We start from the raw sequence: 140,328 nt of genomic DNA on the forward strand, positions 1-140,328 counted from the left end.
CTTCCAACCCTCGTTCTGAACGTGGGAGGGAGCGACAGACAGACAGATGTCTCCCTCCCCTTCTATCCAGTTCCGCGATTCATCCTCGTTGCCAAATGAGGGGGGAGCGGGAATGGATACATGCCCCATGGAAGAAGGCAGCACAGCGGAACCCTCCCCAGCGCTGCACACCCCCTCCCCCATCCCTACCCTGTACCTCAGCTCCTGGTGGGGATGGGGTCGCCTGGAGCAGGTCGGGCCCAGCGGATCGGGTTGGGGCACTTTGAGGTGTACGGAGTAGATGTCGGTCCTCAGTCTGCGTCTTCTTGCCGCCCCACCCCCACCCCATCCCTGCGTGGCACCGATTACTCCCAGTGTGGGTCTCGGTCCCTCTCGACCGCGTCCCCTGGTGCCCTCCAAGGCCTCTACCCCAGACTTAGCCCCCACTCTCCCCGGGACGCAGGCCCAAGGACCTGGAAGAAGCTAAGTGGGGTCCGGTTTTCACACTTTTATTGTAAAGCTCAGGAATAATTACACGGGTCTTTCATTGACAGCTCAGCAAACAAACCGGAAACGAACCGAACCGGAGGGGGTAGGGGGCGGTGCCTGCGCATGCTCGCGGCGGGGGGGGGGGCAGGAGGTCAGAGAAAGAGAAAGACAGAAAGAGACAGAAATCATTACAAATCAACGGGATTGTGCTCGCAGCGCCAGGGATGGGGTGGAGTGGGGGCGGAGCGGGGGCCCTTCCCGGGAGGAGCGAGGCGGTGGGAAGTGGCACGAACCAAGAGAAACACGACCCCAGTGCGGGCACCCGACGAGCCCAAAACCCCCCTCCCCGAACCCCACCCCCCAACACACGAGAGAGACACGGCCCCCCTCCCCACTCAGATAACCCGAGGAGACACAGTCTCCTCCTCCCCATGGGCGGACACACCCGCCCGAGAACCCCATGGGCGAGACACAGTCCCCCCTTCCCAGAGAAGTCCCGCGTGGGGACGCCCCCTAAGAGACTTTCTCATGGCCAACACAAGCCCTCCCAACACCAAGAGACAGCCCCCACCCAGGGAAGAAACGGCTCCAGAGGCCAGGCCCTCAGGAGAGAGAGTATCCCAGGCCCCTAGGAGAAAAGACAACTCAGAGCTAGCTGCCCAGTCTTCATCCCAAAGTGCAGGTCAGAGACACCCCCAGAGGAGAGATGGGGGAGGGCCAGAAACATCCCTTCCCAGACATGCTTCAGAGATAGCCCCCTTCCCTGGGAAGAGAGATGGCCCAAGACTGACTTGCCTAAGTACTCCCAGGAATCCTGGGAGGAAAACAGGCTCCTCAGAGAGCCTGGGTAGGGGGGAGACATGCTCCCATGGTCCCCAGTGGGAATACATGTCCCCCCAGAGACTCCCAAGGGGAGAGATAGGGCCTAAGGAGTCCCCAGAGGTGAGGGATGCCCCAGAGACCCTCCCACTGGGATGTGAGACACACTTCAGGGACTCTAGGAGAGAAATATGTCCCCATATACCCTCCCCCTACCAAGAGACACGCTCTGAAGTAGGGGGGTGGGGACCGACTAGGTCCCCTCTAGGAAGACACTGACTGGGTCAGGCTGGGTTTGAGGGAGGTCTCCTCTGGCCAAATGTCGCCTATTTGTACATAAAACTGTACGCGACACAAGGCATTGGGGAAGGCCTTCACAGACCTAGGACCAACAGGTGGCCCCAGTGCTGTCACCCATCCCCTGCCCACCTTTGGTTTCACCTCTCGAGTGCCCCAGTGGTGACAGACTTAGCACCCGACCCCAACCAGGGGGCCAGGGGCTCTGCCTTCACCTATGGGAAGGGCTGCTCCTCTGTGCTTCTCAGCCCTCCCAGCCATCTGGGCGACCCCCTTCCTTCTGGCTTCTCCATTGTGCAAAATGCTCCTCTTCCCTTCCACTCAGTGCTCAGGGGTCTCCAAGACCAGAGCAGGGTGCCCAGGCCACCAGGGGCTTCTGGGGGAGTCCACTGATCCCAGGAATGCCTCCTGTCTGGACCACCCTCTTCACCAAGCAAATGGGCCTCATACAATCTTCTTGCCAGAATCCTGACCTCCAGGACCCAGGACAGCCCTCGAGACCACTGCCCCACCAGCTGGGCACCTCATGTTACCAGCTCTACCACTATTGCACCTGCCCCGTTTGTGCAGGGGGAAGGGGCTGTCTCTTTAACAAGCCCCAGCCCACTTCCTGGGCCTCCCCCAGGGAAAGGAGCCTTTGGCCAACCCCTAGACCTGGTTGCTGCCACCCCAGCCCACTCTACCCTCTGCCCTCCGTAGAAGGGCTGTGTGTGCTGGGGCCACCAGCCTAACAATGCTCTCCTTCCCAGCACTGTTACCCCAAGTTAGGGGCAAGGAGCAGAGAATAGGGTGATTCTTCAGCCCCCTGGCTTTTCCGGGGCTGAGGTGGGGTCTCTGGGGTTACAGGAGTCAAGACCCCAGTAGCACAGCTCCCAAAGGCACCAGACGACCCAGCAGCCTGTACCCACCCCTCCCACCCTTGGGCCGCCCCCTAAGCTTAGACTAAGTCAAGCAAGGGCCATACCCTGAGTCTCCAGCCTCCCAGCCTGGGCCCCTGGGGAGCTGGAGAGGTATGGGCCAAGGCAGTGGGGGTTTCTGGAAGGAAGAGGGACTGAAGCTTTGAGATGGCCGCAGTGGCAGATGGAGGCTCTGCAGGATGCCCCTCACACCCTGGCCCCCTGAGGCGAAGAAAGGAATCCCACCTCATCATGGCTGACTGGGCTTCTCTGCCCCCAATCTCCCTACCCCCTCCCCCATGGGACCCCTCACCCTGGCAAAGGGAAGCCCAACTGGAAGAAGGGGGCCTGGAGCCCAGGGTGCCCTGAGGCAGCCCTTCCCACCCCCTGAGATCAAGGCAATGGTGGTTTTACAGGCTGACGGGTCAGTCATGGCAGGGGCTGGGGGGTAGGGGGCAGGGAGGGAGCAGAGGGCAGGTCCCCCTTATTGGGGGCAGCAACCAGCCACCCCCTGAGCAAACCTTCCTGCTCCCAACTCACCCAACCAGGCCAGAGGCACAGTCATCCCACCCCTGTCCAGCTGTCCCCCACAGCCTCAGGGCCCCTCTGTGATGCTCATCTGGATGTGGGGGGCCAGCCTGAGCGGGGATCCCCCCCAGGGCACAGCGCAACAGTTCCAAAAAAATAGAGATTTGTATTTTTAAAAAAAATTAAATAAAAGCTCAGCTCTGCTGATAGGCAAATGTTACCCCCTTCCCCACCCCCACCCACCTGTTGTTTCCCTGGCCTGCACCCCCGACCTGCCACGGCCCCAGGGGTATTTACAACATAGAACAATAGAGGCCTGGGGTGGGGGGCACTGCGGCAGGGAGGAGGGGGCACAGGGCAGGTCGCCCCCCAAGGGTCCCCCAAGACAACACAACATCAACAAGAAAAGTTGCAAATCAGGCAGAAATGGGGACATCATTCCAAGGTCCTTATATACAGACACTGCATGACCAGCAGGGAAGAGGGGCCCAGATGGGACCAGGCATGGGCATATGGCAGGCAGGTGGGCCAGCCCAGGAGCAGTACGGGAAGACAAGGCCTCCGCCCCACTCCCACCCCCACCCCCAACCCACCTTTGGTAACAAAAGCCCCTCAGGAAACCCCTGGTAAGCAAGAGTTTCCTCTGGGAGTTCCCAGGGAGAGGGGCTCCCCAGTTCAGCTCTGCTTCAGGGCTGGAATGGGGGCATCCTATCCCCGCCCTGGTCGGCCATGCGGGAAACAATGAGTTAAAAGTGTGCTGCCCACCCTTGACTCCACCATCTGCCCAAAGCGAGGGGGTCGCTCCCTGGAAGTCGAAGGAAGGGAGCCCAGTCATTGTAGAGGAGCCCTCTTGGGCATTAGCTGGGGGGAGCCCCATAAAGGGGAAGAAGGGGCTCCCGGGGCCTGGGGGATGAAGTGAGGGGAGAGGACCTGGACCCTGCATCGGGGAAGGGCCAGCATGGTCATGAGGCCAGTACTCCTCCCTACTCAGGGCCCTGGCCAGGAAGTCCACGCTGGAGGGGTCAGGAGTGGGGGCCCGGGAATGGGCCCATCTGGGAGCTGGCCAGCGGCTGGGGGCGGGGGTGGCCGCCGGCCAGAAAGGGGCTCACAGGTAGATCTCACGCTTGGCCGTCTGGGCAGATGCCGGTGTGGGTGCAGTTGGGAAGTCCGAGGTCTGGGTCAGGGGGATTTCCTCCAAGGTGGCCGAGTCCTTGCAGGAATCATGGCTACTGTGGGAGAAGGCACTGTAGGAGGGCAGGAGGCGCACGGGGGCCGTTTTGGTGTTCCGGTCTTCCGGGGGGCTGGGGCTGCCGGCGCCCGCAGGCTCCTGCCCTCCTCGGTCCTGGTAAGGCACGAAGGTGGAGAGTTTGAGGGCGCTGCTCTTGGTCCGGCGGCTGGGAGACGACTGGCCAGGCATCCAGCATGTGTCAGAGTGGCCAAACTCGCTGCACTCCCGGGTACATGTGCCCGTCATGGCGACATCAGGCAAAGGGCGCAAGTCTGCAGCAGAGGGAGAGGAGGACAGTCGTCAGGCGGGGCAGCCTTCCGAAGCTCCGTTCCATGGCCTCCCACTGCCGCCTACACCCTGCCTCAGAACAGGGGTGCATGCCCCTCCCTGCCCACTGAGCTCACAGGTACCCACACCCTCCCACCATCCACTGCACGCTCGCTCTTGAGTGTGCGCGTGCAAACACACACACACATTCTATCCTTAAGTAGACATATTCCTTCCAGCCTCACCCACCGAATCTGCCCTCAGACAGGTGCACTAACACACAACTCATCTTCGCACTCCGTCATCTATCTCCAGACAGGCTCAGACATGCAAATCCACCCTCAGAGAGGGGTGAGGAAACCCCTATCCTCATTTAAGGACACAATCTCTCTCTCTCACACACACACACACACCCCTACCCTCAGATAGGTGCAGACACACAAATCTATACTGGGCATCTCTATCCTCAGACAAAGGTGAGCCCATACCTTCTTCTGAACCCCCTCAAGCCTCACCACGCTCCCAGCTGTCCTGGAACCCTCCCACCCCAGCACAGCGATGCCCTGCTTTAAAGCCAGGGGAGGGGACAAGCTTCTATGTGGGGAGTTCACATAGGAGCACACATTCACACACCCACAAGCACACTCATGCAGCCCCTCCCCGCCTCACTCTGGCCCCCTACACCAACCTCCACCCCTGGCCTTGCCCCGGCTCCCTGCCCAGAACACCCACGGGAACAGGAGTTGGCCGCCTGACATCAGCAGTAGCCGGTGTGGTTGCTGGGCAGCGGGGGGTCTCCATGGGAACGGCTGGGCCATGAGCACTTCCTGTCACAGTTGCCCCTGTCCCGCCCTCACTCGGGGACAGTACAAGGTGCTGACCCCCCCTCAGGGATGAGACTGAGCAGCATTGTCTGGGGCGGGGGCTCCCCTGGCACCACCCACTCTGCCTTGGCCTCCTGCCAGTACAAGGTGAGGAGGGGACAGCTCTGTTGTTAACCCTCAAAGCACCAAGGCTCTTCAGCTCAGGGCAGAGTTGGGAGACCCAACATGGCACGGAGCAGAGCATGGGCACTGGGTGGGCGGGGCTGGGTGCTGGGCCGAGTCCCACAGACCCCAGACCCCAGAGCAGCTCCCACATACCTGGCACTCCACCTCAGGGCCTGCTCCGGCCAGCCGGCTCTGCGCGGGCACAAAAAGGACGAGACTGGCATGAGATCGCGCATGGAGGGGCAGGGCGGGGGCAGAGGGCATTCTGAAACCTAGAGCCTGGGAGGTCTGACAAGGGCCCTGTGCCTGAGGAGTGGGGAGTGGAACTTTTCATCTTTTTGGGGGGCGGGGGAGTTTGGACTGAGGGAGGGGGCAAGACCCCAGGACAGCTCCAAGCTGGAGAGTCTTTTCCCCCTAAGGGAAAGCTTATTCAGTCTCCCCCTCCACAAGCCACCATGGATGCCTTCACACATGCACATGCACACACATCACACACTCACAAACTGACAGCACACCCACCATCCACTCCCTCGCTGAGCTCTGCTCCGGCCCAGATCTCTTCTGCCATCACCCTCCAAACCTCTCCCAGACAAGCCTTTTCCCTCCCCAGACCTGCCCACCCCCTTTCCTCAGCTAAACTCTCTCCTGCTTCTCCCTGCAAGGGATCATCATACCCTTCTCTGAGCTGCTCATAGCATCCAGGGTCCCTCCCTTTTCTCAAGGCCCTCTGACCCTATTAAGGGACCCACATTACCTCAAGGTTCCCTCACCACTACCTGAGCCCCCTGGCAACCAGTCTCGAGGGCCCTGTGCCCAGGGAGTGCATGATATAGTGCCAGATGCAAGGGCTTTGGAGTCAGAGAGGCCGGGGGTTGAATCCCTCCCAGCTCTGTCCCTTCCTATGGATGACTTTGGGCAAGTGACTCAACCTCTCTGAGCCTCAGTTTCCTCCACTGTAAAGTGGGCACAATAAAGTTCTCAGATCAGAGAGTGGTTGTGAGGATTCGATGAATATACACCTGAAAGCACTCAGCACCTGATTACCGCTGAACACACACCCAGAACTCAATACGTGGAGGGTACTTCTAAGGTCTCGTCACCATTCCTGGGCTTTACTCCTTCCCGGGGTGCCCCGACCATGCTGACGCCCCTCACCGTTCTCGGGGTGCTCCATCTCTCCGATGCTGCCGTCGGGGGTGGTACGCTCATAGTGATCCTCAGGCAGAGCCAGGGGCCCGAGTCGGGGCCCCGAGGATGACTTGCTGGACGGCGTCTCAGACTCCTCCAGACCACTGTCATAGTAACTGTGCTGGGACGGGTCCTGCAGCTCCTGGGCCTGGCTGGTGGCGGAGAAGGTGACGCGGCGGTGAGGTAACTGCAGGGAGACGGAGTGTCATTGCCGGCCAGCCAGCCTGCCCCACCACCACTCCAGGCCCCAGCCAGGCCCACCCAGAGCCTCCAGCCCACAGGCCTCAGCAGCAACCAAGAGGCCCAGCTCCCCAGCACAGCAGAGTCCCCCAGAAAGCACAGACCCCAGTAGAGGACTGCCCCTGAATACTAGCACAGCTCCCAATACAGCCAAGACCACACACGGAAAGTCCCAACATAGCACAGGCCACAAACTGTTAGAGCCCCCAGGCCACCACAATAAGCCTAATCCAGTAAAACCACCTGTACAGCACAGCTTCCCGAGACTGGCACAGCCTCCCTTTACTTCCGGAATAGCCAACACCAGAATAGCACAATGCCAGCCAACTCCCCTACTTCCAGCACAGCCTCTAAACACCAGCAAGCCTCCAATTTCTAGAACAGATCCCTAAAAGCAGTATATACTCCTAATTCCAAAATGGCTCACCAATACCCAAACAGTCCCCTAATTTCCAAACAGCACCCCCTAAACTCCAGCTCCTCACCTGTCTCATTGCTCGTAACTTCCCATTGCCTCCATCCAAATGAGGTGCCAACCTCTTTCTGCTCCTCTGTTTCTCACCCCTGTTTATAATGCTTTAGGCAGCCTCAGGACTCCCTGCTGAGTTCCCTCCCACTCAGCCCGAATCTCCCCACTTCTTCTCCTCCAGAGAGGCCTGGGAGTGGAAAAAGATGGGAGGGAAGAAGGAAAGGGAGCCTGATAACAAACCAGGGCACCTTGGGAGTCGGGAGGTAGAACAATGGAAACCTCCATCCTCCAGATCAGGAAACAGTATCATCTGTAGAGGGCAGGGCCCAAGAGGACCTGGGCAGAGGGGGAGGGGCCTGGCCTTCATCTTTCCAGGGATTAGGAAGGCTGGCCTGTAATGGAGACTCCTTCTAGGAAATAGGAAGGAAATTCTGGGAGGGGCTGCCGGCTTGGTTGAGCCAGGATTTAGAAGCTTAGACTGGAGGCTGTGGTGGGAGGAGTAGACCTGTGATAGCCCTGTGAGCCTGCCATGGGTTAACGATCATCCCAGGAACCTGGCAACCTCAGCTTGGCACTTGGCACAAGCAGCCAGTCACCCAAATACCCACCTGGGACTGCCACTGGTTTTCCTGCCAACCAGAAATGAGGAGTTGTGGAGGGCGCGGACCCAGGGCCCCTGGAGGCCAGAGTGGCAGCAGCCCAGGCCCAGGGCCCTGCTGATGAGTCTCCAGGCTCCCTCCAATCCTCTAAGACTGCCGGTGCTGTCTTTACTCCAAAACCCTCAATAGGAGGTTATCAAGATGGCTAGAGGAGGAAGTCCCAGATTTGCAGACCCACCCTCCTGGTACCCCCACACAATCTCCATCCCACTGAAGGTAACTGGGGTGGGAGAGGCTGTCAGGACAAGGAGCTTTGGAGCTGACGGGAAGATAACCCAGAAGTGCCTTCCCACTTTGGCTCTCCCCATCTTCAGGAATAGGCAACCCTTCTTGGGATCCATGTTGTGATCCAAAACACTGAAGGATCTGGGTGATGACAGACAAGGTCCCAAAATTGACCTGGACATTTGGGGCTGGGAGGTTATAAAGGAGCATCGTCCACCTGTTGTTGAAGTGAACAGGCTCCAGGAGGGGTCTGGGGGGCACAGGGCAGTCTGATGGTCAGATGCTTCTCTTTGCAGTTTTCTTTCAAGACATTAGCCAGCAGCCCTCCCTCCCTGCAGATCCCACACCTGGTAATCGAAGGCTTCAGTCCTGCCTACTAGGCATGTCACTCGGTCTCTTGTCCTATGATTCTTTTCTGTAAAATGGAGGGTTTCGTTATACTTGACACTAAACGTTCCCTATAATTTTATGACTATCAAATCTTGAAAAGCCCAGATCCAAAATCTCTCTCAAACTCCAGTCCTGAAGTTCTAGATACTTGATGGATATTTCCAATTGGCTGTCCCTACTGGCCCTTCAGAGTCAACAGGTCTGAAACCAATTCTTTTTCTTCTATCAGCTTCTGGATGGGCAATGATCTCATCACTATCCCATTGCCCAAACTCAGAAGGATGATGTCTGCCTGGGAATCCTGGTAGCTCTCCCCTCATTCCCCATCCCTACCCCTTATCCCATTATCCCTTGAGTCCTGTGGGTCTTTTCTCCCCAAGCTCAGCCAAATTCATCCATCCATCATCCCCGTTGCTACCATCTTAGTTCAGACCTTAGAGTTTCAACTCTGTACCTTCACCTCTATCCCCTTTAACTCCACCATACAGTCCAGTGAACTTTCTAAAACTCAGTTCATCCAAAGCTCATGAGCTTTCAGGGGATCCTATTTCCCCTTAAGGAACTTTTTGCAAGGCATTCATGTCACCTACAATCTAGTTCTTCCAGTCTCATCTCTCAGCTCTCTCCCACACCCTCCACTCCAACTAGAATACTCCACTTTCTGCCCTCTCCCTGTCTCCAATATGGTCATGCTCACTTTTGCCTCAGGAGTTGGTTCACATGGTGAACCTCCTGCCCAGCTCCTGCTCATCATTGAAGAGCTGGCTCAAGTTTCACATTCTCCTCCCAGGAGCCCACTCCCATGGCCTGTGCAAGTTTTCCCATACTATGTTCCTCAAAGAAAGGGAGGGGGCACTACGGTCAAATAAATTTGGAAAACCCAGAGTTATACAACATTTAACAGGGTCCCCCTTTCTTGAAGGCTTTGCAGAGCCTTTAATAGGCTGATGTGATAGTGGATCTTCTACTACCAAGACTAACTTTGTCATGGAGCCCCTTTTTAATAGCATAATGGATAACAGCAGACTCTGGAAATCAGATTTCCTGATGCTTTGTGTTTGAATTCTGACTCCATTGCTAACTAGTTTTCACTTCTGTAAAATGAGCATCATAATGACCTATGTCACACAGAGTTATGAGCATTGAATGAGCTAATTCATATAAAGTGCTTAGCATGGTACATTGCACCTAGTAAGGACTCAAAAAAATGCAAGCATGTACTGTAGTAGCAGAAGTAGTAATGGAACAAGTTGGGGAAAGCTTTACTTTGACACTTCTCACTCAACACTTAAGACTCTCAACTGCCTCACTTTTCACTTGTGTGTCTTGTACATATATGACCATTTTTCCTCAGGGTCTAGTGCCATGATGAGCACACAGTAGGAACTCGGCCCATGTGTTTCGATAATGACAATGGTATTGTGGTTTGGTTGTATCCAAATGTTGGGAGAAGGTATTCAACACGGCTCCATGGATGGGTTGGACTAGAGCCAAGTAAGGGATACTCCCTCAGACCTTGGGAAAGAAAAACAGATGAAGGAGGTAAAGGAATAGAAGAGGTGGCGCCAGCGAGGATAGGAGCAAAAGAGAAAGAATGGTTGGTCAGGAGTTGCTGGAGGTCACCCTAGAGATGCTTATTTGTCTGGGAGAAATGAAATGAAACTAGATTTCACTTCCCCATGCCCCCACTCCTCCAAAGCCCCCAGGAGTTTTTACTTTGGGGGTATCCCCAGGGCACTGGGGAGTTTGTGGACGGAATTGGAGTAGAGAGCTGGCGCCTTGGACCTCCTGGGAGTGTCTCAAGCCTCTTCTGTCACCATGGAGACAGGTTGCCTCTGGCCTCAGAGGCTCCCCCAGGACCTAAGGCCCCTCACCCAAACTTTAGCCCCCCTCCCCCTCAGGCACAGTCAGAGATAGGGCAGACCCAGGAGAGTAAGAAGTGAGAGACGGAGAGAGAGAGAGTGAGTGAGAGCCAGCAGCCCAGGGTGGCCAGAGCAAGGAGCTGAAGGAAGGGAAGGGAGCGGGCGGGACTCGGATGCCTCAGCCCGGTCAGCAGGGAGCACCCTAAGAGTGGGGATGCAGAGCAGGTCAATCCAAAGAACTTGAGGATTCCTTCCATTCTCCCTGGGCCCTCCCTTCTGCAACCCAGGCTGGTGATCATGGTGGGGAGACATAGGGCAAAGCTGGCTAATTGCTGGGCTTTGAGTGGTGTTGGGATGAAGAGGCTGGGGAAGGGACTTGGGAAGATCCTGCCCTGAGGGAAGGTGGCCAGTAGAATTAAGAGGTTCTCTGTCTATACCTGAGCCAGGCAGTCTGCACTCCACCCCTACAGGTGCTCTGGGCTGAGCTCTGTCAGGGGCTGCTCAATGCAGGCAGATGGGAAAGGTCAAGTCTCAGCCAACGGAGAAAGGGCAGGACTTGGGGGCACCCCCACCTGCCTTCTCTTGGGGAAGGGTGTCACTCCTAGGGAGAAGGCCTCATAAACATGGCATGAGGGGACACATTGCCAGACACCTCCATTTGAAGGCTGCTCAGAAGGGCACTTTTCTCTGACATGGACATGGACCTGGAGGTGGATGAGGAGATAGTAATTTAAGATAGGGTTGGGGGTAGAAGGGCAGGTCTAGGATGTAGGAAGGGGCAAAGAGAAGGGATGGGGAAACTGAGTCAGGACCTAAGGACAAAGGGCTGTTTCCAGTCTCTCTCACTCCTTCTCTCAGTTCCAGGAAAATAAGAAACCAAAACTCCAAAAATAGAGAACTTTATTGTCAGGGATAAGTGTTTGGGACTGGGGAAGGGGAACCAGGGCCCAGCCCCAAGAGCCTGGGGTGGGGAAGAGGGTGACACATAGCACACAGAAGGCACAAATGGGGACGCCCCCCTCCCTGACAGAATCCCCACCTAGTTACCCACCAGGACCCCAGGTCCCCCTGTTTCCCCTCTAGAGAAGCACCCATGGCTGGTCTCAGTTAGAGACCCAGGTTGGAATAGATTTCTTCTCCACTTCCCTCCCCACTTCTGCCTCCAAACACATCTGCTCACCTGTCCACCAGCCCCCACCTGGAAGACCCACCAGCTGGTCCAGTATCATGGGATTTAACAAGTCACAGGCCTCTCTCAGTGGGGAGGGGGCAGAGAGGAGACTACAGAGCACAGCCTTCCTTAATTTTCCCTCAGCCTAGGTGAGGCAGCGGGGTCATTACCGAGGCCTCAGCAGCCCCAGATCTTTGGTCCCACCTCCCACCCTTGCTTGGGCTGCCCCCCCCCCTTGGGCTGGAGAGCAAGCAGGCCTGATACACCTGCTCTGTCACTCCCACACCTCGGTCCAGATGGCCCCGTGGTAGGGGTGGGGCAGGGGCCGGGGCGCGCTGAGCCGCAAGGGCTGGCCTACCTGCTTGCTGGGGTATTTGGGGGGGTTGGTGCGGTAGCTGTAGTCGGAGTACTGCTCAGAGCCCGTGGACGTGGTGTCCCCGGTGCCCACGAATGTGTTTGCAGGTGGCAGGTCCTGCACCACCTGGTGCTTCTTGGAGGCCGAGGGTGACTGGGGCTGCAGCTGGATGGAAGGCAGTGGGGAGTTAGAGCGGTAGTGGCGGCCCAGGTCAGGGCTGCCTGGTGGGTAGTTGAGGGGCAGGTGGATGCGGGGGCTGTCCCCAGGGGCATCGCTCATCAGGTTGAACTTCAGGGACTTCTGCAGCCCAGGCTCATCCTCGTCCTCCAGTGGCTTCACAGGCTTCGGAGACTTGCTCTTCTTGCCCTTGCCTTTGTTTCCCTTGGCGGCTTTGCTGCTGGGCTTAGGGGCATACAGGTCCTTGGTCTCCTTCTTCCCAGCCTGGTAGCCACTCTTGGCCTCCCGCTGCCGGCAGTAGCGCACGAGCACTGCCAGGGCGATAAGCAAGGCCACGGCCACAACACCAGCTACTACACCAAAGAGGATGTTGCCACGCTGCTTGGAGCGCTCGTATTCTGGATCCCCAGCAATGTCGATGTCCAGTGGTGTGTCCAGGCTGTGGCCCAGCAGGGTCTCCAGCAGCGTGCGGTTGGCCAGGGTCTCGTTGACATAAAGGTGGACCAAGGCTGTGCCATAGCGTGGGGGCTTGCCACGGTCACTGACTTTCACCACTAGGCGGTGCAGCCCATGGTGGCGCCGCTCAATCTCCTTCTCCAGGGTGATGGCACCTGAATGTGACCCAATCTGGAAAAGTCCGTAAGGGTTGCCACCAGCAATGCTGTAGGTCAGCTCAGCATTGACACCGGAGTCAATGTCCTCAGCTGTCACTTGGCTGACTGTCTCACCAAGACGTGTCTGGGGGGTCAACAGACGGTGGGAGGTGTTGGAAGGGGCGGTGATGAAGGGTGCATTGTCATTCTCATCCAGCACATTGATGGTGACGCCAACATAAGCTGAGCGAGGTGGGACACCACCATCCACTGCCTTCAGCTGGAAGGTATAGGTGCTTTGCTGCTCCCGATCGAAGCTCAGGCTAGAGAGGATGGTGCCTGTGCCATTCTGGATAACGAAGTCACCATTGTCCTGCTCCACCGTGAGTTGCACCCGGGCATTCTCCCCTTTGTCCCCATCAATGACAGTCACCATGCCTACTGGACTCAGCGCCGGCATGTTCTCCATCACGGAGAAGTTGTAGCCACTCAGCATAAATTTGGGGTCATTGTCATTGCAGTCCAGCACATTGACAAGGACAGTGGCTGTGCCCTGGAGGCTGGGGCTGCCCCGGTCGGCTGCCACCACCTTCAACTCGTAGCTGTCCCGCTGTTCCCGATCAAGGGATGTCTTCACCCGGATCTCTCCAGTCTCAGGTGAGATGGTGAAGAGACCCTTGGCAGCCGGCTCAGGCTCCAGAGAGTAAACCAGCTCAGCATTGGAGCCCGAGTCAGCATCACTGGCAGTGACCTCAGCGACCACTTCACCTGGCTTATTGTTTTCAGGGAAGGCGACCTCAGTGATGCTCTGGGTGAAGACAGGTGCGTTGTCATTGACGTCCACCACCTGCACCCTGAGGGAGTTGGTGCTAGAGAGTGGCGGGTTGCCGGAGTCCACGGCCACAATCTCGATGGTATAGTCTTTGACCTTCTCGTAGTCAAGTGGGGTGGTGGTCTGCAGGAAGTACTTCTTCTTGCTGTCACTTCCCGTCTCACTGGCCTGGCGTAGCTGGAAGGGCACATCACCTGCCACCACACAGGTGACAGCTGCATTCTCTCCCTCGTCTCGGTCTGATACCTGCACCAGGGCCACAGCTGTCTCCTCTGCCACATCCTCTGAGATGTTAGCCATCCCATCTTGATGGGTCACCAACCCGATGCCCCGGATCTCAATGGTGGGGGCATTGTCATTCATGTCCTTCACAGTCACCACCACCTGGGCACGGGCACTCTTGGGGTTGGTGCCTCGGTCCTTGGCAAGCACTGAGAAGCGCAGGGTACTTAGGTCTTCACGGTCCACGGGGCCCTGCACAGTGATAAGTCCAGTGTTCCTGTCCAGTCGCAGAAGACGCCTCACAACTTCAGGTGCCTGGTGGAACGTGTAGTCGATCTCTGCGTTGGCACCTTGGTCCGAGTCATTGGCCTTCACCTAAAGGGCAGAGGAGGAAAACAGGGATGGGTTAGTGTGGGGATAGCAAATTAAGGGACGCAGTGCTGCCTTTCCAAAGAGCATGGCAGACACGACGAGTCTAATGTGGCACCCTTTCCAAAAGCAGCACAAGTACTGCCCTTTCCCCAGTCCTGACACTGTGGCGGACATTACCAATCTATTTCCCTGAAGAGGACAGATGCAGCCTGCAAATCCTCAACAGGGCTACAAGCAGCTACTAGAGATGGGACAGGGCAGAATTAAACTCTACTTATTATTCTTGTGCTAGTCCACCCAAATATGTGGATGAGAATCCAACTAGCAACTAGGACAGCCCTTCCATCCAACTGAACCGGCCTTCAACCCTTCTGAAGAGCTGGAAAGGTGTGAGGGGTAGAGATGGTGTGTATACATGACATATGTGAATAATATGCATGCACATAAACGTGTATGATTGTGTGAGACTGTGTGATTATGTGAGGTTTATGTGTTTGTGCATGTGTGTGTTTGCACTCGAGGGGAGACCCACATGCCCACCTGGGGGCTGCGGGTGAGGGAATTTCTTTTGAAAGCAGCTAGGTAGGGATGTGGGTCAGAGGGAGCCAGACAGGCTACTGCTCTGTCAAACCGGGGAAACCTGTTTCAGCAGCTTCTTCCCCTCCCAGCTGGGCTGGCGCTGGCTAAGCACCAACTTGAGGAATCCTGCAGAGCCTGTGGCCAGGAGGGAGGGGTTGATGTAAGCCACAGAGCCTGCTGGCAGCGGGCTGGGCTCCCAGCATCAAACAATGAACTATCTGTCCCTTTGCAGTGGGCACGCCCTCCCACGCCAATGCCGACACACACTCAGCCCAACTCTATACAAACGTGGGTGGCAATAGGACAAGAACCAGGTGGGAACTGCGATGAGGTACCACTGGTCAGGGAGAAACAGGAACGTTGGAGTTACGTCACAGCCAGACAGAATGTGATGGCGGTGGGGGTAGAAGAGGGAGGATAGGACAGGCATAACTTTGCAGAGTCTCTGGGAAGCAAAGCAGGAGAGTCCTGGGTTCAAAGCCCAGCTCCACCACTTCCCAACTATGTGACCTTGGGCCAAATATTTAACCTCCCCAAGCCCCAGTCTACAAATGTGTAAAATGGGGATAATAAGAACCTATTTCACAGGGTTGTGGTGAGGATTAAATAGGATAATACATGTTAAAGTGCCTAATACTTCCTGGTACATGGCAAGTGCTCCCTAAATAGCATTTACCCCAGTTTCTGTCTGTCCATCCATCCATCCATCCTCCTATCTGTCCATCCCTGAAAATCAGTGCTGGGCACCACACGTACTGGGCCCTCCAGCCACTGCTAGTCTCCTCTCCTTCCTGCCAGGACTTTTTCGACAGTGGAGACACTTGGGTGGGGGTTCCCAGCTACCCTGGGCTGTGCTCCCTGCTGCGAGAACCAACCTCTAACAGTTTCTCCTCGCCCTCACCCCCACCCTCAGTCTATCTATCTATCACTGACTTTTTCATTATGATTCCCACTGTCTTCCTGTCTCTAGATTGGTCACCCAGCTTTTATCTGCCTCTCTTGCCACCTTACCTCCCTTTGTCTCTGTCTATGACTTGACTTCTGTCTCTGCCTCCCTCTCATCATTGCTCCATTCTTTCTGCCTCTTTTCCACTGCTGGTTCTCTCCCATCCTCCCTTCTCTGCCCTGTCTGCCTGCAGCCTCATCTCTGCACCACTCTCCTGCTTCATCCTACTGGGAGGTGTTGTAGCCGTTACACACATGGGCTCTGAAGCCAGACTGTTGGATGTGGCCAAAGTGGGATCTAAACATATCAGCTAGGTGCTATCAGGCAAGTTTCCTAATCTCTCACGGGCTCAGTTTCCCATCTGTAAAATGGGGATAATGCTTACCTTGTACTGTGGGGATTAAATGACACAATACACATTATGTGTTTAGAACAGTGCCTGGCACCTAGGCTATTATTATTCCCATCCCTGACTGTCTGTCTCTCTTTTCTTTCTCAGTCTCTCTTCTACAGGTTCCAGTCTACCAGCCTCTTAAAAAAAGGCTGAAACTCCTCTCCATGCCCCACTTCAGTTTTGAGGATGTAGGACGAAGGGTTTCCCAGGATGGGTAATGGTGTGCAGGGCAGGCTGAGCCCTCCTCAGCTCCCTCACATCACAGACACCCAGCTGCAGCACATGGGGAAGGAGAAAGGAGCTGGGGTGGGCAGGAGGCCAGGGCCGAGATGACAACGGGAGATACGCCCACTCGTCTGCAAGGATGCTCGCTTTCTTTGCTCCCTCCCAGGCCCTGGCCTGACCAAGCGGCCCAGCCCCTAGGGCAGTTCCCATGGAGAGGGGTGCTGAGAACTTCAGCAGAGGCAACCAACCTCCCCCCCGCGTGCCAAGCACCCCAAACCCATGGGCGCCCCGTGTCTAGGGGAGGAAGCAGGTGTACAGACATCTGAGTACAGTCTTCTAGAACTCTGAGGACTCATCCGGCTAAAATGGTCTCATTTGACTTTGTCAGGGAGGGGCAAAGTAAGGCTCTGTCCTCCAGCTTCAGGAAAATCTCATCTGGCTAAAGCGCCCCTGGTTGGGAAGATATTCTCATCTCTGGAGAGATTCTACTTCCAACTAGGCTCACTTGGCTGGGGAGGAGGGTATCATTTGACTCGGGAGGGGGTTTCACTGCTCAGAGGTTTCTCCAACTTGAGTCTGCCTTGGGGATGGGGGGATTACTGTTCATATGCTATGTCACTGTCACCTAAGCAGGTTGACAGAGGGAAATAATATCACCTGCTGGAGTGGGCTGGGGCTTGTGAGAAGATCTCACTAGGCTGGGGCTGAGGAGAAGAGGTCTTACTATAGGATCCTGGCGATTTCCCCACTAAGTGAAGGGAATGCTCACCAGGTTAGGGTGGGCTCCCATTTCTAAAGGTGGGTCACTCTCACAGTTAGATGAAGGGGCTTCTTACCTGGATGACCGAGTGGCCTATGGGGCTGTTCTCAGACAGCTCGGCCTCATAAGAGGGCCGCTCGAACTTGGGGGCGTTGTCATTGGTGTCGAGCACGGTGACTCGCAGCAGGGCACTGCTGGCGCGTGGGGGGCTGCCACCATCCTGCACCTTGATGGTGAGGTCATAGGAGTCCCAGCGCTCCCGGTCCAGGTTGCCCATCACAATGAGCTGTGGCTGCTTCCCTTCCTGGTCCTCTGCCACCTGCAGTCCAAATAGCTCCTGGGCCTCAGGCCCGGCCTGCAGCTCATAGGTTGCCACACCGTTGGGGCCAGCGTCGCGGTCCGAAGCCACGGGGATGGAGAAGAGCGAGCCAATGTTAGTGTTCTCGGGGATGGGCAGCGTGATGACTGGCGAGGCGAAGTTAGGTGTGTTGTCATTGATGTCCTGTACCTCTATCTGGCCCTCCAGCAGCCGGGGACTGCCATTCTGCACGAGGTCCGTGATAGACACCTCAAACTCCAGGATGCAGGGCTCACCAGGGAGCTGGTTCTGGCACTCACGGAGCCCCTCGCGGTCAATAGAGGTCTCAGTGGTGAAGATGTCACCTGTCTTGCCATCTACCCGCAAGTACGGGGCGCCTACCTCTAGTTTGTACAGGTGGCCCACGTCTGGAAAACCGTAGTCGGCTGCAAGGCTCCCAATGAGGGTGTTGGGTGGCTGTTCCTCTGGCACCTTGTACACCACCCGAGTGGCGTGGCCTGGGGATGGAGCCAGCAGGAGCAGCAGTGCCAGCAGTAAGGGGGGCAGCAGCAATTGTTGCCCCCCAGGGCCTGGGCTGGGCTTCAGGGGCCCCATCCTCGCAGGCTCCAGAATCAGAAGGGCTGCAAAGGGAAGAGGCAAAACAGGTGGTCAGCTGGGAGGAACCCGGCCCTGAGAGCTGCCCAGAGCCAGCCCCCACTCTCCCTCTCCCACCTACATACTACTCCCCCACAGGAGAGCTCAGCCCCAGCACAGAACCCTGATTCCAGAACCCAGAACCCTGAGTCTCAGCCTTAGCTGGGTGCAGCAGTGGTGTCTGCCCCAGCTGGAGGAGCCGGTAAGGGGCTGGAACAGGTCTAGAGCAGCGCCCGCCCATGGAACGCCCTGACCCACCGACACTCCCTCCTTTCCTCCCTCCTTTCTCTGCTGTGCTTTGCCCAACACCTCCTTCTCACCAGCATCCTGCCTTAGTCACCCATGGTAATTACCCTGATACTGAGATAGGGAGAGACAGCAAGTGGAAGGGTGAGGCCTCAAGCCCCCCCATATACACAGTAGAAAAGAGACACAGGCACAACTTACACTTCCCAGACCCTGGATCATTACTGCCCACACTGAGGGCCACTCGGGTTGGCTGGAAAGAGAGAGGATGATGTCTCATTTTTCTCTCTTCTGAGATGGCAAGTCAGTGTATGCATATGAAGTACGACATCTCAAATCCCTCTTTTGTGACAATAATCCCCCATAGTGCCCAGTGTCCCCCACCACTATGAAGTGCCAGCTTGAACTGGGCACCAATCAAGGCTTGAAAATGGTTAGGGCTGAGGAGTAGGTCTTAGCCCTCTCCAACCTCCCCAAACACACATGCCCCTGAGCCCGCACCCACGTGTGCACATACCAGTTACCAGGGCTTCCCCTCCCCTCCCTCTCCTGCTTCCACTCGGGGGAGAGAAGGGGAGAGATACCAGCAGGTGTGTGGGAGAAGAAAGTAGAGGTCAAGACTGGGGTCAGGACTGACTAGCCCTGGAATTGGCATTAGGAGTTGCCCTGGCCTGTCCTTAGCAACAGGGAGCCCAGCAGGTCTAACTGGGACAGAGCTACCAATGACACCACCAGCCTTCCCTGACCACTCCCCGTCACCCCTGCTCACAGGCTGTCTGACTCCTATTTGACCCCTATTCCCACAAACATCCGGCCCCTATTTCACACCTGGCCCCTCCCCCCCCAACCTGTCCAGTCCTATCTCATACCTGCCTCTCCCTGCCACCCCTAAATCCTTCCAATTAGAGCCCTGTATGCCCTAGCCAACCACAAGCTGCACCCCCCATCACCACAATAGCCCACTTCTTCTGCCCATCTCCCCCTGCTGTGAGGCTGTGCATTTGCAGACCCCAGCCAGACCTACCAGCTACTGTCCCAGTCTTGACTCTCTTCTCCTCTCCAACAAAACCACGGCCAGCCCCTCTATTCAAATCCCAGCCCCTCTATTCAAATCTGAAGTCTCTGGTCCAGCACGTTCAGCAGAGGGCTCAGGCTCAATCTCCTCTCCCCACCTCCCCACTTGCACTGGAATACCTGCCCCACACCTGGAAATCCCACCCAAAGCCCTGTCACAGACCACACCCACCCCAAGGAAGGCAGGCTTTAGTCCCCCAGAAAGCCTTCCCAGGCCCCTCCAGCCCACAGTGACCTCTCTTTCCTCCAACTCACAGCTACTTATTGTCTGCCCTAATCCCACAGCAATGAATCACTGTGCTGCCCGGGACACCGCCCGCCCGTGTTGTTCAGCTCCAGCATTGTGCACCTATTCCTATGTTCTCTGCCTCTCCAGGCAAATGCCAAACATCATGAAGGAAGGGACAGGGCTCCCTACACTCATCCCCCATCCCCCACTCATGCATCTTCACAGAGCTAGCGTAGGTGCTCATTCATGCATTTAAGGAATGTTCACTGGGCACTTACAACATTCCAGGCTCTGTCCTGGGCACAGGGACACAGCAGCAAACAAGACAGAAGCAATCTGCCATCACGGAGCTGAGAATGATTCTAACTCAATGACTATTTGTCAGCGTTGTTTGGTTGTGCCCATTTGGCACATGTAAGGCAGCAGGGTAGAAAAGAGCAGGGACTGTGACATCAGACAGTCTGAGGCAAACCCCAGCTGCCCACTTGCTGGCTACAAGAGCTGGAGCAAATGATTTTAGATCCTCAATTTCCTTATCTGTAAAATGGGGAAAATACTATCTATTTCCTAGGGAATTTGAGATCATGTGGACTAAATGCCTAGCACACAGTGAGTACTCAACAAATGCTCCTGCAAGGCACTTATGATTGTACATTCATGCATTGCTTAACGATGGGGCTATGTTCTGAGAAATGCGTCGTTAGGCAATTCCATCCTTGTGTGAACATCAGAGGGTGTACTTACACAAACCTAGATGGTATAGCCTACTACACACCTAGGCTCCATGTACTAATCTTATGGGACTACCATCGTATATGTGGTCCATCATCGACTGAAATGTCGTTATGCGGCACATAAGTATAGTTATATAGCTGTTTGGGAAATAATTTGTGAATTTTTGTCTCTCCTACAAGACTGAGCAGGAGAGCCCCTGCTTTGTTTACCCCTCCATCTCAGGACCCCATCCTGGACCCAGCACACAGTAGGCCCTCAGTAAGAGCTCCTAAATGACCGATTCTTTTAGCTCCCAGGCTTAGCCTCTCCTGGCACTTTCTGTGTGGTCCTTGCTTGTTTCCTTACCCAACTCCCCCTACTCCACTGAGAAGCTGCTGGAGTCAAATTTAATTCTTCTATTTAGGTCCATAGGAGACTCTCAGCAAATGCTCACTGAATGCACAGACTCCTCACACAAGGAATCACTTCCTCCAGTAGCCTTCCCAAAGCATAGCCCCTCCCTGGTCACTCCTCGGCACTAATGTGCTGAAGGTGTGTGAGGCCGTTATCAGATTAGTATGTGTATTTGTTCCCAGCTGCAATCTTAGTCTCTTTAAAAGAAGGAGGAATTTATCTGATGCTCCATTTGGATCTACCCTCCAGCCACTTCCCCTCTACCAGCACGGACCTGGCACAGGGCTCATCTTACCATCAAGCCCCAACCCAAACACACCTGTCTCCAAAGAACCTCATTCCCTTCTGGGCACCTCATCCTGCCCCGCCCCCCCATAGCACACACAACATGGGATCATTGTGCGCACCAATTTCGTGCATGGGTCTTGGCATGGTGGGGGTTACATGGGAATTACCCTAAACCTGACAAAGAGGAGAAATGGGGCAGTGACGGCTTGCCTCCACCCGCTCCCTAGAGGATTCTTAACCTTTTTGGGCCACATCCTTGTACATGAATTTTATGAAACTATGGAGCAGATTATTCCAAGGAAAATGAATGCCCACAAATTTTGGGTACAAATTCAGAAGTCCATGGTCTGGCAGAGTCAAGGTGACTTTGTTTTGTGGCCCCTCCAAGAGCTACAGATTAAGCCACTACCTTGGGGCTTCCTTCCTCATCTCAGGGTCACAGCTCTGGGCTCTAACCCCTCAGGCCTCCCAGGCAGCACAAATACAGCATGCTTGTGACACCCTTCCAACACACACATTCTCTTTCCCTCTCTCTCACTCTTCCTGTCACCTTTAAGAGATCCCTTACCTTCAGCCAGCAGAGGAGTCAGGACACGATTGTGGTATCCAACTTCTAAGTTGGAAAGAGAACCACAGATGAATATTGAAGGCAAGGAAGGTATGGCGAGGGGGGTCCTGGGAGGTAGGAGGAATTTGGGGGAAAAATAGGTTGGAGGAAGGTTACCCAGAGTAGAGGCAAGAGTTGAAGAGAGTTTAGGCCCTTGAAGTACCTGGAGAGTTTGTTTAAAATGAGTATTATCTGGCCCCACCCTTAGGAATTCTGATTCTAGAGGAGGGACCTGAAGAAACTCCCAAGCAGGAGGGTAGAGACAGCAGGATGCAAGGGTCCTAGACCATCTGGGAACAACTCTGAGATACCTAGGTCCTTGGAGTTAAGAAAAAAGTGCAAACTCTATTATCATCACTTTTTACATTATTATCACTGTCATCGCTATCATCATCATCCCAGCTAACGCTCCCTGAGATGTTACTACATTTACATATATTATCCCATCTAATACTTCCCATCCTCTGAAATGGGTGCTATTTATTATTACACCACTCCCCATAGTACAGATGATAAAATTGAGGCTCAAAAAGAATAATTGTCTTAGGTCACAGAAGTGGTAAGCAGAAGAGTAGGGATTTGAGAAATAAGAATGCCTCTTCACATCCCAGAGTCTGGGGAAAGCCTGGATGGGGGAAAGGGAAATCAACAGAAATCATGGAGGCTAGAATATGATGTTTGCCATTCACACCCCCCACCCCCCACCTCCACACACACGCACACCATCCCTGGGCTGCCAGACCTGCCTGGCAAGGAGGGAAAGAGAAAGAGAGGGCCTAGCGTTCAAGGACTGCAGAACCCCAGGCCTCTCAGGCTGCTGTTGCCCACCCAGAGGCCCAAGGGATGCAGGGAGAGAGTCAGAGAAGCCGGGAACAGCAGTGAGGTGGGCCCTTCCTCACCCCTGCCACCACCATCCCTGAACTTTGTCCCAGTGGTTGGTTATCAGGAGTCATCAGTCCCAGACGGCGGCCTTTGAAGCGATTAGTGCCTTATCTGCCCTTCCCCAGGTACTGGCTGCCTTCCTGGCAAGGGTGTCCCTACCTCCGCCTAGTAACACGGGCACCCAGGACTGAGAAGCCAGAGCCTCAGCAGGGACAGTGACTCATTCTTCTCAGGCCTAAGGAGCACAGTGAGGTGTGAGGGGGCAGAGTCCAGGGAATGCCAAGGAAAACGTCATCTGTGTCAACATCTGGGGAGGGAGGCGGACAATGGTGAGGGTTCACCTGAGCCTTCCTTTCCAGCCCACCTCAGGGACCAGGGTCGACTTCCTGCTGATTGCTGTGGCCAGGGAGGAAACACAGAGGCAGCTGTCTCAGTGACCAGGTCAGCTCTGACCCCCTACTCTCACCCCTGCACTGTTACACAACAGTCACCACCACCGTGGGCACAAAACACCAAGCAACAAAGTGAACGTCTAGGAGAGGAGGGTAAGCAAGCAGGGCTGTGTGGGGTGGAGCTGTTCAGAGGCCTCCCAGTCCCACAGCGAACAAGTGCACAGCCTCAGCTCCTCTCCCTTCTCTTCCACAACCCTCTAATAGCCTCTGCAGGGCTTCCAGGCACCTGCATTCTTGAGTCAGATTGTCAGGGCTCAAACCTTTGCTCTACTACTTCCTCTCGGTGTGACCTTGGCCAAGTGATTTCACCTTTCTGAACCTATTTCCATACTGTGAAATGGAAATAATAAATCCTGCCTCTTGGGAGTTATTTGGGAGGATTAAATGAGATCTGATGCATTAAGGTCTATTACTTTGTGAAGGACAGCTATCTATATATCTATGTCTATCTTTCAATCACTGAAAAGAGCATTTGATGTCCAGCATCAGGCACACAGTAGGTGCTCACTGGTTCAATAAATAAACGAACCAATCCCCTGCCAGTTGGGAGACCAATGCAGGCAGGGAGGTTGGGTATCTTATTACTGTTCTGCATCCTCACCCCCACCATGGGTCCTGGCACATAGAAGATGCTTAATACCTTGTTGAAAGACTCGCTCTGCAGCACCAACTATTCTTGCTCAGGGTAGGGGCAGCCCTCACCCCATATCAGAATGGCCTCCTCCATCTCCTCTTCCCCAGCCCTGATTCCCACTCAGCTCCTTCCCCACCTTGCAGGCCCTCTCCGGGCCCTTCCACCCCACTCTTCCCAGCAGTTAGCTCACTATCTCTATCTCGCGCAGCCCCTCTGCCAGGAGAACGCCCGACCAGCAAGACACGCCTTTCCAACCGAAGTCCCTTTTGGAATTCGAATTGGGTGGGTGAGGGACGGGGGGCAAACCAAACGCAGCCAGAACTGAAACCAGACTTGCTCCCCTCCCACACTGACCCTGGCCATCTCTGGAGGCGCTTCTCATCCCTCTCCCCTCGATTCCACCCCGTGCCCTGATCTAGTTGTAATCACAGATTTCAATCCTCCCAGACCCCCTCGTCAAGAAAGTACCCCCACACACACACCTCTGGGCTGTCGCAAACATCTTCTGGGTGCCCTCTTTCCCGGCAGCTACGGAGGGTTGGCCCAGAGCAGGTAATGGAAGGCTCCCTCCGTCTTCCGGCATGAAGTCTTGGACTCCGTCGGCAGGGGCAACCCCCTGTCTACGCGGCCGCGGTCAGCGGGCGCTCCCCGCAGACACCCAGCGGCGGGGCGTCTCCTCCCAGAGGACGCGGAGGTGTATTTGGGGGAGGGCTGCTGTTCCTCCACCATCGTCGGGCTCGGGCGGCCCCACCCCCACTCCGGCGGCGCCGGGCCTCTGCGAGCTCCAGGCGAGGCGGGGGCGCGGCACCATGAGAACGCGCCTCGGCCAGTGGGCCCCTGTGCGCCCCCCGCCCCAGGGGCCGCCGCGGGGAATCCCTCCTCCTTCGCATCAGGGCCTCAGCCTCAGGTCACCCGCAAGCGGGCGTCGGCGGGAGCCGCGCACCGGGCGCCGGGAGGGGGCGGGGAGGGAGCCGGCGCCGGAATCACAAAGCAGCGAGCCCGGCCGGGAGGGGACATTCTCCTGAAACGGACCCTCTCGCGGCGGGTGGAAAAGGGGCCTTTGCCCCGCGCTCAGTCCTCAAAGACCTCAACGCCGCCCCGAATATTTCCTGCCAGTAGGAATCGTTGCCGAACAGTGCCGGGGAAACTGAGGCCAGAAGTCTGAGCTACCGAGAGTAGCTGGGGGGGGGGGAGGGGTGCCAGTCCATCTCGCCTACCAATTTTGTTCCTGAGCGTGCCGCGATCTCCCTTCTGGCCCTAGGGCCTTGCCCGCGCACACGTCTCTGGCCTGCAACCAGGACCCCGGGCAGGGGTGCCCAGCTGTGAGAGGGTGTGAGGGACCCAGGTGTGCTGGGGACCCAGATGGCAAAGAGAACGCAGCTAAATGGTCCGAAGAGGGTCGCAAACACTGCCCTAGGCTTACACCCTCTGCAAAAGGACCTAGGGCCCTGGGGCCCAGGAGGGATGGCGCGGCCTGCCAGGTCCAGCTTGTTCCGGGAATACCCGGCCAGCCCGGCCCCGGAGTGGGGGTGGGGGAGGCGCCGGCAGGGAAGCCGGTCCGGCCGGCCCCTAGGGTTCCCGCTGTGCCGATATTTACAATAACAATGTCGTGATTAAGGTGAAGGGGCGCTAGGGGCTCCCAGGCGGCTTTCCCCGACGGAATCCGGCCTCCAAGGGAGAGGGACAGAGTGTGTGTGTGTATACGCTGCAAGGTGTAATGTGACACTGTTGGTGCAAGGTGTGTGTGACACCCAGTGTTAAGATATGTGAAGCAATGGATTCTGTGTTTGTGACCGTCAGGCGCTGCTGTAGGTGCTACTTACTGTGTTAGGGTGTGTGCAGGCAAGGCGTGTGCTGAGACACTGGGTTGTGTGATTATGTGGGTGCAGTGGAGAGGTGCAAGCGAGACCCGTGATGTGTACTTATGTTCTGGCCAAGGAGTGGGTAACATGATTTATGCTGGGTTGTGTTCCTTAAAGGAATATGTGTGTGTGAGGCTAGGTTTTGAGTGTTCATCTGGCGAACTGTGGCTGTGGTACTCATACATGAGTGACCGGGATTGTGTTTGTGTGTCCACGTCGCCAAATGTCACACCCGTTGTTTTCTGTTGCTCTGTATGGCCACGGGTGGTGTGTCCGTGCTGCTAAGCGTGCAGACGCTGAAGAGGATTTTGAGCTAGTGAGGGTGCCCCAGTGGGCGCTGGTGTGCAGGAGGTATGTCTGTGTGCACATATGTACAGATGTATGTATACGTGGACATATGTCCGTGGTCTGGCCCTCCGGGTGCCCGCAGGGAGCTGGAAGCGCCTAAGTGATCCGAGCTCGTCGCCCAACAAGTGTGTGTGTGTGCGTTGTCGATGAGGGTCCTTGCTTGTTTCGTCCTCGGGGAGCGCCCCCCCCCAAAAACTGGGGGCTTCGCGCATCCCCCAAACCATCTCCACCCCGTACGCTCTTGGAGTCCCCTTATCCCCGCGGCTCTAAGCGCGCCGGGGTGCAGGATACCTAGACTGGGGTCCGGTTCAGCACCCCCTCTCCTCGCTCGGCTTCTCGGCGCGGACCTTGGAGGCCAGGGTGCCCCGGCCGCAACCCCCACTCCAAGCTCCCAGCCTCCCCCACCTCAGCCCCGGCGCGCTGAGCACCGACTGGGCCCCCATGGCCTCGCTCCGCTGAGCGCCCCTCCCTCAGCTCCCGCTGGCCATGGCCGCTCCCGGCCGGGAGCCGCCGCCGCCTCCACCGCCACGGAATTCTTACCCGCCTCGGGGCAGCGCCGGCCGCCGGCCCTGCTGTCCATGAGCCGCCACCGGCCCCGGCCCGGGCTGCGGCTCGGCACGGCTCGGGCTGGCGCTGCGGTTCAGGCTCCGGCTCCCGCTGGCTCTGGGCGCAGCAGCCCCGGCGGCTTCGCGTCCGCGCCGCGCTCCCGCTCCCCGAGTGTGTGAGGCGGCGGCGGCGGCAGCGGCGGCGGAGCCAGCAGCGAGCGGAGCGCACAGCCCGGCCCGCCCCCTCCCTCCCCCTCCCTCCTGGCCCGCCCGCCCGCCTCCCGCCCGCCTCCCCGCCCCCCTCCGGGCCGGGAGGTGGAGCTGGGGACCGCTTGGGTCCCGCTGGGAGGGGAGCCCCCCCCCGAGCACCGCTCCCTAAAGCTAGGAGCCCCCCTGTGCTATCTCCCCACTCCCCGGGGCCCGGATACACAGGCTGTCCCCCTCCCTGGCTCTTCACCTTATACTTATTCCACCCGAGTCCCCATCTGGGACCCCTCCCGAATTCCCCTCCTACCCTCAAACACCTGTCCTATCCTATCCAAGCACTCTATCCTGCCCCCTGGAAAGTCGAGGCAGGGGAAGTGTCTCCCCCAGTGCCTTCTTCTCTGGGCATTTGCTCCCCCAGATCCACCTTCTTCCCGCCCAGACCCCCAGATCACCCCGTGTGGCCCTCCCTCCCCCCTGCGCTTGGGCGAAGTCCACCCCTCCCCTCTGGCCGGAGCCGCAGAGCGGTCAGCCTCGGCGGCCGCAGCAAGCCGTGGGGGTGGGGCTATGAAGGGGACCGTGGGAGGCGGAGGGTAATGGGACCCGGGGGTCCTCTAGAATGAGGACGGGGGAGATATACAAGTGTGAGGATGAAGTGACGCGCCCGAGCTCGGGCTATTCGAGGGTCGGGCAATCACCTGCCCTCAGGGCGGCAGGGAGCTGTGGCCCCGCACATTTACCAGTGACATACACACAATCACACAGAGTCACACGGGTCCCTGCCCCGCGAGGCCGCGCAGTGTCACGGCCTGTGTCACACGCCCTCGTAGTGCCACACGCTCCCTGTCACACTCACACTCACCGAGTCACACACGGTGTCACACGCAGTGTCTCACACACTCCGATACTGTTTCTCCCGCTCAGCTCTGGCTCTCTGGTGCCATCTAGAGGTCGCTGAGCAGCTTGGGAACTCCCTTTCCTGCGCTCAGGGTTTGGAACCCCCAGCTCCCAAGTGCCTCAGTTCGAGACGATCTCTCACCTTGCACCACTTACAGTCCTAGGCAGGTGTTCTAGGTCAGAAGAACGAGGAAGGCTGTCCCTGGCAAGGCCTGGCGCTGGGTGTGGAAAAGCCTACCGTGGGATGACTGGTTGCTGGGCCTTAATTTACCATAGCCTTTGCCTCCTCCTCCCTGTCCTCCCCTTTTTCCCTGTTTCTACCACTCTTCTATCCCTTGTTTCTTTCCTCCGCTTCCTCCCCTTCTCATACCTAGCCTCTCTCTGTGGAACACTCTTCAGGGTAAGGGTGGGATCTCTGGTCAGCTAAGAGGGCAAGCAAGGACTGCCCAAGCCCTCCTCAATTGGACTCCCTTTCTGGCCTGGGCCTTGCTCTATTTCCCCTCTGCCCCCTCCCCCAGCTTTCAGCCCCAGGAGCCCAGGTGGGGGTCTCTGGGTGGAAGATGGGGTGAGCTAGTGAAAGGAGGATCTGTCCTATAAGTGGCTTCTCTCTGTTTCCTGCAAAACTCATACTCTCCCTATCATTGATCACAGCTCCAAGGAAGGAATCAGTGGCCCAGAGAGAAGAAATCTCCCACAGAGGAGCTGCCCCAGCCCCCCTGCCCCCAGCGTGTGCCCGCTGCCCACTGCAGCAAACCCTCCCCAGTCTGCTTGCTGGGAGCCATTCAAAGGCTCCTCTGTTCTCCTTCCTTGCTCAGGGCTGAGCAAGATACCGCAGCGCTGGGCAGGAAATGCTAATCTCCCAGATGTTCTCCTCCGTCCTCCCTGCTCCGTCACCATCAAACCCAAATCCTGCACCAAGTGGCAGGAGCAGAACTGGGCCAGGGCAACACCAGGGTGTGCCCAGTTTTCTCCTTGCCCCCCATTGGCTCCTACCCCAGCTGACAGGCTGGGCTCTGTGGGGACCTGAGCCTGGGGCAATGCAGATAGGGGGATGGGGCTGTCTTCCCCAGGAAGGAAGGCAGGCAAAGGGCAGGAACTGGGAGGTGGCATCTGAAGAGGAGAGAAGCCAGGCTCCTGGCCTGATACCAAACTGGGAGGAGGACCTGGTTGGCAAGTAGAGCATTGAGGGGCTCCTGAAACTGATGGTGCCTGAGATTCCAGCTGAGCCTTTGACCAGGGATTGGAGCCTGGGGGATGCTAGATATGGGAGTGGTTGGGATGCTTGTGGCCTAAGGCTCTTGCTGTGATATGTGTGTACCTGGGTGGACTGTGGCTAAGAGGACTAGGATGCTGTAGGGCCTGGCGCTGTAACAGAAAGGCTGTTGCCTCTGATTGCAGCTAGGAAAACTGTTGTGATGCTATGATGCTGGTGTGCCTAGGCTATAGCCAGAAAAATCAGATTACCGGAGAGGCTGTTGCCAAGCCGTGTGTGTGTGTGTGTGTGTGTGTGTGTGTGTGTTCGTGTGTGCATGTTGAGGGGAGAGCTGTAACTGAAATACTGTTGGGCCTGAAGCTATAGGTGTGAGGCTGGCACACCTGAAACTGGCTATAGCGAGGAAGCTGTTTTCTGTTCCTATGACATAGGTAAAGCTGTAGCTGGATCCATTGCCTAGGTCCTAGGAGATGAGAGGCTGTTGCTAGGAGCCTGTACCTGGGAGGAAGGCTGTTACCTGGGATAAGAGCAGAGCTACTGTTGTGTATAGGACTGTAGCTGGGATGCTATTGGTCCTGAAGCTATTGCTGTGATGACAGCATACTGGGGATTGGCTATAGCTAAGATGCTGTTTCCCAGGCTTGTGGCTGGGCTGTTACTGTGTGCAGGACTCTAGCTGGGATGCTGTTATGCCTGCAGCCATAGCTCTGAAGCTCAAGTGTAGCTGGGAGGCCATTTCCTGGTAATATAGCTAGACCACTATTGTGTGGGGGCCGCAGCCCAGACTCAGTTGCCTAGGAGATGAGAAGCTGTTCCCTGAGATGCTGTTCTGGGAGGCCGAATGCTACCTGAGATGGGAGCTGATCTACTATTGTGCTTGGGACGGTTCCCAAGTGGCTGTTGCTGCGTCTGTGGCTGGCTGGGTGGGGGAAGGCGAGTTTTGCCTTGAGGTCTGGGAGATACCGGGAGCCTGAGGCTGGGCGGGGGCTGCTGCTCTGGGGAGGCTTCAGCAGCTGCTCTGCTGTGGAACTGGGAAGCCTGTTTTCATTACTGTTTTAACTCTTTTTTTAACCTTGTTTTTCTCTCGGCTGCACTTTCGCTCACTCATTAATTTTGGTATTTTTCTCACGGTGCCTCAGCCCCTGTCATGGATGCCATGGCAACAGGAGGCAGTGTGCACAGCGCCAAAATATCTGATCAAAAAATAACCAAAATAAGCAAACACCAAAACGGCTGTGTTGGGGGGTAAGGCCAAGGGAGAGCCAATGGCTCAGGTCCAAGAAACCCTAGGCTTCCAAAGGACCCATTTCACACCCCCCTCTTCCCCAGGGAAGCTTTGCTGAACCTTCTGATAACCTGGGAGACCCCTTCCCAAGGGACCCCCACAACACATTCTCCCAGGTCTCTGAGATCTCCAATGGTCGCTGCCCAAGAGGCAGCTTTGCCCGAGGTGGGAGCATTGAGAGGGTCAGTCAAACCTCTAAGAAGCTCCCCCTCTGCCTTAGCCACACACATCTGCACCCACCCATCCGTCTCCTGGTCCCTCCTTCTTTAGGCTTCTTCCACCTTCTCTGCTCCCAACCCCTGCTCTGGCCACTTCCACTTTCTTCTTTTCATACCCCAACATTGAGACAGGATGGAGAGAGAGGCGGAAGCTGCAGTCTCCAGGCCTGCCCCCAGCTCCTCAGCGGAGGTACTAAGGAGGGAGCCTCTGGCCACCTCTAGCTCCAGCTGCCCAAGGGGAGATTCCTGAACAGCCCTGAACACCCACTCCAATTTCCCCTCCTGTTTCTGGGCGCCTGCTAGTTTCCTGGGGGCCTCCTTCTCTCCAGTGGAGGGGTGAAAGGATAGAGCTTCATGTGAAATAGGAAGGGGCAGAGCTCTTGGTACTACCTGCCTCCCTTCACCCACTAATTTCCCCTCTGAGGGGGCTTGTCTAGAAGTCTGGAACAATGAGAACCGGACGAACAAGAAGCTCCTCCTCTCTGCCTCAATCACATCATTCGATTACGTCTCTCCGTTTCCTCTTCTTCATGCCCCTCCCCCAACAGTGAAAGTCTCACTCCCAACAGGTCTCCGTCCCCTTCTGGGAATAGCTGGAACTCACCTCCTGCTCCTCACTTTCAATTCCTATCCCCCCTTCCCCCCAAGAGCAGTAGTGGCCTTGGCCTCCAGGCAGAGCCTTCCTGGGCCTGTTTCCATAGAAACCGGGTAGTCTGTGCAGTGCAGGAAGGGGAGGGGAGACAGGAGCAGGGAGGAGGGACCAGACCTCAGGGGCAGCCCCAGAAGAAGGGACAGGAGCACTGAGAGAAAGGAGGAAGCTACCTCATCCAAAGGGAGGGTGAGACACTGTGTTTGGGGAGGGGAGAGAGGAGGTAGCAAAAGCTTGGTAGGTTCTGTCCCCACGCAGCTTGCTCTGCTGCCTCCTGAGGAGGGGGCAAACTGTCTCCTCCCCTGACATAGGGAGGGGGGTTCCTCTTTCCCCACCCCACTAAAAAAATCCTTCTTTACCAGGACCTGCGTGATCCTAGATGAATCTCTTTCCCAGGAGCCACCAGTCTCTAAGACGGGGACCATAGGATACCTTCCCTCCCCCAAGAGTTCCGCACTCGCCTCAGCCCAGTGGCTCCGTGCTGTGGAGGCTGGGCAGCCCCGGGACCCCGTGGCCGCTGCTGACCCCGTGGCGTGCGGCTCTCAAAGGCCCCATTCATCTCTGGGGGCTGAAGGCACCAATTGTCCCCGGGGGAGGGGTGGGGGCAGTGGAGGGTCTCGACTCAGAAGGAAGGAATGTGTCTGGAGAAGTTGCCCCCAGGGCTGCAGTCTCCAGGTCCCCACCAGATCTCCATCGAGACTCCTGCAGGACCCCGAGCCCTTTCCCCCACTAGCTCCCAGAAGCCTTCGCGCTTCTCCCGAGGGTGGGAACTGCCGCGGCGCTGGAGAAGCCTCGCCCCACCCCTCCGGCTCACTCCGGAGAACGTTTTCTGGGGCTGGGAGCTGTCCAGCACCTCGGGTCCTGACGGACCGCTGATTCGCCTAGGTACCATCGCACAAGAGGGTGCTCAGGACCAGCCCTGGGGGCTTGGGAGCTCTTCTTCACCCAGGCTAAGACCACAAACGACACCTGGCTGGGTGGGCATGAATGCAGCTCCAGACTAGGGAATCCATCGGTGCTGAGAACCGACCCAAGGGAGCAACTTGACCCTTACCCTATCCGAGCAGAATCAAAGGGTCAAGTGCCACCAGGCCACTCCCCTGGAATTCTGTCTCCGACTCTGCAGAAGAAAGAACCATGAGAGGTCAGGCCGTGCCTCTCCCTCCCCCCATCTCTCCCCCTGCCTCTATTTCTGTTTTCCTCCCTCTCTCCTCCCTCCTCCTCTCTTTCCCTCCCTGCTGGGTTGGGGGGCTGCTGAATTATCATTTCTCAGCTCTGCTAATGTGCTCCCTGCTGCGGGGAGGGATCATAATTCTGGGAGATGATTAAGTTTCAAATTGTTTTTCTTTGTGTTGTTGAAGATGAGGCTTTAATATGGTCCCTCCCCAGACAGGGGGCCTGGCCTGGCCCAGCTGCCTGCCTCTATCCCCCCTCTGCTGGCCCTCTCCTCTTTGATAGGTCAGGTCTTGGACCATGTCCCTTGGGGTCTCCTCTAAACTTCCGTGTGTGGGGAGGGGCATGGACCTACCCTTGATTCAAAGGGGAATACATATAATGTAGTGGTGAAAAACACTTGTTTTGAAGTTGGACAAGTCAGAAGTCAAATCCTAACTCTGCTTCTTACTACCTGTATGACCTTGGATGAGTTACTTAAACTATGCAAGCGTCGGTTCTTCATCTATTAAATGGTGATAATTTAATAATTGCCTCATAGAATGCTTATGTGGATTTAAAATGATAATGCTTATAAAGTGCTTAGCAGAGTGCCTGGCCCACAATAAAAGTTGGTAAATGTTAGTGGTTATTAGTACACATATACCCCATCCTGTGTGATCCTGCCTCCCCCGTTCTCCCTAACTTTGTTCTTCAGTTCAGTAAATGTATATCTAATGCCTACTATTTTCTAGGTACTGTGCAATAGAAATTAAGTTATCCAGAAGGAAGGAGTTTGGTTTTCTTGCTTATCTACCCTCAAATACCCCTTCATTCACCTCCTTCCCTCCTTCCAATTTAAGTTCACTCCCATTATATCCTCCCACCTACTTCCAGCTCTTCCTTCATTATTCCTGGTCCATTCTTTCTTTTTTCACTGCAGTCTTATCACTTCACCTTGATTCTTATCCTCCTAACACTCATGCATCTTTTGCCTTCTACATCATTCTTCATCCCATTTGGGGCCATCGTAGTGAATAAAAGGGCTGAATTTTCAAATTAGGAGAGAGAATCCTGAGTCATTCCGTGTGTGTGTGTGTGTGTGTGTGTGTATGTGTGTGTCTAAAGGTCACAAACATTAATTCCCATTCAATGGTGGGTCTATAGCAGACTTCTGAACTCCCACTTCTGAACAGGCTTATTTGCCTGTCTATACCCTATGTATAAGCCATACAACCCTTGAAATATGTCTATTTCTTTGCCTACCTACCTACCTGCTCTGCTTGCCTCTATCTCTTTTACACTCTGAGTGGGAAAGCCTGCTGATTGTCAGTAAGCGAAGCTGATTCATGATAACATATTTTTGTCTCTGCCCAACTGGCTTCCTACCCTTCACCATATTGGCTTTTTCCCCCTAGTTTCTCCAAGAAGTCATTTCATAACTTTTTGAGGGCTTGATTCAGTGCAGGAAACAGAAACTACTCTAGGTATTTTAAAGTGAAGGAAATTTAATATAGGGAATTAAGTGCTTACAAAAACATTGAAAAGACTTGTGGAATGGACTCCTAGAAACTGTACCAAGAGAGCTAATACCAGGAGGGCAAATACATATACATGATAAGAAAGATGGGGGCTCAAAAGGCCACACTGGAACTATTGAATTAAAGAACACAGTGCCAGAGATTTGCCATCTAGGAATTAGGAAGAAAAGACTAGGAGACTGGAATGGCTGTTACAGGAGAATCTCATGTCTCCAGGATTCTGCTTGCCAGCAGAAAGCCCAAAATAGCAGAAAGAAGGCCTCTTCCTCCTTTCTGCCTTCCAGTCGCACAAGTGCACTTAATTGTAAGGGAGTCAAGGAAGTGTGTTCTAGCTTTCTAGTCTCTGTAACACAGTAGAAGAAAGTAGGAATGGAGGATGCGTGCCAATTGACCATATTCAACACTAATTTGGACCTTGCCCTTTAGGAGTTCACAGACTAGAGGGGATAACACCAGGATCAATGCAGGGTGAAAGGATGAGCCAGAAAGTGTTTGTGACAGACCAAATTTCAGTCACATGAGGTCTGGGATCTTAGTAGTCTTAAACTAATTCCAGACCTAATTTGGAGCGATGGAGCTCAGGCTCTGCTAATCACTGGAGGAGCAAAGCTGAAGTCAGTGCACTAGGGAGAGAGGGGGAAAGAAGGGACCATGACCCAATGTCCAAGATGATTCTCACTTCCTGGAAGGGGCTGTACACAGTACTGCAGGGGCCTAAGTGTAGTCCCAAGAAAACAGGGCCCATGCTCAGCGGCAGCTCCTTCCTCACACTGACTAGTTTTGGTTTGTGTGGCCCTATATGGCTCATCTGTCACTGCCTCAGACCTGCCCATTCTAAAATGAGCCCCCAGGATCACCACTAGGGGAAGAGAAATACAGAGGGAAGGCTAAAGTGGGCCCATCTCTCAAGCAGGAGGGCCTGAGCCCAGGAGTGTTTTGCTGGGGAACGTTGAGGAACTGACACCTTCCAGCTGTCTATATCTGCTTCCTTCTGCAATTCCAGATGTTTTGGCATCTCTCCTCCTCTCTGACTCCAGGAATCAGGAGCCAAGTTCAGGTGTTTCTAGGATAAGAAAATAGTGGCAGCTTCCGAGATCCCAAATAAATCCCAAGTTCATAAATGACATCAGTTTATGTCTGCTGAATGAGTGTGAAAGTCTAGGGATAAGAGGTGGGCTGGCATCTCCTCATGGGCTTAAAATGGAAGGTAGTATATCCTGGTGGGTGAAAGTTTGGCCTCAAAAGTCCTGTCTTGGCTCAGCTACTTCCTAGTCATGTGACCTTGGGCCAATGACTTAATCTCTCTGAGCTTGTTCCCCATCTGTAAAACGGGAATAATATGTACTTACCTCACAAGATGGTTGGAGAATTCATTGAAATAATTATATATAAATATGTGTAAAATGCTTAGTCCAGTTCCTGACATATAGTAAGCTTTCAATAAATGGTAGCTGAAGGTATTTTTGTCATTATTATCAATACCATATGTTCTCAGCAACAAACATCTTCCATCTTAATTACCAGAAAACATCTAGAAAAGGGGGTTCCTCACACAAGGCTTGCTCTAGAAGTATGAGCTCTTAGTCACATTCTGGAGAAGTGGGGAGCGAGACCAGGCCAGGATGCCCCTCAAGCCTGTTCCCTCCATCTGAGAAATCTCTGTCCCATTGAGTCCTAGTGCTGTCCCTGTGTGGTTCCATTGGGCATCCTAACATGCCCCAGGGAAGGGGACATGCTGTTACTCTGGCAGGTGAGGAAGGGAGAGATGGTGATATTCAGAGGCCTAAGATCAAGAGTTTGGAACTGTCTGCTTTTGTGCCCCTTTCTCTCCTCTGCGCTCCTTTCCTCAAACCCTCCAACTTCATTTAAATTTTATTGAACATCTACTATGTACCAGGCACTATGCTAGGCACTGAGGGTACAGTGAAGAACAGAGAGAAAGGCAGCCCCTAACCAGCTGGAGCTCTCAGTCTACTGGGACCACAAATTATACAAACATAATCACGCAAATAATCATTTAATTACAGTTATAATAGGTGAATCTAAGAAAATGACAGAGAGTGATGAGAATGGATATGGGGGAACTTAACCTCCCTTGTTAGATGGGGGAAGAGAGAATGGGCAAGGAAGGCCAGATCAGACCTGAAGAATGAATAAGTCAGCCAGCCAAGGAGGGGGAGGTGCCCCGGGCAGAGTAAGTTTCTGCCAAAATGTTAGATGATAACTTTATGGTGTGTTGCTTTGACCAGAGGCATTTGATTCTTAACTGGGGACTCCCAAAGGGATAAATATTTAATGGTGGGATTTTTGAGAGTCATGTGATCAGCTGATAGGGTCAGGAGGACTTCTCAGCAGCATTCAAACAAAACCACGTGACCAGGATGCCTATCTCTGGGTATGTAGTGTATGTGTGTGTGTGTGTGTGTGTGTGTGTGTGTGTATAGGAGTGTAAATGCATGTTTGTGACTGTGAATGTCATTGCAGGTGTGGATGGATAAATGCAGAGCTATAACTAATAATTTTGACATCTGGGCCAAGCAGCAGAAACATATCTTTAAATCAAGGGAACGCCAGCTCTTGGCGGGGTAGGGGGAGAGCAGAGAAGGAAAACTCTTCCCCCATACACACATAGGAGCCCCAGCAGTTGAGTTCCCCGCTCTTGACCTTGGACATCCCAGATCATCCATCTCTACCAAGTGTCAGGGGCAAACTAGCCACCCCTACTAGCGAAGCATTGGTAGGGGAGGTAGGGGAGAAGAAGCTTTAAACTTTGCATAGTCTTTTAGAAAATCATTATTTAAAATCTTGGCTCCTTCTGTATTTTTGGTCCTGGGTGCCTGGTGAGTGTACCTTTATTGAGACTTTGAATGTATATGTGCATACATGTGTGAGAATGTTGACTGTATGTGCTTAGGCGTGTATGAATAGGTGTTTGGGAGCTATTGTGTAAATTGTGATAACTAAGAGCCCCTGTGAGTTTGGGACCAGCAGATGTGTTTGTGTGCTCCTCCCCTCCCATGATGCCTGTTTCCACTGATCTCATGAGAAGCAGTGGTTGGGATTATCTGCTGCTCAGGGCTGAGTCCCTTCATATTAACAACAGACTGAAAATGTACTGACCGCAACAAGGCAACAGAAATAATATGCTCACATTCACCTTCATTCTACAGAGCAAGTGGAACCTGGGCCCACTGCAGTGGGTGAGCTTCAATAATTCATCCCAGCTGCCAATGTGGTATTGCCATAAAGCTAATTTAACACTGGGGAAGCCAGGGGAAATGAGCAGTTATATAATCACCTGCACTGTGGTCACTCTGTTAGCTCTCTGGTGCTACAATGGAAAGCAGAATCCCAGAATGGCAAGAGGCTGGGGAGGTCACTGCGTCCCCTTCCCTCCTTGCAGGCAGTTGACTTTCTGAGGCTGTTAGGATGGTGTTCTATTTTCTTCTTGATGATATTCTTGAATACAGACTTCCCACCGCATCTCAGGATTTGAACTTCCCAATAGTGAAGGAGATGTTTCCTAGGTTAGACCAAGGTCTTTTCTGTATCTCTTTCCGAGGAATCAAGCCCACTGGCACTTTCTATGGAGTGTGACAGTGGGAGAAGTGAGGTTGAGGTTTTTGCTGGAGAGAGAAGGAACCTATAGCTAATGTCTTAAATGACATCCAACAACCTGTTTCATTTTCTTCTTTCTCAAATATGAAAATCACTCATTCAACATACAAAAAATGTTTATTGAGTTCCTATCTTTCTTTGTTTATTCAGTAAATGCTTAGGAAGCATCTACTGGTACTAGGTAAACCACACATTGTGGCTCCTTGCCTTTATGAATTGACAATATAGCAAGAGAGAGAGGCATTAAACAAATAAACACATGAATAAGTACATAATTGCAAATTGTTGCTAATGCTACTTATTTCTATTCATGCATTCATTCAACAACCATCAGTTCAATGAGAGAAAATAACAGTAAGGAACAGCTTTGGAATAGGGGGTGGTGTGCACGGGGTTAAGGCTTTGCTTCTTGCTGCAAGCAGGTGATTAAACCTTACTGGGGCCTGGTGAGAGAAAAGGAATTGGAAAAGAAAGATCTGAGTTCAAATTCTGCCTCTGCCACTTTATAGTTGGGTGGCCTTGGGCAAGTTATTTCTCTCTTTCAAGTCTCATTTACCTCACCTATAAAATGGAGATGATAACATTTCCCACTTTATAGGATTGTTGTGAAAAATTAAGTAAAATGATGTTCTAAAGTGCTTACCAGTGCTTGGCATATGGTAAGTGTCAATAAATTACTATTATTGCTATTATGATTATCCTCAAACGCTCCAAGTTCTTTATTACCCTCAGGCTTTGGCACCATTTATTCCCTCTGCCTGGATCACACCTCGTTCCCTTTACTCATGTATATGCATCTTTCAAGTAACAGCTGAAGTATATTTCCCTGGAAGGACTTTCCTGACCCCTAGATCAGTGGCTCTCAAACTTTAGTGCATGTGAGAGTCACTGTGTGTGTCTGCTTACTACAAAGCAGATTCCTAATTTTGACAAAGTATCATGGTGGTGTGAGACGAAACAGTAGGGGAAACTGAAACTGGATGAGAGATATACAGGAACTCTGTACTATCTTCACAACTTTTCTCCAAATCTAAGATTATTCCAAAATAAAAAGTTTATTTAAAAAAAGCAGATTACTATGCAAATCAAAACCACAATGAGATATCACCTCATAATATCAAAAAAAAAAAAAACCCAGTGTATGACCCAGCAATTCCACTCCTAGGTATATACTCAAGAGAACTGAAAATAGGTACTCAAACACACACTTGTACATGAATATTCATAGCAGCAATATTCACAATAGCCAAAAGGTGGAAACAACCCAAATGTCCATCAATGGAAAAATGGATAAACAAAATATGATGTATCTACATAATGGAATATTATTCAGCAATAAGAAGAAATGAAGTACTGATATATTCTAAACATGGATGAACCTCAAAAACATTGTGCTAAGTGAAAGAAGGCAGACACGAAAGGTCATATGGTGTATGATTTCATTCGTATGAAATGTCCAGGATAGGTAAATCCATAGAGACAGAAAGCAAGTTAGCGTTTGCCAAAACATGGGGGAGGCGGACAGGGGAGTGACTGCTTGTTGGGTATGGGATTTCTTTTTGGAGTAATGAAAATGTTTTAGAACTAGATAGAGGTTATGATTGCACAACCTTGTGAATGTACTAAATGCCACTGAAGTGTATACTTTTAAATGGCTAATTGTATGTTATGTAAATTTTACTTCAATTTAAAAAAACCAGATTCCTGGCCTCACGTTCAGAGCCAGTACATCTGGCACGAGGCCCAAGAATCTGAATTTTCTTTTTTTTATTTTTGTGAGGAAGATCAGCCCTGAGCTAACATCCGTGCTAATCCTCCTCTTTTTGGTGAGGAAGACCGGCTCTGAGCTAGCATCTATTGCCAATCCTCCTCCTTTTTTTCCCCAAAGCCCCAGTAGATAGTTGTATGTCATAGTTGCACATCCTTCTAGTTGCTGTATGTGGGATGCAGCCTCAGCATGGCCGGAGAAGCGGTGTGTTTGTACGCGCCCGGGATCTGAACTCAGGCCGCCAGTAGCGGAGCGCGCACACTTAACCGCTAAGCCACTGGGCCGGCCCTGAATTTTCTGAAAGTACCTAGGATGCCTCTGATGCAGGTGGTCTATGGACTATATTTTGAGAAACATCACTGAACTGTGTTAAATGTCCTGTTGATCCTCTCCCTAGATCCTGAGCCTCTCCTTTTGTAACATACCTCATAATTGTAATTCCTTATCTTGCACCTCTTTTCTCCTAGACTGCAAACTCTATGAGGGCAGGGCCCATGTTTTCCCTCTTCATCATATCATCCCCAGCATTTAGAAAAAGCACCTGGACATTACATGTGCTCAGTCTATGTAGGGTGTATGGGATTAGCGAATTGGATTAACTAGAAGGGGTCAGAGCAAAAGGGGAAAATCCTAAGGAGTCTCCAGCCCAATAATCCACAGTCTACGTGGTGGGTCGAAGGTTTAAACTCCCTTTGCTCCATGACTTCCACTACGTGATGAAGTGTATCAGCCCCCAGTGTGGACATCAGCACACTCTGGTTGGGAAAGAAGGCTTCCCCAGTACCCCAAACTGGACTCCCTTTGGGGAGGCATATCTAGGGAGCTCATGGCCAAGCCTGGGCATAGCAGTCTCGGTTCTGAGACCCTCGGACATGGCGTGCAGAGGTGCACACCCCTGTTGGCATCTCCTGGCTGGAAGATTCTGGCCAGGTTTCCCTGGCCTCCTGGCTGATCCCAGCGCCTTTTGGCTGGGTGTCTGCTCTTACTCTTGGCTGCTTCCATGGCGCCTTAGAGCACACAGTCAGCAGAATGGCTTCCCTCACTGTCACAGAGCTGGGCCTGGGCCATCCTACTGTCGCCTGTGCTGACTTCTGAGGCCTCTGCCACACTGCAGGAAGCATGAGGCAGCCAAGAGGGTGTAGGTGAGACATCTGGGGACTGGCTGGAACCTGTTGCCTGGACCTCTCATATGGGGCCTGCACAGATGTAATTTCTCCTCACTGCTCTTACTCCTCTCATTCAGGGCCCTAGAGTTCCCCTCCACTCTGAGGGGGAGAGTGAAGTTTCTGACTCTGCACTAAGCTTATAACTGTCAATTAACCTAAATCCATCACCCGTCCGCCAGACATATGCACTTGCACGCAGAATACCGCAAAGGAATTCTGTGCTGCAAAGGAAAAACTAGGAGCTTTTCTTAATTTCATCATTGGCTAATTAAGTGGCCTTCTCCAAGGCCCCAGATCTTTCCCTCAACACGAAAAAAGTCACTTCCATTGGGCACATACTGTGCACGAGGCAACGGAGCTCAGAGCTTTACATGTGTTACCTCATTCAATTCTCACGCGACCCTACCAGGTGAGTGATGTTTTACAAACTTAATTGTGAAATATAACAGATACACAGAAGATGTCTAAAAAGTGTATATGAACCATTTAACACACACTTGTTTCCTATATTAATATATTATGTATTATTATTACATATATTACATGTGTGATAAACATTCCCTTGCTTTGCTTTATAGTTTTATTACCCATGTATGCAATCCTAAATCATATACTTTAGTTTTGTCTGTTTTGTAGCTATATATGAATGGAATCATACAATATATATTCTTTTGAGTTTGCTTTTTTTTTTTAGCATGAATCTTTGTGGAATTAACTTATGTTGTTTCATGTATCCAAAGTTAATTGATGTTCATTGCTGTACATTCCATTGTATGAAATGTCACAATTTATATTTCCATTTATTATAGATGGATGTTGGGGTTGTTTCTCCATTTTGGGCATCGCAAACATTCTTGTACATGAGTTTTGGTGTACGTGAGTCCATAATTTTCTAGAGTATATAATAAGTAATGGAATTGCTGCATCATAGACTATAAGTATTTTCAGTTTTAATGGACAAGCGTAAATATTGTTTTTCACAGTCGTTGTGCGAAGTGTTATATTTATCCCTTTCATTTTACTGTTGAGGAAACTGAGGCTCAGGACTGTTCATCAGTAGTCCAGAGTCACCAGCTCCCAGAGGGTGGAGCTAGGACATATACCGAGTCAATCTAACTTTGAAACCCATGCTCTTAACCAGCTCACTACCTACCTTCTGCTTTAATTAAGGTATACTCAACTGCTGTAACTAGAAAGCCAGTAATAACTCAGTAGCTTAAAAAATATAAATGTTTATTTCTTTCTCATATAATGTTCTGAAGAGAGTGTTTCAGATCAGCAGGCAGTTCTGTTCCACAGTCATGAAGAAACCAAGGTTACCCTAAAGCCTTGTCTTGGGGTGCATGGTTGAGGGCAGACTGCTGCCATGTTTGAGATCCAGCTGGTGAAAGAGTGGAAGCATGTGTTAGGGTTTATGTATGTGTAAGGTTCTTTCTACAAACGTGGCTCGGAAGTGGTCCATATCACTCCTTTACTTAGTCACCTGGCCATACATAGCTGGGATGGACACTGGAAAATGTAGACCCTGACTGGACAGCCACATCCCAGCTCAATTCTGTTGAAGAAGGGGAAGATGGATTTTGGTGGATAATTAGCCATCTCACTACAAAGTATTGCCCTCCCTCTCCCGTTATTTCTGGGGTTGTTTCTGTCCTGCTTACTTTGACTAATAATTTTCCCCTTCTTTTCTACCTCATGGTAATCTCAAGGATAAATCATGTAGCCAATGAGTAGGCTTTAGTTCAAGAAGGCAATAGTTTTATTCTAGGTATTGTTGGGCAAAGTGAAGAGACATGCTCTTGTATACAATCTGATTTGTCTCCAATAAACATATTTTGAGAGCTTACTTCCTGTAAGGCACTGAGCACATACAGAGACATCAGGTTTGCTTACCACCCATGGGAGTTCCAGAAAACAGCATGCATAAATGAAGGGTTAAGGGCATGTGCACCTACAGGATGAGCTTAGAACCAAATCATCGAGTCCCAGATATGCAGCCATATCCTGCCCTGCAAGGAGAGTCCCACATAGCACATGCAGAGAAGCTTGGACTGGATGGGATACACATAGGGAAGGAATGTGTATTCAGTATATGCTTCACAAAGGATGGTGCTATGGAATGACCTCACACTTTGAGTAATCCCTTGATTCTACTCTGGACTGGAGATATAGCCTTGGACCTTAGCAACAATAGGTCTTAAGGGGCTTGGTCTGTGGAAATCTTGGTTTCTTACATTCCAATGGTCCCGTTCAATGGTCTGTGGGTTTCCTAATACCTAGAGGCATCTTCAAATAGAAGGGGCTGTCCTGCAAGGGGCTGAGTTCTCTGTGCCTGTCAGGGAAGCCTGCATGGATTAGGTAGGAGACCCAATGAGATGACCCCCAGGTCCTTTCAAATCTGGGTCTACGTTCCAAGTTGAATGGATATTGTTTGAAGGTGTCAGACATTCTGAACCACTAACTTCTAGTCTATTCTTCTGCCTCATGGTAAAAAGGATACCCCCTTTCTGCCAAGCAGATGGCCTATCCTGGGAATCCTGGACGAGCACTTGAACAAGGCATGGGAGTGGGAAGGATGAGGATCAGAAAGACCTAGGAGTGTGTCCTGGCTCTGTTCTAGTTGGGCTTGTCTCTTAACTATTCTCAGCCTCAGTTTCCTTATCTGTAAAATGTACCTCTATCTAAGAAAGAAATAATAATTATCCCCACTTTACGGATGAGGCATCTGAGGCTCAGAGAAGTTAACTTGCTCAAGAATTCACTATACAAAGTAGAGTCAGGGTGCAAACTCAGGTAGTCTGACTCCCGAGTCGAAATTCCTAACTAGCAAGAATCACTGCTGCGGTGGAGGTGTGGGAGATGAGTCAGGGTAGGAGGAGATACTCTACACATTTAATGCAGACAGCCACTGTTAGATGTGTCCTGGTTTCCAAATTGTTAAAAAGAGAGTAAGTGTGTTTTAGCGTGAAGGGAACACGCTATTGTGGGTGGGCAGGGAGGAGAAGGAACAGAAACTCAATGTGCCTCGATTCTCTCTCATGCTGTGTCTTTCTCGGGTTTAGAGCCCAGAGCAGGCCCCAAGCAGGGGAACAGCCACGTTAACACGGGCCTCGGGCGCCTGCTCCCCAAGATGAGGACGTGAAGCAGCCTTTTCCGCAGGGTGCCACTGCTCTCCCTTCCCCCGCAGCCAAGGTTGGGAGGAAGGAGGAGGGGGTGCAGCGGTTGCCACAGTTTATGCTCCTCCAGAGTTTCGGAGCAAGATTTCCCCAAAAAGCCATATTAAATAAATAAAAGGAAATTCAGCAGATGGGAACATGAATCAATGAAAACTCCCAAATGAGTGCAAAGATTTATGTCAAAAAACAAAATATCAACATCTGGGAGCTGCCGCGTCTCCTCTTGGCTGCTCGTTTGGAATGGATTCTCGGTGTCGCTTTCCGCCTCTTTCTGGCCCTGGGAGAGGACAGAAAGAAATAAAGAATGAAGCCCATTTTAAAAATAGTCATTTTTTAATCAGAAATGAACTCTGTTTTCCCCCTCTAGGCTGGAGGGAACGTGATCCGGGCTGCGGCGCCCGGCCCCGGGATCGCGGGGAGAGAGAGCCCCCTGCCGGTCGCGGAGGGGCGCCCCTCTCTCCCAGTCCCCGGCGGCTCTCTGGGGTTCATTACCTCCAGATTGCACAGCCGCCGCGGCAGCGCGAGCGCGCGCACACCCGCGCCCAGCGCACTGCGGCCGCGCCCGGCGGCTCCCCGGCGCCGCGCGCCGACTCGTCACGTGGGTGGGGGCCCGGCCAAGCGACTGGGTGGCCGCTACGGCCCGCAGTAGGGCCCACAGGCACGGAGCTCCTCTGGCCAGAGCGAGCCTCTGCGACGGTTCCCCCAATTTCGGGGAGAAGGATGGGGACATGCGGCGAAAGATGAACCTAGGCCTTGAGGAACATGCAGCACAGATCAAAGACGCACTTAGCTCTTAGGCTGGGCCTCACAGGGATTAAGAGGGCAGGCATTGGATCCTGATGTCTAGGTTCAAATCCCAGCTCTGCCACAGCCAACTCTGTGACCTTGAGCAAGTTAACCTCCCTGAGCCAGGGGTTCATCACCTGTAAAATGGGAACAATACCACCAGCCACTTAGGGGAGTTGTGAAAAGTAAATGAGAAAACACACGTAAAGTACTTAGCACAGTGCGTATTTATATAAAATTGAATAAATGTTAGCTATAATCCTTAGGATAAAGGCTCAAATTCTCATCATAGGCTACAAGGCTCTCACAACCCATGCTCCCAACTCTGTGGCCTTGGAGAGGCCACTGACCCCCTCCATCATTGGGCTCCAGCCACATTAACCTTGTCTTCTAATGGTAGCCTAGTTCCCTTCAGTCTCACGACCTTTGCATGTGCTGTTTCCTTTGCGTGGAAGGCTCTTTTCCACCCTCCACTTCAACTTAGGCTACGCTTTCTTTCAGCCTCAGTTTACTTGTCACATCATCCAGAAAACTCTCCCTGATTCTCCCGTCCCCCAAATGTAGTCTCTGCCCTGTGCTCTCAGAGCAGCCTGGGCTTCTTACTAGCAATGCTCTCAGTTGTAGTGTATCATCAGTTTTGTCACATGTTTAACATCCATCACCCCCTAGACAGTTCACTCCATGAGGCCAGGAGCTTATCCTACTGCATTCACTGTGGTATCCCCAGCCCCGAGGACAGTGACGGGCCTAGCCCCTCTGTTTGTGGCGAATGACCGAGAGTGGATGGTGGGATTCTGAGTCCAGAAGGAGCCTTGAGTCTTCTATATTGTTTTACCAGTTCCTTCCAACAATAAACATGTGTTTATTAAGCTCATCTATGTGCCAGGATCTATGCTGGGCACCAAGGACACAGATCCCTACAGTTCTATCTCTAACCTAATGGAGCTCACAGTCCAATGGCAGAGACAGACATGTAAACAAAGGACAACACAGGTGGGGTGAAGACAGCAGTCAGGGTGTGTGTGGGGAATGGGGATGGCTGTTCCTACAAGGACAGGGCCCTCAGCTCCAGGCAGTATAGGTGGACTAAGCTACATACTTTACCTGCATTATCTTACTAAAACTCACAACTATTAGATAGGCCTACTATCATTCCTATTGTAGAGATGAGGCATAAAGAGGATGAACAACTTACCTAGAGTCACCATGATAGTAAAGGCAGGAGTGGGATTTGAACAGGGGCACATTCTGCTTCAGAGCCACAGTTCTTAACTACTTGGCCCCCCCCCCAGAGCAAAGAGCTAAGTTACCCTCCCTGCCCAAGACCCCGTTCTGCACTGGGTGAGAGCGGGCCCCTCACAGTGTTCCGCCAGTAGGAATGCCGCCACCCAGAAGCAGAGAGGGAGGTGGGAGCGCAGGGCTGAGGGGCAGGTGGAAGCTATACACCCTGCTCCGCACATTGAGCTTAATGAGGAGTGTTCAACAGGGCGGCGGAGGGGACCTGCAACAGCTCAGCTAAAAACAGGAGCGCCTCTGGTTTCTTGCTGCCAAATCCCTAGCGCTTGAGGGAGGCCCCAGCCTAGCAGGCTTAGCGCCCCGAGGGTGCTGCTCTCACCTTTCACACCCACCTCGAAGCTCCACGGATCCTGCTACATCTCCTCTCTCCACCCCTGGGGCTTTTTTTTAAAGGTTGGATTCACATCCTCCATTTGCTCTCTTTTTTTTTTTTTTTTTATAATTTTTTTTATTTATTTTTTTTTCCCCCAAAGCCCCAGTAGATAGCTGTATGTCATAGCTGCACATCCTTCTAGTTGCTGTATGTGGGACGCGGCCTCAGCATGGCCGGACAAGCAGTGCGTCGGTGCATGCCCGGGATCCGAACCCAGGCCGCCAGCAGTGGAGCGCGCGCACTTAACCGCTAAGCCACAGGCCGGCCCACCATTTGCTCTCTTAATGGCAGCCCTGCCTGCCCACCTGCATTCCAAGAGTCAGCCTGCACAGGGTTTGGAGGCGCACAGGGGAACTGTTCTGAGTCTTCTCTGCTCAGGCCTGGCTGAGGTTAGGTGGGGGGTTCCTTCGAGGATTTGATGAGACCACCCCTCTTTTTCAAGTCCCCCCACCCTCCAGCTCTCAGAAAGCTGCATCTTCCAGCAGTGTCTGGAGAATTCTGACAGGTGGATCTGAGGTCACAGCAGGACATCTAATAGAAAAGTCTAGCAGGTGATAGAAGACTAGATCTCAGGAAAGAGAACAGGGTAAGGCTAATAATTGTTGCCGTTTATTGAGTCCTTTCTGTGTACCAGGCACTACGCTAACCAAGCACATTACGGGTGATTGCTCAGTGAATCCTCATATCCACCGTGTCAGGAGGGTACCAGTATTATCCCTATTTCACAGATGAGGAATTGAGGCTTCAAAAATTTAAGTAACTTTCCCAAGTTCACACAACTACAAAGCAGGGGGAGGGGTTAAACCCAGCCCATTAGGACTCCAAAATCCAAGCTCTTAACCACTCTACTCTCGTTTAGGAGTCAATGACACAGAATGGAGTTCAAGAAAAGAGCAACGGGCAGAGAACTGAAAGGTGGGCAATGCTTGTACTCAGGGTCAGGAGGAGGAAGAAGCAATGACAGACACAGAATGATCAGGAGGTAAACAATCAGGGAGATGCAGTGCAAGGGAAGCTGGGAAGGAGACTGATTCAAGGGCCTGACTCAAAAGATGGCAATTTTTACAGGACCTGGTGACTAGCTGGATGTGGGAGTGTCTGACACCTTTGAGGTATCTGTGCAGATCACGAGAAATCCAGAAAGAGAGCTAAAGAGAGGACTTACTTCACTAGCTCTGAGTCTACAGTCCTGGTCTTTCCTGGGTTCCAGTTGCATCCTGCCTTTGGGGTCCATTAGATGTCCCCCCACTCCTCCATATCCTGATGACACTTTTCTAAAAAGCCAGCTTCAATGAATTTCTAGTATTTGCAATAAGAGCCTAAACTAATGTGGGGGAGGGCAGAGAAGGGAGTTGAGCCAACCCTGAGTTCAAGGTTTCTTTCCTGAATGCTTGGGGAGATGATACGATTGACAGAAATAAGGCAGTGGGATAACGAGGTGGTTTCGTACATGAGATTTAAGGAGTGGATGGTCAACTGAGTCAAGTGCTCTGGGTCAAGCAGATTGATTGAGCAAAGGCCCACTGTGGATAATGAGGTGGTCTTTGATGACCCTAGTGACAGCTGAGTCAGAAAAACAGCGATGGAAGCTGGGAGACAAAGTTGAAAAGTGAGGGAGTCATGAAGGAATGGGAGGCAGTATGTGTGTTACTCAATTAAGAAATCTGGCCGTAGAGAGAACAAAACAGAATAGTAGCTGAGAAGGGCAGGAGGATAAAATAAAGAATCTTCCCCTCAAGATAGGAAAGGCCTGTGTATATTTCATAGGCAGAAAGAAAAAAACTAGTAGAGAGATGTGTGCTTTGGCATGAGGGTCAGGATAATTATAGACATAAGGTTCTCAAAAAGAGAGGAAGGGAATGGGACTGAGCAAACACAGTTTGGCCTTAGAACAAAGGGAAGAGACAGACCTCTCCAAAGGAGTCTATGTTCTTGTCATTTCCTCTAACTCACATTCATGCCTTAGATTTATTTGTATAGCGTGCAACTCAACATCCACAGCTGTACCCACAGCTGCTCTCAAGTTAGATCCTTCTTCATCATCACCATTTACTGAATATGTGCCAGGCAATTGATCTGTGTTATCTCATGAGAAGGGTACTATTAGCATTCCCATCCTACAGATAAGGAAACTGAGGTAAAAGATAGGATAGTTCACATGACCAAGGTAACCTGGGTAAGTGGGAGGGCTGTGTTGGATGCCAGGCAGTCCAATTCCAGAACCAGCTCTGAAACTTCAAAGAGTTGAAAATGGTTGCCTCTAGGGAGTAGGGCTAGAGGGTAGAGAGCTGGGTGGAGCAGGGATCTGCTGGGTTTTGTTATCAGCCGTTTAGTACTGTTTGACTTTTTACGAGGGTAGGCGCGCTCTTCTAACCGACGCTTAACTCAGCTGAGGGGTAATATCCGCTGAGCCTGGCACACACCCTGCTCTTGGCAGGCAGGCTCTTCCTTAACACACTTCACACTTAGGTTTAAATTGTTTGACTACCTGGCCAACCTCATGTCCAGATCCTACCGGGTAAAAGGCTTTCCATGACATGTACTTTTTAAAATAAAAACCCCAGAAAACAAAAACAAAAACTTGTACAAAGGAGGTTGTAATTTTGTATAATAAAAATTCCCACTAATAAAAAGCAAAAAGAACTGATGTCACTGCTGAGGTGATGACTCAGCCTTCTCAGTGACGAAGGTGAGGTCACTGGCTAGAAGGGACAGGATGAAAATGAGGACTTGGGGCCGGCCTCGTGGCTTAGCGGTTAAGTGCGCACGCTCCGCTGCTGGCGGCCCGGGTTCGGATCCCAGGCGCGCACCGATGCACGGCTTCTCCGGCCATGCTGAGGCCGCGTCCCACATACAGCAACTAGAAAGCTATGCAACTATGACATACAACTATATACTGGGGCTTTGGGGGAAAAAATAAATAAATAAAAATTAAAAAAAAAAAAAGAAAATGAGGACTTGGCCCCCTCCAACCCACCTCCACACATCAGCCAATAGCCTTTTTAGGATCCTTCAGGCCTGATCATGCCCCTGCTTCCTTCCTTGATGTTCCATGCCCTCAGGACAGAGTCCAGACATCTTGGGGAGCTTACAAGACTTTACGATCTGGTCCCATTTACGTCTCCAGACTAAAGGGCTATCAGTATCCCATACTACCCCCTCCGCTACTCCCTACCCTCCAGCCCCCGCTGCCTCCTCAGCTACAGCCACACTGATCTTCAATTGTGCTCTCTTTGCCTCTCTGGGACATAGCACCAGCTGTTTCCCCCGCCTGAATTGTGTTTTCCCTTCCCTTCTTCATCTGGCTAGTTCCCAGTCCTCGTGATTCAGGTTCATCAGTTTAGATGTCACTGCTTCCAGGAAGTCTTCCTGACTTCCATACCCAGGTTACGAGCCTCCCCTGGGTGTTCCCATAGCACCTTGTACTTTCCCCACTAAAGCACTTTCTAGTCTCCAAAAAACCACCCTTCCCAGTATTCATACCCTTGTGTCTTCCCCTCCCACACTGATTCTGGGCTGACTCTGTGAGTTGCTTCAGTCAACAGCGTGCAGGAAAAGTGATACTGTGCAGGTTCCAGGCCTATCCTTAAGAAGCCTGGCAGCTTCCACTTTTGTACTTTTAGAAGCTCTGAGCTGCTATTTAAGTTCAGCTACCCAGCTGGAGAGGCCCTGAGACTACAGGGAGAAGGAAAGAGGCTCAGCCTTTCCAGTGTCCTAGTTGAGCCTTCATATGACTCCAGCCCCGCTGCCATCTGACTGCCACCTCATGAGAGACCCCAAGTGAGACCAGCAGAATCGCCCAGCTGAGCCCCGTCAATTCACAGAACTCTGAGAGAGAATAAAATGATTGTTTTAAGCCACTACATTTCGGAGTGTTTGTTATGCTGCAATAAATAACTAAAACACCATTCTGTATTTTAGTTGTCTACTAAATTAGTGCCCTGCTAGACTATTTTCTCTGTGAGGGCAGGGACCACATCCATTTTTTAAAAATTGTGACATACTCGGAACATTCTCCAGCACAGAAAAAGCTCTCATATATTTGATTAATGCAAATTAAGAATGTCTACAAAAACAAAGGCAACGACAAATGTCTAGAACACTCACTGTGGTGAGTACACAGTGGCCTCAACAAAGGTGATTAACTGGACATCTGGGCAGTAGGTTCCCAATGTAAGTTAGACAGCTTCCCTTTGTGGAGGGATTGAGTCAAACTGACTTTGGGCCACAAGCCAACAACACAGAGCAACCTTGGGAGCAGAAGAGGATGGCCGACGGTTTGGCCTGGAAGTTCAGGCAAAGCTACAGGCGAGGGAACACAGTTGCCATCCCCGATGGTGCTGCTCTGGGTGACACTGAACAGGTGATCTGGTGTGTCAGGGAGGACTCCAGCTGCCCTCACCATCTACCCCTCACACAAGTGGTCTCTTAGCGTTCTCAGGCTTCCAGGGACAAGAGACGTCATAATGCCATTTTACATATGGGAACAGACACCTTATCTTCTTCGAAAATTTTCAACTAGCTTCAATCACGGAGGGCCCTCAATGTTTGTGTGTGGAATGAAGACATTTCCACTCAAATCGATAAATCCCATGACTGGGGTCTGGTGCTCTTGTCTGTAATCATCAGCAGCACAAGGTGTCCAGTCAACGGGCATTGTTTGAACATCTTCTGTGGGCTGACAGTTTATGTCAAGCCCTACGTGGGACGTAAAATGGGAAAATGTCATCCCTGCCCTGAGGGAGAGAACTGGGGAGACTACACTTACACAAATGAGATAAATAAATAACAGGACAACATATAATTACTGATAAAGTGTGTGGTAAGAAAGTAAGTGCTACAGGAATTGGGAAAAGCGGAGAGCAGAGAGGGCTCAAACAGTTGGGGAGTCGTCACTGAAGAGCTGGGTGTGGCCCAGCCTGGAGGAATGAAGTGAACTGCAGACAGGCTGAAAGCAAGAAGGGTACGGAAGTCCCAAGAGAAAGAACAGAGCAAAACCAGCATGCTAGTTATTTTTATCTTGAGGCAGCAACACAAGGAATGTGAAAGGTGGGTGCCCCAAATCCCAAAGCAAGGATATTTCTGAATAGTTTCCCAACACTCACACTTCTGGGCCTTTATTTATTCAGTTTCTTCTGCTTGCAATGCCTTTCTCCCTTCTCCAGCTGGCAAACTGTTACTCATATTTAAAGGTCCAGCTCAAATGCAACTACTTTCCAGAATTCTTCCATGGTATCCCATAACCCAGTGCTCATGCTTCTGTTGGAACATATCTATTACCTTTGCCCACTCACCTCCTCTACCACTGCAATAGCAACTAACATTTATTAGGCTGTTACTATGTGCCAGGAACTATGCTAAACATTTCATTATTTTTTAAGTTTTTCTTTTTTTTTTTTTGGTGAGCAAGATTGTCCCTGAACTAACATCTGTGCCAATCTTCCTCTATTTTGTATGTGGGATGCCACCACAGCATGGCTTGATGAGCATTGTGTAAGTCAGCGCCCAGGATCGGCCTGCGAACCCCGGGCTGCCCAAGCAGAGCACTCGAACTTAACCACTACGCCACTGGGGCCAGCCCCATCATTTTAAATGTATTATTTTATTTAAACCTCACAACAAATGCATGAGGTATTATTTTTCCTATTTTATAGATGAAGAACCTGAGGCTTAAAGTAGTTAGGTAAACTGCCCAAGAACACACACCTAGGAAGTAAGAAAGCTGGGATTCAAACCATTTGTGGAACTCCAGAGGCCACTCTTAAAACACTGGACCATGTGTTCCTGGAGGCCACAAATGATCTTAACTCATCTGTCGTCTCAGATTTTAGGATGGTGGCTGACATATGGCTCAAAAATTGTTGAACAAATTAATACAACAGTCATATCGCATTCCTGGGTCTAAAAGTAGATACAACAGTACTCTTTTACCCCAGGTAGAGACTTCGACTTACCCAGAAGTCATGTACCTGGGGGAAAGGAGGAGGAAGGCTAAGCACCTTACATTTGATTTTGAGCTCCTTTATTTTATGGATTCAAGTGTGGTGAAAGAGGAACCATTCTTTCCCCAACAAAAGAACACATAGATAACATTGGCTGGCTTTGAAGATGAAGGCTCTGATTAGCAGGTGTGTGTGGGGGAGGGGTCTCCTCTTAGGTATTTTGAAAGCAGCAACTCAAGTTGTTCCTGTCAAACTAAGAAGGACCAGTCGAGATCACTCCATCTGACCCTATCATGGAGCAGACTGAAGACCAGACAGGGAAAGGGGTCGGCCCGAGGCCACACGGTGAGACACAACTGAACCAGAGCTGCATCCCCGGAATCAGAAGCCTGCCTGCGGTTTTTCATCGCCTACCCAGTAGGGCCCGGCCCGCATCTGCAAGCAGGTGACCTTGGACCGGAAGCTCGGACTACGCGCTTTCGTCGTGGGGCCCTAGCCTCTCCTCCGCCCACTGGGCCTGGGTACTCCCACCTCCTCCAGCCTCCGGGCTTGGGGAAGACTGTTCCCCTTTCGCGTCTCCACGGTGTCTGCAAGGTCCTCTTGCGCCACCGAGGCCTCTCGAGAACGCTTCTGAGGCGGTTCGGCTTCGCCCCCTAGGACCCCCGCCTCTGCGCGCTCGCCCCATTCTTGCGCGGGCAGCAGATGACACCTCCTCCACGGGAAGCCGGGCCCACATGCCCACGCCCTTGTCTCAGTTCACCTCCCCGGCAGTCCTAAACACGCCTGCACCCCCGCTTCCTTTCGCTGGGCGCCGTCCTTCCGGCTGGGCTCCTTTCTAATTGGCTGGCTGAGAGCTTCCTTGGGGACTCGGCCACTCGGAGGGCGCCACAGCGGCCAATCTAGCCGCCGTGTCGTGGTTTGGCCTCGCTCTTTCGGCTGCGAGCTCTCTATGGTGTTGGCGACGACATGTGGCGCCTCCCAGGACTCCTGGGCCGAGGTAAGGGGCTTCGAAGCCGCGCGTCTGGAGACAGCCGAGACTCCGAACTGGAGGACGCAGCGGGCGGGAGGACCGAGCCAAAGCTATAGTGGGCGGGGCTGGAGCTCAGGAGAGGCGGGGCCTTAGGGGGCGGGGCTACATCCCAGTAGCCAGGGGATCTTTGGCGTTTGAAGGTGCGTGGAGCTAGTGGGAAGACGGTGGAGCTTAGAGCCAAGGAGATGGGTGGGGCTGTTGAAAGGAGGAGGAGCCAAAAGCAGGACATGGTGGGGGGAGGCAATGAAAGATGAATACGGAGAAGCCAGTGGAGTCGGCAGAGCCAATGAAAAGAGACGGAATTTAGAGACAAAGCGCTCCAGACTTTGAGCGAGAGTTTGTGTCATTTTAGAACAGTGGTTGTCAGCCCGAGGAGGGCGTCAGAGTCACCTGAGAAGCTTTTTCAAAATATAGATGCTCCACCTTGAATGATCCTGGTTTACTAGTTCTGAGGTGGCACCCTAGAATCTGTACGAGGCAAAAGATTCCCACGTGTAGCTGCAGAGGCAGATGTCAGTGATTCCTGGGTTCCTGGGGTGGGGCTCTGTCAAGGGTCAGAGGGAAGATTGGTGGGGCTGCCGTTGCCTCAATCCTGTTCATGTCAGGTAACTAATCCTTGTTGTTCTGCACAGCTCTTCCCCGTCTGCTGGGACCCGGCCTCCGGGGGGTGACCCCCAAGTCCACCAGCCCAGATGGGCCTCAGGCTACCTCTTCCACCCTGCTGGTCCCCGTGCCCAGCTTTGACAGGTGAGATACTGCCATTCCATCACCCATCTCCTCCCGTGGCCTCCCTCTCCCCCTACTTAGGCCAGAACTTGATAGCCTCTATTGCATCATCTAGGTCAGGCCCCCATGGCCCAGGCCCAGGCACAAGCAGGGGCCCAAAGTCCCATGGATGGAAGGATGCCTTCCAGTGGATGTCTGCCCGTGTCTCCCCGAACGCCTTGTGGGATGCCATATCATGGGTAAGGCTTCCCCAGTTCTGTCTTTGACCTTCAGTGTGGATGAGAGTGATCCTGCATGGAAGTATAGCCTAGAAACAAGACTAGGGCATTACTGTGCCCACACTCAAAATTTGAGTAACCCATGGCATTGGAGCATATTTAGGGAGATAATGCCACTCCCCTTCTCCCATGTATTTATTCCTCCTTTCATTCAGTAAACATTTATCTAACACTTTCTCTGAGCCAGCCATTTCTGCTAGGCACTAGGGACATAGTGGAGAACAACGTAGATACGAATCTTGCCTTCATGGAGCTTACAGTACATAATACTAAATAGCTAACATTTTATTGATTAATGTGAAGTATTATATATGTACTATCTTGTTTAATCTTTACAAAACTCCTGCAAGGGAAATATAATCTCCATTTTATAGATGAGGAAACTCAGGCTCTGAAACTTTAGGTAACACACCTAGGTCACACAGGTATTAACTAGAGGAACCAGATTTTCCTCTGAAGCTCCTGCTCTCAGGTACCATGCTCTGCAGCTTGGTCGCTACACCTAATATGGCTTGTAAAAGCGCACAGTACAGATCCTGGCCCATAGTAGTTGCTCAATAAATATTTGTTGAATCTGATCTATAAAGTCAAATGCTCAATAGTGAACACTAGGTCTAATAGGGCAGAATCTTTGCCTTCCAGGTTCTGCTTGTAAGGTATTCTGAATGAAGTTGGCACACACAACACTCTCATGTCTGTCACATCTCATCCCTATCACTTTCATGCTTTGTACTTTGAGCAAGTGACTTAACCTCTCTGAGCCCCAGTTGTCTTGTCTGTAAACTGGTATCATCAGCAGAGCTGAGCCTGGAATGTCTCCATGACAGGGGCACTTCTCTCTGGGGAGCCATGGACTGGGGGTGTAACATACCACGGAGAGGGGAGCGTTTTCTCATTTTGTCAAAGTTCTGAGCCCTAGGGAAATCCCACAGTGAGTCCTTTTAGAAACTGGGCGTGGATCCCAGGGGTCCCTATGCCATCCCTTAGCTTTGTCACTACTGCCCATGTGAAAGGGCCTGAGCACGAGGTGTCCCCAGTGCCGTGGTTACGTGTCCCTTTTATTGACACTACCAGCACCTTCTCTTCCTTCTGGCCTCAGCTCACACATCTTCCCTACAGAGTGATGTGTGACTCCCTATCTTGTCAGGCCTCCCTTTTATGCTCTATGTAAACCCCTGATTTGTTTCTTTTTGGGCAGTTAGCATAATTTATAGTTATTGTATTTATTTCTGTGTACTTGGATTTCGTCTGTCTCCCTCACAGAACATATAAACTCCGTGAAGGCAGAGACGGCGTCTATCTTGTTTGCCATTGTACACAGTGCCTGTTGCAACAAATAAGTATTTGCACAACACAGGAAGGGACTGGGAAAACTGAACAGTCACTGGGCTGGGAGCTAGCGTAGGTCCTCTGCAGACCTGTCAGAGAAGAGACATCTTCAACAAGCTTCTACCTGTGCATGCATGTGTGGTGGGGTGGCTTGGTGAGGGGGAAGGGAGGAGTTGTGCCAGGCCAGAGAAAGAGAGTGAGCCTGATGGGGAACTCTGGCCTGTCACTGTGTTTGTGGCCAAGCCCCAACTTCCCACGTTATCTTTTTGCCTGCTTAGACCTTGTTTATTCAGTCACTTGCTCCTGCATTTATTCAGCGTGTATTTATTAGTGCTATATCTTAGCACCCTACTAGGCGCCGGGGATACATTGGCAAAACAGATGTAGTTCCTGCCCTCATGGTGCTTAGAGACTAACAGGAGAGACAAACCTTAGATGAATAATGTAGAGATGATTTTTTAAGTACCAATGTGATCAGGGCTCCAGAGAGGAAGCTTGGGTGCTGTGAGAGTATGTAGTGGGGGAGCTGCCCCAGCCAGGAGGCAGGAATGCCTTCTCGAGGAAGTGGTGTTTGAGCTGAAGGCTGAGACTGAAGGAGTTGACAGGTGGAAAGCCATGTTCCTGATGTGCTGTCTTCCCAGGGCACTCTGGCCGTGCTGGCCCTGCAGCTGGCGAGACAGATCCACTTCCAGACAAACCTGCCAGCAGGACCTCTGCGAGTGGAGCGCTGCTCTTGGCGCAGGCCCCTGGACCACTTCCTCTCATCTCCCTTGTGGCACCCGCGCTCCTGTGAGTTCTCAGTCCTGGGGACAGGAGGGCTGGGCTGGGAGTTTCTCCAGGCCAGGAAGCATCTCTGGACACACCTCAGGAAAAGAGCCATCAGCAGCTCCTTGCCTTTCCTATCTGAAGTCAGAGGAAGGGGACTGCGAGGAAGTTCTATCCACCCAGGGTGTGGGCCACACCTGCCCCTCAGTGTCTTCCATGTCTTCCCCTCACCTTCCATGGAGGGAGCCCCACAGCGGTCCAGGCCACTTTAGATCCTGGGTGTGGTTTCCTGCCTACCCCTTAGCCAGTTAGGTCATTCTCTGGTCAGTCCTTCATTAATAAGTAAATCTTTATGGAATAGCTATTATGTGCCATGGTTAAGGCTCTGGAGTCAGCTTGTCAGGGTTCCAGTCCCAGAGCTGCTGCATACTAGTCTTGTGTCCTTGGAGGAGTCACTTTTAACTTCCCTGTGCCTCAGTTTCTTCATCTATAAAATGGGGTAATAATAATACCCACCCCATAGGTTTCTTGGGAGGACTAAATGAGTTAATACATGTCAAGGGCTTAGAGCAGTGCCTGGCATATAGGAAGTACTCAGTAAGTATTAGTTTAAGCTCTTGTCATTATTATTATGATTGTAATCACTATCAATATTACCATCAAACACAGTGCTAGGTGTTGGGGCTACAGCAGTGAATGAGGTAGATGCCTCGCTGCCACTGAAAGAATTCAAGCAGAGGAGTGATTTTTGCTTAGAGTGGGAGATTAGCATAAATGTGGGCCCCTCTGGACCCATGCAGAGGGAGAGAGGCCAGCAAAGGAAATGGAGGAGGAGGCATGGGAAGGAGGTGTCACAGAAGTTCCCAAATTCTTCCTTTGGTCCCCCAAACCTCAGGGAGGACTCAGTCAAGCCTGAGCAGGCTGAACTGATCCCATTCTGACGTGACTGCTCTTACTGGCTCTTTCCAGCGCTACGGAGGCACATTCTCCCCAGCCCTGATGGTCCAGCTCCCAGGCACACTGGCCTCAGGGAACCCAGCCTGGGCCAGGAAGAACCCTCCACTCAGCCTGAGAGTCTCCCCTCACACAGCTCCTTGAGAACAGCTGGTCCTCAGGATCCCTCCGAGGAAGGTATGTCCCCACCTCGCAGAATCAGCAGAAGGCCAGGGGAGGGGTAGGGAGTTGGGCAGATGGACATTTGTTGCTGCATATGCCAGATAAGGGAATCTTTCCTGTGAGGCCGCATGCTTTCTGGGGCAATTTGGAATTATTTTGGTTTCTAGCAGTGGTGCTGAATGGAGGGGCTGGGTAGACTGGGAGAGTGGGAGAAAAGGAGAAATAACACCTTTCTTCTTTGCCCTGGCTGGGTGCTGGCCATTCTCCTTGCAGATCCCAGTGATATTGGCTTCCTGCATGCCAGCAGTAGCTTCAAGTCCAAGGCAAAACCAGCCCCGCCTCAGCCCACTGGTGAAAAGCAGGTATTATCCAGATTTGGCCACTTGGATCCCCATAACCTTCCCCTGGGCAGCTGGCAATCACAGTGAACTGTCCCATGATGAGTCTTTATATTCCTTCCTAGGAACAAGATAAATCAAAAACTCTTCCCCTCGAGGAAGCTATGACTTCCATTCAGCAGCTCTTCCAGCTCAGCGTTTCCATCGCTTTCAACTTCCTGGGTAACTGGGTAGACCTTGCCTCCAGGCAGCAGATGGGAAAATGGAAAGGGTATGGGGTTGGTCAAATAGAGTCAGGGTAGGGAGTGGTTTAAACAAGAGAGAGTTTATTTTCTCCCAGGTAGGTAGACCAAATCTGGTGTGGTGGCACAGTGGTGTCAGGGACCCATTCTCATTCAAATGTTCTGCCATTCTTAAAACTGGCTTCCATCTCAGGGTCCATTTTGGCTATTCCAGCTCCTGCCCTCATGTTCAAATTCTAGCCAGCTGGAAGGGGGAAGGTGGGGAAGCTACAGGACCACTCCAACCTAGAAGTTACACATATCATTGTCCGGAATGTAGGCTTATGGCCACACCCAGTCACAGAGGAGACTGGGAAATGTAGTCTTTAGCTGAATGACCGGGTGCTTACCTGAAAATTCTGTTCCTGTGTAAGAAGGAGAAAATAGATCTTGGAGGACACCTTGCGTTTTCTGCCACACTTAGGCAAGAACAGGCTCCTGAGGTTTGGAGCAGGCCCTCAAGTGCACCAATAGGAACCTCTTACCCACATCTGGAGGCTCCAGATGCCCCGCCAGTGACTTGGCGTAACTTTCAGGCTTTCGAATGTGGAGACCCAGACCTGCAGCCTCATCTGTTGGAGTTTAGTGGGCAGGTGGGTGAGAGGCTGGGATTCATTCATTACAAATTTATTAAGCACTCACCTTTTGCCTGGCCCTATTTCAGGTGTTGGGGATACAGTGATTCACAATACAAAGTCCTTAGTCTCATGGAGCTGACATGTGAGTTGAGGGAGAGAAAAACAATAAATCAGCAAACAAATAGAAAAGAATTTCAGATGATGATAAATATTATAGAGGAAATTAAACAGAGGAATGTGTTAGTGACTTGGGCAAGGAGCAGCTTTTGACTTGAAAGCCCTCAGTGGTGGGAAGATCCTTGTGCTAAGGATGCAGAAAGGATGGCAAAACAAACCAGTCTCGTTTCCACCTGGAGAAAGAGCTTTCCAAGCAGAGGGAACAGCAAACGCAAAGGTCCTGAGGCAGGATTGAGTTTTGCTTGTTAAAGAAACAAAAGAAAGGTGAATGTGGCTGGAGTATAGAGATCAAGGGGAGAGTAGAAAGAGGTGGAGTCAGAGAAGCAGGCAGGGCCAGATCAGGTGAGGCCTTCTGAGCCACGGCGGAGGGTGGATTTTCTAAGTGAGACAGGAAGCTGTTGGAGGGTTCTATGCTGGAGCGGGAAGGGGGGCAGTCACATGATCTGATTTACTTTTTCAAAGACCTCTCTGGCTGTTGTGTAGACAGATATGGATTGTAGAAATGCCAGAGGGGAAACAGGAGACTGGTTGGAGTTGTTACTGATGGCCAAGCAAAACACGATGGTGGCTTGGTCTCCGTTAGAGGCAGAGGACCGAGAAGAGTAGGTGGATCAGGGAGCCAGTGTAGGGAATGGGGACAGGATGGCGTCCTTTGCCCTCTTGAGTCTTTTCAAGGACAGAGGGCTCTGTGAACCCTGGACAGCGAGTTTTCAGGCAGCAGGGAGGCGACTGTAATTCACTGCTGGCTGAATGGAACCTGGCTTCCACCTCATTAGCTTTTTGTGATTTTGATGGGCAGACAGTCTCTTCTGAGAATTTTCTTGCCCATTCCTTCATTCATATATTCATTTATTCAGCAAGTGCTAAGCACTGTGACAGCATACAAAGGGAGCGTGAGCCATAATCATATTTTGCATTTGTATAGAGCTCACCCCATGTAAAGTTATTTCTTCTACATTCTTTTTCTGCTTCTGCCTCCAGGATTTTACAGTCTAATTGAGGAGACAGGGCTTGTACTCTTGAAACAGTTTAGTTCATAGAAAAAGGCTTGTGTATTCAGAAAGTGCCAAAAGAGTGTTTAAAGGCTGAGTGTGGTCTGAAGTTTCCAGAGCAGAAACAGGATGGGGAGGCCTGATGTGGGAGGCAGAAAAAGATATCCCAGGGTGGAGAGACAGCTTGACAAGGGCTTAGAGTTGAGAATTGGCTGTGCCCAGCTCCTTCCTGTTTTCCTTTTTGTTTGAATGATAAAAAGAACATGGGCTTTGGAGATGAACACACCTGAGTTCAGGTCTCGGCTCTATTATATCATCTCTCACAGTTTCCTTATAAAGCAAGATTAACAGTATCAGCTATGTCAGTTAGGTTTCGTTGGTTACAAGCAGCCTAAGCCCACCCTGGCTAACTTAAGCACAAAAGATGTCTATTGGGATCTGTTGACCTACCAAGCCTCAGAAAGGAGAGGAATCAGAAAAGCTCCAGGGATCCAGGGGGCAGTAACTGAGAGTGTCTTCAGAGTGCTGCCGTCAGAATAAACCTGAAAAGCTGTAGCAACCAGATCAACATTCAGATTCCTGAGAGAGGGTCTCGTTGGTTGGGAAAAAGAGAGGCACCTTGATTGACAGCAAGGGGGAGGACTGTTCCCAAAGGGAAGTCAGGGTGCTATTGCCAAGAGGAGGATGGTGTATAGGAGGACAGAACCCCCTGATGTCTACTGCAAACCAGCAGAACATGTAGAGGATGGAAATATGTGCCAAGTGTCTAGCTCAGAAAAGCAAGGAAGGAGCCTGTGGGTATCTGGCCGAGGAGGTGGGGAAGTTCACAGAGGAAGCTATGTTTACGCCCTCTGCTGTCTTACAGGGACAGAGAACATGAGGACTGGGGACTACACGGCGGCCTTTTCTTACTTCCAGAAAGCAGCAGACCATGGCTACAGCAAGGCACAGTACAACGTGGGCTTGTGTCACGAGCACGGCAGAGGCACCCCCAGGGACCTCGACAAGGTACTGCACCTCCTCCCCTGCCCCAGCCCTGTCCCCTGTGTTGCCCGGAGTGACGTCCAGAAATGAGCAGGGAGCAGGGCTTAGGGAAAGTCCGGCTTCTCTCCCAGCTGTGAGGGAAAAATAAGAAAGAAGGTCCTAACTTCTAGGAATTTACACTTAAAACTCAGGGAGGCAGAGACATTGTCTTTCTTCTTTGCAGCTATATCCTCAGGGCCTAGAATGTTACCTGGATGAATGGATTAGTTATTTCGAAAAAAGTAGGATAAGTACACAAAGACGTTATATGTAAGAATGTATTTCTTAGAATTGTATATGATGGCAAAAAAAGGAAAGCAACTTGAAGTTCCTTCGATAGAGAATTGGTTAATAACATCTATGTGGGCCTTAAAAAGCATGTGCTAGATCTATATTTATTGGCAGGGAAAGACGTTCACGGTGTATTGTTTTGTGAAAAAATAGGTTACAAAACAGCAAGTGTAGTTCTCTCTCTCTTTCTCCCTATACACACACACATACACATTTATATATATGTGTGTGAATGTATATATAATGTATATGTGTATATATATAAATACTTATATATGTGGGAAGAAATTTGCAAGGGTGTACACAAAAATGTTAACAGAATGATCTTCAGCAGACAGGATTTCTTGGGATTTTTGTGTTTCTATTTTTGGTTTTTCTGTATTTTAAAATCTTGGCTCATCTGTATTTTCTGACTAATCTATAATGATTGTGTATTATTTAATTAAAATAATTTTTTAAAATTTCACTCAAAGAAAAAGCCAGCTTACAGAGTTACCAGTTGACTGGGTGTTTCTCCCTTTGCCCCAGGCAGCCCTTTATTACCAGTTGGCTGCCAGCCAGGGCCACAGCCTGGCTCAGTACCGCTATGCCAGGTGCCTGCTGCAAGGCCCAGCCTCCTCGTGGGACCCTGAGGGGCAGAGGGCGGTGTCCATGCTGAAACATGCTGCAGATTCAGGCTTGAGAGAGGTGAGTGCCATTGTTGGGGTCTCTCCTAGGTGGCTGGGGCATGTGGGGCCTGGCAGTGACCAAGGTATCTTTTTCTTTCCTCCTTGACCACAGGCCCAAGCTTTCCTCGGGGTCCTTTTCACCAAGGAGCCATACCTGGATGAGCAGAGAGCTGTGAAATACCTTTGGCTTGCAGCCAACAATGGGGTATGAGGTCTCCAGTATCCAGGCATGTTGGGGATTGAGTCTGATAAAGGAAGGGATTTTGGAACTGGTGCAGAGTTTTCCTGTGCTTTGGAGACGGTTGGTAGGAGCATTGGGCCGGCTTTAGGCCTTAACTCTCGCTGACTTACTGTGTGACTTTTGAGCAGGTCCACTGGTATGCTGGAGCTGGCTCTCACCAGCCTGCAAGAGCTGTTAGTAGCTTAAAATCAGCTATGATAGGAGTCTTTGCACCACAGAGGTTGCCAAATGCTACAAAGCAGGGCTTTTTCCCCTGGAGAGCCAGTTGTTAAACATTTACCAGCACACTACTGGGCCAGTCACTTCTTGTTTTCCTCATCTCTAAAGTCAGGATAATAATGCCTGCCTTACCTGTCTACTACTTCACAAGGTTGTTGTAAGGATCAAAATCTGACTAAATAACAGGTGTGAAAGCACGTTGTAAGCGGTACACACGAAAGCTGCATCATCACAGGTGATATAATCCAGGGAGGTCAGAAGACATGTGAGCTGAAGACACGGAGCACTCTGGGGGGTGGGGGTGCCTGGTTGTCCATGAAGTGGGGGCATCCAGGCAGCATGACCCAGAGTTTGTTCCACAGAGCATTAGTTCCTTGGGATGTTTATAACTAATATGATGGAAAAAATTGTCAGTTGAGTTCAGTTAAACAGGTAATTTTAATGCAGGAAATCTCAGAGCTTTGTATCACTAAGAATCACCAAGAAGGCATCTGAGGTTTGCTGTGTTCCTCAAATGTATTCTTTTGAGTTGCATTTTTTTTAGTATATTTTTTCAGTTGCATCTTGAATGACCAGAAGCACTGCATTAAAGCGAGCAAGGTGCATGGACTAGAATTTCCCTGCATGAGAGCTGCTGCTTCCCTTTCTTTTCCAACCAATACACTGATAGCTTCACTGAACTCTTGGGGCATCAGAATACTTTTCTTTTTTCACTTGATGTTGCTCAAAGTGTCTTGAGCAATCAGTACCTGCCTCTGTGCCTGCCTTTCCGTGAAAGAGCCCCAGAGCCTTCCTTGGGCTGAGTGGGCCTCACGTCTGTGTGCTAGACAAGCCTTGGGGCACCCTGGCCTGCTTTGATTGCCAACATGCTTGGAGGAGAAGTGCATAAAGGGATGTTATGGAACATGGTGTTAGGGCACAGTCCTCACACTCAGCCACTCCACTGGGCATGATGTCTTCCTGGGTTGGTACTGTGCAGTGTTGCAAGGTAGGTGTTTGGTCTCATGAATGTCCAGTGCTGTGTTCTAAGCCAGCTGGTAGCCATGAGTCCACCTTATTTATTACATAGACTTTGGCCTCTTTCCAGAAATTTGACTGTGGAAGGTAGAAGAGAAATGAGACTATGGTTGGGAATCAACAGAATGTTTTGCTTTTTTAAGTTGGGAGATTGAATATAATGAAAATATTCCGGTAGAGAGGGAGAGATTAATGATGTGGGCAACTAAAGGTATGAAAATAATAATAACACTAATCTAATCACTTTTCATATATTAATATTTAATCCTCATGACAACATAGTAAGGTAGGTGCTGTTATTATGCCCACATTATAGATGAGGAAACTGAGGCAGAGAGATGTAGGATAGCATGCCTGAGGTGACACAGCTGGTAAGTAGTGGAGCCGAGACTAGAACCCAGGCGGTCTGGCTGTACCAGTTGGGCTCCTAACCCCTTCCTGATACTGTCTCTCCAAGGAGCATGGTTCTCAGAGAGGGGAGAGAGAGGATCCAGAGCCATGGGCAAGGGGATTAGCCTTTTAGCCTTTCAGAGGAGGAGAAACGCTTTCTCTGTAAGGTTTGCCTTGCAGCCCCCTCAGCAGAGATTCAGGAAGGCATATAGGGCCTTTGGGAGGCCCGGCCTCCACCCTTGCTCCCGGCCCATTCAGGATAACGTAGGAGCCTGACTCCAGGTTTTCCGTAGCTGGGCTGAACACTCCTGGTGGCCTTCACTTCTGTGGACTTTGGGCACCAGCCTCAGCGAGAGACCCTCCCATGCTGCTCTGGCTGGAATCTCCCTGGGTGGGGGCATCCTTGTTTCCTTTATGTTGGGCGAGCTCTGGGCCTCTGGCTTTTCACAGTGGACGTCCCTTGGTCCAGGGAGGGCTGGGCCTGGGCCTTGACCCTGCGCAGATGAAGCTGTAGCATTGCTGACTGCTCCACCTTCTTCCTGCCTCCGCGCTTCAGTTCTTCACTCCTGCCTGTGTGCGTATCTGTGTGTCTGTCCATTTTCTCCTGTAGGACTCACAAAGCAGGTACCACTTGGGAATTTGCTATGAGACGGGCCTTGGTGTGCAGAGGAATCTGGGAGAGGCTGTGAGATGTTACCGGCAGTCAGCGGCTCTGGGGAATGAGCCCGCCCAGGAGAGGCTGCGGACCCTCTTTTCCATGGAGGCAGCAGGTAAAGACGCAAGTCAAAGCCAGCAGGGTCCCTCTCCTGAGCTCAGTACCCTGTAACAGAGAAGGGGTGGCAGTAGCCCTTGATCTCCTTTTCATTTCCTGCCCCAATGATGGGTAAGAAGCAGAGCTTTTCTAGTCAGACATACCTGAGTTTTAACCCCTGTTCTGTCACTGAACTTGGACTCCATGTCTTTGAGCCTCAGTTTCTTCGCCTCTGAAAATGAGGGTACTAGTAGTCCCTTACTCATTCGATTTACAACCGGATTAAGTGAGATGACTCTGAAGGGCTTAGCACAGCCTGGCACACAGTCAGTATTGAGTAAATGGTAGCTGCTCTGATGATGTGTCAAGAGAGACAAGATCCCAAGACTGCCTCAGTGCAGTCTCTGAGAGCCCGGCTCACCCCTGAGTCACTCAGGCTGGCTTGGGTTAACAATGCCAGGGGGCACCAAGTCCTTTAAGAAGTCCTTGCTCCAAAGTAGGAATCCAAGAATACGGTATGAGTAAGAGTTGTTCTCACCTCTCCTCGCAGCCCCAGGGCCCAGCAGCCTGGCAGTTACAGGGTTGAAGTCCTTCTCCAGCCCCTCCCTCTGCAGCCTGAACACTCTGCTGGCAGGAGCCTCACGCCTCCCACACGCCTCAAGCACAGGGAACCTTGGCCTCCTCTGTAGAAGTGGGCATCTTGGAGCCAGCCCTGGAGCCCCCAGCAGGGCTATCCCACCACACCCCTACCCCTTGGAAAGGAGTCTCGTCAGACTGGGTTTTGGCTAAGGTGAGATAAAACACAGTCATTGGTACCTCTCACTGCGCTGGGCAGGGGAAGGCAGGGAGGGCATTGGATGGTAACAAAAATAGAGTGTCAGTATCCCTTTCCAGGGTGGAAATTCCAGTGAGAGCTCAGGTTCTCAAGCAAGTTCAAGTGCATGGCTAATAAATGACTTTGACCTTTTCCCCTAGTCAGGAGCCTTACAAGATGAGCAGTGGAGACTCTCACAGTTATTTCTGGTCTGTGCACAGAAAGGATTCATTCAGTGACCTATGAAAAACTCTACTGAATGGTCCAGAGACCCTAGTCCTCACATTAGCCTTTGTCTTTGTGCAAATCCCTTACCTTCCCTCCCCGTGCCTCAGTTTCCTCAGGCTGAGACTACATCACATTTTGCCAACATCTGATGTGTGTACCTCTGGTGGTCCTCAAGAAGATTTTAAGTGGTACTCAAATGAATATTTTTTATTTTAGTGGCTGTATATTTAATATATAATGTAAAAATGTGACTAGCGCATTATAGTTTCACAGATATTAAAAATAATGAATCAATTTAAAGCAAAACATTGTGACATTGCATAAAGGGGAGCACAGATCCAGAGAGGTGGCAAAAATTATGAGGGTGGTTCCATGAACAGCTAAACTTGGGAAACACTGGATCAGGTCGTCCCCAAGACGAGCTCCAACATTCGCTTTTGTTCATCCCCAGTGGATTCATGATTGTCTCCATCTGACCTTTGATTTGGAAGGAAGGAGTTTCTTGCCTAAATGCCTGGTGTATCTGCTTGACTTTTTCAGACCTTCTCACTTCAGCCCTAACGATGGAGCCTGTGGGTTCTCAGAGAGATACCGCAACTTGAGTCCCAAAGAAGAGGCCAGTTATCCACCCACCTTCCCACAGAACCTTAAGCACCTGCCCCACAACAGTAAAGAAGAGGAAAGTGTATGAAGACCTAGGTCCTGGCCATGTCACCTTGAGGCAGTGACCTGACTTGCCGTGTCTCCTCAGTTGTAGGCCAAGGGCAGTGGTGTCTGCCCTCCCACCCTACAGGGCTGATGTGGGGCATTTCACTGTGGAAAGGACCTTGGTGCTCACTTAGGCCAGAGGAGGCAGAGTGATGCCCATGGTTACATGGCTTTATGAGTCACCAGACCCGGAGAGGACCTGCCTCCTGACTCCTGGCCCAGGGCTTTTTCACCTGTTCTCACTGTAATTTTGTGTGAAAGCATTGTTATCGTCCTGCTGATGTGAGGGAGTAAATGGAGATTGAGCACCTGGAGTCTAGGAGCAGGAGAGTGTAGATTTTGTGATCCTCCTCGGTGAAGAGTGTGCCAGAAATGGATGGCAGTTTAATAAAGCTGATATTGGGTTATCTCATCACTGTTGCCATTGAGTGTGTTGGGGAGAGCCGGGGAGACGGGCAGGGGGAGCTGAAAGCCGAGGCTCCATCCTCGTCTCTAAACTCTCCATTAACCAATTTAAAGGGTCTTAAAAGCTTCTCTAAGAGAGAGACTTAGAAAAAAATGATTTCTGAGTCAACGCTAATGACTCCAATTACTGAATTTGTGAATAGCTGTTCCCTAGCTTCTGGATGTTAGCCCAAGTTCAATAGCATAGATGTGGTTGAGGGTAGGGGGTGGGAGGGACTGAAGACTAAACTCCCTAGTGACTATTCAAATGGGAAAGACCAGCCAGCTTGGCCAGTTCAGAGATGGGAGGAATTGGGGGGGGGGGTCCACATTTCCTTCTCTGCTGCCCACCCATTTCTCTCCCCTACTTCTAGTGGTCTCGTCATGCTTTTCCCAGCGCTTTCCTCTCACCGCTGGAGCCCTAAGCTTCCTCTAGCTCTAGCGCCTCCCATGCCCCCTCCTCCCTTTCCAGGGCTGCCCTTCACACTGGCTTACCCCCTACTGGTCCCCTCATGTGGCTGCCTCCCACAGATGGCTCCTTGGGAGCAGGGACCTTGTCTTCTTTGTATTTCAGTACCCTCAGCACTTAGCACAAGGCCCCGTGCAGCTAGGGGCTGAATACGCACATTGGTTAAAGCTCAGGTTTTTAAGCTGTGCAGTGCACTAATCCTTCTGCAAAAAGAAAAAAAAAAAAGTTTCTGTGGTCAAATAAGTTTGGGAAATGCTGCACTAGACATCCCCTTTTTATAGATTCACAATGCACATCAGCATGTTCAAAGTTCCAAGAAGTCCCTGCAGTCAAGAACCCAGTTAACCCAATGTTTCCCAGCCTAAGCTGAGCACAGAGCCTGGCTCTCGGCAGACTGCCGATGAACCTTCCTGGGGCACCCTCTGTGTAAGATGTCACTTCCCGCCCTCCCGTGGAGCCCCACTTGCCAGCCTCTTCCCCTCCTGTTGTCATTTTGGGTTCTGTGATTACTGCTTCCTCCTGACCATGCCAGGGCTGAGGGGCAGTTGACAGTCCGGAAACTCCTGTGTTGATGGCCAGATGCACCTCTCCCTCCCTCTCAGTCATTACATGTTAAGTACTGATTCAATTTGGGATGCCAGACATGAAGATTGGATATTTTTAAGCTCTCTTTGTGGAAAGGGAAGGATGGAAGTGTCGTGAGAGATGTTGTCAAAGGACCAAAAATCCTTGGCTGTTCAGTCTCCATCAGCCCCAGGGGATGGGCTTCATCGGCAGACCGGGGAACCGCTGCACTTTTGCTGTTAAAATTCCCATATTAATAACTCATCGTCAGTGCCCTGAAAGGAAATGTGAAGGGAGGTGGCCCCTGTCAGCAGGGCCAGACTGGGTCAGGATACAGGGTGACCCAAGGTTTGGGGCCTGGTGCCCTCAGCAATGAGACCTTTGTGCGAGGCTCTGCTGCCTCAGTTTCCTTATCTGGAGATGCTGTTTTCAGGGAGACCTGATGCTACAGTGGGAACAAGGCTGTTTGGTTCATTTTATCTTCAGTGCTAATACAGTGCAGGGCACTCAGTAAATGTCCGGTAAACATTTATTCAGTGAATGCATGATTCTATGCATTGCCCCCTCTCCACCCAACACTTGTTGCAGCAAGCCCAAACAGCACATAGTAGGTGCTTTAAATATTTGTTGAATGAATCTGTATACCCCTCCCCCCACTGCTAGTCCTAGTGCTGCTTCTGACATGTGGTAATTGCTCAATGAATAGAAAATGTTTGTTGAATGAGTTTCTGATCATGCCTCCTTACTTCTCCCACCCATTACATTGTACCCAATACTTAGTAGGAGCTGGAAAAGGCTGACCTATTTTCTAGGTACACACTATGTGCCAGGCTAAGTCTGTGCTAAAAGTTCTCCCACCCCCCTCCTGTCTTCTCCTTTTTGGGATTTGGTTCGTAGAGGCTGCCATCTCACTCTTGTTTCAGCCAGAGGAGAGGTAGGGTTAGTGAGCTGCCAAGTTGAAGTTGGGTGACAGACAGGGAGGCTGCCTGTCAATCACTGAGCTGCCCCCAGGCTCCAAGTGAGCACTGCATTGCACTCCTGGTGCTAGAGAACGGCTGACTATTGATAAAAAATGTCCCTCTGCGCTTTCCAAATTAAGACGACATTGAACTGAGTGCTTGCTGACTTGCCTGCTCCCTCAGTCTCCCAGGGGACAGAGCCCATCTTCGGGGAAACTGTTCCAAGCATGTCCAAAGTCTCAGCTTTGACATCTTGGCCGATGTCGAGAAGTTGCTGTAACCTTCCTGTTCAGCACACTCAGTTCTGTTACCATATACACTGTCTCACTCTCAGCCTGTTATTGAGAAAAGGCTGGTGTCAGCCTGCTAGGATGGGTTGCATGTGCAGGCAAGAACACCAACCCTCACATATATTCACCCCTGATCAAAGATTGGTTGCTCAGAACAGGAGCAGCCCTACCCATGAGTTCTCCAGATTCTGCGGGGGAGGCAGAACTGAGGATCGACCTGAAGGATTGCAGTGGTCCTTCATCTTATTTAGGCCATAGACTCCTTTGAGAATCTGATTTCTTTCCACAGAAAAATGTGCACCCTCCCAATTTTGCATGCATCTCAGCAGGTTCATAGATCCTGAAGCCCAACCAAGGACCCCAGGTTAAGAACCCTTGATATAACAGAAGGAACTTCATACAAATCCCAGATCCAGATCTGAGCCCAGCCACAAACCTGCCATGTGGTTTTGGGAGAGTCAGTCTTCTCTGTTTTGCCATTTCCTTGGCTATAAAATGTTCAGACTCCTGATGACTAAAATTGTCCATGTCTGTGGAGGTTTAGCTGGTGACTTAGAGCAGTGCTACATCACCTTTCATAGGTCACATATTCCCTGATGAGAACTTTGTATCTTCTGCCTAGAAAAATGCCTGTGCATGAAGTTTTGCCTAGTTTTCAGGGGACTACAGATGTAGGACTTTTGAACTAGAATGAGGCAGCGATCTAGTGTATCCCGCGATCCAGTGTATCCCCTGATCCAGTCTCCAGCCATGGTTCCAGGTTCCTTAGGTCACCTCCTCCCCCACCTCTTCTTCTCTTCACCCTCCCAACATCAGCTCTGCATTGAAAATCCACTAGGAATTGGGGGGTCGGCAGTGTCTGCTCTAGTGCTGTGGTTTTCAGACTTTGCGTCACATAACAGAACTGGTTTTTTTTCTTAATGCAGTCTTACCTGTAGCTCCAATACAGACAAAAGGGAACGCTGAAGCACTTATTGACTCATTTGTCATTCACTCGTCCATTCAACAAGTATTCACTGAGTGTCACTGTGTGCCTGGGACCTGGCTGGTCAGGCTGGAGATCTGCCTGCTTGGTCTCCCCTCATTTCTCTCATTGACTTGGGGACCCCAACAGCTTGAAAATCACAGATCTGGTAAAGAGATCAGTCTGGCCTGAAGTGAGGTGATCAGAGACCCAGAGGCCCTGCTCTTGAAGTACTTAATTTGGGGGAGCCTCATTTTCCTCATCTGTGAAATGGAATAATGGAATAATGATGTCATGCCACATCCAAGTACGTATGGTTTTCATTATCTATGGTTTTCCTTATCTCTTGGGACTATATTGGCCCTTTTATGTGGACAGTAAACATGAGTACTGAGCTCCACAGGAGGACAAAAGGAGGAACAGAGAGAGGAATTTCTGCCATCAGTGTCCAGGAGAGCCCCGTGCTATTGAGAAGCTAGCTGAATGACTGCTTGGAAATTTCCAAGAAAATTATAAGGCTGAGCCTTGGGAAAATATTTGCTGTTTCTTCACTCCCTCTTCCCCTGGAAGGTTTGCTGCTGTCAGTGTCGATTTCATAGACCCAGTTCACACACTGTCCTCTAGGGCCTGAATTCACAGACCTGAACCTGCCATGACAGAGGAAGATTTACCCACGAACGGTGGGTCTGGAAAGATGACTTCTGTACCTGAAGGGCTGCTCTCTGGGAAAGGCCAGGAGCCTGCAGAGGCCCAGGCCTGCATCAGGTCAGGTCCCGGTCCCTCTCTCTCTGCGTTTGGGAGTGCAGAGACATGCAGGTCTGAGCGGCTTTGGAAATGTTCTCTTCAACGGTGTTTCTTGATGGGAGCTCAGACAAGTCCACTACTGGAAAAGCTCACCTCTGCGGGCTTTTCTTTTTCTTTCCTTGGCTGGCAGTCTACTATCAAGGTCAAGGGCGTGGGTTTTGGTGTTGGAGAAACCTGGGTCCAGATCCAGGCTCTGCTTCTACTCTTGATCTTGGGCCAAGACGCTCAGCCTCTCCAAGCCTCATGTCCCTGTCTGTGAAATGGGGATAATAACACCTCCCTCCCAGGGTTGTTGGGAAATTAAATTAAATCCTATTGTAAGCCCGGTGCCTGGCTCATGTAAACGTTCTGTAAATAGTCACACTTTTCTGAGCCCTAATTTTCCAGCTGAGAGGCAGATTATTTGATCATGCAGCAGGAGGAGTGGGGTCAAGAGCACAGGTCTGTCACTGTGTACCTGACACTCTACACCATCGTGCCCCACTCCTGTCCAGGCCCAGCATGACCTTGTTGCCAGGGACTGAACGACAAAGAACTCGCACTCTGTTCCTCTTCCCTCCTCCCTCTTGACAGGTGCAAACAGGAGAACGGCCACTGCTTTTCCTTTATTAGTAGGTGCGAGAACTTCACCTGGCACTCCAGGATCTAGCCCCCGCCCTCAAGTATGCATCGAGGCCATCCTTTCCTGCTTGTGACACTCCTTGGCATCTGCTCCACAAGAGGACCAACCCTCTGTGCTCTACATGTGTTTTGCCAGCAAACACTTATCTCAGCCACAAACTGTCTCCATTCTCCAAAAAACTCACAGGCAGAGCCAGCCCCTAACAAGGAGCTGCTTTGGTCAGCCAGCTGTTAGTCCTGAGGCCCCTGCCCTCTCTGTGGGGCAGCATCAGTCAGCCTAAAGTTCTCCAGCCATCTCTGGTCACTGAGTTCAGAGATTTTAGAAACCAGCTCATGTACCAGGATCCTCAGGGCCTGGGCTCCCTATCTTCTCCCAGGGGTCCCGGTTCCTGGATCCACAGGCCCCTGCTGCTGCTGCTGCTGCCGGTCCTGCCCTCAGTCCCCTTCTTTCTACCTGAGTCCCCCTGTACTTCCGTGCCTGAGTTCCCGCTGGTGGCCAGGTCTAGACTGAGGGTCCTCCCGCAGACGGAGAGCCGCCGCAGCACCTCGGAGGCAGCCTCCACGGGCACGCTGGAGCGCTGCTCCAGGAGCATCTCCAACAGCGAGCTCATCTCCGAGAGGAAGGTGCTGGCCAGCCGCGTGCCTGTCGGGCTCAGCTCGGGCCCTGTCGCCTTGCCAAATGTCTGGAAGGTCTTTGGCTCCTCCAAAGCTGCAGCGTCCGGGGAGAACACGTTGTCATGGTAGTTGCTGGTGAGGGGCAAAGAGAGCCTCGCCATCCAGGCCGGGTCCGGGGTGCTCAGACGGTCCAGGGCCAGGCCTGCGGGGGCAGGAGGGGACGCAGTGAGCGCTGGACCTAGGGAAGGGCTGGGCGGGTGAGGGTGGGGCTGTGGGCAGGGCAAGGGCACCGGACAAAGGAGGGAAGGGAAATTACGGGGGACAGATGGGGAGACCAGCGCGGGACGGGAAGGAAGAGGCCCTGACAGGGAAGCTCGCTAGGCAGGAAGGCGGCTGACTGAAGTACCCACATGAGCCGAGCGGGGGGGAGGCAGGAGGAGAATGAAGGCCTAGAATTAGAAATTGGCCTCTTTCTAAAGAATTTCCCGGTCCGTGGTGTGTTTCAGGTCTAGGTGTCTTTCCCCCCATTCTTGTACAGCCAGGATTTTCACTCCCTCAGGGCACCACGAGCTGAGGATGGGGGGTAAAAATCCCTTTTCTTAGCCAAGGCTAGAGTTCCTGGCTTCGTGCTGCCTTCTGTTCATATTCATAATAATAGTGACCACTTATTAAATATTTCCGAGCCAAGCAATTTCCATAATTATCTCATTTAACCACCACACAAACCTCTGAAGTCTAGAGCATTATCCCATTTTAAGGATGAGGAAACTGAAGTTCCAAGAAGTTAAGTCACACATCTACCAGGCAACACAACCTGGATCTGACCCAAGGCCTGATGACTTTGATGGCCCCTGTGACTGCACCACCCTCCCCACTCTTCCTGCCGCTGGATGCTGCAGGTGCCTACCTGTGGCCTCTGGGATTTCCAGGTCTGTACTGTCACCACCTGGCCCATGCCCTCAACTCCTCAACCTTCACCTCTCCAGCTGCCAGAAACCCTGGCCTAGAGGAAGGCTGCAAAGGGGCTGGCTGCCTGAGGGCTGCCCCATGAAAGGGACAGGCTGTGAAAAACTGTCCTCTAGATCCCCAATGCCACCATCACACTCCTCCTTTTCCCATCTCTTCAACAGAAAATTCTATCTTGAAAAACTAGTCCCAGGCCAAGCTAGAGGGAAGAAAGTATAAGTATTATGGTTAAGAAACTGTGTCTTTTAAAAAAATAAGGCACGTCTACTTTAACAAGTATTTAATGTTTGCTTAAGGTGAGCCACTTTAAAATCGGTGCAGAGAAGAAAAGATTGGAAGGAGGTATGTCAAAGTGTTAACTGAAATTACCCCCAGGCGGAAGTGATTCATTCTCTTTTTGTTTATCTACATTTTTCTACGTTAACCAAATATTACTCTTGTAATTTGGAAAAGTTATTCCAAAATACAGCTAATCGCTTCTATTTATATTGATAAATGAGACTTGGTCTTGCCTTGTCAGTGTGGGACTGTGCAGGCTGTGAGGCAGAGTCAGGCCCCGTCCCGATTGGTCCAGTCCACGCCTGGGACTTAGTGAATGTTTATTGAATGATTGAATGAACATAAATATTAACCTTGGACATTTGGGAAATGTAAACCTTAGTTCCCTGAGACTCTGGAATAATACGTTTGGAACTCTTTTGGTGTTACAGAAGCAGGCCTTTCCTTGTATAAGGGTCAGAGTGCTTCAGAAGGAATGAAGCTTAGAATGAGAAAATCACTGGGGTGTATGAGAATGGCTGAAAAGTGATGGGGAATTCACTCAGCAGCAGGTGGGCACTGGGCTCACCAGCGTTTGATTTCCCAGCTTTGCTGTTTATGAGCACTGTGACCTTGGGGAAATTGCTTAACCTCTCTGAGCCTCCTTTTTCTCTCATAAAGTGGTGAAATAGTAGTACTCATCTTGTCGGGTTGCTAGGAGGATTCGCTGAGCTCATGCAACCGGTAAAATACTGTCATCATCACATCCTGTGGGGCTTTTATCTGATGCAGCCAAGACCCCAGTGCTGGGCGCACTCCCAGTAGCCCCATCGCAGTCCAGCCTGTGAGCAGCATGGGCTTTTCTATCCCTGCTGCCCTGTTCATCCTCCCACTTCCTACGGCCTCTCTGTGCTCCTTGCCCTCTGTGCTGCGGGGAAGCAAGACCACGTGGGAACTGAGCCCACAACCGGCCAATAGAGATACAATGTGAGCACAGAGGTCATTTTAAATTTTCTAGTAGCCAAGAAAAGAAAAGGTGAAATTAATTTTTAAAATATTTTAATATTTAATATCATCATTTTATCACAATCAATATTTTTAAAATTATTAATGAGATACTTTACATTTTTTTTCGTACTAAGTCTTCAAAATCTGGAGAGTATTTTATACTTATATCACATCAATTAGGACCAGCCATTTTCACGTGTGGCTAGTGGCTACTATATTGGACCTCATAGTTCTAGATCTAGACAGTGCTGTCCTATAAAACTTTCTATATGTGTGCTGTCCAAAGCAATATCCACTAACCACATGTGGCCACTGAGCACTTGAAATGTGGCTGGTATGACTGAGGAACTGAATTTTTCATTTTACTTAATTTTAATTAGATTTCATTTTACTTAATTTTAATTTAGAGCCACACTGCCTGTGTTAATAATCATTGGCTGCGCAACCTTGGGAAAATTGTTAAACACCCTTGCCCCTCAGTTTTTTCCTTTATGAAATGAGGATAATGAATAGTCCCTATCTCATAAGATTTTCTCATGAGGCACTTAGAACAGGGACATAGAAAGCACTCAATAAACGTTAGCTATATTTTTTAACCAAGGAAAGGGGAGTCCCTGCCATGCATTCAGTGTGTTTGCAGCCAGATGCAGCACACGGGATATATCCAGATGAGAAATAGATTATTAACTACAGAAACAGAAAAGCACAGTGTTGGGATGGTTGGACGTGTGACCTGTTACCTAAAGGAGGCTGATCTGTGTCCACAGCAGGGCCAGCAGCTAGCAGATTCTTGAATGAAAGTTCACCTTATGCATTTATTATCAAAACTAATTGTTTCTCTAGAGAAAATTCTTTTTGTTTCAGTTAGAAATATTAGCACATTAAAGAGTTGACTCAGTTCTCAGGGTAAAAGGATATTTAGACACACCAAAGAAATGCAGATGAGTGGTTTAGGAAGTAGGAGAGGTCTCCGGCTGGCAGGTAGGCCCAGGTTGGCTCCCTTCAACCACTGATGAGCTGGATGACTCTGGGCAGGCTCCTTACCTCTCTGAGCCTCAGTTTGCTTATCTCTAAATTGGAGCTCATAATATCTGCATCCAAGGACTGTTTGGAAGCTTAACTGAGATAATGTGTATAAGATGCTTCCCCCAGTACCTGGTACATACCAAGAGCTCAGTAATTGTTCGCTATTTTTATGATGATTTTTAAAATGAATAATCAAAATAGAATCTGGTTTTTAAACAAGCAAAGACCTTCTGGAGCTTCAGGGAAAGTAAAATATTGATGATATTCATTCCTCCCCAGAAATAGAATGGCTGTGTTTCCCAGCGGTGGACTGGAGTAGAACTCTGAAGCCTGGGGACATGAGGGGACTGTGGAGGCAGAAGCAGGGTCGGGGTGACCCTAAGGAGTCCCTACCTGTGTTGGGGTCCAGCAGGTTCGACAGCTCTTCTTCTAGCAGCTGCTTCACAGAGAGGTCCTCTTCAGGGTCCAAGGGCCCTTCCTCCTGGTCTGGTTCTGCCTGGCCACCAGTCCTGGCACCTGGCCCATCTGTGTCTGGGATTGCACTCCTGCAATGGAAGCCAACCCAGTCCACGAGTGAGGAAATTCACACACGGATTCATTCATTCCTGCTCATGAACATTCTTCTATTCATGCCAGCATTCATTCATCCATATGGGGAACTGGATCCACAGCCTGGCCTTCAGAGTCAGACCAACCTGGCTTGTTTGATCCCAGCCCTCCTGCCTACTCTGAGTCTGTTTTCTCATCTGTAAAATGAGGGTAATAAAATAACACCCACCTCACGGGGTGTTGCGAGAATAAAAGGAGACATTGTAGGTAAAGAGCTTAGCACAGTGCCCAGCACGTTATAAGCATTCAGCAAACAGAAGTGACTGTGAAGGCGTGGATAGGATTACTCACCATTGTCCCTCCTATTCTTTCACACTGCCTGGCACACAGTAGGAGTTTAGTAAACTTCAGTTGATCCAATGCAGTCATCCAACCATCCATTTATCCATCCATCCATCCCTCCATCCCTCCATCAGAGTCTGAGCTCCAGTGAGGACAGAGGTTTTTGTCTGTGTCATTCTCTGCTCTCTCACCAGTGTTGAGAAGAGGGCCTGGCACATAGTAGGTGCTTAATAAATGCTTTGTGGACTGAGTGACTGAATGTTCCTTCCTCCCTATTTGAGTCCAAATCCCAGACCAGAAGAGCAGGTCAGTAGAGGATGCAGCTGAGGTGAGGCATCCAAAAGCTATTCAGAATCTACTGCCTTGTCTCCTGCTGTCTCCACCATGGCCCCTCCCTCTCATAAGCCCTCCTTGTCACCTGGGGGAAGCCATTTCCCCAGCATGGGGGGACAGGCCCCTCATCCCAGCAGGTAGGAAGGCTCTCTGAGGGCCTTTAAGGCCTAGGGGTCCTTTCTGCTTTTTTACTGTGGCCATTTCTGTTGCTATGAAGGGATAAGCAGGGAGGTGACAAGTTTGCAAGTAATGACAACAACTAATGTTTATTGAGCAATTACTCTTGAGTCAGGCCTTATGCTTTGCAAGGTATATGCACCTTATCATCAAACCTTTCACATCTGTAAGGACTTCTCCTGTTATCATCCCTATTGTACAGACGAGAATACCAAGGCCTGTGAAGATTATGCAGCTTGCCTAAGGTCCCCATAGATTAAATGATAAAGCAAGAATTCAAATCCAGGCTATGACTCTGGAGTGTGTGTACTCACTGCCACTCTATGTTACCTCTCACCATCTTTACAAAGGAGAAGCTACAAGTTGTCACAGCAAGAGCACTGAACTAGGAGTCAGGTGCCCTGGGGGCTGGTCCCAGCTTTGCCACTCACTGGCTGTGTGACCTTGAGCTAAGTCACTTTAAGGGGAAAGGATTTACCATTGGTTGTGCACTGGCTGTGGGCTTAGACTACATTTGATCATTAAATCCTTACCCCATCGCTACAAGGAAGTGATGACCTCCATTTTACAGATGAGAAACCAAGACCCTGAGGATTCATCTGGCTTCCTCAAGTTTACATAGCTGGGTTGGATCAAATTACTTACAGCCTCAGTTTCTCCATCTGTAACATGAAGGAGTTAGATCAGATGTCCTCTTGAGGTCTCTTTAATTCTAGGAGAGCTCAAAGGAACACACCCACAGACTCACCCACCCATGTCCTTAGCCAGGAGCCCTCATATTATGTTTAAGGGTCAAGAGAAAGAAAGCCGAAAGTTACAGATTTAAAGCCCTTAACCCAGCACCTCTACAATCAGAGGACAGACAGTCAGAGCCTCAGGAATGAAGTCATTTCCTTAGTGACTCTGGGTCCTGTAAATACTGTAAATACAGTTGCTCCAGGACTGAGCTGCCTGGGGTGGAGGGATGGATGCTGTTCGCTGCACTCTCCCAGGGGAGCAGAGTCCGGGACGTGCTCACCCTTCCTCAGGTCGCAGGAGCTGCAGGGGGGAGGGCAGGCTGCTGGGGGTCTTGAGAAGCCTGTGGGGGCTACATGCTGCTTACCTGCCGCCACCGCCGGGCTTGGCCAAGTACTTATTTCCCCGGTGGTTTGGTTTGGGCTGGAATTGGCCCTGATGCAGCAAGGACAGCAGCTGGGAGATTTGCTACAAGACAGGAAAAATCTGTTGACTCCACACAATTCCGACCCAGCACACTTCCTCGCCGGATGTTTCTCTCAATGCCGTGCTTTCTTTTTATAGTCTTTCCTCCAGCTTCAGATGTTTGTGTGATCAGATGGGGGATGGTGAGCGGTGATGTGACAGAGGCAGGGACCTGTGCAGGTTCCCTGCTTTGCCATGTTACCGCAGGACCTGGGTGTCTGAGAGGAGAATGGGGACCCTCTGGGCCCATCCCTCACTCTCATTCCCCTAAGTGATCTGCTCCTGGTGGAATCTGTGGGATGGGGGTGAAAAGGCATTTCCTGACCATAAATTCATTATTACTTCGATAAGGATTATCTTAAAGAGTTATTCCCCCCTCTTCAGCAGTATTCAAATATTTAGCCAATTTAGATGTAAGATTATGTTTTAGAGAAGGCAAAATGGTGTCATTTAATCATTCATTTTTTCATCCTGTCATTCAATCAATGAGAATAAGAGTGAGAACAAGGCCTAGTCGCTGCCCTCAAGGAGCTCACAGTCTGCCAGGGAAGACAGGGCACAGCAGTTACTACAAGGGTTGCAACAGATTGGGAATGGAGGGGGGTCTGTGGGAGCAGAGGAGGGCCCCTCACCCAGCTTGGAGCAAGGAGGAAGTTGTGGCGTGGTAGAGGGGGAGTTTATTCCTTTATTTCTACAAATGTCTATTGAATTCATACTACATGCTAGGCACCTTTGCTGAGACCCCTAGGTTCCACCGGAGTTTGGCAAGTGGAGGGAGGGTGAGGGTCTGGGCAAGGGATGAAGGGAGTTTCAGAAAGGCAGGAGAATGGGGCAGGGGCTGGGCGAGATGTCAGGGCCAGACCCTGCAAGGCCTTGTAAGGGAGAAGGCAACAGACCAATTCTTGGGAGGCTGCGTTCTAGTTCAAGGTCATTTCTAGCTTGTGTAATGTCAGGCAGGTTTTCAGACATACTCAGACCCCAGTTTCCTCATCTCTAAGCTCGAGCTAGACATACCCGCCCAGCCTTTTTCACAGGTTTGTCAGGATTAATTAGGTGGTTTGAAAGTTTAAAATGCTCTGCAAATGCGAGGAGATTGGGTTGTTACTCCTGGAAACACTGCCTCTGCCTCGGCCCACCCCCACTCCTCCTGAGAAGCCCACTCTGCCCCTCTGAGCAGCTCAAGACAGAAAGTGCCAACCTCAGAGGAGAGTTGGAAGAGGAGGCGGTCAGGACGGGGGTTTCACTGTGACTTGGGAGGGGCAGGGTCCCAGTGCCTGCCTCAGGGCAGATCCCACCTCTCAGCCCAGGCCCAGAAGCCCTCCTGAGGCACCTGCCACCCTTTTCCCAGGTGACAGGTGATATTTCAGGGGCACTGCCCCAGTGCCACCCCCTGAGCTGAGTGCAGTTCATTAAGGGTCACTTCACAGTTAGAGCCCAGACTCGGGAGTCAGCCAGACTCGGATGCAAATCCTAAACCTGCCCCTGCCCCAGTTCCCATCTGTGTGGCCCGAGGAATTACATAAGCATTCTGAGCCTCAGTTTCCTCAGCAGTAAAAAGGGACTAATAATGAGGCCCAGGTCATGTGGTGGTTGTGGTTATGAGGATTAAATGAGGGAAAGATATATAAATCACTGAGTAATAGATCTTATGATAAGCACTTAATAACTGTTGGGTGGTATATAATCTCATTTATTCTGACAATAACCCAAGGGAAGAGATACCATCACACCCGTTTTGCAGATTGGAACCTGAGGCTCACAGGGGCTCCACAGCAATTAGTGGCAGGGCTGGGATTTGAACCTAGATCTGACTCCACTGTGGCACTCTGCTGCTGGAAAGACATGAGCATTAGGCAAGCTGCCTCTTACCCTCAAGTTGATCCCAGTTGGGCGTCCTTCCTTCCATGACCCCAGTGGGGACACCTGCAGTGCCTGCCTTCTACTGTCTCTGTTCACCAACAACCAGCACAGTGCTTGGCACAAAGAGCTCATTCAATAAGCATTTGATGAATGAATGAGTGAATGAATGAATGGCTCTGGGCAACCTCTGGGGCAGCATAGAGCCCAGGGCAAGACTCCTAAGAGAGCAGCTAGTCTGTCTCCAGGTGGCTTCCTGGGGAGGGGGTAGGGAAAGGAAGCCGTGTCCTTGTTCCACAGGAAACCTGAGCCAATAGCCTGGCCAAACAGAAGCGTGCCTTAAGCGAGCAGCCTGGCGCAGGAAAACTTATCTGGGGTGCAATGGAGCGGATATGAGTGTGAGATCAGGCACCATCCCTGAAAAAGATCTCTCATTTGTGTCTAGGGAATCCCAGGTCACTAGACACTTTGTCCTTAATCATCCCATTTAATCCTCAAACCCATGGGAGGGAGATACAGGGTAAGTCTGGCATCATAATCTGCATTTTATGGATCAGGAAAATGAGGCTCAGATGTTAAAGGACTTGCCCAAGGTTTCCCAGTTCCTAAGCGGCTGTGCCGAAATTTGAACCCAGATCTGCCAAACTCCCAAATTCAAAGGTTATTTCTGCTGTCCCATTCCGCATGGCCAGCTGGCAAGATCTGGGGTCTCAGACAAGTCAAATGCAGCCCCTGAGCCTGGAGGCAATGATGCCCATGCCAGTCCACTTCATGGGGACATTGCCCAGATGGGAAGAGGGCAGGTGGAGTTGGAGATGCACTTTGCAGAAGTAATCGTAATCATTTGCTGAGTGCCGACTACATGCCAAACACTATTCTAGAGGCTTTAAGGGCACTCATTTTATCTTCAAGCAAACTTAGGAGATGGGTGCTGTTAACATAGACATCTTCAACAGAGTGAGGTCCCTGTGGTCATAGTTAGGAAGAGGTGGTGCCAGGATTTGAACTCAGGCAGCCTTGCTCCAAATCTTGCTTAGTCAGTGCCTTTGCTTTGTATCTACTTGTGCCAGGCACCCTGAGTAAATGTTTTATAGGAAAAATTTGATCAGATTTTAACTGATCGAATCCTCAGAACAACTCTGCAAGGCAGATGCTCTTACCATCATCCCTATTTTACAGATCAGGAAACTAAGGCTCAGAGACAGTAAGTAAGTTGCCCAAAATCACACAGCTAAATTGTGTTGACCCCAGAGCCGTGCCAACCACTGCAGTTAATGCACCATAAAGTGCCTGGTGAGCCTAAGGAATGAATAGGAGGAATGTGAGGGTAATGGGGGTGTCTGATGCTGTTGGTGGTGGTCCAGGGGTGACCAGAGAGAGAGCTGCCCACACCCGAGTTACCTGAACAGGAGGAGAATCCACAGTGAGCTCCTCTACGGGGTTCCGCTCTGCGAAGGCAGCCACGGACAGCCGGACCAGGCTCCGTAGGATCTGACGGGGACCCGACTCTTTCTCAGGGACCACTTTGCCATTGAGATTCCGCTGCCGCCTCAGGGTTGCTGAGGAGGCCGGTGGGCTCAGTGGGGCATCATCGCTGCCCTGGTCTCCCGGCAGCCTGCCTGTGGGGCTTCCTGCAACCTTCAGGGGCCTTGAGCGTGGCTGGCCCATCCCGGGCTGGGACTCAGGAAGGTTCAGGTTCTCCCGGGAGGCGTTCCTCTGCCTGGGATGATTGAAAAGGAGGTTGACAGTGTCCTGCAGCACCTCTCGGCTCTCGGCTAGGGATCCCTGGTTGCCTTGGTTACGAAGGGTCCTGTACAGAGTTGGTGTGAGGTGAAAGGGGGCCTGCAGGCAGGGGTCCCAGCCAGCTTCCATCATCTCTTCCTTGCCTGCATCCTTGTGGGGCTCCCCAACTTCTCCAGGCCCATCTGCCTGGCCCCTGAGCACGGGCACGAGGTGGATATCTGCCTTCTGAATTTGTTTCTGGGGCCTCTTGGGCTGGTGGCGGTAGGTGGACTCGGCCTCCCGGCAGTTGTAGGCCCTGTTGTCCTTCTTCTCCGTCCGGCAGATGGACATGATCAGAGCCAAGATCAACCCGAAGATGGCCATCAGTACAACCAGGCAAATCACCGTCAGCACCGATGTGCTCAGGGCCCCAGACTCACGGGCTGAGTCCCTCAAGAGGTCCATGCTGGTGACGAACAAGATCCTCAACAGGGCTCGGGTCTGCAAGGAGGGGCTGCCACGGTCTTCTACCACTATCTCCAGCTCCCACTTACTCCCAATGAGGCTGCTGGCATTGGTGATGTTGATGAACAAGTGCCCTAGGTAGGGGTTGAGGACAAAGAGATGGGCTTCATTCCCACTCCGAATGCTGTAGAAGAGCTCTCCATTTGCCCCTGAGTCTGCATCTCTCGCTACAATGGTCACCAAAAGGAATGGCCGGGAGCTTTGGGTGGTCAGTGGTGGTGTGTCAGCACCCACTGGACCCAAGCCACTGGGAGTCTCGATGGGCACCAGCAGGTGGCCTGTGGAGGCATTTACAAGCACCGAGAGGCTGGCTTTTCCATCACTGAGTATGGGATGAATCACCTCTGGGGCATTATCATTGGCATCCAGGACGCTGATCCACACAGAGACGCTGGATGCAAGCTGGGGCTGCCCCCTGTCCTCTGCGATCACGCGGAACTCAAAGTTGGCCATCTGTTCATAGTCCAATGACCTCTGAGCAGTGACCTCTCCTGTGTCTGAGTCAATAGCTACCAAGTGAGAAACTGGGGAGTCCTGGATGCGGTATGAGATTTTTCCATTAATGCCCAAGTCTGCATCATGAGCCTTGATGGTAATGAGGTGAAGTGAGGGTAGGTTATTTTCTCGAGTAGAGACCTCGTACCTGCTCTTCTCAAACACAGGTGCATTGTCGTTGGCATCACTGATATGAATGCTGAGCTGTTTCTTGGCTGATAAGGGCTGAGGTCCTTGGTCTTGGGCCAACAGAGTGAGGGTATATTTGGGCCACTGCTCTCTGTCCAGTGTGGCATTGGTTAGCAGCATGTATGTGTTGCCATTGGTCCTTTTCAGTCTGAAGTGGCCCAGCTCTTGGCTCAGCCAACAGTGGACCAGACCATTATCTCCTGAGTCTAAGTCATTTGCCATGACGAGAGCAATGAAACTGTCCTTGGGAAGAGCTTCTGACACCAGTGATGGCTGGGAGGCCCATGTGATGTGGATGCTTGGGGCATTGTCATTGACATCCAGAACCTTGATGAGAACTTTGCAGTGGGCTGGGATGGGATTGGGACCCAGGTCCCTTGCCTGGACATCCACCTCATAGGCAGGATTCTTCTCATAGTCGAGGTGTTGACGCAGAATCACCTGGCCCGTCTTGGCATCAATACTGAAGGTGTCCAGCACCTCTGGAGGCACGTGCTTACTGAGGAAGAACTCCACCTCCCCGTTGGGACCTTGGTCAGGGTCCGTGGCGGTCAAGTTTATGAGGAGAGTACCAGGGGCAGCGTCTTCTTGGATTTCTAGTGCCAATGAGCTCTCAGCAAACACAGGGCTGTTGTCATTGGAGTCCAGGACATTGACCTTGACCAAGCTGGTGCCTGACTTGGGGGGATTCCCACTGTCGTAGGCAGTTAACACCAGATCAAAAAATGAGTGGATTTCCCGGTCCAGCTCCTTCACCACCACGAGTTCCGCGTGTTTGGTCTCATCAGGCCCCACGATGACATCCAGGGCAAAGTGCTCGCTGGGAGACAGGGTGTAGGAGTGCAGGGTGTTGGGGCCGGTGTCTGGGTCGAGAGCTCTGTCCAGGGGAATCCGGGTGCGCAGAGAGGCACTCTCAGAGATTTCCAGCTCCTGCTCACCTTTGGGAAACTGTGGCTGGTGGTCATTGATGTCCAGCACCTGGATCTCCACGTGGATCAGAGCCAAATCCCCTGTGGCAAGCACGTCAAAAGAAACCAGGCAGGGATCCTGCTGCCGGCAAAGCTGCTCTCGGTCCAGCCGCCTCCCTGTGCTGAGCAGGCCGTCTTCAGAATCCACTTGGATCGGGAGTGCCTGAGGCAGCTGCAAGACCTGGAAGGCAGTCCCTGCTTGCCCACGCCTCTTCTCCCTGCCCAGTTCCCGGGACAGCTTCCCTATCACCGTGCCAGACGGCACTTCCTCTGACACTTGGTATTTCACAGTGAGAGTGGCCACCTCCTGAGATTCCCCTGAAAGGAACAAGTAGCCACCTGGCCCCAAAAGCCCCAGCAGAAGTGGCAGAAGTCGCATCATGCTTACCGCCAGAATGAGCTAGGTTCAGAAACCACTAGAGTTCTTCAGAGGCTGGGCAAGTCCTCCAGTGTTTCCTGGGGGGCCTGATTAGCCCCGTTCTCCTGCCCCCAGACCTGCTGGCACAGCCTCGTCCCATAATTAGATGATGATGGAACTAGCAGGATTCCCAGGCAAAGACATCTTCATCTGAAGAGATCTGAGAGGTCCAAGCACCAATGAAGTAAAATTGCCTGCAGAGGGGCACACGTCGGTCTCCTTCAGCAAATGATGGACAAGAGCCGGTCCAAGAGAGACTTGACCCAGTAGAGCAGGATGTGAGGATCTGACTTCCAAACAGTTGCTAGCCTGGGGAAACAGAGAAGCAGCTTTTTCCTATGGAAACCCCACCTACAGGAAAAGGGAGGGCTGTGAGTTTCAACGCCAATTAGAGAAAGAGCACTTCCCGTGAAGCTGAGTGGCCTGCCACAGAGGAGGATGCAGCCGGGTCTCTGGCCGGATGGGAAGGTGCTGTCCACGAAGCAAGGCGGCTGCTGAGGGAAAGGGAGCCCCGGTGCGGCCAAGCAAGCAGAGGGCCTGAGCCCCTGCCTGCCAGCACACGGCCTGATGCCCCTCCTGGGCAAACCACGCTCCCCGGCTCTCTTCCCTTCCTCGTCTCTCTTTGTTTCCATCTTTCCCCATTATTCCTCTCCCATTCTGTCTTTTTCCCACACTCATCTACCTCTCAGTCTTGACTCTCTCCTGATGACCCATTTTTGTCTCATGGGAAGCAGCTGTGATTAAGAGAGGCCATCAGAGGCAAACTGCCTGGGTTCAAATTCTGGCTCTGCCACTTATCAGCTGGGTCCTGTGAGACGACTCATTTCACCGCTCTGGGCCTCCACCACCTCATCTTTAGAATGGGGATGAGAATAGTAGCCCTCTCAGCAGGAAATTGTGAGGATGAAATGAAGTGGTGCATGAAGGGTCTAGCCCGGAGTCACAGGCAATGACGTCATTGTTAGCAGTGGGGGTTGTGATCTGCGCAGCTCCTCCCACCTTGTGGCAGCCTCTGGCTCTTGCACTGGCCCTGGGGCAGTCCCTGAGACGATGAGGGTGCCCATGGCTTTGGCTCCTGAAGCACAGGGACCTCTCAGACCTGACTGTGTGGCCTCCTTCCTCCTTCCCTTCCGGCTCCCCAGCCTCCAGGCCCATTGTTCTCTGCATCTGGTCCAGCCTGAGCCCCTGTCTGGGGGAATCCCCAGCCTCCTCCTCCTCTGTCTTGGAGGTTTTTATACTTTTCCCTCTCGCACACTTTCCTCCCCCTCTCCCCCTCTTCCTCCAATTCTTCTCTCCCCACTGCTGTTTTTGACAGAGTCCCTGAGCATCACTGCTTGTTGTCCCCTCCCCCCGACACTCCTCCTGGATGTTTTAAGGTGTGCCTCCCTCCCATTCACCTCCTCACAAGGTGAGGCCCAGGAAGGGGGCAAGCGGCAGTTGGCTTGGGTGGCCTTTGAGGTAGCTTGTGGCTTCTCATTTCCCTCCTCAATTTGCTGCCCCTAGCATCCTCCAGCCTTGCACCCTACCTCGAGGCTGAGTCCAGGGCCTTAAAGCATTTGAAGTGATAGGAATTAAGGGCGAGCTTCCCCTAGATGGGTGTTTGCAGCTGCATCCTTGGGGTTGGAGGTGCCCATTGGAACACAAGTAACCCCAATCGGGGCCTGTTGGCCTGGAGGCCGGTGGCCATTAGGACAGGGGCGGCTGAGGGACCTCCCTGGCCTAAGTGCCTTCTGCGTTCCTTCCCTTCCCCTCTGTGTTTTCTTTCCCACACCGTCTTTCACCCCATATTCCTCTCCTGGAGGTTTCCAACCCTCTTACTGAGCCGGTCGAGCCACAGCAAGGGGCCTGAATCCACGGGGCCGTTTCCCACGCAAGGCTCTGGAGACAGGCAGAACCCTCACAAGCTCTGAGACTTGGGGGCCTCGTTTTCCTTCCCTGTGGAGTGTGCTGTCACCATGCCGTGAGTCTGTGGTGAGGATTCAGTGAGATGATGCATGCAAGGGCTCGGCACAGTGCCTGGACAGAGAAAGCACTCATTATGTGGGACGATTATTTTACTTTGTATTGTTTTCCAGGCTTTACGCCTCATATGCAAATGGTGAAGATGGTCTTGCGTTTGTCCCTTCACTTTTTTCTCTGCCTCCTTGGCCAGGAAACCTCATTTCCTAGGGCTCCATCAGCTTGGCCTTGAGCAGGGGCTGCCTGTGATTCGAGGGAGCCAGTGCAGGCCCCAGGCTCCTGGCTGCTCAGCAGCTCCTCAGAGCTCAGAGACATGTGGTATGTTCACTGCCCTCTGGTGACAGTGAGCCTGCATGGTGGCCTCGCTGTCTGGCCCTCACTCATCCTACTATGTGCAAGGCAGTGAGCAAGAAAAAGTGACCCCTAAGGGGCTTGCAGTCTAAGGTGGGGGTGGGGAAAATGAAAGAAGTGGGCCCAGTGGAGTGGCTCTGGGTTCAGGCTTGGAGGTCCGGGGAGGCTCCTCATGGAGGGTACTCAGCTGAATCCTGAAGCACATGAAAGAGTGAGCCAGAGGAAGGTGGGCAGGGGAGAGACAAAGCAGTCAGAGGGAGCAGAGGACAAAGGCTGGAGGTGGGAGAGCTGGTTCCTTATGGTACTACAAGACGGTGTGTGGGGAGTGGGGAGGAAGGAGGAGGTCTGCGCCAGGTCCTGGAGGGCCTGAGGTCCCCAGCTAAGGGATTTAGACCTTGTCCTGAAGGCCGTAGGGAGCCTTTGAAGGTCTCTGGGCAGGATGATGAGAACAGCAGCTACGTGCCAGGCCTTGTCCCCAGCGCTTTCCCTACAGCGTCCTGTGCCACCCTCACAGCTATGCCATCGTGGTGAAGAAGCTGAGCACGGAGGACTGGGTGACGCCCAAGATCACACAGATTTGCCCTCCAGAAAGCCCCTTCGGCTGCACCCTGGAAAAGGGATTGCAAGGGAACAGAGAGTAGAGAGAGGGGAAGGGCAGCTGGGAGTATTACGCAGCGGAGCTTGGGTGCAGGAAGCTCGAGTGCTGAGAATGTTTCCAGAATGCCATCTGGTGGCCAAAGGCAGGGGAAAGGCACAGAGGCAGGGAGGTGTGGGCCTGTGGTTCACAAATATCACAGCTCTAGATGAGTGTGCTATGCAGAAGAGCACAAGGGAATGAGCTACACACGGGTGACAGTCCTTTCTGTTAAGGCTGCCCACCGAAGGAATTATAGAATTCATGATTTTACCTGTGTTAACACTTAATTCTTGAAAGGACATTGTTTTATATATATATATACACACACACACACACACACACACACACACTATATATATATATATATGTTCTGCCTGTGTGTGTGTGTGTGTGTGTGTGTGTGTGTGTGTGTGTACTGCCTTGACTGGAACCATGGATGCAAAAAATGGGCTCACAGGTCATGAGAAAGTTTGAATTTGGATTTCACAGATGGTTTTCACTGTTGTTGTTTGTTTCTTTTATTCACATTGGAGGAATAAAGCTAAGACAACTCTTTAAGAATCCGAAGCCAGCAAAGAAGGCACCAGACTTTTTACAGGCGATTACTTGTGGGAATGAGGTCCCCATTTAGTAATTTTCTCTCCTCCTTTCCGGCTGCAGGGGTCATTTGATCTTTAGCAGCCACATGTTGAGGGGTGAATGGAGCTGTCACTGGAGTTTGTCTGGAGAGCCTTCATCATCCTGAGTTTTGAAAATAGGTTTGAAGTTGCAGAGATACTCTGAAATACGTTTAAAACAGCCGAGGACAGTCTCCCTTAAGTCCAAAATGTATTTTTTTTAAAGGGCAGATTGAGGTTGGTGCTTGGAGGTCTTGCTCAACCTTGGGGTTGTTCACACTTGGGTCCTTGGCTATGGGAAGGGGCTGGGGCTGAGTGGGAGAGATGGGGGTCAGAGGATCTTCTCAAAATGCCTGGAGTCCTGAGGAACCTTGAGGGGTCACACCAGCAGGGTGGGACTCTGGCCCTTGGGAGACTCACAGGCCAGCTGGATGAAGGCTAAGATCATGCCTCACACTACGAATGTCCTGCTGGGCTGGCTGCCCACCCCCATGGCTCCTCATGAATCTGCCCAGCAGCTGCCACAGTCACCACCACCAAGGCAGCTTTGATGAAGCTGGGAAGCTTCATCTTCAGAATCATTCTGATTGAGAAGGTGACTGGACCACCCAAGGTCAGCCTCTTGTTTTTCAACAGGATATTGTTGAAGTTAGAGCCAGTCTGGCCAGGAATCTTGACTGGGAGACTCAGGTAGATGTTCTGGGTCATCTGCTCCTGGCATGGCACTTTGTTGGGATAGATGACAGAGGTCCACTCCCACACAATGTCTCCTCCTTCTGAGCCCAGTACAGAAAGAAGAATGCACTCTGCAGGGGGAAATTTGCCAAGAAATAGGACTTTTCAAGAAATGAAAAGGCTTTGTATCTTGCTTAAGAGTGGTAGCTCTCAAAATGGGCCAGATATCAGAATCACTTGGAAAGCTTTTCAAAATACCATGAACAGGGCGAGAAAAATCATACTTTTCCCTTTCCCAGCCTGCCAAAGGGAATTTCATAATTGCCAGCTCCATTTCTCCCCCTTTCAAAAAGCCTTCATCTTTCAGATCATTTGGGACAGGGATTGGGGAAGTTGATTGGACCTTTTTGCTGGAAAAAGAAGCTTAATTCATCTACATAATAAAAGGAAAAATAGATAGGGGAGAGGAACTGCTGAAAGTTCAGGAAATTATGGAGGGAGTGCTAAAGAACAGCAGGGGCTGGGAAGGAAGTAGGTTGAAGATAAGGACTTTCGAATGAATGGTTGTAACTATGGATCTCCTTCGCTTTTCAAGAAAAATGCTAGAAAATATTTAGAATTTATTTTGTGCTTTAGTAACCACATCAGGGCCCCAAAACTGGACTACATAAATTCTGAGTTGATAAGGGTTACTCATATATTATGCCTCTCTCCCCAACCCCCAGAGGAGAAGTAGGCTACTTCCAGAATGTAGATTTCAGTTTTGATATTCTGTAAGTCATTCTGACATGCACCCCATCTCCACCCCAACTTGCTGAGAACCACTGAGTTACAACGTCTTAGAAGCACCAGCAACTTTGTAAGGACCAAACTCTATAGCCATCAGGCCTTTCTTACTGAGCATCCTCCTGGTCCCTACTTTCCCCTGCGCCTGTGTCACTGCTCAGCAGAAGCTCTGTGCACACCTGGTCCCCCCTCCATACTTCTGCAGACTCTTCTGTCTGCTTCTCTGATTCCTCCTTTGGTTTTTCTTCCTTCTGACTCCCAGATGTGGGCCTGTCCCCAAGATACTGTCCTCAGCCCTCTTTTCTACATAGGGTTATTAGCCCAGAAATAGGTTGCCAGATTTAGCGAATAAAAATATAGGGCATGCAGTTAAATTTGAATTTCAGATAACCAATGGAAATTTTTTTAGTATAAGTATTTTTATCTGGCAAGCCTATTCAGAAGTAATGTATGCTCTCAACACAAGTTTCTTTTCTGTTTTCTTCTTTTTTTCGTTTTTGGTTTACACAGTGAATTTGAAAATCCATCAGCAAACACAAAAATCAAACATATTGACTGGGAGCATCATCTGTGCATGAATATTCAGAAGCTGACTATGTTGATTGGCCTTGTTATGTATTCATCATTTCTGGGTGACTCCAGAATTGAACTGTTCTCACACTGAAAGAACCACCCCGGAGGAAGCCGGGATCCCACTCATTCATTAATTTAGTCAGTCATCTTGTCATTCATTTATTTGGTGGAATTCAGCATGTTCTCTATTTACAAGGTCAATTTTTTTTTGGCAAGGGAAGTAGCTGAAGTTGACCCACATTTTCCCATCCTCTAAACCATTGGTTTGGTTTTCTTTCTTCACATGGAATCTAATGAACCTAATTCTCACCTTGCTTCAGAAAGGTTCTTGCAGGAAGGAGAATGAGTCTTCCCATCGTTACATAAATTCTCATGGGGCTTCCCTTCAGAAGTTTATGACAGCCAGGAGTTGAGCCTGGAGCTCAGGAGAAACAGCCACACACTGATTTATGATGGCAGCTGCTGCTAAATCTCACCCCTCTTTCCTTCTTACAGAGCCATGTTACCTTGGGGTTACAAAACTCTTTCCACTGTTATTCAGGGGAATAATAATAAAATGCCAGGTTGCAAGTATAAACATGATCATTCTGTGCCTATTATTGTAAATCAAATTTTACCTTGCATCAGAAGCACAGAAAACATTTTGTACTATCAGCCGTCTCAAGCCTTTTTAGGAATCTGTTTTTCTATAAACCTGGGATGGCCTAAGGTATTGTTTGCACTGCACTGACCAGGGAAGCTGATCGCGCAGGTGATCTGGCTATTTATCTTTACACACTCAACTGACCATTCTCCCTGAGCAAAGTGTTAACTTGATGTAAGCAAAGCATTGGAGTTAATGATGTGGGCTCAGGACTCCAATGGCCTGGGTTTAAAGTTTGGCTCTGAAATTTACCATCTGTGTGACAGTGGCAAGTCACTTAACTTCTCTGTGATCAGTTTCCTTAGCTTTAAAATAGGGATGCTGCTGCTGCTAGTACCTATGCCATAGGGTTGCTGTAAGGTTTAGCTTAGTCAATACACAGCATCTAGAGCAGGGCCTGGGATGTGGGTAGCACTCAGTGTTAGTTCTTGATAACCGTGCTTTTAGTGTAGTAGCTCCCAATTTCTTTTTTAGAATGAAGCCCCCATTTTAGAGAAAAACCAATTTTTCAGATTCCCGTGTGATGATAGTAAACCTTTTCGGGTCTACATGTTGAGCAAATACACAATGACAAGACACCAGTGGGAATTCAGTGATACTTCTATAGTATTGGGGTGGGGCTCACCACTTTCCAGTCTTATCCCAGAGTTGGGACAGGGCTTTCCCCTCCACACTGATGCCCCTCTGTGTGTCAAGGCTTGTTTCAGGGGTGCTTGTGAGTGGTGGCCATTGAAAAGGAGGCTGCCCCCACTGAGCAGGTGGGATGAGCTCAGCAAAGTTTCTGGACATCCATTGGACGCCAGCAACGGATGGGAAGAAGCGTAGGCACTGACGGAAGGCTTGCCAGTCCCTACAGTCACTACACATATTTTGTGACTCACTCTTGCTTCTCAACCCAATGGACTGGGTCCTGACCTCAGGTCTAGGTCACACATGCCACCCTCTCCTAGCCCTAGACTCCATCATCTAGTGTCCCTGGGGACAGGCAACTGATTTGGGTCTCTTTCTCTCTCTCTGTATGCTCATTCTCGCCTATCATTATGTCATAAACTTTATTCCTAACTTCCCTAGGGCTTTCTCTTTTAATTCTTAAGGCCAGAACTATTTTGTTCTCTCTGTATTTGTTACAACAAACTCTAATTCTCTTACAGGCTACAGGAGAGGGTCACACTGATGAGGAAATGGTCTTAATCCTGTCTGTCACCACTGTATGACACGGGTCAGATCACTTCTCCTCTTAGTGCCCCAATTTGCTCATCTGTAAAATGGGGATACAAAATTACCTCAGTCATGGGGTCCTGGGTATTCAAATGAGACAATGCATGTAAAGTTCTTAACACAGTAGAAGGCTGGGCACATGGGGAAAGCTCAATTTAAAAGACCATTCGGGCACACGATGGGGCCGGCCTGGTGGCGCATTGGTTAAGTGCGCACGCTCCGCTTTGGCGTCCTGAAGTCTCGCTGGTTCAGACCCTGGGCCCGCACCAACGCACCGCTCATCAAGCCATGCTGTGGCGGCATCCCATATAAAGTAGAGGAAGATGGGCACGGATGTTAGCCCAGGGCCCATCTTCCTCGGCAAAAAGAGGACGATTGGCATCAGATGTTAGCTCAGGGCGGGTCTTCCTCACAAAAAAAACAAAAAGACTATTCAGGCACGTGAAACCAAAGACATGAAAGTCTGTTATTTTTATGTAGTCAAAAAAATAAAAATTATTAGAAAACTCTCTTTATCCAATCCTGACCTCAAAACTTGTCTCTAAATATTGAGTCCGATTTGAACATTCATCCAAACTATTACCATTGCTTTGAAAGTCTCTCTTCTTTGCCCTCCATCCTGTGGCATCTGATATGAGGTCACGACATGATGTCACAATTCACCTCCTGCTCTGATTCTGTGAGAATTTCCCGAGCTAACTCTTAGGCTCCTCACTTTTTGCATCGGAAGGTCTCTGGCAGGACTCACGGTCTCACCTCTGAGCACTCTGAGGTAGGGCTGCCAGGCGTTTTGCTCTTGGTTTTATTTCTTTTGGCTAAACAAGAATAATGATATTAGTGAATGGCTTCAGAGATTCTTCTTCCTTCCTTTGCATTTTTAAGGAGTATGTTTCTGGTTTTGGTATCTATTACAGGGGTAGCTAGGTTTCTGTTCTGTGACAGTACAGAAAATTAGGAATGATTATTTATTTGCATTTCAAGGTTTTCCCTCTGTGGCAGCCAGGTAAGCACCTCTAGTGCCTCAGTTTACCCACTTGGTTTTTCTTATCTCCTGGGTGCAGGACCAGCTACATAATTTGCAGACCCCAGTGCAAAATGAAAACTCAGAGCCTCTTGTTCGAAAAGTATGAAGAATTTCAAGATGGCCATAGCAGAGCATTAAACCAAGAGCAGGGTCCTTCTAAGCCTGAAGCCCTCCTGAGCACAGGGTCCTGTGTGACTGCACAGGTGGCTGGCCCATGAAGCCAGTCCTGCCTGGGAGGCACTGGTGGTGAAAACTTTTAGAATCCTGTAGGCTTGGATTAGAGCCCTAGCTCCGCAGGTTGCTTTCCTGTGGGGAGAAGTATATGATAAGAAGGACACAGGAGCTTATTAGATCATTAGGGGCACATTAGTTTGAAGGTTCCCAGAAGCAGGAACCAACATTTCAGCATCCCGCTTAAGTGTTGAGAACAGTGCTTTGTACCTAAATTTTTTTTGAGATATAATTCACATATGATAAAATTCACCCTTTAAAAGTGTACAAGCCAGTGGTTTCTAGTATATTCACAAAATTGTGCAACCATCACCACTATTTAATACCACATTATTTCCATCCCTTAAAAGAAACTCCACACCTATTAGCAGTTACTTCCCATGCTCTCCTGCCTCAGCCTCTGGCTGTCTACTTTCTGTCCCTACGGATTTGTCTATTCTGGACATTTCATACAAATGGAATTATACAATATGTGGCCTTTTGTGTCTGACTTCTTTCACTTAGCATAACGTTTTCAAGGTCCATCCATGTTGTAGCATGCATCAATACTTCATTCCTTTTTATAGCTGAATAATATTCCACTGTATGGGTATTCCACATTTTGTTTATCCATTTATCCATTGATGGACGTTTGAGTTGTTTCCACCTTTTGGCTATTGTGAATATTGCTGCTTTGGTGTACATTTAGGTACACTATACATAAATAAATATATACAAATGTAAATATATACAAATGTACTTGTACATTTGTGTACAAGTTTTTGTTCAAACATATGTTTTCAATTCTTTTGGGTATGTACCTAGGAGTAGAATTGCTGGATCTTATTGTATCTCTATGTTTAACTTTTCGAGGAACTGTCAAACTGTCTTCCAAAGTGGCTACACCATTTTATATTCCCAGCGGTAGATGAGGGTTCCAATTTCTCCACAGCCTCACCAACATTTGTTATTATCTGTCTTTTATTATGGCCATCCTAGTGAGTGTGAAGTGGTTTCTCATTGTGGTTTAGATTTGCATTTCCCTGATGACTAAAGATGTTGAGCATCTTTTAATGTTCTTACTGACCTTGTATATCTCTTTTGGAGAAATGTCTATTCAGATCCTTTGCCCATTTTTAAATTGGGTTGTCTTTTTATTGTTGAGTTGCAGGAGTTCTTTATATATTTTGAATATTAGACCCTTGTCAGATACATGACTTGCAAATATTTTCTCCTGTTCTGTGAGTTGTCTTTTCACTTTCTTGATAGTGTCCTTTGAAGCACAAAATTTCTGATTTTGATGAATCCAATTTATCTTTTTTTTTTTTTTTTGCTGCTTATGCTTTTGGTGTGGTACCTAAGAAACTATTACCTAACCCAAGTTCACAAAGATTTACTTCTACATTTTCTTCTAAGAGCTTTATAGTTTTAGCTCTTACATTTAGGTCTTTGATCCATCTTGACTAATTTTTTGTATATGGCATGAGGTAGGGGGCATGTAATTTTAATTCCTGCTCAGCCTCTCAATAATCATGTGCCCTTCAGTAAGTTCTTGAACCTCTCTAAATTTCAACGTCCTCATTTGTAAAGTGGGGATAATAAATAGTATCTAAATCGTAAGGTTATAGTGAAGATAAAGAGAAAATGTACATAAAGCACTTAGCAAAGTGTTTGAAGCATCCTAACTGCTCCATAAACGTGGTAGTTATTACTATTACAGTATGAACAATGAGTGAATGCTTTCCTAGTGGAGGTGTCAGAAAGATGAGCAGCATTTCTGAGAAGGTAGTTGGGATGGCGGGAGGGAGAGGAGGCTTGCTTAGCCTACGTGGAGGAGCAGGTCTGGATTGTTAGGGGAGTGTCTGCCCCAGGTAGACCGCTGCCTCACGATCACCTCCAGGGATTGGTAAAAGTTCTAATTCCCGGGCCCTATCCCAAAACTACTGAAAGGAGGCCCCTGGGCACGGGGACCCAGAATCTGCATATGCATCAACTTCTCCAGAGGCATACTAAGACATGCAGGCAGCGGTGGGGGTGACGGTGGTCGCGCCCGCGGCGCCGCCTCGGCCAGCAGGGGGCGACCAAGGGACGGGGGCGGTCACGGCGGCTGCGCAGAGCCCTCCGATCCGCCCCGTTCAGCTGACAGCTCCGAAGGCGGAAGAGGCGGCGCGCAGGTGGAGCCGGGTGTCTGCAGGCTGGGCCAGAGTGGCGGTGAGGGAACCTGGGGCAAGGGCGGAACTTTCGGGCCCGGCACGGCCTAGTGGCCGGAAGGTACGGTGGGGACCGCGCTCCGGGCGCTCGAGGCAGAGAAGGGCGGCCGGGCCGGGACTGCTCCGTGGGCCTCAGCTCCCCAAACCCGGGACGGGGAGCCCCCAGCCCGGCCCGGCCGAGGTCCGCCGGGGCGCTCGGAGGAGGAAGGAGAAGGTCCAGGCCCTGCTCCTTCGGGACGCCCGGGGCCGCCCCTCGCGGCCGCACAGCGCCCTCTGTCCCAGCGCCGGGCAGGTTGCGAGGCTTGGGCCTGCCCCCCGGTTGTAGGTGAGTCGCACAAACAACGACTCGGCCCGCGGGGTGGCGAGCAGTGGAGACACCGGCGGCAGTGCGGATCCCGAAGCCACGGCTGACTCCGAGGCTGAAGTCCGAAGGGTGTGCCTTGGGGGCATGAGTAGGATTTTTCCCAGGCCGGAGGGAGACCCGGCGGAGGAGGGGCTTCCCTCACTCGGGTAGCGGTTTCCGGTTTGCCAGAACTGATATTAAACTTAATATCTCTCGTCCAATGGCGCCGGGTTTATTCTAGTTCCTGTGTTACAGATGAAGAAACAGGGTGGTCTGAATCCAGCTTTAGTTAAATATTAGCTGGGTGACCTTGGGCCAGAAAGGGAGTTAAATTGTCATTTCTCATCGGTGTCATGGAAGTAGTAATACGACTTGCTTCCTGGGGTTGTGGGACTCGAACAGGAGTTAATGCATTTAAAGGGCTTAGCACAATGCCTGACACACGGTAAGAGCTCACTGTTACTGTTCGTGCTGTTATTGTGACGACCGACGTCTCCTGCTTCTAGTGGGATGTAGCAGAGCAGCAACTGAACCTTGTAATTCTGGTCCCCCATTTCAGCACACTGCATCTCACCCCAAAAATTAGAAATAAGTTCTCATTTTTTCCAGTGTCTAATGCAAGGCAGTGCTAGATGCTGAGAACAATACACAGATGCAAAAGACTTGATCCTCGCCCTTAAGGAACTAATGTAGTCTGGAAGGAGAGGAAGTACAAGTTCTTAAACTACTGTAATGCGAGGTGGGATGTGAATGTCATAGGAAAGTTACAGTAAAAAAGTTTGTGGGATGTTTAGAGAAAAACGAGGTCTAATTGGAAATTTCTACAAGGAATAGGGGCTTTGGAGGTGGGTCTTGAAGGCTGAGTGGATAGAATCAGAAGGAAATGTAGGTCAGCATCATGAATTAAGGGGTTGGGACCCAGTGGCAGCTTCAGAAGCTGGGGTCTGGTGGGGTAGGGCATGAGGAGCTGTTGACGGGAAACACTGCTGGAGTAGAGCTTGTCAATCCTGGCGGTGCTTTAGAATCACCTGGAGAGCTTGGATAGGTGCTGATGCTTGATTTCATTGCTCTAAAGTACAGCCTGGGTATTGAAATTTTAAAAAGCAGCTCCTCAGGTGATTCTAATGTGCAGACAAGATGGAGAACACTAACCTCCAGAAACTTTATAAATTCATCTCTCACCCCACTTATGAATGTTTAAACAGGAAGAAACAAAAAGCTTGTGTTATCACCATGTACTATGCCTGGTAAGATTGTTAAGATTAAATAAGGTAATGTGAAAGGACCTAAATACAGTACATAGTAGGTGCTCAATAAATGTAAATTGAGTCTGTATTTCATTCTTAGCTCATTTGGGAGTCACACATCTGGGAATCTGGTTTAAAAATTATGGTTTCACATAATATTTTTGCATACAATTTCAGGGTGTTCATAGGATTCTCCATAACCCATCTATGGACCACCCACCCCATCCCCCTCACTCCCAGTGAAGAAGCCTGCCTCTAAAGCCTTTAGAATAGAACTTAAAAGTTTGTGTGTGTGTTGTGCAAGTGCTTTTGTTGTTTTGTTTTGTTTTGAAGTATACTGCTAATAGGCGAGAGGGAAAACTGGAGGGGGATAGGAAATGAAGGAGTAGAAGAAGCAGAAGAGGAAAGGAGGAAAAAAACAACCCAAGATGATGTTTGTTTTGGGGCACAGTGTGCTGTCCTCTCATATGAGCTTGGTGTTCCTCCTAAGCTCCTCCCAGGGCTGAAGGCAGTCAGATAAGAAGGCCTCTCATTGCTGGGGACCTGCAGATGCCTCTATAACCACGTGGCTCAGTTGGGCTGTCCTAGGACAGTAATATGCAGCTGTAGATTAGCATTGACTGTGTGTTAGGATGTGTTTAAGTGTGATAATGGAAATTCAGAATTTAAATTTGGAGAGGGTCCTAACACCATCTTTTGTATTTTTTTTCTGCAGATGGCAAGATTTCTATAGTATATCTAGTATGAGTTCCACATCTTGGCCTCTTATCCACCTTCAGCAATCTCATCTCCACCGCCTGGAGAATAAATGGGATTTCCATGAATTCCAAATTCTGAACTGAAATACAGACTACAGTGTTAATATCCTTTTCTTCTAGTTGTTATTAACAGGTACTAACTGACCTCGAATAGAACCTGTCACTGTGTTCTATTTGGGATAGGGATGCAGCTTAAGCTGAACCATTATCATCTGCTGACAAAAATTGTTTTTTGAAAATGGAATCATTTTAAATGAATTTGTCTAAATTTTGTAGTGTCACCTTTTATAATGTGAAAAACTGTGTCCTAACTTTTCAATTTTACACATTTCAATTAAAAAAAATATTTTAGTCAAGTGGGAGCATATTTGCAAGTGCAATTATAGCCCAATATTTTAATTGACAGAGTGGTAATTTTTTGTTGTTGTTTTATTAAAGTAATTTTTTATAGATTCTCATTACATATTTTTTCCATATTTAAATTATCTGAAATTACAGTGCATCTTTCAGTTGCTGTGATTAAAAAGCACTGATTCAGGGCCAGCCCCGTGGCGTAGTGGTTAAGTTCCCATGCTCTGCTTTGGTGGCCTGGGGTTCACGGGTTCAGATCCCAGGCACGGACATACACACCTCTCATCAAGCCATGCTGTGGCAGTGTCCTACATACAAAATAGAGGAGGATTGGCACAGATATTAGCTCAGGGACAATCTTCCTCACCAAAAAAAAAAAAAAAGCATTGATTCACACTTTAATTGTAGCATATTTTTATTCTTAGCATTCCCCAAAATAACGGTAAATCTTAAAATTGATTTGATAAAATCCGGTGGTATTTCAAAAATTTAATGTTATTTTGCTGCTTCCTCCGTAGTCTAACTGTCTTAAATAGTATCTGTCCCTGTAACATTCTCTAGAACAGGGTGTTCTCAATGGGGAGCAATTTTATGTCCCCCCACCTCCACCCCATGAGGGAGGGGAGATTTGGCTATGTCTGGAGATATTATTGATTGTCACAACTCTTGAGGGAAAGATACCCTATTGGCATCTAGTAGGTTGAAGCCAGGGATGCTGTTACATATACTAAAATGCACAAGACAGCCTCCCACAACAAAGAATTGTTTGTTCCAAAATGTCAGTAGTGCTGAGGTAGAGAAAACCTGCCCTAGAGATTCCTGTGGATTTTTAAAATTCATTTGTTTTTAAGAAGTGTATCAAATATACTTTCACTCCTTTTGTGGGCAAGGCACTTTGCTAGGTTTAGTGGGCAAGTCAAAGTAATATGTGATTTGTCCTGTTTTTAAAAAATGTTTTTAATTTTGCTTTTTTTCCCCTAAACAGCTATACCTAACTGCTCAAGTCAGCAATTAGAAGCACCACAACCATCCTTTTTGAAAAAGCTGTTACTATTGCAAAGCTACTGTAATATTAGATATGCCTGTCATTTTTAGTTTAGCAGAAAAGTGAGAATATTGATTAATCCTTTGTAGTTGTTTGTGAGGAAAAATTTTTTTCTTTTTTGGTGCCACTAGACTTTTCCAAACTGTGCCTTTTCTGTTCTTAACTGATTGAAATGATTGTCTTCAGCTCCTCAGAAAGTTAAATGTCGTCAGAAGACCGAGAAGCTCAGGAGGATGAATTGCTGGCCCTGGCGAGTATTTATGATGGAGATGAATTTAGAAAAGCAGAATCTGTCCAAGGTGGAGAAACCAGGATCTATTTGGACTTGCCACAAAATTTCAAGATATTTGTGAGCGGTTAGTTAATAATATTCTCTTAAACAGATTTTTCTAAATAAAGGTTATTCTCAATTTCTTAGTGTATGCTAAATTATTTGTCATCTTGTGTTTATATGCATTAGTGATAGATGGTAGTATTACAGATTTAATGCATGTTTCTGTTTTAATTGAAAATTGGACTGGGGGATAAACAGTTTTCAGTATGATTTGGCTTTTTGACCACTGAATTTGGATATTATCCTGCATATTTCATGCATCCTAATCGTCTTCTAACTAGCAGTTCATTAGCCATGAGTCATTGGCTATTAAATAGGGATAATAAAAGAGAAAACGAAATAATATATGTGAAAACACTTGGAAAGCTTTCAAGTACCGTGGTGGTTGTTAATAGTATTTGGTTTCCAGAATCATTTCAGCTACCACAAACACATAACGTGCTGTTACTCTGTGACCTTTTCCTTCAGAAAAAAACAAAAAACTGCCACTTTTGATACAAATGTTCACAGAAGACTGATGCACACTTTCTCAAAATGTTTCTGCTATAAAGGCATTGAGTAAGGAAAGTAAGTGTGATCATTTAAAATGAAACTTTGATTTTGAAAGTGTTGTGTGTTGTATCTTGCCCTCAATCCTGAGATCATTGTGTTGACACAGATTCTCCCAGCTATGATTCATGGGTAGTTGGCACATACTGGTCTAAGTAGGTCATGGCACTTTGATAGAAATAAACATCCTTTTCTCTGGATTGTGTCTTTAATCATCTACTATAAAACAACAACAACAGAAAACATTGTGTATTACTTGCTCATTAGTGTTAGGAATTGTACTCAAAAGTGTATACAAAGGTAAGTTGTGTATCTTCATTATAAATTTCATGGTGCTTAGTAGATTTTTCAAAGGCTTACAAGATTTTTTTTAAGCTGGTGGCTACAAAATTAAAATTAGAGAATAGAAAGGGCTTTGGGGGAGGGTTTTTATCCCCTCAACTAAAGCATTAAGTCTCTCTTGAGCACTGCTCAACAGTAATGGACACTCAAGTGTTGACCAGCTGATCCTTTCTCATCTTTGTTTTTGGTTCAGGCAATTCAAATGAGTGTCTCCCGAATAGTGGCTTTGAATACACCATTTGCTTTCTGCCTCCACTTGTGCTGAACTTTGAACTGCCACCAGATTATCCATCCTCCTCCCCACCTTCATTCACACTTAGTGGCAAATGGCTGTCACCAACTCAGGTTAGACCCGAAACTAATTTCTCCTATCCATTTTTAAAAACTTAAAAAATCATCTTTAATTGAAGACTAGCTTGGTGATCTTGAATTCAGTGCATGAAGAACAAATTGCTTTGATTTTGTAATTTTTTTCCCTTCATGAATCCTAATGTTAATGAATTGAAAATGTGTTTTAGAAAGGAATGGCAATAATTAGAATGATTAATCATTATGAATTGCAGTAGGAGTAATTTTTAATCAAGTATATTGTTTCTTACCATTTTCCCATTTAATCTGTATTATAATGGAGACTATAGGGTCGTCCTCATTTTTCTTAGATGTTGGTATTACTTTTTTTTCCTTAGTTTCTTATCCATTCCTCAAGTGAAAGATTTAATTGTAATTAGGAGGACTAAAATTGAGCTAATGTGGTTATAATAATTTCCTAAGTAAAATACAATTTTTAAGTAAACATAATAAGTGCTTTTATTTTTAAAGATCTGTATATGTTAATAACAGTAACTGTTGACTGGTCTTACACAGATATAAATGCACACAATAGAAATATGTGTGATTCTTGTAGATATCTCATGAAAGCTTGAGACCTTATATTATAAACCGTCATTTCCTCCGAGTTATATATTCTTTTCTAGTAACAACCTCAACTCTTGATTGAGACATAAATATAACTTGAATATAAATTATTATTCTGCAATAGATAATGGATCAATAGTAGCTGCTTTCCAGGAAGTCATGATGAAGATTGATAGGCTGATGTATATTAAGACAAAAGCTGTCAGTTACTTGACCTCAAGGAACAGCTTGTCAGTTTTTCCTTTTTGATCATGTAGTTTTCATTCTCCTCCCCCAGTCCAGTAATTTAGATGAGAGTGCTTTTGTAAAATTGAGCTTATGATTTAAAAACAAAATTAAACTTTAAAAGAGGATAATACAAGTAGAGTAAAAAGGAATATTACCTTACATTCTAATATCTGTGCCAGAGGCAAGACATACAAGATAGTGCATTATTTGCCCAAAATTATCAAGGCTGCTTGACATTTAGATCATCGAGAGTTGCCTGAATTATTTAGATATTTATAGTCCCCTTTCTCCAGAGAGCTGTTGATACTTTATGTCCATGGATATGTGCAAACACACACATACATGCACAAAACAAAGACGGATTAACTGGGTGTGTGGTTGCAGTTTCAGATTCCAGGCAAATAGCATCTACTTACTGCTAGCTTTTGGGGGGTATGAGGAGAGGAGAGGTGTTTATTATTTTATGTGTTACATTTCATCATTTGTGAAATTACAGTAGGATTCTTTATCAAATAAATTTGTGTACATATAATTGACATTTTAATTGGTCTTTTATGTTCCTTCTTGGTTCAATTCTCGTTTGTTGCTGGGCCCTGAGTCCTTGGCATTATGAATTTCACCTGTTGATGATAAAGTTGCTACATGGACCTGTCTTTCACTGAATTGGGATTGGTAGATAGAAGGGAAGTGGGTTTAGTTTTCTAGTATTTTCCATTATTTCTCCCCCAATATATATACATACACAGTCTCTCTCTTGCTCTTTTCCTCTTTCTCTTTCCCCTTCGCTCACATTTATGTGCATCCCAGCTGCCTCTTTTGAAAAGGGGCTGGAGAAGAAAAGAGGGAGGAGAATGACTTTTTCATTGGACTTCATGGCTCAAACAGCACTCAGAACTTCCATTTTAGTATTTATTACATTTTACAGATTTCAGCAGGTTTCTCAGAAGCATGGTTGATCTTATCAGCATATTCATGCAAGTGTGAAAAAGGTGTCCAGTCTTGAACTGTTTAACACAATAAGTGTTTAAGTTTGTGTCCATGTAGGATTTAGTGAACAGTACTATGCAGAGCAAGGGGCAGAAAAGGTGGTCTTTTTTCACTTATTTAAAATTTACAAAATTTGTTGGCCTCTGGAAGGCTTATTTTTTATATTTACCTAAAAAGAAAAGCTGCTTATAATTCCTGAGCTCTACTTACAAATATTTTACATTTCTAGTGGAAAATCTTCTTATATTTGTCTTTCAAATTGAACAGACCACTTTTAAGGAGGAAAAGTTGCAATAGTTTAAACTTTGGTTGCTTAGCTTAGGAAATATGAGCTTTCCCTGTGGCTGCCAAACCACGTTGAAGGTTTGTAATCATGACCAGATTCAATGTCAGCCTGTCTCCATTGACCAGGATCTGGTCTAAGCCCAGATTGCTTGTTAAGCCCAGCTTCTAAATGTGAATAATAAGGACTCTGAGGTTGGATTCTGTTAGTGATTCTTTCCCATGAATTGGCTTTTTGATAGGACTGAAAGTTAGAATTAATTTTAAAATTTGGATGGTATTTTTTAACTGTTCTCTTTCTAAGCATTATTGCAGGGTACCTACAGAGTTAGAACTCCAAAGGAACAGAAATAGTTCATTTTAGAACTAGGTCCCTTTCTCCTACATGAGATATATAGCAATACTGAAACAAAGAACAAATAAAGAACAGAAAGAATCCTCCATTTCAGTAGCTCACATGTAAACCTAGTTCTGCATCTTGTGGAGTCTTGCCATTTCTCTTGTTTTCATGGTACTTCTCTTAGCTTCTGACTTTGTGTTCTGCTGTGGCTGGTGTTGCTGAATAGTTTAAGAAGTGCTCTGATAAGAATATTGGTGCTTTTTTGCCCCACAGTTTATCACAGCAGTAAAACATTTTGTTAGGAAGTGTAATGGCCTAACTTACAAGTTAAAAAGATTTCAAGAGGAATCAAGAGTTCACCGCATCATCATCTTTCCAAACTCACCAGCATCCTCATGTGTTTTTTCCTAGCTATCTGCTCTCTGCAAACACTTAGACAACCTGTGGGAAGAACACCGTGGCAGCGTGGTCCTGTTTGCCTGGATGCAGTTTCTTAAGGAAGAGACCCTAGCATACCTGAATATTGTCTCTCCTTTTGAGCTCAAGATGGGTTCTCAGAAAAAAGTGCAGAGAAGGACAGCTCAAGCCTCTCCCAACACAGAGCTAGATTTTGGAGGAGCTGCTGGATCTGATTTAGATCAAGAGGAAGTTGTGGATGAGAGAGCTGTGCAGGATGTGGAATCATTGTCAAGTCTGATCCAGGAAATCTTGGACTTTGATCAAGCTCAGCAGATAAAATGCTTTAATAGTAAATTGTTCCTGTGCAATATATGTTTCTGTGAGAAGCTGGGTAGTGAATGCATGTACTTTTTGGAGTGCAGGCATGTGTACTGCAAAGCCTGTCTGAAGGACTACTTTGAAATCCAGATCAGAGATGGCCAAGTTCAATGCCTCAACTGCCCAGAACCCAAGTGTCCTTCAGTGGCCACTCCTGGTCAGGTAACCCTTTACTTTGCTGACAGCTGCCTCCTAATTCTCTTTCACAAAGGGAGCCATGTCAGGATCTTCCTTGATAGGGCACTCTGAGGCCTTGGAACCAGCCAACAAGCTGTTTCACTGTATCCATCAAGAATGCCATGGTCTTACTTTACTGTTTAAGCAAATGTAAATACTTCCTTTGCTGGCCTTGGAGTGGGTGGTCCTCAGCAGGGATGAGTGTTAGAAAACTAACTATAAAGTAATTCTGGTGATTTACTTTATATATCTGCTAGGATCCCATCAACCTTGGGGAATCACTAGCCTGTCTTTGTGTGAGGTTGGGATCTGAAGGGATGATCCTTGGAATGGTTAACAAAATCATTTATAGACTTTAACACAAGGACAGCCTGCTTGGTTTGGTTTTTTTTAAAAAATCAGTTTTATTAAGGCATGAATGTACCCATTTAAAGTGTTCAGTTTGCTTGATTTTGGCAAATGTGTAGACCCATGTAACCACCATCTCAGTTAAGATGGAGACTTGGCATACTTGGTTTGATTTTGAAGTGAGACAGAGGGTTTTAATTCATGTACATCTGGTTTCTACCAGCATTCTAAGGATCGCTTCAGGATCAGAACTGGTTGGGGATTTGTCAAACTTATGTGTTTTATATTTCCCTCCAGGTCAAAGAGCTAGTGGAAGCAGAGTTATTTGCCCGTTATGACCGCCTTCTCCTCCAGTCCACCTTGGACCTGATGGCAGATGTGGTGTACTGCCCCCGCCCATGCTGCCAGTTGCCTGTGATGCAGGAGCCTGGCTGCACCATGGGTATCTGCTCCAGCTGCAATTTTGCCTTCTGTACCTTGTGCAGACTGACCTACCATGGGGTCTCTCCATGTAAGGTGACTGCAGGTACGTTGTAACTGTGAATTCAATACTGTCTTCCTTATCCCCCCCTGCAAAAACTTATCACCTCAATCGTTCAATTTGGAAGTGTTCATTCAACAGATATTTTTGTGTCAGTTACTGTCCTAGGCTCTGGGGATATAGTAGTAGCCAAATGCCCTCATGGAACTTATATTTTAATGGGGGAGACAGGCAAACAAAATAAATAAGGATATCAGATGGTGCTAAGTGCTTAAGGAGGAAAAAAAATAAAGCAGAGACAGGATCTGAAATGTTCTGAAGGCGGAAAGGGCTTGCGATTTTACTTAGGGGAACCAGAGGAGGCCTCACTGGCAAAGTGGTTTGAGTAAAGACTTGAAGAAGTAAGGAAACAAGCCATGCAGATATCAGGGGGGAACATTCCAGGGAAGGAATGGCAAGGTAATGTCTACCTATGAACGTGGAATAACGTAGATCCCAGTTGGCAAATGCAGAGCATCTAAGCTGTCACTCTTGTTTCATGGCACATATGTCTGATCAGTCATCAAGGGCTTTATCATTGAGCTCACGGAGGCCTCAGAATCTTCCTCAACATAATGCTTCAGAAAGCCACCGTCTGTTGAAGTAGGCACAGGAGGTGAAACCTGTTTGCCATTCCCCATCTAGATAAGGATTGAGAAATCAGGCCCTCGACATCAATTTAACTGGACTTCCGTGGCTTAGTTTTTCTCAGACTAGTAGGGATGCGATAATCGCTACTTCATAGGGTTATTGTAAGGATGAAATGAACTATTGGAATGCTACTCAAAGTTGTTACAGTTGTTATCCTGGTCTGTGACAAGATTAATGTAGAAATTGAGAGTCAGGGTTAGAAACCTTTATAGCGATTTCACGAAGTAAGTTTTTGTCAGTCAAATCTAATAAAAATTCAGGCTTATATTTTTTGTCTTTTTACTTTCATTTTTCTATTTTGCAAACGTATTGGTCCTGGACAGAGTGGGGAATAAAAACTGGTCGTTCACCATAGATAGTTTGAGAACAACAAGTTAATACACATAAAATGCAAAATTGTAATTATTAACACCATTATTACTGTAGTTATTAATTGCTACTGTTAGCAGTGTCATTGTCTCCAAGAAAGTACCCTGAGAGGAGAATGAGTAGATATTTCCAGCTGCCTAGAGCAGAATCTTGTAGTAAATACAGGCAGATGGGATGGAGAACTCACCAGAGTATAACAGAAGCCTTTACTTTAGACTTCTGTAACCTTATCATTGAGAGACTGAAGTACGTTTCAGGTGTTTCACAGCGTTTGTAGAAGAAATCTAAGATAGACTTGGGGGGCTTCAGAAAAATTAAGGAATCTCTCCTATATATATGTTTACCTATATCTGTATATCTGTATATATTAGGTATTACCATGTAAAATATATGAAATACTAACGATTTTATTGTTTTGAGAACATTAGAGCAATAATCTTTTTCCTTAAGATGTCTAAGAACACAAAAATGCTTTGATTATTAGAGGTATAAAAATGACAGCATGGGGCCGGTCTGGTTGTGTGGTGGTTAAGTTCGCATGCTCCGCTTCGGTGGCCCGGGTTCGCAGGTTCGGGTCCCAGGTGCGGACCTATGCACTACTTATCAAACCATGCTGTGGCAGGCGTCCCACATATAAAGTAGAGGAAGATGGGCACGGATGTTAGCCCAGGGCCAGTCTTCCTTAGCAAAAAGAGGATTGGCAACAGATTAGCTCAGGGCTAATCTTCCTCACACACACAAAAAAATGACAGGATAAAAAGATACATATCTGCTACACCTAAGTAGAGATGATGGAGCATGGGAATGCCCGATGAAGAGAAAGGATTCAGCAGTGAAGGAAGGAGTGCAGATAGGATTCTCCCTCAGAAGATGTCCACTGCATAAAAAGGGAGACAGACTTCTAAATAATATGAGGAAGGTAAACTAATAAAATAACTAGAACATTGTTGAGAGAGGTCTCTAATTAATTGTGTTGAAAAATTAAGGTGATAAAATGTGAACAAAAGCCTTTTGTCTATAAGTAAAGCCTTTGGGAATGGCTGCCTGTTCCATTTGAGTTAAGTGATAGAACAATAACAGTCAGATTGAAGAGTATCAAGCGGAACAGTTGACTGGAGGCACTTTTCAATACCTATGGGTGGTAAATTTTATTTACTGGCTTTTTTTTTTTTTTTTGAGGAAGATTCGCCCTGAGCTAACATTTGTTGCCAGTCTTCCTCTTTTTCTTTTTTTCTCCCCAAAGGCCCGGTACGTAGTTGTATATCCTAGTTGTAGGTCTTTCCAGTTCCTTTATGTGGGACGCCACCTCATCCTGGCTTGATGAGCAGTGAGAAGGTCCGTGCCCAGGATCCGAACTTGCGAACCCCGGGCTGCTGAAGCAGAGCGCACGAACTTAACTGCTATGCCACCAGGCGGCCCCTCACTGGCTTTTTTTAATATGCAGAATTGAACAGTTCATCTTTGCCCTTAAGCCAAAGGTGCTTTTGTTTTATTTGATAGGCCTTGTTACTACCAAATGGTGAATGATGCTGACTTAGTGGAAAATCTGTGTCTGTTTCAACCTTTGTGTCTTAGATAAGTCAGTTTTTAACTGCATACTACTAGTTACACAAACATATCAACATTAATAAGTCAAAATCAAAGGAAAAGGATAACTTATTATTCTACCACCTTTAGCAAGTCCAACTTTTCTAGTTGGAGGATTCCTTTCTGTTGTCATCTGTGCATGTGTAATTTTTACCTAGTTATAACCTAAATATGCTTTTACTGGATTCTATAATGAGTATTTTAATTTAGTTGTAGCCATCCTATTTATAAGTTTTTAATAGCTGAATATTATGTCATTAAATGGCTCTTTCAACATAATTATTCTCTTGGACATTTAATTTGTTTGCCTTTGTTATATGCATCTCCATGCATATAACTTTACTTTGGATTATTTCCTTATGATAAAGTCCCAGGAATAGCATTATTGAGTAGTCAAAGGTTATGGCCATTTTTAATGGTTTTTAGTCAGCATTGCAAAGTTGTGTAAAAGTTAATTTTCCATTTCGTTTTCCAGAGAAATTAATAGATTTACAAAATGAGTACCTTCAAGCGGATGAGGACACTAAAAGATTTTTGGAACAGAGGTATGGTAAGAGGGTGATTCAGAAGGCACTGGAAGAGATGGAAAGTAAGGAGTGGCTAGACAAGAACTCAAAGAGCTGCCCGTGTTGTGGGACTCCCATAGAGGTAAAGGTTTGGGGCAGACTTGGAGGCAGACAGACTTGCAAGCATGTTACGATTGCCTCAAGAAGCCTATTAATTTTATGACTAATTAAGAAAACTCATTTTGGTATTTATTAAACCTTCTTACTTGAAAATGCAAATTCACTACTAAAGATTGCTATTGACCTTAAATGTATGTAGACTTCTCTTTTCAGAGTGCTTTCATACAGTAACAATTGTTCTTATGTTATATAATCCACCTCAAAATTGAATGGTTATGAGGAGGCCATTCTAGAGTTACAATCAACTCTTAACTCATCTGCATGATAAAAAAAAGTTAAGCCTGACTCCTCAGGACTGTTTATCCTGGAATTAACACATCTGTTTAACAAGTATACACTTAGGAAATGGAGACATTTTCCCATTAATCTGAGCCAAAATAAACAGATAAATTTATTGCTTCTTGACAGAATCTTAGTATGTTTTAAAATGGAAATATATCTTTGCATTTGATTCTGCTGTTTCAATCCATTATATCTGAACTGAACCTGGTGGTGAGTCCCCAGTTACTCCATTAAGGAAACTGGTATTTTCTTTAACCACTTCTGACATGCTTCAGCCCCATGATAGAGTGGAGGACTTGATACCAAATTTACTTAGATTTATGTAAAAAGTTTAAAATCACGCATATTAAATCCAAATATTTTAATATTAATCTAACTAAATGTTCCACTTATACATGTTTGGTTTGTATCTACTCTTTATCAAAAGAGATTTTGCAAAAGTATCTAGTTGTAGGAACACTTGCTAAATATTCTCTGTATTTTACTTGTAATGCAAAAGAGTAAGCATTTAATAGTTATCAGTGTGTTACTTGTTTATCTCAACCCTGCGTGAGAAAAGGGAGAATGTTGTACTGAATCTTTTGGCATGTGCATTTCTCTTTTGCTTTACACCATTGATATTTTACTCTTTCTATCTTTCCCATCAGAAATTAGATGGATGTAACAAGATGACATGTACTGGCTGTATGCAGTATTTCTGCTGGATTTGCATGAGTTCTCTCTCCAGAGCAAGCCCTTATAAACATTTCAATGATCCTGCTTCCCCGTGTTTTAACCGGTACGTATATACGTAATCCCCTGGTCTCAGCAGCAGTTTTTGGTATTTGATTTGCAGACCAAAAGTCCAGTGTTTTGCTTAAGTACTTTGCTTGTTTATAAAATTCCCTTATGTATTTTCCCACATATATGAATTCTCATATTATTTTCTTGAAAATGAGTTTTATGATGAAAATACACTATCTGGAAATTTCCTTTTTTTTATCCTTCTCAACTTTTTATAGTGAAAAGTTTCAAACATACACAAGAGTTGAAAGGATAAGACTATGATTAGTAGGATGCCTTCCATCAAAATGAACAATTAATAACATTTTGCTCTATTTGTTTTCTAACTTTTTTCCTGAACTTCTTGACCCTAAGTTAGAGATATGATGCTTCATCTCTAAATACTTCCGCATGTATCTCCTAAGACAAGAAAATTCTTCTACATAACAACACTTTTAAAAATTTAATGATAATGGCATATTATCCTCTAATAAATATATTTAAAACTTCCCGATTATCCCCCAAAATATCTTTTAAAGCTGATTTATTGAATCAGAATCTAATCAAGTTCATTTTATTTGGTTTTGTCTCTTTAGTCTCTTTTGCCCACCTTTTTTTTGTATGTTGAGGGAAATTGTTGACTTTTTGAAGAGTCATGGCCAGTTGTCCTATTTAACGTCTTACCTTCTAGAGTTTTATTTCTCCGTGGTGTCTTTTAACTTGTTTCTGTATCCTCTCTATTTGCTGTAAACTAGAAGTTAAGTCTAGACTGAAGTTTGACTAGATTTAGAGTGACATTTTTGACAAGAATACTTCATGAGGAGTGATGGGTACTTTATATTGTATCCCATTAGAACCATAATGTCAGACTGTCCCACTATTAGTACAATGCTCAGTTCTATCATTTGTTCCATTTTAAAGGTAAGTTTTCTTTTTTGTTATTAGTAAGTAATCTGTGGGGTGATTCCCTGGCACAATGTGAATATCCTGTTCTCCATTAGCTCCAATTTCAGCGTTAATTGATGGCATCTGTAGAGTACCTACAATCATCAGTGTTATCAAACTATAAGAGAAATTGAAGAAACAAGCTTTGCCCATGAACCATTGGAAATCTAGTGTTGAAAACTATAAATTTTAGATAACATAAGGAAAGGGAAACAAATTGGCAGCTATAAAACATTCTACCAATGGAGAGTACAAGGATGGTGAAGATAGAATGGAGTGATTCGCACGTAATAGAATTATAGTGTTTTGAAAGAGTTCAATTTCTTCTAGATTGCCTGACTTCCGCAGTCTTGGCCTATTCTGTATATTGTATACCTTGAGTATCAGTTCTGTGATACCCATTTCCCATTATTGTTAATCCTTGGCCCTAGAGAGTTTATCTGGATCCTAAAGGGGCTATTCTTATAAACTTTAAGGCAGCTTGTTCAGAGGGACGCATATTTCAGCCCTCCTCAGTGGAATGAGAGGAAAAGATATACAAAGATGTTATCAGAAGAGTGCAGAAACTATTTTTGAGAGAAGGAAAGAAATTATATTAAGTTTCTTCCAAGTGCATAAAAATGTACCTTATTTTATGCTTCCAGGTTGTTCCATGTTGTGGATGTTAATGGAGATATTTAGGAAGATGAAACTGAAGACTAGTTAACTCCTACTGCTCAAGATATGGAAGTGGAATGGTTTGCCCTAATCTTTTGTCGAGTACACAAAGTTAACTTTGCAGGATGTTTAGAGTACTGGGGAGATATGGTACTCTGTGTAGGAGATATGAAAGAACAATGTTTGTATTTTCATGTGGTGTACTACTGATTAAGGCCATTCATACATTTTTCAATGTAACATAATTGAGAAAATTATAAGCCAAAGGTTTAGAAAATGAAAACTAGAGAATATTAAATATTACAGTGTGCCCAAAGCTCTGAATAGTTAAAAATTAAATATTTATTTTCTTCCCCAAGTTTTAGGTGAGGAGTCAAGGGTTAAACTTATAGACCTTTTTATCTCTGAGAAGCATCCCTCTTAGACATTCTGTGGGAGCCCCCTCAGTACTACTCCTTACAACTGAGGTGGGTAGAAGCCTTATTAAAATTGTACCGAGAGCCTGATCTCATTTACTCCATGTTACCTTCCTTCCAACCTAAATTTCTGCTAAGTTTTTTTTGGAGGAAGCCTTTTACCCTATAACTGATTGGATGGCCCAGTGTCATTTTGATCTATTGCTTTTCAGAATAGAAATTTATAGATAATTTTTTTTTAAATGTTAATACCACAAACACTGTGGGTCACCTGATATTTATTAGTGGTGTATAGTCCACTGGTTTTTGAGCAAGTTTAGAATTCAGTGATACTGGTTCAGAAGAATTTCAGCCCTATTCAACTTTCCTGGGCAGTTTAGCCTAAATTCAAAACGACTTGTCTTTGCTACCTTTTGTTCTATATTCTCTCCCTTTACTCTCACCCTATCTTCCACTGGTAAGAACAATTTTAATATTAACTCCAGCAGCTCATATTTTTGTTTCCTCTGCTGGAATAGGAGAAAGCCTAATATATTCCCAAACTGAACAAGCTGAACTTTCTTTAATTATCTGTTTTTTGAATTCCATACCACTGTAGTTCCAGTCCTAACTTTCTGAATTCCTTTTAAATGTCTTCTCTAATGAGTTATGGAAATTTGGCTTCCTACCCTTTTTTGCAACAGTGCTGTTTTGGGGGATAATTTTGGCTTGATACCTAGATCCCTGTTTCTGGGTTTTGTTGGCTTTTTGAAAAATTGTCTTTTTTTTATGGTTTGGTGAGTGGCTTGGTAGCAAAATAAGATTTTTTGAAAAAGAAGACAGAGGAATTCAGCTGCAGCCGTGAACATGTTCTTTCCTACCTTTTCATTGAAAATTGGGGAATCACTTTTAACCATTTTATGTGTGTATATCCAAAGAGTCAACAAGGACTGTTTCTGGATTGTCAATGAGGATGCTTAATCTAAAAAATAAAAATAATTTAAAAATTGCCTTATAATTAGAGCAGAGTTGCTGCATATGCTATGTGTTCTGTCATCAAGGCAACTGATCACATATAAAAACTTTATTTGGAGTATAACACGTATTCTTAAGGTGAGCAGGAAAAAGGCATGGAACAGCACCTCCTCTTCTACCTGGGCTCGTAACTGAACTTAGGTTTTAGGGCCCATATTTTGTTTAAACCACATAGTTTCATGGACTTCCATTCAGCACATTTTATATAAGAACTACAGTTAACTTAAAGAATAAGTTGAGGGGCTGGCCCGGTGGCGTAATGGTTAAGTTTGCGTGCCCCACTTTGGCGGCCAGGGTTCGCAGGTTCGGATCCCGGGTGTGGACCGACACACCGCTTGTCAAGCCATGCTGTGGCTGTGTCCCATATAAAGTAGCGGAAGATGGGCATGGATGTTAGCCCAGGGCCAATCTTCCTCAGCAAAAAGAGGAGGATTGGCATCGGATGTTAGCTCAGGGCCAATCTTCCTCAGCAAAAAGAGGAGGATTGGCATCGGATGTTAGCTCAGGGCCAATCTTCCTCAGCAAAAAGAGGAGGATTGGCATCGGATGTTAGCTCAGGGCTAATCTTCCTCACACACACACAAAAAGAATAAGTTTAAGGGGCCAGCCCGGTGGTGCAAGCAGTTAAGTGGGTGCGCTCTGCTGCAGCGGTCCGGGGTTCGCTGGGTCGGATCCCGGGCGCACACTGTCGCCCCGGCAAGCTTGGCACGCTTGGCAAGCCGTGCTGTGGCGGCGTCCCATATAAAGTGGAGGAAGATGGGCATGGATGTTAGCCCAGGGCCAGTCTTCCTCAGCAAAAAAGAGGAGGATTGGCAGATGTTAGCTCAGGGCCGATCTTCCTCACAAAAAAAAAAAAAAAGAGTAAGTTTAAGATAAGAAATGGAAGTCAAAACAATTAATTGTATAGTACACACCTGAGAAGAGTGGCTCTGTGATTAAATAGGAGTTCAATTCATATTGTTTCAGTAGTAGCCATTTAGAAGTTCTTTAGTTCATGAGCTAGTTGATATTTACTAGAGATTCTTTTATTTCAGGCTGTTGCACATTATGTTGATGATGTAATGGAAGTAGGAAAAAAGCCTTGATGCAGTTTCATGAAAGAAATGGGAGGGGTTTTCTCTCTTTATAAGTTTAAAAAACACAACAGGTGTTAGTCTTAAAGACTTGTTTGTTCATCTGAGTGTTGTTCCTTCGGTGCAAAATCTCCACCCCTCAGTTTTCACAAAGACAGTAGGACTAGTAAAGGCTTATTTTTGAGGCATGAGTTATGAACTAATTTTAAGATGGTATAGTTTTGGGTGGAGTACTTTTGTCTCTGAGTAAAATGAAAGATTGGGGTAACGCCCCAAATGCCCTGTGAAATAAATGAACTTGTGGAAGATTGGTGTATCAAGAGAGTATATGATAGAACAAAGAACTTTGTACCTAGCTTAATTTCATGAAGGCCTTTTTTACAGGTTGGCTGAAATTTGCCATAAATTGACATGAACCTCGGGTCCTTTAGGTAGGCACAACAGAGCAGAGGGTCCCTTTGCAGACTGCTAGTTCATTCTGCCCAAAACTGTAGTTTGAAGAGGCTGTCTCTTGATTTTATATAAAATGTTTGGGTTTAGAACTGCTAAATGAGAATAAGCTACTAAATAACTTTTTAAATAGAGATTTTGTGACTGTTTTAAGCTTGTGACTGAACTAACCTAAGGGCCTGCCTTTGTCAATTAAGGTGCATCTTGTCCCATTTATTTATTTATTTTTTCCATTTATTTTTTAAATACAGAGAAAAGACTTGGCCACCATTTTCCCAGACTTACAGCATTGTCAGCAAGGTCATTTTTAGTAGTAGAGGGTTCTAATTTACATTAGAAATCTATTAATATACTTACTATTTATTTTTTTTGTTAAGAGAAAATTAGAGTTAATCATATATGATAATCATAAAGCCATTCATGTGGCTGCCTGCTTTGAAAGGGAATTTTTAAATTTTGACTGGAATTTTGGAGATTCCCATCAAGTATTAACTCTATCATAAGCATCACCAGCAGATGGCGGCATTTCTCATGTTATAAAAATTCAGTAAATGGTTGACAGTAGTAGTTTATTCCAGAAGCAGGTTTATTTCTGGGATTTTAATTTTCCTCATTGTGTTTCCTTATAGTCTGTTATATACATTGGTAGGTAGGATGGTATCTAATGATACTAGCAAGGCAAGAACAGCAGTGTTACCAAAACTGTGAGGCCACTTACAACTGTACTTGCACTGTAGTTGACATCCAGTTGTTATGTAAGAAAATGTCACTCCTGATGGTAGCAAGACCAGGCTGAGGGTTTGTGGTCAGAAAGCTGGCTTTGAAGATGTTCTTAACAAATGTTTATGATAGTTATTGACTTTCAGCACCCACAGTCTAGTCTTTGCTCAATCACTCAGGTCACCTAAACATTTACCACTCCAAGTATTCCCATATTTTTCTGAGCCAGAGGATTCTTTGGAGAAGATTGTGCACATTTAAAACTTTAAATTCTGATGCCAAAGTTGCTAAGTACAAAGTCAGCACAGTTACTTCTTTTCCTTACTTGGCTCTCTTTTTTTTCCCCCTTCCTTGAATCAACAAACGAACAAAACTAATATTAATACAACATAAATGTATATAAATTTAAAAGGTGATTGTGTGTCTTAACCCTCAATCCCATTCCATTTCTTGCAACCTATTGTATTTCCTAGTATCCATTCACTTATTTAACAAATATTTATTGAGCACTTCACAATGCGCCTTACCATTTATCTAGGTGCTGAGAATGTAGCAGTGAATAAAACAGACATAAATCTCCCAGCCTTTGTGGAACTTAAATTCTGGTGAAAGGAGATAGACACTAAGAAAATTATATGGTTCATCAGAAGATAAGTGCTATGGAGAGAGGTTAGGAGAGGGAATAGAGAGTTAGGGGAGGCAGAGTGATGTTGGAATTTTATAGAGTGGAGAAGACTTCATCAAGATAGCACTTGAACAGGGGCTTGGCAGTGTGGGAGTGAACCTTGTGGACACCTGGGAGAAGAGAGTCCAGGTAGAGGGAACAGCAAGGGCAATGGCCCTTGAGATAGGAGCATGTTAGGGGCTCCAGGAACAGTGTGGTAGCCAGTAAGGGCTGAAGCAGACCAAGGAAGGGAGAATAGTAGGAGCTGGATGGGGTTGGGCGGTGCTGCAGACTGCCTAGGGCCTTATGTGAACTTTGGCTTCCACTCTGAGATGGTAGCCTGTGGAGGGCTTGGAGCAGAAGTGTGATAGGGTCTGACTTATGTTTTAGGGGAGCAGGGTGAGCAAGGGTAGAAACAGACCAGTTAGGAGACTACTGCAGTAACTCAGGTAAGAAGTGCAGGTGGCTTGGACCAGTGTGCCAGCACTTGGAATCTTGAGAAGTGGTTAGATTCTGTACTTACCTTGAAGATAAAACTAATAGGACTTGCTGAGAGATTGGATGTATAATGTGAGAAGTGAGGCATCAGAGTTGATTTCTACGTCTTTTTGTCTGAGTAGTTAAAATAGAGAAACCTGCAGGTAGCACAGGTTTGCGAGTGCAGATTAAGAACTTAGTTATAAGAGTTTAGTTTGAGATGCCCCGTAGTCATCTCAGTGGAGATGTTAGGTCGGCAGTTGGATATTCCAGTCTGGAGTTTAAGGGAGAGATTCAGGCTGGAGTAAATGTAAGAGTCAACATATAGATGGTATTTAAAGCCATGAGACTGGATGAAATTACCAAGGGAATGTGTTGTATAGAGAGAAGAGGTCCAAAGACTGAGACTCGGGGCGCTCCAAATGCTAAGAGGTCAGGGCAATGAGGAGGAACCAGGAAAGGAAACAGAGAGTGGCCAGTAAGGTAAGAAACCCAGCAGAGTGTGATGTCCTGGAAGCCTCCCTAAGTTGAAGGAAGGAGTGGTCAGCTGTGTCAGATACTGCAAATAGGTCAAGTAATATTAGCTCTAAGAATTAGCAATCAGTGCAGAGGGCATTGGTGACTTTGACAAGTGCTGTTTCGGTGGAGGTGAGGTGAAAATCTGGCGTGTGAGAAAGAATGGGGCATCGTTACAAGAAAAAGCTGAACAAACTGAAAATCAGCTTTTCTTACATCTAGATCCATCAGAGAATTGAGGTCACAGGGCAAACCACCACAAAAACTAGAGAGACGGGAAAATGTAGAAAATACAGATCAGCTCACCTAAAGCAGAAGTTGCTAGAGCCAGTAATCAGGATTTAAATGAGTTGCTGGGGGCTTAGTGTGGACCAGCTGGAGAGTTAAAAACACCTGGGAGCTAGTCTAAGGGGCCCCACACTTTCGTGGGTTTTACCTCCAGGAGTTCCCCCAGGTTCTCACAGTGAAGATGGCAGAAAAAGCCCCTTGTGCTTCAGGTGAGGCAGAGGGGAAGAGTAGCCATTTTGCAACACACCTAGAGCTTTCTGTTTCCATGGCAGGAGCTTGCCCTCGGGCAAACTACATGGCTGATGCCTTCTCTGACCTAGAGGGGAAGGGCAATGGGATGGCTTGACCCTGGTCTAGCCTTCCTGTCTCACATAAGAGGGGAAAAAAAGGCTAAGAAGCTTCTGAAGGTCTCAGCCCAGGGACTCTAGCCTACTAACAAAAAACAAAACAGATTTAATCATAAGATTATAGAATGCCTCTTCTTCCTAATACCATACCATCAGTAGGGCTCCAGGATTTTAACAGTGGATTACAGCTCTTGAGAGAGCTGCAAAACACCAACTCTATTTTAAGGAGGAGTTTCTAGGGAAACCCAAAGACGAGGAGACAAAAATAAGGACACTGAAGGGAATTGAAGCCTCTGACACTTACAGCAGATGTTAAACACAGCCTAGCTGCTAGCCACGTAAACATAAAACCTCATACTAAGGGCCTGTTTACCTCAATTCCTGTTATCCAATACATCAAGTCCGGCTTTCAATAAAAAATTACAAGGATGCTAAAAGGCAGGAAGTGAAGAGACAAAGCAAGCATCAGAACCAGGCTCAGATGTGGCAGAGATTTTAGATTATCACACTGGGAATTTAAAATAACTATGATTAATATGCTAAGGTCTCTGATGGAAAAAGTGGATGACATGCAAAAACAGATGGGTAATGTAAGCAAGAGAAGGAAACTCTTAAGAAAGAATCAAAAAATGCTAGAAATAAGGGGCTAGCCCTGTGGCCTAGTGGTTAAGTTCAGCACGCTCCACTTGGGCGGCCTGGGTTCAGTTCCTGGACGCAGACCTACACCACTTGTCCGGCCGTGCTGTGGTCTTGACCCACATAAAAAACAGAGGAAGACTGGCAACAGGTGTTAGCTTGGGGTGAATCTTCCTCAGCAAAAAAAAAAGGCTAGAAATAAAATCATTGTTAACAGAAATGAATGCTTTCGATGGGCTCTTCAGCAGACTGAACACAGCTAAGGAAAGAATCAGTGAGCTTGAAGGTATATCAATAGAAGCTTCCCAAACTGACATTTAAAGAGAAAAAGAAATGAAAAGGTACAGAATATCCAAGAACTGTGAGACAATTACAAACGGTATAACATATGCATAATGGGAATACCAGAAGAAAGAGAATGGAGGAGAGAGATTAGAGCCAGAGTATAGGTGACTTCAGAAAGTTTGCTATGAAGGGGATCAGAGAATGAGGCTGTTACAGGAAGGGGAAGATGAGGTCGAGTTTTGTTTTTAAAGTTTGTTTGGTATGCTGATAGGAGTGATCCAGGAAAATTTGATGCTACAGATGAGAGAGGAGAGTCTTGCTGGAAGAATGCCCTCAAGGAGGCAAGAGAAGATGGGATCTAGTGCACAAGCAGAGGAACTGGCCAAGGAGCAGGTAACAGGAAGAAGGCAGAGAGAGTATGAGGGCAGGGCTGGCAGGTGGGTACGTGTGATAGTGGGAGCTTGTGAAAATTCCTTCCTGATTGCTTCTATTTTCAAGGTCATCAGCTGAGAGAAAAGCTGGGGCAAGAGGGACTGGAGGCTTGAGACCTTCAGTTAGTCCTTGAGGAGACTGAGTAGACTAGGGGAATATGGTGTGATTGCCATTTGGTGTTAAGGGCACCCTTGAGGTCCAAATTACTGTGTTCTGTTTTACTTACCTATTATTACATAACTCAGTATTCTGTCACAATATATCTTATTGGAAACTTATGCATGCTGCACCAGCGTCTCATCACAGTAAGGATTTTGGTTCGCAGGAAAGAGGCATCAGTTTTGCAACGTCAGTTTTTCTCAGTAGGCCAATTGGCTAATCCATTATCATATGCTGTTATTTCCCCCTGGTTATTGTGTATGATCACTACTCATGGGGGGAACTATCAGGCTTATAGTTCAACAAATAATGAGTGCCTTCTAGATATCAAGGCAATGATAGGGACAGGATAGAGCAGTATTTAAAAGTCTGCCTTGGGGCCGGCCCCGTGGCTTAGCAGTTAAGTGCGCGCGCTCCGCTGCTGGCAGCCCGGGTTCAGATCCCGGGCGCGCACCGACACACCACTTCTCCGGCCACGCTGAGGCCACGTCCCACATACAGCAACTAGAAGGATGTGCAGCTATGACACACAACTATCTACTGGGGCTTTGGGGGAAAAAAATAAATAAATAAAATCTTTAAAAAAAATAAATAAAAGTCTGCCTTCATGAAACTTACATTTAGTGGGAAACAAAATACATGTCAGCCAGTAAATGTTTCTGAGAAAACAGAGCAGGGTAAGGGAATAGGAAATCAGGATTGCTGCTTTATATTGGAGGGTCAGGAAAGATCTCTCTGCTAAATGGCATTTGAGCAGAGACCTGAGGAAGTAAGGAAGTAAGCTGCAGATATATCTGGGAGGAATGCTGGCCCAGGATCTTGTATCCATCTCTACTTTTATAAACAGACATCTCTACTTTTAATAGAAGAGGTAACACCCATTTACATCAACATGCTGCCACTTTTCACTAAATGTAATAAAACTTTAAGCACATTCCATCCACTCTTCCTGAAATACAACTCCATGTATACTTAATCTTTTTCCTTTTTGAGTATCAGACTTGAGGTTTTATAGATTCAACTTGTTCCACTTGGCTGTTTTTAATATTTCTTTGTTGATCAAATTGTCACAACCTTGCCAGTGGGAGCCTCATTCAACTGGCTCCTTTGTCCTCTCAGTACTGCCTCAGACATTTTTTAAAGCACCCTTGTTTTCTGGCAACAAGATATTCCAGGCCCACTGTGATCCCTGCCCCAAAACATACAATTAGCTCCCCTCCAAGGAGCCCTGAGTGGTATCAGAGGCCCAATCTGGTCCAGGAGTGTACATCCCACTTGATCTGCCTAAGAACTGGTTGTAGCAGGACAACACTGCTGTTGGGCCACCAGGGAAACACAGGCCTGGGAAAAACAGATCTTTTTAAAGTCCCGAGTTCACACAGGCATCTCCAGTTTAGCTGTCGTCACTAAATCCTTTTTCATTTCATTCTAATAAAAGTTTTTTCTAACATTACCTACTTAAGATTTAATCCCTTCTTTACCAGATAAACAAAATGCGGTATATCCATACAACGGAATACTCTTCAGCAATAAAAAGGAATGAACTATTGCTACATGCTATATGGGTGAACCTCAGAAACATTATGCTTAGTGAAAGCCAGACCCAAAACATGTCATGCTGTATGAGTCCATTTATATGAAATGTCCAGAAAAGGTAACTGTAGCAGCTCAGTGATCACCTGGACTAGGGTAGGAGTAGGGAGCTTTTTGGGATGATAGAAATGGATTGTGGTGAGGACTTGTACAACTCCATAAACTTAATAAAAAATCATTGAATTTATATTTAAAATAAGTGGATTTTATAGGTATGTAAATTATATCAGTACAATTGTTAAAAAATTTAACCCTTCTTCCAACTTAGACTTGTACCTCACTTGGTTACGTTGACCAAAGATGTTCCATTATATTGACTTTTTTAACTAAAACAAAAAAACTAAACCTATTTTCCATACCTTGCAGTTTTTATATCCCTCCTGGTCACAAATCTGCCTTATTCTGTTTAATAGCTGTATCCTCGTTTGGATCCCAAGTACAGCCAGAACACAATAATTTGTTGCTCATCTGTTTATTCCTACCATTTGTCACACAGGCACTTCATGTTCATGAAACATTTTGATTATTTTTCCCCCTGGTGACTGAAGACAGATCAGCAGATGCTCCGATCATGACCTCCTGCAGAGCCGTTGTGAGGAGTGTGAAGCTTTGCTCACTAGCTATTCCCAAAATATATAACTGTCAGCCCAGGCCACTGTCTGACCTTTGGGGGTGGAAGTCCACAAATGACACATTTTATTTGAAAATATTAGATTTAATAGAAAATATCACATTGTAAACAAGTCCACTGATCCGTTAGCTTAAAACAGAATGACGGCACAATCATGTATAAAAGCTAAAGACAAAACGCTGGTACCAAACACAGCACTTAAAGAGAGGCCTGAGCCAGACTCTGAAAGATCTTTCCCAGAAACAGAGGCGGCAGCAGCTTCCAATAGGCGCAAAAACAGGGAGGAGGCAGCATCCACTCCACGAAGGCTTAGGAGAGTCAAAGGGACGCAGAGCAATAGACTCATCTTGTGAACAAGGAGGGAAGGACAAAGGTGCAAAAGGGCTGTATTTCCTGATGTTCTGGGAACAACAGACCACACTACATGAACCTGAGAGGGTCAGAAGGCAGGGTACTTTAAGTGGGGAAAGTTGAGGCAACTTCAGAAGCTCATGTATTGTGACTAAACTCATAATTGAGCTGCCTGCCTTGGCCCCCATCACCTTGGCTGAACACAACACTGAAATCACGGCTGCTGCCCCAGTGGACCTCCTACTTATTAATGAGTATGTAAAAGAGAGGAGCCACAGGGAGACCTTAGAACAAAAACACAGGGCTCTGGTGGGACAAGGGTTTCTGCCTTCCTCCCAGTGCCAGAGGGTCCCTGAGGGAGAGGAGTTTGACGTGCCAGGTCCCCCTGGAGGCTCTGAGTTTATCAGCAAAAACTCTAGCTCCACCCGCCCAAATCCTCCCCCAAGGAGTCCTCTGAGTTCACAGAAAGGTCAACTAAGAGAGCAGAAAAAAACAATTGGGGAAAGTAAGGGATAGTTTTCTTTCCATGGCACTGGTTACTGACCAGAGGGGCTGCTTAATTACATTGATTGTAGACACTGAGAGAGTTTGTTCCTTATTAAGAAGTGATTCTCAGATAAGGGGCAGGCCTGCTCAAGAGGGGCTCTCAAGCCACTCCAAAACGGTTTTGTCCGATATACACAGCCCCTAACTCCCTCCCAATTGAGAATCAGTGCATGTAATAATAGAAATTCCTCACGGGAGTGTGTTGTACACGTGAACAGTGTCAGAGGCAGAACAAAAAGTTAAAACACCTAATCTGTGTGGGGCAGACATCCAAATTATGGAGTGATTTTTTTTTTTTTTTTCTGATTAAGAGTTAAGTCATTCTCCCTGTAGCTAAACTCTATGACTAGGCTCCACACTGCATAGCCAAGAACAGTAAGTTCACCCATTTATCTGGAGTAACCATACTGGATTAAAGAAATACAATTCTGTCCTAAAGACAATTTCCAGAGAGACCGACCTGTCCCAATGAGGTACTTGACACTAGGATTAGCACAGGCTAATCACTGTATGGTTTCTTGGAAGACTGGCTTTTCTCTGTTTCTTTCTCTTTGATACTGTACAAGGGGTCCACCAACTTGTTATGAACAAGCATTAAACCTACAAAACATTAAAAACACAAAGTAGTTAATGCAGGTAGAGGCAAAGTTCCATGATTATCAACAATAACATTCAGGAGCTCTCAAATTTTGTCCTAGAACTGATACTCATCACTTTTTCTCTGTGGCCCCAAATGATAAACACCCTAAGTGCAGAAAAAGAATTTGTTATTCCCAATGAATGCTAGAATCCATGGGACTTCTATAAATTCAATCTCTAGGAGAGTTTCCCATTAAAAGGTTAATCTTTTCAGCAAAGAATAAATTCCTAATTGGCCTGCTCAGTAAATGAGGATTTTCACATAGGTTTGCATAAAGCAGTGTGTGTCCTTTTTAAGTAGAAGAAAATAAGATCCTCATGTGGGTTCAGGGCCTTGCCTAGAGAGGAAAGGCCTGTATGAGATCTGGAAAGAAAAAAACCTGAGGCTCAGTATCACTGCGAGATCAGCACATAGCCCTTGGGCTACAACTTGTTTCATTTTCTTTCCTCTTCCTGAGAGCAAACAGGTCTCTAGAAATGGACCCTTGCAGTCATGGATGGAAGAGAAATGACTGTGTGTTCTGAGATAGGAGGGTTTGATTTTTATTAAAATGGCCCGAGCATGCAAGCTAGATTCACTTCTCACTCCTGGCACACCCTGACCTTGGCCACCTACTCCCAGAGCCACCCTCCCTCACCTTTGAAATACTTGACGGTCTTCACTTTCAGCTCCAGGGTGGCATCCTCATCACACACAAACACCGTGCAGGGATGCTGCTGGAAGGCAGACACAGTCCACATGTGGTTCACTCCCTCCTCGATGGCCTTGTACAGAGCAAACGCCTTGTGAGCACCTGTGATGAGGATCATCACCTGGGGATCAGAAAACAAGCCCGTGACGGAGGGGAAGGAGGGGCAGAACTGAGAGTGCAGACAATTGATTTCGAGTCTGGCCACCCCAAACGATTCTAAGGACTATTGTTTTTATGTACCATTGTAAGTCGTCAGCATGTGACATACTGTGCTCTATGTGGTTTATCCCATGAACAGCCTGAGCTAGGAAGCATCATTATCCCCATGTTCTATGATAAAGAAACAGGCTGGCGGGGGGAGGGTGATGGTGAAGTAACTTGCTCCAGGTTGTTTCTGACCGAAAGTCCATGCTCCTGACCACCCCATGGTAGTGCCTCCCAGCACCTTTGATGATGGCTGTGAAAGTGCCCTGTCAACAGACGTGCCATGTAAAGGCCCACACCTCTTATCCCAACAGTTCTAACACTGGGTCCCAGGGGGTCCTAGGCTGGGTGCGTTTTCATAATCACAATCTGAAAAAGAGGGGTCCCAATCTGCACTACCTACAAGGAGGCCTTGGAAGCAATGGTGCGAGTTCTCTGTGTGGCCCCTAAGGTCGATCCCAACAAGGGTGCCCCACAGTCTGGTTGCTTTCAGTGCAGAGTATTAAACCTACTAATGTGACTTGGGGTAATGTTTTTTTGTTTAAATAAAACAAAGGCACAGACTCCCTTCAACAATTAAAATTTTCAAGAACATAAGTACTGGAAAGTGACCGTAAAGAACTCAGCTCTGAAGATTTCCTTTCACTGTAATTCACTTGTACCATAGAGCTGTGAACAGGATTTACTGGTCCTTTCTTAAAAGATGAGAAAACAGGCAGAGAGAGAATGTGACTCTTTGTTCAGGACCCCAGAACTCATTCTAGAAAAGAGAATTTCCTGATTTCCAGCCCCAGGTCCTTTCCCAGATCACGATACCCTCACACCACAGGGAGGGCCCTCGGACCCTAGTGTTCACAAGCTGCAAGGCCAAGAGCAGCAGAGCAGCCTCCCTAGTCCTGATACAAGGTTACCCAACAGAAGGGTGGTGCCATCGCTCATTTCACAAAAGCTCACTTTAGAAAGGGAACCATGGGGCCGGCCCGGTGGTGCAAGTGGTTAAGTGTACGCGCTCCACTGCGGCGGCCCGGGGTTCACCGGTTCAGATCCCGGCGCGCACCGACGCACCGCTTGTTAAGCCATGCTGTGGTGGCGTCCCATATAAAGTAGAGGAAGATGGGCATGGATGTTAGCCCAGGGCCAGTCTTCCTCAGCAAAAAAAAAAAAAAAAGAAGAAGAAGAAGAAGATTGGCTTGGATGTAAGCTCAGGGCCGGTCCTCCTCACAAAAAAAAAAAAGAAAGAAAGGGAACCGTTTTCACTGTTTGTTGACAGACTTGGGCAAAGAAATTTGAAGCTAAAATGTCTGTGGCTGCTTCCCATTGGATATACTCCAGAAAGGAAGAGAAAATGCTTCTAATGAAAGTAAGGAAATTGGAACCACAAAAAATTCATGATACCCAACTTTCTAGGGAAAAACTTACTAAATTCAGTCAAGAGACTTATATTTCAATCACACTTCTCCACATTCATGAATGCCTGAGCACAGGGCTATAACCACAAGTATCCTGGGGCTGCAGGGGGATTCCCTTCAAACAGTGACCTCTACCAACTGCGGGGAACCAGAGGGTCCCTCTCAGAGCCTGGGGAGGTGCAAATTCACAGTCTGGCATTAGTGGTGTGGGGCTCCTCTCTGCCTATGAGAAGCTCCAAAGGCATACGTAAGCAGAGGCCAGAGAGCCTGCGGCCTCCCGGGCAGTCAGCGCTCAAAGGAGTCATCTCACACTGGGGACAATGGTTACCTCCAAAAGCAAGGAGGAACAGTGATAGGGTCAGTTGGAATTTTAGCCTTATTTATAATGTCTTCATTTTTAATAAAAATGTATTCAGGTGGTACCTGTATATTTAAAATTAACAACAAAAAGACAAGTCCAAGCTCCCACTGAAGGCCTTTGGACCCCTTGTGCACTTACCTCTCTAGCATCCATGACAGTGCCCACGCCCACCGTCAGGGCCATGGTGGGCACCTTGGCAAGATCCCCGTCGAAGAACCGGGCATTGGCCAGGATGGTGTCCATGGCCAGCGTCTTCACACGGGTCCTGGACACCAGACTGGAGCCCGGCTCGTTGAAGGCAATGTGTCCGTCAGGGCCGATGCCTGCCCAGGAGAGAGAGCCAGGGCAGCCCTGTCAGTCCCAGGGGTCCAACTTCAAGAATGGACACTCTCTCTTTCCCCACCTGGGGTCTGTCAAATCCTTGAAAACTGTGTCTCTTTTCTCAGTCACCCCTGGGTGGGTACACTTTGAGCATATGATCTTCCCCTCTCCTCAGCTCCTGCCCATTGCTGTCTGAGGCACACACAGCCACTGTTAACTTGCTACCACCCTCAAAAAGCTAAGTAAGAAGGCCACCAAATAGCTTCTGCCTCCCCAGATCATCGAAGTCTAACTTCTCTCTCTCCTGCCTGTATCAGGGTCCTGCTGCTGGGACAGAGTTGCAGTGAATAAAACACACACAGGGCCTGGATGGGGCTGCTAAGGTCATAAAATCTCAGAACACAAGTGCTCCGAGCTGCCTCCTCGCCACGTTGAAGTAGAGAGGAGTTAAATCTAGAGCAGTAAAAGACAGTCCAATTTCACCCCCTTTGGGTGACCTCCTACCTACCAGACCAGGTAGGAACAAGAGCACAAATCCGAGAGGGAGACACCTAGGTCCCCACCCTCTTTCTGCTGCTCCAGCCCGCTGACCTTGGGCAAGTCACAAAACTTCTCTGGGGTTCAACAGGCTACCTATGGTGTGCAGGGGCTGACTGTGGAATCTTCTCAACTATACGAGTCTGTGATTGTAAATGTTTAGATAAGTTCCATAAAAGCTTAAGACTGCGGAACAGAGAGAACCTCAGAGTCCAAATCCAAACCTCTCAATTTACAGACAACACATCAAAGTGCAGGAAGAGATGTCCAAGACCATACAGTTACTGAACAGCAGAGGCAGGGCAGGGAGCTAGGGCTCCCACTCTCTGCCTTTCCAGGATAATAAATGACCACCACATCATAGCACAGAGAGAGGAAGCTGTCGGGAGACAGACATGGGTCTTGTCCTGCTTCCCATGTGTTCTGACCACCCCGAGTCTGGCTTGGACACATGCTGCAGAGTGTCAAGCTCACCTCCAACAAACAGCTCAATCCCGCCCGCAGCCTTGATCTTCTCTTCAAAGGCGTCACACTCAGCCTGCAGGTCAGCTGCATTCCCATCCAGAATGTGGGTGTTTTCTGGGTGAATGTCAATGTGCTTGAAGAAGTTGTTCCACATGAAAGAATGGTAACTCTCCGGGTGGTCTCGAGGAAGGCCTGTGGGGCCATGGCCATGCTCAGTCATTCCCAGGCTGAGCCAGAGCCTTCCTCTCAAGGAGGATGCCATGATACCCCCAGACCCCCAGAGACACTCGCAGGGGAATGCTCATCAGGAAGTCTTGGGCACCAGCCCTCTGACTCCCAGCCACTCGGGATAGCCTGAGCTGGCATCCCTAAGTGTCCACCACCACCACCTATGACCACGGGACTGAGCCAGAGAGCTTCATACCACAGGCCTGAGGAATCCCCTCATTCTGATCTCCTTTTCACAAGGAAATGACCATAAGCTGGAGGCCGGGGTCACTCTGGGCCTCTGGAGGTGGCCTAGCTACCTGTCAGTAGGGCTGGGCCCATCTGGGAAAGGAAGCAAGCACACTCCTTACCCTGTGCCTCCAACCCCACCATTCACCCCCAGTTATACCCCCACTCAGCCTGAACCCCAAATTGAACACCAGGTGGTTGGAGAGAATTATCTCAGGGCTTCCCAAAAAGAATTTTTTTCAGCCAAGAAGAAAAAGAATGTTTAAAGTGAATGTTTAATGTTAAACGTTAAGAATGGTTAATGTCAGGGGCCGGCCCCGTGGCATAGCGGTTAAGTGCACGTGCTCCGCTGCTGGTGGCCCCGGGTTCGGATCCTGGGCGCGCACCGACGCACTGCCTGTCAGGCCATGCTGTGGCAGCGTCCCATATAAAGTGGAGGAAGATGGGCACAGATGTTAGCTCAGGGACAGTCATCCTCAGCAAAAAGAGGAGGATTGGCATGGATGTTAGCTCAGGACTGATCTTCCTCACCAAAAAAAAAAAGAATGTTTAATGTCAGCCTTAAAAAGGAAGGAAATTCTGACACATGCTACAACATGGATGAATCCTGAGGGCATTTTGTTAAGTGAAATAGCCAGTCACAAGAAGACAAATACTATATGATTCCACCTATATGAGGTATCTAAAGTATCAAATTCATAAAAAAAAATTTAAAAAAATGGTGGTTTCCAGCAGTTGCGGGTATGGGAATGGGGGTTGGTGTTTAATGCATAGAGAATTTCAGTTTTGCAAGATGAAAAGAATTCTGGAGATTGGTCGCACAACAATGTGAGTGTATTTAGTGCTGCTGAACTGTACATGTAAAAATGGTTAAAGTGATAAATTTTATGTTATGTGTATTTTACAATTTTTTTAAAAAAAGAATGTTTAAAGTGAAGCCATTACAAAATGACGGTGGAAGTGGGAGGTGACAGAAGACCCAGGTGTAGCTTTTCAGCAGTGGAAAGGACACGGGTCTCAGTGCCCCTCCCAGTGTACCCAGCAGAAAAGGGCACTGGAGGATGAGCACTGGAGAGCAAGTCCAGACACAGACACTGGGGGACACACCCCAGCCACGACACCATTTGCAACCATTTGTTCCAGAAAGAAACTACATGGAGTTAAGGGGGAGGCAGAGGAGAAGGAGGTACTCGAGTATTAACTGCTTGCTCTCTACGAGAGGCTTCCACATCTGCTACATCATTTAATGCTTACAGCCTGTGAGATCAGCTTCATTAGCCCCATTTTATAGCCCCAAGGCGTGGAAAAGACAGGTATTGCTAATTGAGCCTATCACCAAGCATCACTGGTTCCCTGACACGTCCCCATTCCTCTCCAGGGCCGAGCCTCTGAAGGGAGGAGTACGACCCTCCTGGAATCAGGTAAGGACCTTGAGAGAGAAAGACTCACCCACATACTCGTCCATGTTGAAGGTCTTGACGTATTTGAAGGACAGGTCTCCATTCTTATAGTACTCAATGAGCTTCTTGTAGCAGCCAAGTGGGGTGCTCCCTGCAAGAGAGGACACAGCCATGAATGCCCTTCAGCCCCCCAGCTCCTGGAAGCCCAGAGGGCGCCCAGGAATGAGGCAGGGCTGCTCCACAAGGAGAACCTGTCAGATCTGGGAGAAACAAGTCAGATCTGAAGTCCTACCCCAATGCTGCAATCCTAACTGCCATCATTGCTGGTTTAAGCCTGTTTCCCCACTGACTGTAAGCTCCAGGAGGACAGGCTGTGTTTCTCTCATTCACCGCTGAGTGCCCAGCGCCAGCACACTGAAATGACTGTGATAGGACCTGAGTGACCATCAGACTTAATTACTGACATGATTTTCCCTGAGAAACTACTATGTGCGAGGCACAGGCCACGTGATGGGGATGCAGAGGAGAGAGAGACAGAGCAGCCACCCTGGAAGAGCTCCCTGTCTAGGAGTGGGGACAGGAAGCAGTAACATCAGCTGTGACGGAGGTAAGCACAGGTTCAGGGAGGACCGCCCCCCTCCAGGGGCTAGCAAACTCCCCGGCTGAGTCTCATTAAAAAGTCAATGTCAGAAAACACATAAAAAAGGTAGGACCACTGCAGACTAAAGATTAAAGATGCATGAAGCCTGACTGGACACTGGATTAATTTTCCTTAAAAAGCTATAAAAGATAAATGTGAACAATTAGGAAAAATTTTTTTAATATAGTCTATTATATATATGATATTGTGGAATGATTTTTAATTTTCTTAGGTATGATAAGAGTATTGTGGTTATGTAAGAGAATGTCCTTACTCTGAGGAGATGGTGCTGAAGGATTTAGAGGTAAAGTATCAGGATGTCTGGAACTTACTTTCAGGTGGTTCAGAAAAAAAAAAATGTGTGTGTGTGTGTGTGAGTGTATATAGAGAGAGAACATGAGCCAGGAGAGATGAAGGCAAATTGTTGCAAAATGTTACCAACTGGCGAGTCTAGGTAAATGTACTACTCTTTCAGCTTTTCTGAATATTTGAAATTTTTCAAAATAAAAACATGGAAAGAAAAAAGACTCACTCAGATCAGGTCACTCTTTTCACAACCCACCAACAGGTTCTCATTTCACTCTGAGTAATAACCAGTTATAACAAAGGCTCTATATAACCTAGCCCCTGGCTACCTCTCTCCCCCTTACTCATCCTGCTCCAGGCAATTCCACCTCAGGCCTTTTGCACATGCTGTTAGCTTTGCCAGCAATGTTCTTTCTTCAGGTATCTGCACAGATCACTCTTGCCTCTTTAGGCCTTTACTCAAATGTCCCTTGCTCAGAGAGACCTTCCCTGCCACCACATCCAACACTGCAAGCCCCCCCACCCCTGCCCAAACACTCCCTATCCTCCTTCCCTGCTTTATTTTCCTCCTTCCCTCTTATCACCATCTAATATACTCCATATTTTGCTAATTAATTTGTTTATTATCTGTCTCTCCTACTACAATTAAATCTTCAGGAAGGTGGGAATTTATGTCCTTTTTGTTCATGGTTGCATCCCCAGCACCTAGAACAGCTTGGTATACAGCGGGCATTCAATAAATATCTGCTGAATGAATGACAGTGGCAGTCCCCCTCCCCAAATAATCAGCTTGTCCCTGTGACATGGCCTTAGCCAGGCCTGAGCCACACAGCTTCCCTGTCCCCTTGAGCTTCATATTGTCCATTTTCCAAATTTCTAGGCTTCCCATCAATTCCGTGAGCACCCCAGTATCTGGACAATAAATTCCTTTTTTGCTTAAGTTAGGCAGAGTTGGTTTCTGTGGTTTCCACCCAGAATCCTGACTGGTGCTTCATCTCACAGAAGGAATGTTCCAAGGAACCCAAATGGAAATGCTATGCCGGTTCAAGTAGGACAGTCAGGAAGGGGCCAGGTCTTGGAGGCCCCTAACACCACTCTGAGGAGCTTGGATCTGACTCTGCAGATGATGGGGAACTAGGGAGGGGTTTCAGCAGAGGCTCAGACTCTTACCCAGGGTTACTCCACAGTCAGAAAACAGGATGTTAGTGCAGCCCCCACGTGGCCTGAGACAGCGGTGGTTTCACAGGTACGTGCAGATGCTGATCCCACAAACCTCTAGAGTGAAGGTCACAAACTTCACCTCACAGGCCAGATCGAGCCTGCGGCCTATTTTTGGAGAGCTCCTGTGTTAAGAATGGTCTTTACATTTCTTAAGTTTTTAAAAATCAAAAGAATATTATTTTGTGACATGTGAGAATTATATAAATTTAAACTTCAGCGTCCATAAATAAAGTTTTATTGGCAGATGGCCATGCTCACTCATTTACGCATTGTCCATGGCTGCTTTTGAGCTACGAGGGCAGAGTTAAGTAGTTGCAACAGAGGCTGCAGGGCCAGTGAAGTGTAAAATTCTATTTGGCCATTTACAGAAAAAGTATGAAAACCCCTGCTCTAGTGGACAGGCCATTGGGACAAATCCACCCAACTTCTGAAAGAAATTATCAGGACATTTGCCTTGAGGAGCTGAGGTCAAAATATCCTCCCTATAGGCAACATTCTGACTTTCTCCCCAAAGAAACCAAGCCTGTTTTTCACTTAGGGCCCATGTTTAATTAAGCCTTACAGAAAATGCTTTGAGTGATTATCTTCTCAATTCTCCCAAGGATGGTGCTTAGCCAGTAGCACTCAAATGACAGAAGAGAAATTAATTCGTTACATAAAAGGTATGCCTTAAGGCATCAGGACTTAACTTTGTTAAGGAACCCTGGCTGCCAGGGCTGACTTAGGATGTAGCCTAAAAATCCAGGTCTTTCTCCTAACCAAGATCCCTTCCACTCCAGGATTCTTCAGGAGCAGGCAGCAGCTAAACCAACCCGTAAGGAAACGGGGTCCTCTGTTTTGTACGGCGGGGAAAGGGAAGTTTTCCACTCATAGTACCAGTACCTCAGAGGCCTCCTTAAAGTCCCTTGGCTGAGTGAGCCCACCTACTGGGCCCCTTAGAAGCCCCTAAGGCTCACTCCCCACCCCCCCTCCCCCATGCATGGCACCCTCTCCAGCCCACAACGCACCAGTAGGGAGCCCCAGGGTGAAGTACTTGTCTGGCCCTGGGTTAAACTGGATGATGCGATTCCTGATGTATTTGGCGGCCCACTCGCTGGCCTGAGAATAGTGGTCCAGGATGATGAGCTTCATCTTGTCCTGCAGGGGGCCGGTGACAAAAGGAATCAGGGGTAAGGGGCAGGGAGAAGAGGGTGCAGGTGTTGGCGGAGAGGGGAGAAGCCCTTCTCACCCAGCAATACCCTCTCCCCAAGCTGTCTGAGCCAGGAGGAGGGAGGCCGTATAACTCGCAGTTCACAGAGGAATTAGGCTGGGCCAGGTGCTTCCCCCGCCCACCAGGAGGCGCTGCTGCGGGACCAAAGCGGGTTCTAATTTCGGTTCCTCCATTTACCAACTGCAGGACCTCGGTCAAAGGGCCCAAGTTCTCTAGCCTGTTTTCTCCTACGTGAAAATAGGGGCAATAGTACCCACCTGACAAGTTTCACGATGGTGAACATTAAATGAGAGAATGCATGTAAACCACAGTTAGATTCAATGTGTTGGCTAGTATCGTGTAGCTCGACCCAGCCCTCCCCGCGCTCCCTATTCTCGACCCATGGACTCTTCCTCAGTAGATGATCCTCAGCGTGTGTGGGATCGTCTTGGGCCACCGGAGCAGGTGGGGGCCGTAGGCTTTGCCCGGAGAGGTGTGTTCTCTTTCAGTACTGGAGAGGGGTGCTCCCACAGGCCGGCCTTGCTTTGTGGATCCTCAGTTTCCCCAAAGCACACGGGGTCAAGGTAATCGCCCCGGAAGGAGGCCGTTTGCTCCCCCGGCACTGGTCAGTCAGAGTGGGAAGGCCCGAGGCGGAGGGGCCCGGGTCGGCCGTCCGTGGGGTACAGGAGCGTTTCCCCCACCCCGATGGCGATCATCCCATCGCCCCTCCGGCCCCGCCTGGGGAGGGCGTCCGAGCGGCTCGCCAGGGTCCCGGCTCGGGGGTGCCGGAGGGTGGGGCAGCGACCGGACTCCTGCCCGCGCCCGCCCGCGAGGAGGGTCCCCGCCAGCCCCTCTCGCCCCGCTCCCCACTTACGCGGACACCTCCCGCGGCGGCTGCGGAGAAGGCGCTGGCGGCCCCGCCCCGCGCGGGTCACATGGCGGCGGGTCACGCGGCGCCGCTCGCCTCCCGCGGGGCCCACTCGGCGGGGCTGACTCTGCCCGGCCGGGGGTCACCCATACCCTCGTCTCTTCTCTAGGGCGTGCGGGCCGGAGAACATGCCGTGGGAGACGGGCTCGGAGACTGGCTTCGTGGAGGAGGAGGGAGACCTGGTGGTCCCAGGTCGCCCCCAGGAGTGCAGTCCCCAGGCCCGGGGCTCGGGCTGGGTTCTTAGTGCTGGAGGTGGGGCGGGGGTGGAGGCGTAGAAACGCCGCCACGGAGCCTCCCCGGGTTGGGCCTGGCTCTGCCTTCAGTTTCTTTACTTTTTTAGATGTCATTTATTTACCTAGATATTACGACTTTTTTGTTTTAAATATAATTGGATTTTTTCTGCCTTTTTTTTTTTTTTAAAGATCAACCTTTGCAGCAGTATGTACTAGAGAAAAAGGTACGTCCCTGGTCTCCCCAACTCCCCACCCCAAGATGACCATTGCTAACAGTTTAGACTACATTCTAGATTGTTCTTCCTTGCATACACTTACGTTGTATTCTACAGAAATGGGAAAACACCCCACCTGCGTCCACAGCTGGACAGCCACATTCTGCAGTTCCCGGGGCTGCCTCACCTGTCCCCTCGGGCCCAGCCGCAGCTCCAGACCAGTTGGATGGAGGTGGGCTTAGTCTGGTGAGACCCTGCTGAGACAGACAGGGCGGTGGAGCTAATACCTTCACAGTGGAGGGACGTTCTTTGGCCTCAGTGTTGTGATTTTGTGTGTGGGGTGGTTTTTTTTTAGTTAAGTCAGAAATCTCACCCCAGCATGGGGATTGCAGGTGTTTCACGATAAAGTTGCAACCCCCAGTCTCCAAACACATCAGATAACGTGGGCCTGCTCTGCAGCAGCTGCATTCCGATCTTTCCAGGAAGAGTGACCTCGTGTGACTTTAACTGGGCCTTTTTGGCCGCCTCTGAGTTACCCTTTCTGCAGGGAACCAGTGCCTGGCCTCTGTGAGGCCTGGAAGCACTGAAGTCAGGCAGCCTGGGGGGCTAATCAGAAAGGCCTGGGTTTGACTTCTGGTCCCGCCAATCCTGGGTTCTTGAGTGAGTGACTCAAGCAAATGACTCAACTTCTCCAGCTCTCAATTTTTGTATCGGGAACACGGCAATTGAATGGAAATTCAGTAATACTGACCTCTTGTGGCTGTTAGGAACATTAGATGAACTATTAGGCCAGCCATGATTACCCCTTATTTTCTCCCACCCTCCTTACAGCCCACTCTCTAACCTGGAAATGCTCCTCCCCTAACCGCCTGCCCCCTCTTGCTCCTCAGCTGCATGCCTGGGTTTGAACTGTTACCCACACCCATCCTCCCATCTTGTTTTGGAAATAAAATTGGCTAATTAAAAGAATTGTGAATTAGGGGCCGGCCCCGTGGCTTTGCGGTTAAGTGCATGCTCTCTGCCCCTGGCAGCCCGGGTTCGGATCCCGGGCGCGCACCGATGCACCTCTTGTTCGGCCATGCTGAGGCAGCGTCCCACATACAGCAACTAGAAGGATGTGCAACTATAACACAAATATCTACTGGGGCTTTGGGGAGAAAAAGGGAAAAAAAACAGGAGGATTGGCAATAGATGTTAGCTCAGGGCTGATCTTCCTCACAAAAAAAAAAAGAAGAAGAATTATGAATTCATCCAAGATAGTGAAACACTCTGCAGCTCTGGTGTGAACAGATGTTTTTGTACTCTTGAATATGCTCTTGCTTTGGGCAAACACCCTGCCCGCATACCCAAAAAGTCTTGCTCAGTCCAGGGGGTTCCTGTGGGTTTGGTGGAGCTGGCCCTACCCTTTGACCTAGGATCTAACCAATTAAAGACCTCCATGCCCCTGCCCATGATTGTTTCAGGGCTGGGCAGACATGGAAGATACTAACCCAACAGCCATTCACACTCCCTTTTCACTTGCTGCTTCTCTCTGTAGACGCTGGAAAATCAACTACTCTCCCAGTTTCTCTCAGTTAGGATGTGGCCAGGTAGACTAGTTCTGGCCAGTGAAGTAAAAGGATGGCTTCTGGGAAGATATTTTACTTTCTGAGAAAAGTGACATGTTTGAGAAACAAACTCTCTCTGTTCCTCCCTTTCCTTCCTGCCTTGAAGGCAGATGTGATGCCTGGAGCTGGGGAAGCCATGTTATAACCATGAGACAACAAGCATAAGGTTAGAGTGGAGGACAGAAAGAACTCAAGTCTTTGATATTTGACCAGCGCTGGGCTTCCTACTTCTGGATTTCTTCTAAGTAAATAGTAAATATCCTTATGTTTTAAACTTTAAGCCACTGTTAGTAGAGTTCTCTGTGACTTGAATTTGAAAATATGACTTACTGTTGCAGCAGATAACTCAGATATTCCTCAGGGTTTATGCTGCTATTTTGGGGAGATACATGTCTTTTACTGGGATCTTCAGCTGTAAAATCACAAAAGCTTAGAGCTGCCAGTGAGAAAAGTAGAACCAACAGAAAAGAGATCCAGAGCCCTGATGACATCATTTGGGCCACCCAGATCTAGCCACGTCTGAAGCCAAATATTTACCCTGTTGGGTTTAACAGGTGGGTGAATGAATGAGTGAAAACATAAATAAATATCATTTTTTTCCCTGAGGCTAGTTAGAGAAAATTCTAGAAGAATACTTAGTTATCTATTGTTGCATAAGATTGCCCCAAAGTTTAATATCTGAAAACAGTAATTACAGTAAGGGCTAGAAAGAAATAGTGCTATCAAGCCACGAAAAGACATGGAAGGAAACTTAAATGTGTATCACTAAGTGAGAAGCCAATCTTAAAAGGCTATATAATGTGATATTTCAACTATTTGACATTCTGGGAAAGGTAACACTAGAGAGACAGTAAAAAGATCAGTGGTTGCCAGGAGTTAGAGAGGAGGGAGAGATGAATGGGTGGAGCACAGAGGATTTTTAGGGCAGTGAAACTATTCTGTATGATGCTAAAATGATGGATACATGTCGTTATACGTTTGTCTAAACCCATGGAATGCACAAGAGTGAACTCTAATGTAACCTATGGACTGGGGGGGATTATGATGCATTATGATGTGTTATAACAAATGTACCACTCTGATGGGAGATGGTGATAATGGGGGAGGCTGTGCAAGTGTGGGGACAGGAGGTATATGGGAAATCTCTGTACCTTCCTCTCAATTTTGCTGTGAATCTAAAACTGCTCTTAAAAAAAGTCTTAAAAAACAAAACAACAATAATCTTTTTTTCCCTCTCATGATTTCTGTGTGCTAGATATTCAGAGAAGGTACAGTGGGGATGATGTCAGGAGTCTCAAATGGAAGACTCAAAGGCTGGGGCTGGAATCAGAGGAAGACTCATTTATTCACATGTCTGGCAATTGATACTGGCTGTCAGCTGGAACACACATATGGCCTCTCCTTGTGGCCTGGGCTTCCTCACAACATGGTGGCTGGGTTCCCAGGGCAAGTATAGTGAAAGATAAAGATGGGCTGAGGTTGCATCCTTTTTATGACCTAGCCTCAGAAGTCACATAGCATCACTTCTGCTGAGCCCTGTGTATTGAGGCAGTCACAAGCCCCCACCCAGATTTAAAGAGAGAGAACATAGACCCCATCTTTCTGTGTGAGGAGTGTCAGTACCATTATAAGAAGAGCATGTGAGATGGAATCAATATATAAATATGGCCATCTTTAGAAAATACAATCTGCCACAGACATACACTAAACTATAATTAGGATTTGATCAACTTAATTGATTACCTATTCTGTGCCAGCCACTGTGCTAAAGGTTTTTCAAGTATTATCTCATTGACTCTTTGTAATACATTTTGAAGTAGATGCTGAGTTTATCTCAATTTTACAGACGTTTTTACTTTAGTTTCCTTTGTGAGGTGGGATTATGGGGGAATGTTCACTTTCTGCTTAATATTTATGTGAAATGAATGATATCTGCCTTGAAGAAAAAAAATACACCAAAACTTTACAGACTTTAATCAAGCAATCTTATGCTTCCATCCGGGCCAAGTCAAATGCCACCTGTTCCTCGTGGTCGTCTTTTTCATTAATTTATAAAATATTTATTGAGTCTGTATTATGTGCAGGGCATTATTTTAGGTTCTCGCAAAACAGCAGTGAATAAAACAAAGTCCATGCCCTCATGCACCTCCAGGCTCTAATGATTAAATTTTAATGAATTTTAGTAATTCAGTATGGTAGCCAGCCTCCAAGGTGGCCCCTAATGATTAACACCCTTATGCAGTCCCCTGCTGCAATGGATAGGGATGACCTGTGTAACCAACAGGGTATTGTGAAAATGATGACTGTGTCTTCTGAAGTTAGGTCATAAAAGACACTGCAGCTTCCTCCTTGCTCTCTCTCTCTGGGATCACTTGCTCTGGAGAAGCCGGCTGCCATGTTGTGGGGATGCTCAAGCAGCCTTATGCAAATGAAGTCTCCTTCCAATAGCCATGTGAGTGAGCCATCTTGGAAGTGGATCCTTCAGACCGCATCAAGCCTTCAGATGACTGCAGCCCTGGTCAGTGTCTTGAGTGAAATCTCATGAGAGACCCTGAAACAGAATCACTCAGCTAAGTCACCTCTGGATTCCTGATCCACAGAAGCTATGAGATGAAAAACATTTGTTGTTTTAAGCTGCTAAATTGTGGAGTATTTGGTTATGTAGCAATAGATATCTAATACACTCAGAAGAATTCCACAAGTGGGGTGGGTGGTGGGCAGGGGATTCAACACTTTTCTCTCTCCCTTGTGCCTGAAGGTGCATCATCTGACCCACCAGAGACACTCCACTCCTCACCGCCACACTCCCAGGTTGTGCTGCCCTCCCTCCGCCATGTTTGTGGAATCTCTTGCCAAGGCTTTCGCTGAGCTTATTCCTGTTACTTGCTGTCTTCTGCCTTCTAATTATCTGAGGCTGTGTCTTACCTCCATTAATGGTAGCTGCATTTCACTGGTCTTTGCAATTCCCATACCGCCTGGCTCAGTACTTGCACATAAAAACCAGATCCCACCTGTTTCAGATCATTGGCTCTGGAGCCCAGTGGGTCCAGATTCTAGGTCAACCACTTATTAGCTGGGACACTTTTCTTAACCTCTCTGTGCCTGTTTCCTCAACTGTAAAATGGGGATAATAATAGCAGCTACTTCATGGGCTTGTTGTGAGAATTAAGTAAGTTGACACAGGTAAAGCATTTGGAACTGTGCCTGACACACACAGCAAGTGCTCAATACATATCAGTTATTACACTGAACCATATGAAATTGCAGTTTTTATGGGTCAAAAACTTAAATATTGACAATTCCACATAGTTTAACCTAATATTACTATTATTATTCTTTCACCAGAGTTATATTTAAAAAGATGAAGAAAGTCCAGCAACCAAAAACAATTAAAATCGTTATGGATGTCTCTAGAAGAATGTCACAGAGGATCCACATCAGATCTCAGAGCACCTCTTAAAATTCTCCTCGCCTCATTCCTTTGATTGCCACCAGGAAACCTTTCTCCACTGCTCATTCGAAACACCTAACAAAAAAATCTCTTTGCCCCAACACCCTATCCCCCATAAACAGCCAAAGTGGGTACCTGCCTTGCCTTGCCTTCACTTTACCTCTGTTCTCCTCCTCCTTATAGTAAATTTCTCTCAGTCTTTTTTGATGCAGATACCTCAGTTTGGCTTCTCGGTTGCCTCTCTCTTCCTCTCATCTCAAAAACTCAGACAGAAAACTGGCTTCTTAGAGAGCAGAAGAGAGGGGAGAAGCTAAGAACGCAAAGGCAAAATTCCTTTTTTCTTATTAAAATTTTTAATTTGGTAAAAAGCACATAACATAAAGTTTACCATCCTAACCATTTTTAAGTGTACAGTTCAGAAGTGTTAAGTACATTCACATTGTTGTGCAGCCAATCTCCAGAATTTTTTCATCTTGCAAAACTGAAACTCTATACCCATTAAACAACTCCCCATTTCCTACTTCCCCCAGCCACTGGCAACCAGCATTCTGCTTTCTGTCTGTGAATTTGATTACTCTAGATAGCTCATCTACATGGAATCATACAATATTTGTCTTTTTGTGACTGGTTTATTTCACTTACCATAATGTCCTCAAGGTTCATCCGTGTTGTAGCATGTGTCAGAATTTCCTTCCTTTTAAAGGCTGAAAATTATTCCATGGTATATATACCATATTTTGTTTATCCATTCATCTGTCCATGGACACTTGGGTTGCTTGCACCTCTTGGCTATTGCAGAATTCCTTTTAAAGGGGGAAATGAGAAAAAATTTAGTAATTTTAGGCTTCTTCATGAGGGAAAAAATATAATAAACTGCATGATCGTGTGGTTCAAACATTAAATGAGAAAGCAGGTCAGAGCCCTGAGACAGCTTCGTGGAGCAGAGCTGGACAGACATAGTGGCATATCCAGGAGTGGACTCCGGAACCACACTGGCTTTGAGCTCCAGCTCCGCCACTTACTGATTGGGTAGCTTCTTGTAAGCCACTTTATTTCTTTGTGCCCTAATTGCTTCATCCATGAAATAGGAAAAATGATATCTTCCTTATAGTATGTACTATTATTACCAAAAGTAATTACCTCAGGGAGGAATAAATCATGTTATATACGTGTACGGCACTCAGAACAGTGCCTGGCACACAGTTAGGCGTCACTAAAGGATTGTTATTATCACTACTAAGGTTTTGAGATGGGCTTCAAAAGAAAATTAGGATTTGGTCATTGAAGAGGAGGAGGGAGGCCTTATAGACAGGGATGATCAAAGGCTTGGAGGCAAAGAGGCTCGGGGGGTAGTATTTCCAGATTTAAGAAATAAAAATACAGGACATCTAGTTAAATTTGAATTATTTATAATTGTCTATGCATGGGTACTTTGAGATAAAAGAAAAATATTGCATGAGGCATACTTATTCTAAAAACACATTTGTGGTTGTCTTGACATGAGTACAGCCATGTTTGGCCGCTCCATTGACCTACAGCCACCGGCACAAAAAGAAATATAAAAGCTGCTTTCTGCATGGTGGGAACTGGCCCTTCTCCCACGGAGAGAGTTGCAAGTTGTAACATTTCAAGGCTCTTGGAGCATCGTAGCACGGGATGGACTGGCCATCTGTGCCGGGCTAAGACGATAACCAAAGAGAACAATGCACGTACACAATTACTGGGCTGGGACGTTAGCCAAGGGGCTCAGTGCATGTACGCCACTGATAACCATTGGTGCATGGGAACACTAGATGCTTGCTCTGCAAACTCTGTAACTGCTTATATCAACTGCTGGAGACTGAGACCCAGTGCGAGTTCCACCTGTGGAAGGGACGCCTTGCCCAGGATGTGTGATCCTTGCCCAGCCGCGTTGATTGACAGGACTCTCCCGGCAGTGGGGCGTGGATGTTGTGAGTAATTGATTTACTGTGAAGTAAGTGATCTGATGTGTTCTCTTTTCGGTCAACCTGGTGTTTCTCTTTCCGGTTGATTTGTGTCATTTCCCTTCAGTCGATCTGGTGTTTCCCTTTCCGATCGATCTGATGTTTTTCCCTCTTATTATATGACCTATTTGGATCTGCTGCTATCTCAGCCAATGTGGATGTTTTCCCTTTCCAGTCGAGCTGGTGTTTTTTCCCTCTTATTATTTGACCTATTTGGATCTGTTTGCGGACTATCGCCTTTACTATCCTCTATATAATAAAATATACCTTCAGTCCATTTGTTTGGAGTAGAAAGTTTCTTTTACGTCTCTGATCAAATCCCCGAACCTCTCATAACAGTGGTTTATTTCAAATAAATTATAAGTATCTAAATTGCAGACCTCTTTCTTTCATTATAGTTCCCTGGTGATTTGGCTCTCGTTAATGGTTTCTTGTTTTGCAGAATTTGCTTATAAAATTCCTTGAAGTTATAGTCTATGTTCCATTTATTATTATTATTATTTTTTTTGCTGAAGAAGATTAGCCCTGAGCTAACATCTGTTGCCAATCTTCCTCATTTTTTGCAGGAGGAAGATTAGCCCTGAGCTAACACCTGTGCCCATCTTCCTCTACTTTATATGTGGCTCGCTGCCACAGAGTGGCTGACAAGTGGTGTAGGTCCATGCCTGGGATCCGACCCCAGGAACCTGGGCTGCCGAAGTGAAACATGCTGAACTTAACCACCACACCATGGGGCTGGCCGCTCCATTTACATTTTAACATGACTTCTGCAGTGGTCACATCCAACTTATTTTGTTCTTGGCCATTGAACATTCATTAATGAGAAATTGTGCTCAGCATTAGCATTCTGAGCCAATACATGGAACACGAACTGGCACAAAGTTAACAACCCTGAGAATTGCTCTTCAAATTTGATTGGTTGAAGCACATAATGCCATCTTTCATAGCATCACTTGCTTTTCCAGTCTTCAGGATTACATGGCATGTCTTGATCAACAACTTTTTTAAATGTCCACTAGCAAAAAGCATTGTCATCAATTTTTATTTCTTTTTTTCCTACAATGCTACACATGATAGATTCCATTTGTTCCTGTGCTGAAAGAGTATTTAGTAACATCCATGTATGGATGAAATCCATTTCAAAAGAGAGTCATAGCAAGTGCTGCAATAATTATCCAGTTTGGGCCAAAATTTATTTTCCTGTTCATACATAATGTTGTCCCTTTTAAGAACAGCTTTGGTAATAAAGGGGATAAATTTTTCATCAATTCATCTTTAACACATTCAACAAGTTTTTTTTTTTTAATTTTATTTATTTTTTTCCCCCAAAGGTCCAGTAGATAGTTGTATGTCATAGCTGAACATCCTTCTAGTTGCTGTATGTGGGACTCAGCCTCAGCATAGCCGGAGAAGCAGTGCGTCGGTTCGCTCCCAGGATACGAACCAGGGCTGCCAACAGCGGAGTGCGTTCACCTAACCGCTAAGCCACGGGCTGGCCCAACAAGTTCTTTAAGCAACAGAGTACTTCAGTAACACTGTTTGCTCTTCTTCCAGTTTGCATAATCCTATTGCTAAATTGTTATTGAAAACTATGAACAAGAAATAAGTAGACTTCATCCAATGCATTATTTAAAAAGTCAACAAGAATTTTGGGGTCCTTTTCTTCAGAACTTAAGTATAA

At 48.3% G+C, this 140,328-nt stretch overlaps 5 protein-coding genes and 1 long non-coding RNA gene across 16 annotated transcripts; 2 read left to right on the forward strand and 4 right to left on the reverse strand.

Annotated features, from left to right (window-relative positions):
* Window positions 1-3,597: 3,597 nt before the first annotated feature.
* Window positions 3,598-26,556, reverse strand: PCDH1 (protocadherin 1). Of its 6 annotated transcripts, XM_058542840.1 has the most exons (6): window positions 18,551-19,030; window positions 17,228-18,090; window positions 12,055-14,250; window positions 6,648-6,867; window positions 5,646-5,684; window positions 4,449-4,508 (listed from the first exon to the last, which is right to left on the reverse strand). In XM_058542840.1, the coding sequence occupies exons 1-5, from the start codon at window positions 18,627-18,629 to the stop codon at window positions 5,659-5,661; spliced, it is 3,384 nt and encodes a 1,127-aa protein (XP_058398823.1). In that variant the 5' UTR covers window positions 18,630-19,030; the 3' UTR covers window positions 4,449-4,508; window positions 5,646-5,658. The 6 variants fall into 6 exon arrangements, with proteins under 6 accessions (XP_058398808.1, XP_058398816.1, XP_058398798.1 ...); XM_058542825.1 differs by lacking the exons at window positions 5,646-5,684; window positions 18,551-19,030 and adding an exon at window positions 26,394-26,556 and having other exon boundaries at window positions 3,598-4,508; XM_058542833.1 differs by lacking the exons at window positions 5,646-5,684; window positions 18,551-19,030 and adding an exon at window positions 24,126-26,034 and having other exon boundaries at window positions 3,598-4,508.
* A 16,889-nt stretch (window positions 26,557-43,445) lies between these two features.
* LOC131406959 (uncharacterized) lies at window positions 43,446-52,303 on the reverse strand. Its single transcript, XR_009220410.1, has 2 exons — window positions 52,214-52,303; window positions 43,446-43,562 (listed from the first exon to the last, which is right to left on the reverse strand). It is a non-coding gene; the product is annotated as an uncharacterized LOC131406959 (long non-coding RNA).
* A 254-nt stretch (window positions 52,304-52,557) lies between these two features.
* On the forward strand, window positions 52,558-66,054 carry DELE1 (DAP3 binding cell death enhancer 1). The gene is made up of 13 exons (XM_058542867.1): window positions 52,558-52,679; window positions 53,345-53,459; window positions 53,554-53,677; window positions 55,687-55,834; window positions 56,780-56,941; window positions 57,200-57,288; window positions 57,390-57,486; window positions 60,158-60,300; window positions 61,135-61,293; window positions 61,387-61,479; window positions 63,752-63,911; window positions 64,443-64,682; window positions 65,475-66,054. The coding sequence occupies exons 1-12, from the start codon at window positions 52,649-52,651 to the stop codon at window positions 64,679-64,681; spliced, it is 1,560 nt and encodes a 519-aa protein (XP_058398850.1). The 5' UTR covers window positions 52,558-52,648; the 3' UTR covers window position 64,682; window positions 65,475-66,054.
* Window positions 66,055-70,880: 4,826 nt separating this feature from the next.
* On the reverse strand, window positions 70,881-83,375 carry PCDH12 (protocadherin 12). The gene is made up of 4 exons (XM_058542726.1): window positions 80,490-83,375; window positions 77,134-77,234; window positions 75,024-75,172; window positions 70,881-71,574 (listed from the first exon to the last, which is right to left on the reverse strand). Exons 1-4 carry the CDS (start codon window positions 83,367-83,369, stop codon window positions 71,105-71,107), a joined length of 3,600 nt encoding a protein of 1,199 aa, XP_058398709.1. The 5' UTR covers window positions 83,370-83,375; the 3' UTR covers window positions 70,881-71,104.
* A 10,899-nt stretch (window positions 83,376-94,274) lies between these two features.
* Window positions 94,275-111,203, forward strand: RNF14 (ring finger protein 14). Of its 4 annotated transcripts, none has more exons than XM_058542909.1 (9): window positions 94,275-94,309; window positions 96,614-96,789; window positions 98,239-98,408; window positions 99,471-99,622; window positions 102,441-102,968; window positions 103,629-103,857; window positions 106,934-107,106; window positions 108,074-108,204; window positions 109,778-111,203. In XM_058542909.1, exons 3-9 carry the CDS (start codon window positions 98,255-98,257, stop codon window positions 109,812-109,814), a joined length of 1,404 nt encoding a protein of 467 aa, XP_058398892.1. In that variant the 5' UTR covers window positions 94,275-94,309; window positions 96,614-96,789; window positions 98,239-98,254; the 3' UTR covers window positions 109,815-111,203. The 4 variants fall into 4 exon arrangements, with proteins under 4 accessions (XP_058398892.1, XP_058398882.1, XP_058398873.1 ...); XM_058542899.1 differs by having other exon boundaries at window positions 94,283-94,369; XM_058542890.1 differs by lacking the exon at window positions 94,275-94,309 and adding an exon at window positions 94,377-94,633.
* Window positions 111,204-119,554: 8,351 nt separating this feature from the next.
* On the reverse strand, window positions 119,555-131,175 carry GNPDA1 (glucosamine-6-phosphate deaminase 1). Of its 3 annotated transcripts, XM_058542942.1 has the most exons (8): window positions 131,103-131,175; window positions 130,047-130,176; window positions 126,922-127,023; window positions 125,026-125,208; window positions 123,832-124,016; window positions 121,666-121,840; window positions 120,849-120,988; window positions 119,555-119,921 (listed from the first exon to the last, which is right to left on the reverse strand). In XM_058542942.1, exons 2-7 carry the CDS (start codon window positions 130,168-130,170, stop codon window positions 120,888-120,890), a joined length of 870 nt encoding a protein of 289 aa, XP_058398925.1. In that variant the 5' UTR covers window positions 130,171-130,176; window positions 131,103-131,175; the 3' UTR covers window positions 119,555-119,921; window positions 120,849-120,887. The 3 variants fall into 3 exon arrangements, with proteins under 3 accessions (XP_058398925.1, XP_058398911.1, XP_058398917.1); XM_058542928.1 differs by having other exon boundaries at window positions 119,555-120,988; XM_058542934.1 differs by lacking the exon at window positions 131,103-131,175 and adding an exon at window positions 130,507-130,545 and having other exon boundaries at window positions 119,555-120,988.
* Window positions 131,176-140,328: the final 9,153 nt, after the last annotated feature.

The sequence above is a fragment of the Diceros bicornis genome, chromosome 1 (assembly GCF_020826845.1).
Source record: "Diceros bicornis minor isolate mBicDic1 chromosome 1, mDicBic1.mat.cur, whole genome shotgun sequence".
NCBI classification, from domain to species: Eukaryota; Metazoa; Chordata; class Mammalia; order Perissodactyla; family Rhinocerotidae; genus Diceros; species Diceros bicornis.

Bases quoted from the DNA above. Each gene is read 5' to 3' on its own strand.
- RNF14 (XM_058542909.1), top strand. From the start codon at position 98,255: ATGTCGTCAGAAGACCGAGAAGCTCAGGAGGATGAATTGCTGGCCCTG. The intron at 102,969-103,628 runs GTAACCCTTTAC...ATTTCCCTCCAG, and splicing joins CAGTGGCCACTCCTGGTCAG to GTCAAAGAGCTAGTGGAAGC. The intron at 108,205-109,777 runs GTACGTATATAC...TTATGCTTCCAG, and splicing joins GCTTCCCCGTGTTTTAACCG to GTTGTTCCATGTTGTGGATG.
- PCDH1 (XM_058542815.1), bottom strand. From the start codon at position 18,629: ATGAGACATCATCCTCTCTCTTTCCAGCCAACCCGAGTGGCCCTCAGT. The intron at 14,251-17,227 runs GTAAGAAGCCCC...TCTGCCCTTTAG, and splicing joins TAGGCCACTCGGTCATCCAG to GTGAAGGCCAATGACTCGGA. The intron at 6,868-12,054 runs GTAGGCCAGCCC...GTCTCCCTGCAG, and splicing joins CCAAATACCCCAGCAAGCAG to TTACCTCACCGCCGCGTCAC.
- GNPDA1 (XM_058542942.1), bottom strand. From the start codon at position 130,170: ATGAAGCTCATCATCCTGGACCACTATTCTCAGGCCAGCGAGTGGGCC. The intron at 121,841-123,831 runs GTAAGTGCACAA...TCTGATCCCCAG, and splicing joins CTGTCATGGATGCTAGAGAG to GTGATGATCCTCATCACAGG. The intron at 120,989-121,665 runs GTGAGGGAGGGT...AATGTTTTGTAG, and splicing joins GACCGTCAAGTATTTCAAAG to GTTTAATGCTTGTTCATAAC.
- PCDH12 (XM_058542726.1), bottom strand. From the start codon at position 83,369: ATGATGCGACTTCTGCCACTTCTGCTGGGGCTTTTGGGGCCAGGTGGC. The intron at 77,235-80,489 runs GTAACTCGGGTG...CCTGTCTTGTAG, and splicing joins TGGATTCTCCTCCTGTTCAG to CAAATCTCCCAGCTGCTGTC. The intron at 75,173-77,133 runs GTAAGCAGCATG...CCATTGCAGGAG, and splicing joins AAGCCCGGCGGTGGCGGCAG to TGCAATCCCAGACACAGATG.
- DELE1 (XM_058542867.1), top strand. From the start codon at position 52,649: ATGTGGCGCCTCCCAGGACTCCTGGGCCGAG. The intron at 55,835-56,779 runs GTGAGTTCTCAG...GGCTCTTTCCAG, and splicing joins CTTGTGGCACCCGCGCTCCT to CGCTACGGAGGCACATTCTC. The intron at 57,487-60,157 runs GTAACTGGGTAG...GCTGTCTTACAG, and splicing joins CATCGCTTTCAACTTCCTGG to GGACAGAGAACATGAGGACT.